This window comes from Loxodonta africana, chromosome 13 (assembly GCF_030014295.1).
Source record: "Loxodonta africana isolate mLoxAfr1 chromosome 13, mLoxAfr1.hap2, whole genome shotgun sequence".
NCBI lineage: Eukaryota > Metazoa > Chordata > Mammalia > Proboscidea > Elephantidae > Loxodonta > Loxodonta africana.
Window position 1 is genome coordinate 36,288,600 of NC_087354.1, and position 144,179 is coordinate 36,432,778.

The 144,179-nt window shown below is 40.7% G+C and overlaps 3 protein-coding genes across 15 annotated transcripts in view; 2 read left to right on the top strand and 1 right to left on the bottom strand.

Moving 5' to 3' along the window:
• Window positions 1-8,016, top strand: part of BCL2A1 (BCL2 related protein A1) — a 13,735-nt gene extending 5,719 nt beyond the window's left edge. Inside the window, exon 2 of the mRNA XM_003413855.4 lies at window positions 6,651-8,016. Coding sequence (XP_003413903.1) covers window positions 6,651-6,758 — 108 coding nt within the window. The 3' untranslated portion in view covers window positions 6,759-8,016. The remainder of the gene's footprint in view (window positions 1-6,650) is intronic.
• Window positions 8,017-24,153: 16,137 nt separating this feature from the next.
• On the top strand, window positions 24,154-85,931 carry MTHFS (methenyltetrahydrofolate synthetase). 13 transcript variants are annotated; one of them, XR_002786746.2, is made up of 5 exons: window positions 24,214-24,388; window positions 31,389-31,650; window positions 39,076-39,216; window positions 70,869-71,004; window positions 85,572-85,682. XR_002786746.2 is itself a non-coding variant. In XM_064267208.1 (5 exons), the coding sequence occupies exons 3-5, from the start codon at window positions 31,443-31,445 to the stop codon at window positions 85,802-85,804; spliced, it is 582 nt and encodes a 193-aa protein (XP_064123278.1). In that variant the 5' UTR covers window positions 24,679-26,372; window positions 30,321-30,389; window positions 31,389-31,442; the 3' UTR covers window positions 85,805-85,930. The 13 variants fall into 13 exon arrangements, 12 of the variants coding, with proteins under 12 accessions (XP_023408739.1, XP_010592086.1, XP_023408734.1 ...); XM_064267208.1 differs by lacking the exons at window positions 24,214-24,388; window positions 70,869-71,004 and adding exons at window positions 24,679-26,372; window positions 30,321-30,389 and having other exon boundaries at window positions 85,572-85,930; XM_023552968.2 differs by lacking the exons at window positions 24,214-24,388; window positions 70,869-71,004 and adding exons at window positions 24,679-26,372; window positions 28,180-28,339 and having other exon boundaries at window positions 85,572-85,928.
• On the bottom strand, window positions 28,427-30,318 carry LOC135227260 (thymosin beta-4-like). The gene has a single exon (XM_064267209.1). The coding sequence runs from the start codon at window positions 29,467-29,469 to the stop codon at window positions 29,257-29,259; it is 213 nt and encodes a 70-aa protein (XP_064123279.1). The 5' UTR covers window positions 29,470-30,318; the 3' UTR covers window positions 28,427-29,256.
• Window positions 85,932-144,179: the final 58,248 nt, after the last annotated feature.

Below are 144,179 nucleotides of genomic sequence, written 5' to 3' on the forward strand. Positions count from 1 at the left end.
TTGGAAACCCTGTGGGACAGTTCTACCCTGTCCTATAGGGTTGCTATAAGTTGAAATCAAATCGATGGCGATGGGCTATACTGGCACGGCAAATTGACATCTTCTTTTCACAGCGATATTGACGAATCTGCTCACATCAGTGAATGTACGCTAGGATGATTCATTGTAGGGGGAAATGGCACAGTCTCATGCCTTTGCTAGCAGAGTCAGATGTTTCACACAGAGGAAAAGAGTAGAAAAGGCGTTCACAACTTTACCAAGATACAAGAACAACCTTCTTGCTTTCTACCCTTTTGGATAAAACTCAAAAACCACTGATCATAAAGTACACAATCTACTACCCTGTCTATAACCCATTAATCTGTTGCCATTGAGTTGATTCTTACTGATAGTGACCCTACAGGACCCAGTAGAACTGCCCCATAAGATTTCCAAGGCATTTAATCTTAACAGAAGCAGACTGCCTCATCTTTCTCCCTCAGGGAGGCTGGTGGGTTCAAACCACTAACCTTTCAGGTTAGTGCACCACCAGGGCTCCATATCCTGTCTATGTTGTTAGGTGCTGTCAGGTCTGTTCTGACTCATGGTTACCCTACATACAACAGAATGAAACATTACTCAGTCCTGTGCCATCTTCACAATCATTGCTATGCTTGAGCCCATCATTGCAGCCACGGTGTCAGTTCATTTCATTGAAGGTCTTCCTCTCTTTCTCTGACACTTTATTTTACCGAGCGTGATGTCCTTCTCCAGGGACTGGTCCCTCCCAATAACACGTCCAGAGTACGTGAGATGAAGTCTTGCCATCCTTGCTTCTAAGGAGCATTCTGGCTGAACTTCTTCCGAGACAGATCTGTTCATTCTTCTGGCAGCCCATGGTATATTCAGTATTCTTTGCCAGCACCATAATTGAAAGGTATCAATTCTTCTTTGGTCTTCCTTATTCATTGTACAGCTTTCACATGCATATAAGGCGACTAAAAATACCATGGCTCGGGTCAGGTGCACCTTAGTCTTCTAGGTGATGTCTTTGCTCTTCAACACTTTAAAGAGGTCCTTTGCAGCAGATTTACCCGATGCAACGCGTCTTTTGATTTCTTGACTGCTGCTTCCGTGGGCATTGATTGTGGATCCAAGTAAAATGAAATCCCCGACAACTTCAATCTTTTCTCCATTTATCATGATGTTGCTTATTGTCTATAATCATCCATATTTGTTTGACATGGGCTCCAAATTATAAATGCATGGCTATAATGAAAGATGAGAAGACCATTTGGCCTACAACCAGAGAATACAATAATTTAATTACATTTTAAAAGTGGTTCAAAAATGTGGTATGTAAGGAACAGCATAGATGTTAAGAATATGATCTCTGAGTCAGACAGATCTGGGTTCATTTTCTGGCTCCAGTGCTTACTACATGTGTGACATGAACAAGTTGTTTGACTTTCCTAAGCCTTGTTTCTTCATCTGCAAAACAGGAGAATAATCTACCTATCTCCTTGGACCAGCATAAGGATTAAATCAGTATATATATTATATAGTATAGTATAACATAATAATATAAAATATAATATATAATGGGGATTCATACACTCATTCTGTATTTTCTTTCTCATGTCATCAGCTTGAGTCATTTTTCTTTCCTTCACTCTCTCTCTCGTTTGCTGCTTCTCTTCTCTTTTTCTTCCTCTTTCCCATTGACTACTACTTTGTCCTGTCACCTCTGCCAGTCTGAAGTGCTGAAAATGGATGAGCTCTCACAAGATCTGAGAAGCTGTGCTACTTTTCAGCTGTCTTCAGCATTCATTAAGGATGATTCTTAAACTCATTAGAATGTGCTTAAGACAAAACTCAAGTCTTACCCCTTGGGATCACCCTTCCTTTTGAGCTAGGTGGCTTTCCTACTTTCTCCCCCTTTGATAAAATATTCTCCAATGCCTGTGCTAGTGAAGTGCAACGAACACTCGACACTCAGCTCCACAGTGGAGCAATCATGTCTATTTAATGTACCATTGTATACCCCATATGCAGTACAGGGCCTATTGCATAGAAGGCACTCAACAAATATTTGTTGAGGAAATAACTGAGTGAGCTAACATTGAGTAACATTGAAATTGGAGGTTTATCCATTCATCTGCTGATGGGCACTTAGGTTGCTTCCATATTTTTGCTATTGTGAATAATGCTGCTATAAACATGGGTGTGCACATATGTGTTCGTATCACGGCTCTTATTTCTCTGTGATATATACCTAGTAGTGGAATTGCTGGATCATGAGGTATCTCTATTTCTAACTTTTTAAGGGAGCACCATGCCACTTTCTACAGTGGTTGTACCATTTTGCAATCCCACCAGCAGTGTGTGATAGTTCCAGTCTCCCCACACCCTGCAAGCATTTGTTGTTTTCTGTTTTTGATCACTGCCATTTTTGCTGGGATGAGATGATATCTCATTGTTGTTTTGATTTGCATCTCTCTAATAGCTAATGATTGTGAATATCCCTTCATACATTTTTTGGCCGTCTGAATGTTGTCTTTGGTGAAGTGACTGTTCATGTCCTTTGCCCAATTTTTAAAACTGGGTTGTTTGTATTTTTGTTGTTGAGGTGTTGAAGTTTTCTATACATTTTAGAGATTAGTCCCTTGTCAGATATGTCATTGCAAAAAAATTTTTCCCAGTTTATACTGTCTCTTTTTACCCTTTCGGAGAAGTATTTTGAGGTGCATAAGTGTTTACTTTTTAGGAGTCCCCCATTGTTTAGTTTATCTTCTGGTGCTTGTCCATTTTTAGTTATGTTTGATAGTCTATCTATGCCATAATTTAGGGCCTTTAGGTTTGCCCCCATTTTTTCCCATGATCTTTATAGTTTTAGGTTTTCCATTGAAGTCTTTGATCCACCTTGAGTTAGTTTTTGTATATGGTGTGAGGTATGGATCCTGTTTCATTTTTTGGCAAATGGGTATCCAGTTGTGCCAGCACCATTTGTTAAAGAGACCATCTCCTCCCCATTTAATGGATTTTGGCCCTTTGTCAAAGATCAGCTGTCCATAGGTGGATGGATTTACTTCTGGGTTCTCAATTCTGTTCTGTTTGTCTATGTGTCTATTGTTGGTCCAGTACCAGGCTGTTTTGACTACCATGGCTGTATAGTAGGTTCTGAGATTGGGAAGTGTGAGGCTTCTTACTTTATTCTTCTTCTTCGGGAGTGCTTTGCTTATTGGGGGTCTCTTTCCTTTCCATATAAAATTGGTGATTAGTTTTTCCATTTCTTTAAAAAATGTTGAAGGAATCTGGATTGGGATTGCATCTATAGATTGCTTTGGGTGGCATTGACATTTTCACAATGCTAAGTCTTCCTATCCATGAGCATGGTATGTTCTTCCATTTATGTAGGTCTCTTTTGGTTTCTTGCAGTAGTGTTTTGTAGTTTTCTTTGTGTAAGTCTTTTACTTCTCTGGTTAGGTTTATTCCTAAGTATTTAATCTTTTTGGTCTATTGTAAATGGTATTGTTTTCCTGATTTCCTTTTCAGAGTTCTTTATGTAAGGGGAGAGGAATCTAACTGATTTTTGTATGTTGATCTTGTATCCTGCCACTTTGCTGAATCCTTCTATTAGTTCCAGTGACTTTCTTGTAGAATCTCTGGGATTTTCTATGTATAGGATCATATCTTCTGCAAATAGGGATAGTTTTACTTCTTCCTTACCAATCTGGGCACTTTTATTTTTCTTTATTCCCTTATTGCTCTGGCTAGGACTTCCAATACAATATTGAATAGGAGTGGTGATAAAGGGCATCCTTGTCTGGTTTGTGTTCTCAGAGGGAATGCTTTCAGTTTCTCTACATTAAGAATAATAGTATATATTTACTTTCATATAATAGTTTTAAGAAACAAATAGCATCATTAAAGGGAATGTTTTTTAAAAAGAAGAAAAATTACTCCACCACCTTAACATACCCACATATCCACATATGCACATTATATGAAATTACAGTTAAGGTGTGCATGGAAGTTTTTTTTTAACGTAACATTGTATTATAAATATTTGCAACACTGCCTCACATATTCTATGTTAACATTTCTAATGGCTACAGAATATTCCACCAATTCGATGCATCATAGTTTGATTAACCAATTTGAAATTGTTAGATATTCAGATTGTTTTCCATTTTCTTCTCTTAGAAAAAATGCTTCAATATTGAACAAGGATACGGATTTTCCTCATATTTGAGAAAACTGTCTCCTTATAAATTTTTAACAATGGAATTAATTTTCATAAGATATGAGTATAATTATGCTATTCATACATATTGGAATACATAGCACTTCCCCAAAACATTGTGTTAATGTAACAAGGTCAAAACAGCTTTACACCGGGATTGGGTGGTACTATTAAAAATAATGAAAAGAGACTTAAAATTATAAGGTGTGTTTAATAGGTTTCAAAAACAATAAAATTGTATCAAAATGTGAATTTCTTTGACTGCTAGTAATGTTGAATTTTTTTCCCCATATACTTGTTAATGATTCATAGCTCTGTCTCCAGTAGAGTTTGCTTTTTCAACTATTGAGGGCTTGATGACTTTTTCTTGTATATGAATGAACTGTTTCATGGTAAATGTAAATATTTTCCTAGTCTGTTCTTTCAATATTTACTTATTTTTTCTTTTTATTGTGCTTTAGGCCAAAGTTTACAGAGCAAATTAGTTTCTCATTCAACAATTTATACACAAATTGTTTTGTGACATTGGTTGCAATCCCGGCAGTGTGTCAACACTCTCCCCTTCTCCAACTCGGGTTACCCATTTCATTCATCCCATTTTCTTGTCTCTTGCTGCCTTCTCATCTTTGCTTTTGCACAGTTAATTTTAGTTTTTTACAGTTTTTAATCTTCATACAATTGAATTTTTCAATTTTTTCCTTCATTTGCTCTCTTTACTTTAGAAATTGAATGTCCATAAAAACATGACATGTTAACTGCTCAGTCATAATTGGCCATTATCATTTTCAAAATAATAAAAAATCATCTTAGAGTATCTGAGTATACTTGCCAAATATGGAATTTATGAAAATGAACAATGAAGTGGATGAGAATTTAGAACTTACGGGAAATGTGTGAGTGTGTAAGGGCAAGAAGGGAAAAGGATGAAGAAAAGGGAACGATTTCTTCTTTCTGTTAGGGCATGACAGCATATGTCTCCCAACACAGAGAAAGAGCATGACCTATGCTTAACACATAGGCAGCAGCTGGCTTTCTTGAACAATCTGATTTCAAACAGAAAGTGCCCCTGACTGGTGTTAATTTTCTTTGCCAGTGATGTTCATGGAGATGACTCCAAGTCACTAAAGAGCTTCCAAGCCACTCCCACACATCAGAGATATGCTCTATTTACTTTTTGGTATTAGGCATACTAGGTTAGGCCTTGAAGACATCTTTGTAACCCCCAAATCTGGAACTCTCTAGATGTAAGGCAAATGTTTGCTGGATGAACATTTAAAAAAATAATTTTCATTATTTTCTAATCTTTTTGGCAGTTGTTTGGAAATTTGTAGTTGAAGTAATGGAGTGGAAAGGACAGTGGAAAGGTCCAGGCACTAAGAAGTTGGGGTAACCTTAGCAACTTATTCTTTCTTTCTGGGCCTCACTTTCCTCACTGGTAAAAATAAGAGAGAGCATTAGATTGGTTGATTTCACAGCTACTTTTTAGTGAAGATACTCTATAATTATAAATAGCAAATTAATTAAATAGAGTGTCCACTTTACTGGGGTAGCCTTTTTTAAAATAAAACTACATCTCATCAAAAATAAAATGAACTGTAATAGAAGCAATTAATAACCTTTTCATAGGCTCTAAGGCACTGACTTAATCTGGATTTACTGTGACTTCTCATAAGTTTCAGTACAAAGCAGTTTACAAACATTAACTTATATTTCAATGCTAGACAGCTGAGAACTAAAGAGAAAGAAAAAAAATCAGACTATCCTTCAGAACTGTGTTATCCAATACAGTAGTCACGAGTCTGCAGCTATTTAGCAGTTGACGTGTGGCTAGTCTGAATTGAGATATGCTCTCAGTACAAAGTACACATTGGATTTTGAAGATTTGGTATGATAAAAAGTAATGTAAATATCTCATTAATAATTTTTATATTGATTACCTGTTGAAATGATATTTTGATAAATTAAAATATTTAAAGAATAATTTTGCCTATTTCTTTTTACTTTTTAAAATGTGACTACTAAAAAATTAAAATTACATATGTAGCTTATATTACATTTCTATTGTACAGTGCTGCCCTAGAAGGATCTAGAAGGGAGATAGCAATCTACTGCCTTCAAGTTGATTCCAACTCATAGCAACCCTACAGGACAGAGTAGAACTGCCCCATAGGGTTTCCAAGGCTGTAAATATTTACTGAAGCAGATTGCCACATCTTTCTCCCACAGAGCTACTGGTTTTGAACCACTGACCTGTCAGTTAGCATTCAAGCACTTTAACCAATGCACCATAATAATGATGAACAGAATAAAATTAGTGAAAGTACAGAGAAGATACTCTTTGCATTATTAAAATGAAAGTTTTTTTTTTTTGCTTTTTAGTCCAGCAAACTTAGTTTTCACTGATGTTAAATTTATTCTCTTACAGGAAAATGGCTTTGTGAAGAAGTTTGAACCTAGGTCTGGCTGGCTGACTTTTCTGGAAGTTACAGGAAAGATTTGTGAAATGTTATTTCTCCTGAAGCAATACTATTGACTGAAAAGCACACTCCATGTTGTGAAACCTGCCTAATTTTCCTGACTCTTGCAAGAACTATTGCCAACACTTATAAATAAACAATTTGATGATGTAACTTGACTTCCCAGAGTTATGGAGATTTTGTATAATTTTCAATTTTAACAATAAACTATGTGTTTGTCTCTCTATATAATTTGTGTCCTACTTTTTTGGCTCTGCCTGGAAGTCCAACAAAAGGGTAAAGCAAAATACAGGAGTTAGGTATTGAATTAAGGGGATAATGACCAATCTTTAGGTCAGCAAATTTGGTTCCAATATGGGAACACTGTATCTTGTTCTTGACCTCTCACCCTTCCTTTTCTTCCCACAATGTAACTCCGTGGGGCTTGGATTAAAGTTGTTGATGGATCTAATAAAAAAAAAAACAGAGCCCCTCCCTCTCAGTCATGCATATTATCACAGCAGATTTGTTAATTAATGCTTTACCTCTGAGGTATGTGTATTAACGACAGGAATTAGGACACTTGGACAAGTCAGTAGGGAAATATTTTTGGTACAGTTAGCTTTGGCATACTTCTCAAATCCCATCTGAGAGACAACTACGTATGCCACCTGAGGTTTGCGTCTATTAAGGGCAGGGTAGGATTCAACATTTTCTTTTACCTCTTGCTGCCATGTATCCCCCTTCTCCCCCCACACCCTAAGTTTTAATTCATTTTTGCTTTAATCAGAGCTAAGTGGTGAGAATGAATAGTCATGAATGGACATAACAGGAAGCATGTATACAGGTATTGCTACCTGGAATACATTTATACAAGAAACCTCAAAGCAAGGCATTTGCTCTAGAATGACCTCTTAACAAAGTGACATTGAGAAATCAGTGACTATTTTTGGTTTGGTCTATGACCTGGACTTTCAAACTGTAGTTTGCTATGTGTTCTGTTTATTACTTAGAAAAAAAAAAGGCTTTTATGAACCTCAACTTTTACCTCATGCCATATACAAACATTAACTTGAAACACATCTAAATGTAAATGAAAACTGTAAAACTTCTGGAAGAAAGCATGAGAGAAAATCTTCACAATTTTGGGGTAGGCAAAGATTTCTTAGATAGAACACAAAAAGTTCGAATCACACACGCGCACATACACACAAATGATAATTTGAACCTTATCAAAATTTTAAAATTCCACTCTCAAAAAGACACTGTAAAGAATTCGAAAGGGGCCATATAAATTATACCTCAATAAAACTGTTAAAAAAAAAAAAAAGGCAAGCCACAGAAAGGGAGAGAATATATACCACACTTATGTCTGACAAAAGACTTGTATCCACAGTATATACAGTGCTCTTACAAGCCAATAGCAAGATGACCATCAACCTAATTTTAAAAGATCTGAACAGACACTTCACAAAAGAAGTTATACAAATGGCCAACACCCATGGAAAAGATGCTAGCACCATTGGACATCAGGGAGATGCACATTAAAACCACAATGAAAGGCCATTAAACACCCTCCAGAAAGGCTAGAATGAAAAAGATCGACAATAGCAAGCCTTGAAGGAGATGTGGAGCAACTGAAATTCTCATACACTTCTGGTGATAATGTAAAGTTGTCCAACCACTCTGGAAAACAGTCTGGCAATTTCTTATAAACATAAACTTACCATAAATTTATTGCTGTTGAGTCAATTTTGACTCACAGAGACCCTATAGGACAGAGTAGAGCTGCCCCACAGGGTTTCCAAGGCTGTACTCTTCATAGAAGCAGATTGCCACATCTTTCTCCGTTGGAGTGGCTGGTAGGTTCCAACTGCTGACCTGTCAGTTAGCAGGTGAGTGCTTTAACCACTAGACTACGAGGGACCCTTATACTTACCATAAACCCATTGCCACTGAGTCAATTCTGACTCATAGAGACCCTATAGGACAGGGTAGAACTGCCTCATGGGTTTTCCAGGGAGCCACCGGTGGATTCAAACTGCTGACCTTTTGGTTACCAACCTGCGCTCTTAATCACTGTGCCACCAGGGCTCCTAGTGCTCCACAAAAAAACAAAAAACCAAACCTGTTGCCATCGGGTGGTTTCTAACTCATAGCAACCCTATACGACAGAGTAGAACTGCCCCATAGGGTTTCCAAGGAGCAGCTGCTAGATTCGAACTGTCAACCTTTTGGTTAGCAGCCACGCTCTTAACCACTGTGCCGCCAGGGCTCCAGGTGCTCCATAACCCAATGAAAAAAAGCCAAACTCAATGCCATTGAGTCAATTCCAACTCATAGCCACCCTATAGGACAGAGTAGAACAGCCCCATAGAGTTTCCGAGGAGCACCTGGTGGATTCGAACTGCCAACCTTTGGTGCTGCATAGGACCCATCAATTTCACTTAGGTATGTACCCAAAAGTAATGAAAACATATGTCCACACTATTCATACAGCTGTACTTACAATAAAAAAAAAAAAAATTAATAGGCCCCCCCAAAAAAGGAAACAACTCAAATGTTCAAACAGGTGAATGGATAAACAAATTGTGGTATATCCAGATAATGGAATATTACTCAGCAATAAAAAGGAATAGACTACAGATGCATGCAACAGAGTGGATGAATCTCAAAAGCACTACGGTGAGTAAAATAAGCCAGTCACAAAAGAGCATTATAGTGTATTACTCCATTGACATGAAACTCTAGAAAAGACAAATCTAATACATAGTGACAGAAAACAGATAAGTAGTTGCCTGGGGCTGAAGTGAGCAGATTATCTGGAAAGGGATATTTTAGAGTGATGAAAATGTTCAATATCTAGACTGTGGCCATGGTTATGTGGGTATACAAATTTGCAAAACTCAATGAAATGTACACTTAAAATGGGTGCATTTTATCATAGATAATTTTTTTTAATGCATATCTCAATGGAATTGATTTAGCAAAAGTTTTTGTTTTGTGAAAAATGATAAACACTTTATAAACAATAGGAGGTACATTGTGTTGTTTTTTTTAGGTGCTGTGGAGAACTGCCCCATAGGGTTTTCTAGGTTGGAATCGACTCAGGGAATAGCCTCATGGATTTTGGTTTAATCTTTATGGGAGCAGATTTCCAGGTCTTTCTCCCATGGAGCTGCTGGGTGGGTTTGAACCTTCAGGTTAGCAGCTGAGTGCTTAACCACTGTGCAACTAGGGCTCCTTAGGAGATAAATACAACAAAACAAAAAGAGAGAAATGAATCTTATCTTAAATACAAAGCGAAATGACAAAACCATGAAGTACTATTTATTACTTTCTTTCCGTTGTTATTTAAAAGGACTTCATTGTTGTAAACCGGGGCAGTTCTGCTCTGTCCTATAGGGTCCCTATGAGTTGGAATTGACTCGATGGCAGTGGAGTGAGTTTTTCACTGTTGTAAAACGAAAGTTTTTGGCACTATACATGGCTTTCCCTGCATGATTGGGCCCTTCATTTGCCCCACTTCATTTCAGTTGTGTCCGCCTCGGTGGTCTGTCTCTTCTGCAGCCTCCTTAACCCTTTTTCAGTACTTCCCAGACACTTGCACATGTTGGTCCTTCTGCCTGGAACACTTCCTTATCTCCTCACCTGCTTAATGCTTACTTATCCTTCAGATTTCAGCTTAAAGGTCACTTCTTCGGGATTCCCTCCCTAATTACATTCCCCTCTTAGTTTCTGAAAACACCATTGTCTCAATTACAGTTCTATACGTGTATTATTTTTAAATCACTGTCTGTTTCCCCGACAGTAAATCCTACGAAGGCAGGAACCTTGGTTGTTTTTGCTCACCATTTTATCTCAGAGCCTAATTCAGAACCTGGTAAATAATAAGAGCTCAATAAATATTTGTTTAAAAAAATAAATGGATAAGCATTAGCTGAGTTCTTGGAATAGGTAACAAATGAGCTGAGGCGAGATTGAACATCATGTTCTTAGTAATAGCATGAAAGAGAGTAACGACTGCCAATTATTGGTTGTTTTTCTCGTGCTAGGTGCTTTGGATGTGTGATCTCCTTTCATCTTCACGGAAGCCCCTGAAGGTAGATGTATCCCCATTTTACTGTCGAAGGTACAGGCTTACAACCAGTAAGAAAATTGCCCCAGGTCATTGAGTTGGGTGGGTGGGTTAGAGGCAGCATTTGGACTCATTTTGGACTCTGAGGTCCCTGCTCATACTCAGCACTTTTCTCCTGACCTTGTGGTGCCTCCCAGGCCCTCCACTTCCTTCCTCATCCCTTTCACAAACTGAAACTGCATGTGAAGGCCAGCTGGGTGGAACTTGTTTCCCCACTGATGATCAAGGCCATCAGCTGGCCGGGGGGTGTCCTCACACTCTCTCATCTTTACCCTTCACCCCTTTATGTGTGCACTTCCTGTAGTATCACCCCCATCTCAAACTGGTGATCATGATTTAGAATATGGAAGCTGTTTGCAAAGGGTTCAAAGTTGCTGACAGGGAACTGTTGCTTTGTGCAATCCCATAGAAAACGAAAATAAAACAAACCTGTTTATAATTGGTAACTTCTGTGGTTATTTCTGCTTGAAGATGCTATTAGGAACATATCATATAGATGAGGCATGGTTAAATCATTTTTCCATGGTGTTGGTGGGTTTTCTCTTTATTCATCTTCCTTGTGACCAAAGGCAGCATTTTCAAGACACCTGACTGGGCCTTGGGCTATGATTTATTGCCTTAACAGAGTAAATCTAACTGGCTCCCAGGAGAAGCAAGCCCATAACCGATGTTGCCCTAAACTGTTTTAAAGTTGAAGGCAGTTGACACTGCTACTTGACCAATAGAAGATGTATGTATAGGAACAGTTAAGCATTATAAACACTTGCGACACAACTGTTTTGACACAATTTAATTCCCATTGACCTTGCTTCCTATTTCACTGAGAATAGACAGAGTTAGAACTTCCACATCGTCTCCACCCTTGTATCTACCTACCTATTCTGCATCTGTGCTGGTATATTTTCCTTCTCTTCTATTACTGTGAATAATTGTTCTAAGGCCAACCTTACACTTGCACATTAGATCTCATTCCTCATCACCTAGGCAGGAATGTCTCTCAGACTCACTCTTCTGTATCACAGTCTTCCTCTCTCTACTGCATAGGTCCTATTACCACACAGACATGCTGTAATTTCTTCTATTGTAAAAACAAAACAAAACACACAATCTTGGCACTACCTGTTTTTCTGCTCCTCTTCAGAAACTCCTCAAGAGAGCCATCTATGCTTGCTGTGTCAGATTCCTCTGCTCTCACTGTCTCTTGAATCCTACCAATCAGGCTTTCCTTCCACCATTAAGTTCAAGGGTTAATTTCTGTTTTCAACTTTCTTGACATAGTGACATTTGACGTGGTGAATGACTCTCTATTGATACGTATTTTCATTCGACTTCTGAGATACCACCCTCTCTTGGTTCTCCTTCTATCTCACTGGCCATTCTTTCACTGTCTCCTTTGATGAATCTTGCTCATCTCCCTAACTCTACCTCCCCAACTCTAAATACTGGAGCACCAAAGGGCTGGCCCTTGACTTTCTTCTGTTCTTTACCTACACACACATTCTAGATTTCTCATCCAGTCTCAGGATTTTAAGGATCAATCATATGCTGGTGACTCCCAAATTCATATTTCCAGCCCAGACTTCTCCCCTGAACTCCAGAATGACATATCCAACTGCTGACCTCAAATCTCTCTTCTTGGATATTTAACAAGCTTATCAAACTTGTCGTTGTTAGGTGCTGTACAACAGAATGAAACACTGCCCAGTTCTGTGCCATCCTCACAATCACTGCTGTGTTTGTTGAGCTCATTATTGCAGCCACTGTGTCAATCCATCTTACTGAGGGTTTTTTTCCTTTTTGTTGACTCTCTACTAAGCATGACTTACTTTTCCAGGGACTGGTCCCTACTGACAACATGTCCAAAGTATGTGAGATGAAGTCTCACCATTCTTGCTTCTAAGGAGCATTCTGGCTGTGACAGATTTGTTCACTCCTCTGGCAGTCCACAGTATACTCAATATTCTTTGCCAACACCATAGTTCAAAGGCATCAGTTCTTCAGTCTACCTTATTCATTGTCCACCTTTTGCATGCACGTGAGGCTGTTGAAAATACCATGGCTTGAGTCAGGCACACCTTAGTCCTCCTAGTGACATCTTTGTTTTTTAACACTTTCAAGAGGTCTTTTGCAGCAGATTTGCCCAATACAATATGTTGTTTGATTTCCTGAAATCAATCTTATTATACCCAGATCTGAAATCTGATCCTCAATACTCCCAAAACCTATAAACCCTATATCTTTTGCCCTTAGTTAATGGGATCTCCATCTTTCCACTCAGCCAAAAATCCTTAGAGTCTTTGACTCTTTTCATTACCCTACATTCAGGAAATACTATTTGGTTTTATCATCAATATACGTTCAATATTCAACTACTTCTCACCATCTTCACTACTACTACCCTGATGCAAGCCACCTAAAATCTCCTGTCTAGATTTTGTAATATCATCTAGAGTTAATTCCTTCCGCAGAAAAATAGGGTAGTGCTGAGAGATTCTGCCCTTGCCTCTCTACAGTTTATTCCCAACATGCGGCCAGAAGGATCCTTTACGATGTGAAACAATGTATGTTACCTCTCCAATCAAAACTCTCCAGAGGTTTCCGCTTGACTCAGAGTAATAGCCTAAGTCCCCACAATGATCTACAAGGCTTTCCACGATCTACCTTCCTTGTGAACAACTTGACCTTCCCTCTCCTTTGCTCAAGTAGCCTCACCGTTGTTCCTTGAACATGCCAAGTGCACCCTGTATCACAAGTCTAAAGCCTCTTATGTTCCTCTGAGTCTCCTTTTCAGCATCCCAATTTCTACCCTGAATAATATATGACTCCCTAAGATAAGAAATTTTGAGAAACAGGGATGTCAATGACTTTACCATAAGACCTCCACCCCTAAGCCCACAGAGCTCACTGGGAATTTAGAACCTTAATGAGTTTTGCACTTAGTGTCATAGATACATACAAGAGCTGGTGCTCTGAAAAGTATAATCCTTGATGGAAATGCAGAGTATGATTGCTGAAATGTTGTTATTCTCAGGGGTTTAGAATTAACGAGGATGACTCTTTCTCCCAAGAAAATCAAAGCCTTACCCAACTGGACAAGGCTCTTCTATTGTTAAACCATTCTGCCCAGGGCACAGAACCATTCAGGGTAGCCATAGGTACCCAGGAGAACAATACCTCCAAAGTTCAGTAGAAGCCTTTAACCTAGAGCGTCATCCTCCCATAGCTCTGGGGTTGTCTCCTCTAGTGATTCCTCTCACTGCTCCGCTTTCCTACTTACTATGTCTTTTTGTCTTGACCCTTGCTGATTTTCAACCAGCTCCTCAAAGCAGAAACTTGGTTTCTGGAGGTCAATTTTGAATCTACCTCTCCTTCATTCTCCTTATTCAATCAAAAATTGACCAAGTCCTGGCAATTTTACTTCTTTTTCTTTTTTTTAATTTTTATTGTGCTTTAAGTCAGTCTGTCACACAAAAACTTATATACACCTTGCTACATACTCCCAATAATTTTCCTTCTTAAATATCTCTTTGTCCACCCACTTTTCTCCTCCTTAATTCCTATTCTAGTCCAAGCTACCACTACTTCCTGCCTGGACCACAGCTAGAGCCTTCTTACTGGTGTACTCACATCCATTTCTGGCCTCCTCCAGTATATTCAGTATGGTCCACATATCAATCTTAAAATGTAAATCTGAAGAGAACCCCTGATGGAACAGGAGTACAGTGGGATGCAGGCCTCAAATTCTTGTAAAAAGACCAGACTTAATGGTCTCACTGAGACTGGAGGGACCTCAGAAGTCATGGTCCTCAGACCTTCTGTTAGCCCAAGACTGGAACCATTCCTGAAGCCAACTCTTCAGACAGGGATTGGACTGGACTAGAAGACAGAAAATGATACTGGTGAGGAGTGAGCTTCTTGGCTCAAGTAGACACATGAGGCTATGTGGGCAGTTCCTGTCTGGAGGTGAGATAAGAAGGCAGAGGGGGATAGGAGCTGGTTGAATGGACACAGGAAATACAGGGTGGAGAGGAGGAGTGTGCTGTCTCATAGGGGGAATGCAGCTAGGCGTACATAGCAAGGTGTATATAAGTTTTTGTATGAGAGACCGACCTGATTTGTAAACCTTCACTTAAAGTACAATTGAAAAAAATATATAAATCTCATGTCACCCCTCTGTTTAAAACCATTCAGTGGTGTTTCATTACTCTTAGGAGAAAAACTCAAATTCTTCTACAATACCCTGTGTAACCTCCCCTCACTACTTGAGCGTGGGCTTGGCTTGGTGACTTACTTCCAAAGAATAAAGTATAGAAAAGAGAAAAAAAGTAACCTCATAGTGGAGAAACCTGTAAACACTACTTTGGACAGCTGATTACAGTTAACAGCAATAGTGGTAAATCAAGTTGATAGCATACACCCCTGATATCACGTGATGAGAAGGGCACTTCACCCCTTGGTATTCTTCCCCAAAACTCATAACCCCAGGAAAACATCAGACAAATGCAAACTGAGGGACAGTCTACAAAATGCCTCACAAAAACCCAAACCAAATCCATTGCTGTGAAGTCAATTCCGACTCATAGCGACCCTATAGGACAGAGTAGAACTGCCTCATAGGGTTGCCAAGGAGCGGCTGGTGGATTCGAACTGCTGATCTTTTTGTTAGCAGCCAAGCTCTTAACCACTGCACCACCAAGGCTGCCAAAGTCATGGAAAACAAGAAAAGACTGAGAAACTGTCACAGAATAGAGGAGACTAAGGAGACATGACAACTAAATGCAATGTGTTATCCTTGAACAGATCCTAGAACAGAGGAAGGACATCAGTGGAAATATAGGGAAACTCAAAGTCTGAAGTTTAGTTAACAGTAATATACCAGTGTTGGTTTCTTAGTTTTAACAAGTAGGCTATGGTAATGTAAGACGTTAACATTAGGGGGAATTGGGTGAGGGGTATATGGAACCAATTGTACTATCTTGCAATTTTTATGTAAATTTAGAATTATTCCAAAACACAAGTTTAATAAAACAAAACAGACAAACAAAAACAACCCATTATCATCTGGATTCTATTTCTTTAGTCTCACATCATTATGCTTCTTTCTCCTGGCTCTGTACTGATTAGCCATTCTGGTCATCTTTCAATTCCTCTAAAATATCCTGCTACTTTTAGGGCCTTTGACTGTTGTTTCTTACTGGGAAACTCTCCACTCTTCCCTACCTCCCTGCTCTCATTTACCCTCTCACCCAGTTAATGCTTATTCAACCTTTAGATTTCAGCTGAAAAGTCATTTCCACAGGATGGGGGTGGTGGTGGGGAGGAAATGGGTGTTACCAGGCAACCTCCTGATCTGTCTAAACAGATAGAATGCTCTGTGCAGGCTGGCTATATTGTGGTTTGCATGATAGTTCTATTTCTCCCTGCAAATTAGCAGTTGTTATGTGTCAATCTATTGTGCTGCTGTTGTTGTTAGGTGCTGTCGAGTCAGTTCCAACTCAAGAAGACTCAGTGTACAACAGAACTAAACACTGCTGGGTCCTGAGCCACCACAATCATTGCTATGCTTGACCCCATCGTTGCAACCACTGTGTTAATAATCCATCTTGTTGAGGGTATTCCTCTTTGCCGCTGATCCTCTACTTTACCAAGCATGATATCCTTCTCCAGGAATTGATCCCTCCTGATAACATGCCCAAAGTATGTGAGACATAGTCTCGCCATCCTTGCTTCTAAGGAGCATTCTGGTTGTACTTCTTTCAGGATAGATTTGTTCATTCTTTTGGCAATCCATGGTATATTCAATGTCCTTCGCCAACACCACAATTCAAAGGCGTCTATTCTTCTTCAGTCTTCCTTATTCACCCTCCAGCTTTCACATGCATATGAGGCAACTGAAAACACTATGGCTTCGGTCAGGTGAACCTTATTCTTCAAGGTGACATCTTTGCTTTTCAACACTTTAAAGAGGTCTGTTGCAGCATATTTGTCCAATGCAATGCGTCTTTTGATTGCTTGACTGCTGCTTCCATGGGTGTTGATTGGGGATCCAAGCAAAATGAAATCCTTGACAATTTCAATCTTTTCTCCATTTATGATGATGTTGCTTATTGGTCCAGTTGTGAGGACTTTCGTTTTATGTTCAAGTGTAATCCATATTGAAGGCTGTAGTCTTTGATCTTCATCAGTAAGTCCTTCAAGTCCTTTTCACTTTTAGCAAGCAAGGTTTTGTCATCTGCATAACGCAGGTTGTTAGACTCTTCTTCTAATCCTGATGTCCCATTCTTCATAGTGTCCAGCTTCTTGGATTATTTGCTCAGCATACAGACTGAGTAGGTATGGTGAAAGGATACAACTCTGACATAAGCCTTTCCTGACTTTAAACACCTCAGTATCTCCTTGTTCTGTTCGAATGACTGCCTCTTGATCTGTGTACAGGTTCCTCATAAGCACAACTAAGTGTTCTGGAATTCCCACTCTCCTTAATGCTATCCATAATTTGTTATGATCCACAAAGTCGAATGCCTTTTTGCATAGTCAATAAAACACAGGTAAACATCTTTCTGGTATTCTCTGCTTTCAGCCAGCATCCATCTGACATCAGCTATGATATCCCTGGTTCTGTGTCCTATTCTGAGCCTGGCTTGAATTTCTGGAAGTTCCCTGTAAAATAAACTGCTGCAGCAGCTTTTGAATGATCTTCAGCAAAATTTTACTTGCGTGTGATATTAATGATATTGTTTGATAATTTCCACATTCGGTTGGATCACCTTTCTTGGAAATAGGCATAAATATGGATCTCTTCCAGTGGGTTGGCCAGGTAGCTATCTTCCCAATTTCTTGGCATAGACGAGTGAGAACTTGCAGTGCTGCACTCGTCTGTTGAAACACCTCAACTGGTATTACATCAATTCCTGGAGGCTTGTTTTCGCCAATGCTTTCAGTGTAGCTTGGACCTCTTCCTTCGGTACCATCAGTTCCTGATCATATGCTACCTCCTGAAATGGTTGAACATCAACTAATTCTTTTTGGTATAGTGACTTTGTGTATTCCTTCCATCTTCTTTTGTTGCTTCCTGCATCATTTAATATTTCACCCATGGAATCTTTGAATATTGCAATTCAAGCGTTGAATTTTTTCTTCAGGTCTTTCAGCTTGAGAAATGGCTGAGCATATTTCCGTTTTGGTTTTCTATCTCCAGGTTTTTGCACGTGTCATCACACTTTACTTTGTCTTCTCGAGCCGCCCTTTGAAATCTTCTGTTCAGCTCTTTTACTTCATCATTTCTTCCTTTTGCTTTAGCTACTTGAAGTTCAAGAACAAGTTTCAGAGTTTCTTCTGACCCATTTTGCTTTTTTCTTTCTTTCCTATCTTTTTAATGACCTCTTCCTTTCTTCATGTATGATGTCTTTGATGTCATCTCACGACTTATCTGGTCTTTGGTCATTGGTGTTCAATGCATCAAATTCATTCTTGAGATGTTCTCTAAATTGAGGTGAGATATAGTTTTTTTTTTTTATAGTCAAGTTCATACTTTGGCTCTCGTGGACTTGTTTTAATTTTCAATTTCAACCAGAACTTGCATATGAGCAATTGATGGTCTATATTTATATTAAATATACGTATATTAAATATGCAAACCCTGACTGTGTAGTGGTTAAGAGCTACGGCTGCTAACCAAAGGTCAGCAGTTAGAATCTGCCAGGTGCTCCTTGGAAATTCTACGCGGCAGTTCTACTCTGTCCTATAGGATCGCTATAATTCGGAATCGACTCAACAGCAATGGTTTTTTTTTTTTTTAATTTATTCCCCTTTCCTTATTTGTAACTTGTTTCTCCAAAAGAGAGAAACCTGGCTCTCATTATCCACAATATACTTATTTGTTCAATTCTAATATATACAGTTTCACAATTGCTAATCTATACTTCTATTAAAAACAAATTTGCTAATTATCTGTATAAAGTTCTTTTTTTTTTTTTAGCCTTATGAGATATAGTCAAAGTATGATTTTCCAATGTTACTCGTTAGTTCTTTTCTCCCCCACCCAGTTATTGCTGTTAGGTGCCTTCGAGTCAGTTCCAACTCAGTGACTGTGATGGTTAAGGTTGTGTTTCATTTTGGCTGGGCCATCATTCTCAGTGGTTTGGCAGTTGTATGAGGCTGTGATCACCTCTATGATGAGATCTGCTGTGAGTAGCCAGTCAGTTGAAAGGGAGTTTCCTTGGGCGTGTGGCCTGTATCAAATATAAGTGGACATTCTGGCAAGGCTCATCAGCTTTTGCTTGCTCGGGATTTTGCAGCTGGCTCCTGTTTGTCTGACCTCCGGTTCTTGGGACTTGAGCTAGCAACCTACCTGCGGTCTTGCCTGCCGATCTTGAGATTCATTGATCTTCACAGCCTGTGAGCAAGAGCCCTTCTCCATGACCTGATGATCTTGGGTTCACCAGCCCCCAAGGCTACGTGAGTCAGGAGATGCCTCTATCTTGACCCATGGACTTGGTATGTTTTAGCCTCTACAATCATGAGAGCCATTTCCTTGATATAAATCTCTCTCTACATGTTTTGGAAACCCTGGCGGCGTAGTGGTTAAGTGCTACAGCTGCTAACCAAATGGTCAGTAGTTCGAATCCGCCAGGTGCTCCTTGGAAACTCTATGGGGCAGTTCTACTCTGTTCTATAGGGTCGCTGTGAGTCAGAATCGACTCAACGGCACTGGGTTTGGTTTTGGTTTGGTATACATGTTTATACACTTTACTGGTTTGGCTTCTCTAGAGAACTCAGCCTAAGACGATGACCCTACGCATAACAGAATGAAACACTGCCCGGTCCTGCGCCATCCTCATAATCGTTGTTATGCTTGAGCCCACTGTTGCATCATTGAGGGTCTTCCTCTTTTTCACTGTCTACTTTATCAAGCATGATGTCTTTCTCCATGGACTGCTCCCTCCTGATAACAGGTCCATAGAATGTGAGATGAAGTCTCATCATCCTTTCTTCTAAGGAGCATTCTGACTGTACTTTTTCTAAGACAGAATTGTTTGGTCTTCCATCACTCCATGGTATATTCCATATTTTTGGCCAACACCATAATTCAAAGGTGTCAATTGTTCTTTGGTCTTCCTTATTCACTGTCCAGCTTTCATGTGCAATGGCTGTTATTCAGTTATAATACAGTTAGGTTCATTTGTTCCTGTTTGTGTTCTATTTTGGTTTCCCCTACACCTTGGTTAATTTTATGTATGTGCGTATGTGAAACATTACCAAGGTTTTAAGAGCCAGAGCTGCATAAAAAGGGATAATCAGAGAGACGTCACTCTCATTCCTGCTACCCCATTCCTATTCTCTCATTCTTTCCACCTTGTTCCCATCATTCCTAGTAGGTATCCCAACTTACTTTATGCTTCCTGTATTTTTTTTTTTTTTTGAACAAATGAGCAGACACATGTGTATTATCTTTTACTCCCTTTTTTCTTTAGGCGCCCTGGTGGTGCAGTAAAGAGCTTGGCTGTTAAGCAAAAGGTCGGCAGTCTGAATCCACCAAATGCTCCTTGGAAACCCTATGGGGCAGTTCTAATCTGTCCTATAGGGCCGCTATGAGTCAAAATCAACTCAACTGTGAATATGCATGTACAAGTTGTACAAGTTTTTGTGTGAACACATTTTCAAGTTTTTTGGATATATCTTGGAATGGAATTGCCTGGGTCATACAGTAACTCAGTTTATCTTTTTGAGGAACTATGAAACTGTTTTCCACAGCAGCCATACCATTTTACAACCACCAGCAATACATGGTTCCAATTTCTCCACATCCTGACACTTAATGTTTCCCACTTTTTTGATTATAGACATTCTAGAGAGCGTTACGTGGTACCTCTGTGGTTTTAATTTGCATTTCCCTAATGGTTAAGTGCTACGGCTGCTAACCAAGAGGTCAGCAGTTCGAATCTGCCAGGCACTCCTTGGAAACTCTATGGGGCAGTTCTACTCTGTCCTATAGGGTCGCTATGAGTCGGAATCAACTTGATGGCAGTGGGTCTGGTTTTTTTTTTTTTAATGGCTAACGATGCTGAGCTTCTCACGTGTGTATTGGACATCCGTATATTTTATGCAAGTCTTTACCCAATTTTAAATTAGATTATTTCTATTTTTATTGTTGAGTTGTAAGAGTTATATATATATATATATATATATTCTGGATGCAAGTCCCTTATTAAACATCTGATTTGCAAATATTTTCTCTCATTTTGTAGGTCGTCTTTTCATTTTCTTGATTGTGTTCTTCGAAGCACATATCTTTTTCATATTGATAAAGTTCAATTTATGAATTTTGTTACTTGTGCTTTTGGTGTCATGTCTAAGAAACCACTGCATAATTCAGAGTTACAAAGATTTATGTTTATGTTTTCTTCTAGAAGTTTTATAGTTTTAACTCTTTACTTTGAGTTAAATTTTGAATATGCAATGAGGTAGAGTTCCAACTTCAATCTTTTGCATGTGACTATCTAGTTGTCCAGCACCATTTGTTGAAGACTATTCTTTCCCCATTATCTTGACACACTTGATTTCCTGGATTCTCAGTTCTATTTCATGAATCTATGCATCTAATCTTATGCCAGTACCCTGTATTGATTAATGTGGTTTTGAAATAAGTTTTGAAATTGTGAAACATGAGTTCTCCAACTTTGTTCTTCTTTTTCAAGACTGACTTGGCTATTCTAAGTTCCCTGTATTTCCACATAAATTTTTGCTTCAGCTTATCAATTTCTGCAGAATAGCCAGTTGAAATTTTGATAGTGATTGCATCAAGTTGGAGATCAATTTGGGGAGTACTGCCATCTGTCTAAGGATGAGTTCTCTAGGGGAGCAAAACCAGTGAAGCATATATGTATATACATAAAAGAGAGAGAGAGAGAGATTTACCTCAAGGAAATGGATGGCAGTTGTGGAGGCTGGCAAGTCCCAGATCTGTGGGTCGGGTGTCAGGTTGGAGGCTTCTACTGACTCATGTGGTTGCCCGAGCTGGAGAATCCCAAGATCTGCAGGTCAGGCAGAAGGCTGTTGGTTCATGTCTCAAGAATCAGAGGTCAGAGGATGAGGAGTCAGGTGCAGGATACAGAGCAGGCAAGCTTTGCTAGAACATCGGTATATATTGGACGTAGGCCACACCCCCAAGGAGACTCCCTTTTCAACTGATTTGCTGCTCATATCAGATGGAGGATGATTACATCATTACATAACTTTCAAACCACTGAGAATCATGGCCCAGCCAAGCTGACACAAACTTTAACCATCACACGTTAACAATATTAAGTCTTCTTCCAATTTATAAACATGGGATGTCTTTCCATTTATGTAGGATTTCTTCCAACAATGTTTTGTATTTTTTAGTTTAAGTTTCACACTTTTTTTTGTGGATTTCTTAGTATTTTCTATATAAAAGCTCATGCTATCTGAGAATTCACTTCTTTCCATTTTGGGTGCCTTTTTTTTTTTTTTTTTCCTAAAGCCCTGTATCTCAATTTTTAAGTATTCTGTATATATGGCACAGCGGTTAAGAGCTCAGCTGCTAATCAAAACGTAAGCAGTTTGAATCCACAAGCTACTCCTTGGAAACCCTATGGGGCAGATCTACTCTGTCCTATAGGATCATTACAAGTCATAATCGACTCTGCGGCAATGGGTTTTGTTTTGTTTATATATTAACAGGTAAGCTGTTTATGGTATATGTTGCAAGTTTGTCAGTTGTCTTTTTACTTCGTGTATATATTTATGCCATAAAAATAAAAAAAAGTACACAGTCAACTTTATCAATCTTTTAATACCTCTGGATTTTGATTCGTACACTCTACATTGAGGTCAACGAGGAATTGTCCTGTTTTCTTCTAGTACTTGCATAGTCTCATTTTTTTTTACACTTAGATCCCAATCCATCTGGAGTTTTTTCTTGTGCACTGAGCGAGGTATAGATCTATTTTATCTTTTAAAAAATGGCTCCCCATTTGTTGCAGCACCATTTATTAAAAAGCACTTCTTTGCCAGATGATTTGAGACGCTATTTTTTATCATATACTAAATTTCCATATAACTTTATTTCTGGACTTTGTACTCCACTGGTCTATTTGTGTATTCAAGTGCTAGTACCCCATTGTTTTTATCATAGGGTTTTTATAAAATGTTTCAATATTTGGAAGTGCTGGTCCCCCCTTGTGGTTTTTCTTTTTCAGTGTTTTCCTAGCTATTCTTAAATGTTTTTTTCCACATACACTTTAGTGCAGTTATTTATTAACATAACTTGATAAATTTTCACGTAAACTTGCCAAATTTTCTTATTAACTTCCAGCTTGAAATTATTTTAAAGTATAATTTCTTTATTCATCAAATAATTAACTCAGTTTTTCATTGGCTTAAAAAAAAAAAAAACTGGGTGGCAATGTATGACGGGTAAATCTGATATACAGGAGCCCCTGAGCTACCATATTCTCTCCTCCCAATCCAGGTCAAATGCTCAAGAGAAAGGAACACTTGGTGTCTCCATTTTCTCATCCCTTGTTTCTAAAGGAATAACCAAAAAAAAAAAAAAAAAACCCAAACCCGTTGCCGTCGTGTGGATTCCGACTCACAACGACCATATAGGACAGAGCAGAACTGCCCCATAGAGTTTCCAAAGAGAGCCTGGTGGATTCAAACCGCTGGCCTTTTGGTTAGCAGCCACAGCATTTAACCACAACGCCAGTTATTCTATAGTGACAATATTGTTGGACTCTGAGCCTATTTTTTTTTTTTCTGAGCCTATAATGAACATGGCAACTTATTGAGTCTTCCATTCTTCAGAGGTGAACAGAAGATGTGTTCTGATCTAGTAAGGGAAGCTTCCTCCCACCAACTGGAAAAAAGGGCTTGGGGAAAAAGGGAGTAATTCTCTTAAATTCTTCAACTGCCTTCTTCCGTCTGCCTATCATGTTTCTTTAGTTCTGTTCTCTCTGCCTGCCTTTCCCTTATTTCAAGCCCCAAAGAGGCTCAGCACTGCACGACACAGGCATTGAAAGAAATCAGTGAACGCTCTGTTGCCTTTATAATACATCTTCTACTGGTATTACTACCTCTATGGTCTAGATGAGGAAACTGAGGCTCAGGGACGGTAAGCGTGTTGTCCGAGGTGACAGAGCTAGCACATAAAGCAGTAGGGCACCCAAGCACACACTGCTTTCGCTTCTAGTTGCTTGGGAAGGGGCGGGATTAGACCGCTAAGGCCGCACGAAGGTTGAGTCCTTGGGGCAGGGGGCGTGGTGGGGCGTGGCGCGCCACGGGCCCAGCGATCCGAAAGCTGTGGGCGCACCTTGCGGAGCCGAGACTCTCCCACAGGTCGGCGGACCCAGCTGGGAGCGGACACGGGCGGGGGCTGAGCCCGAGGGCGCTGAGGGGAGGGCCCGGACCCAACCTCGGCGTGAAATGGCGGCGGCGGCGGCAGCTGTGAGAGGTGCCAAGCAGAGCTTGCGGGCCGAGCTGAAGCAGCGTCTGCAGGCGATGAGCGCCGAAGAGCGGCTACGCCAGTCCCGTCTGCTGACCCAGAAGGTGCGAGACCGCGCGGAGCCGGAACCAGAGCGGACCGACCCGCAGAACGCCTAGGCGGCACCAAGCTCTTGGATGTGCGCAGGCGCCGGCTTCCAGCGCGCGCACGTCCCTCCCAGCGTGCGCACGTTTCCCCGGCTCGCGCACGGTCCCGCCCTCCTTCGCGCCTACGTGTCTTCCCTGCTCGCGCACGTACCCCTGGCGCGCGCCCGTTTCTCCGGCTCAGGCTCGGCCCAACGCAGTTGTCGCTACGCTCCGACTCATAATGGCGGGGAGAGAGGGAGGTGCTGAGTATGGTGGTGCTAGTGGTTGATGGACATCTCCTTGGGAGGGGGGTGTGGTTGGGCAGACGGCACCTGTGGTGCTTCAGAAGTCCTTCGTTCAGTAATAGAGGGTGCTGAGGTGAGGCAAACAGGAGAGCAGGATGAGGGCAGAGGGTCCTGTGGAGGTGAGGGGTGGATCGCCTAAGCGCTGAGGTTTCTTAAATGAGTCTTCAGGTGAGTTAGGAGTGCAGCCATATCAGTAAAATGACCAGAAAGATGCAGTCACTTCAGAGCGGTGAACACCAAGAAAGATGGAGAGATTTGCAAAGGACTGAAGACAGATATTGACTGCATTTCGCTGAGCACATGTAGGGCTGTCTGTGTCTCAGCTGCAGTGCCTAGCATTTTCCTGTCACATAGTAGTTGACCATTAAATGGTTATTTTCATTAGGAGAAGAAAGGACTGATTTTCTTAGGTAGGCTGCCCGAGAAGGTAGGTATCAAAAGAGAGAAATTAGGGACATGAGCAAGATTGCCTTGTCTGTTGGTTAGATGTCAGTTTTGTTTCTAGGCCTTTCGCTGCCTGACTTGCTGTGTATTTTGTTTGTGTGATGTCAGTTTCCTTATCAGTAAAATGGAAGTCACATTCTGTTGTAAAGGCATCTACTGAAGATGTCTGAGAGATTAATTTCTGTTGGACACTAGAACACCAAAAAAAAAAAAAAAAAAAATCACTATCCCATGAATTTTTTTTCTTTGGAGCTACTGAGATCTGGATTTAATTCACTACTTACTAGTTTTGTGTGGCCTTGGCCAAGTCTCCTAATTACATATTAGTAATTCTGTTGGAAATCAGACTAGGAATCTATCTTCCCCATCATCCTGTCTCTGACAGAGATAACAATGGCAAGGGAGTTCCTTTCCTTGGTGACCGTTGAAATTACATACATCATAAGAATTACTTTATTATCCTCGTTACTCTATCATTAGTTTCTCAGCTTAAGTTTCCCATGGAATAAGGAGACACAGCAAATACACCCCCTCCCTCTACTTCATATATGTAGGTGTGCATGAATGAATTTATGCAAATGTTACTTTATTCATTCAGAATGAATTATTTTAGCTGTCATGATGAAAGTATTTCTGGGTGCTTTAGTGTATATGGAGAAATACACAATCGTGTCCTTTTTAGGTGCTTAAAATTTAGTTCATGTATTTTGAACACCTACTGTAATCTATACTTTGTTATATACTGGGGTTATAGGGCTGAAAAGATGTGTGGTGGTTGTTGCCCTAAAAGGAGCAGAGAATCTAGAAGAAGAAAAGATGTGTATGTAGAATTGCAGAGCAGCCCTGTATGATAAAGGTAAATACCAGTGCTGTGAGAACATAGCCTGGGGGAGAGGAAATGTGAGAACTTTTTATAGGGAAAAGTTAGAGATGAATTTTGCAGGACAAGATGTGATGGGAAAGATGAGGAAAAACAAGTGCAGGACTCATTTAACATGGACTTAGGAACTACAATGGCTACACTGGCAATCTGCTACTGTAAAGATTACAACCAAGAAAACCCTGTGGAGCAGCTCTACTCTAATACATGAGTTTGCCAGGAGCCGGAATTGACTCAATGCCGGTGGAGTTTTATTATTTTATTTGTTTTTTGGGAGCTACCCAGACTTGGATTTATTCTGACTTCACTGTTTATTAGTTTTGTGTGGCTTTGGGTAAGTCTCCTAATCTATCTCAATCTCTGATTTATTTATGAAATGAAATATTACCAGCCTCATGTAGACCTGTTGTGAGAGTTAAAGGGTATGTAAAGGAACGTATTCAGTGCTGTACATATTTTTGATACATTCTTTAACCCATTGCCCTCGAGTCCATTTTGACATATAGCGACCCTGTAGGACAGAGTAGAACTTCCCCAAAGGATGTCCAAGGAGCGCCTGGTAGATTTGAACTGCCCACCTTTTTTGGTTAGCTCTTAAACTCTGTGCCACCAGGCCTCCAATATATTCTTTAGGAAGAGTATATTGGCAGTATTTTGGAAGATGGGCTGGGGAGAGGAGAAAGACAAAAAGATGTGGAGACCAGTAAGAGGCTGTTGTGATAATTCAAGTGGGAGGTAATCAAGATGCAAACCAGGAAATAGGAAAAAGCAGGTAAACGGGAAACTCTCAGTGAGAATCAGCAGGACTTGGCAAGTGATTGAATAGAGGTCAGAGAAGACTGGAAGGGAAAGAGTCCCCTGTGATTCCACAATTCAGAGGTAGGGAAGATGGTGTTACGTTACTAGGTGCAAGGATTGTTGGAGTTGGGTAGATTTTGGAGGGGAATGGAGAAAATAAAGATGAATTCAGTTTGGTTTCTTTGTCTTTAGCAGATTAGAATTCATAAACTCTAGTTGGGAATAGTACCTACATAGAGGCAGAACTCTGATAGCAAGAGAGTGACAATTTAGAGCTGTATCAGAGGAGGAGAGAGAAAAATTAAGCAGATCCATTATCATTGGTATTAAATACATTTTATCCCATACAAACATACATATGCATACAAGAAGTAAGTTTTGCAACATAGTGTTTATTCTCACTATGTGCAAGAAACTTCTGTATTTTCTGTTTTATTCTATTTCATAACCACTGTTGATTTCATGACCAACCAATAGATCATGACCTGAAATATCAACAAAAAGCAAAGGTGAAAGAAATGTATTGTGACTACAACAGTGTTTTGCCATAGTGAGTGTTCAGCAAAGGTATTAAGTGATGCCCTTTTCCCTCTAATTAAGCAAAACCCATATTTATTCATATTGGCGGGGAAACCCTGGTGGTGTAGTGGTTAAGTGCTACGGCTGCTAACCAAAAGGTCGACAGTTCGAATCTACCAGGTGCTCCGTGGAAACTCTACGGGGCGGTTCTGCTCTGTCCTGTAGTGTCTCCATGAGTCAGAATTGACTTGATGGCAGTGGGTGGGTGGGTGGTGATTCATATTGGCACCTTTTTTATAATTTATGAATTTGTCAGAAAAGTAATAAATGTGTAGTAAAGAAATTCAAGCTTTTGCCATATCTTGATGCTTGGACTAAATAAGATGAGGAAATTGGTGCCCTTTTATTTCTTTTTTTTTCCACTCCATCTTGAAATCTCTGACACCTGTATTATTACATTATCAAGTTTTATGATATTCTGTAACTATAATGAGTCTACTGAGCATTTTGTGTGGCTGATTTATAAATTTGAAATGTCAGTAAACAACATATAAAGTATTTTGAATGCATAAATACTACTGTAGAATCAAGTTTTATGATTGAATCTGTAAGAAAAGGATATATAATTCTCTGTCACTAGATATGCGTAGCTTGGAGAGGAATGTTTAAGCATTAATACCAAATATTTTCTTTTTTATTCAGAATCTACCGATTGCCCAAAATGGTGCCATGTTTTAGCTTATACCTATTTGGACCATACTTATCTAATGTAACTCTTTGTTTTCCTAAGAGTTTCTAATTGCTTTTATTTTTTTTTTTGACAGAACAAGAATATGCTTTTATGATATCAATAGATTCTTAGTCATTTTTATCTGTTAGAATGAATCTTGAAAGCACTCCAACCCCCTGCTCCTGGTTGGTCTGGTTGCCTTCTGCTTCTTTGCACAGCCATTGCCCTGAAGTTCCTTTCTACTCTACTTCTGGGTAAGGGCTTTTTCTTGACGTCAGTACCTTCCTCTTTTTTGGATTCTTTTCTTCCTTTTATTTCCGCCCCCCCAGAAAATGTGTATGTGAGGTAAACTTTTTTTTTTTTAAATAATTTTTATTGTGCTTTAAGTGGAAGTTTACAAATCAAGTCAGTCTGTCACATACAAGCTTATATACACCTTACTCCATACTCCCACTTACTCTCTGAGGTAAACTTCTGAATACTTTAAAAAGTATTTTTAAAATACCTTTTTAAACATGTTAGAAAGTGTCTATATTTTACCTACCTTCATATTTGTTTGCTAGTTTGGATCCCAAATTTCAAATTATTTTTCCTCGTTCTTTTTGGTACCATTGGCCTCCACTCAGACTGAACACCAGTGTCTTTGTTTGTCTAATGTATCTTTGATTATGTCTTCTCCTTTGGGATTTTCTGGAATCCCTGTTAATGAAATAGTAAAAAATCCTAGACTGATTTTTCTATTTGTTGACATTTTTTTCCCCATTTCTTTCTTTTTCCTGTTCTAAGCCTGTCTCTTGAATTGTTCTAATTTTGGCAATTAAAAAAATTTTTTTTCAGGTTTTAAAACTTTATTTACATATTAAAATTTGCATTCCAGTTATTAAAATTATTAAAATCATTTGAACAACAAAAAAATGACACTCTAATTAAACTGTAGTGTATACCCGCAGGACGCCTTGGACTAGCTTTGCTTTTACTCTCTCTATATTATTCACTGTTATCCCACCCAGCTCCTCCCTTCGCCAACAACCAAGTTCTTTTCCTTCCCGGCCAGCCAGACAGGCTAATGGGAGGGGCAGGTGCAGCCTTCGTTGTCAGTAATTCTTGCTTCTTTGATGTGAAAAGGGGTAACACAGTCATTTAAACTTGACCCAGCTTTTTTCTTTGCATCTTACAAAGTTAAACAGCTAAAAGAAGGAAAATAAGAAGGCAATGCTGTGGAATGTACAGTGCATATCGGTGGTGTGGCCTCATTGAGATTTGCCTGCTTTGCTCTCCTCTTCGTTTCTTTTGAAGGCAGTGGATTTTTCTCTTGCGTTTCTGTGTTCTTCAGTTTCGACTTACCAAATTTCTCAATTTCAGCCACACCAGGTTTGTCAGACATGGTTGTGGAGGAAGCCAGCAAGGCTCGAGCAAAGGGAGTCAGTCCATATGCGCAGCGGCCGCTGAGATGGCAATTTTAATTTCCAGTTATTACCAAATGTTCTGCAGTTCGAATCCACCAGCCAGTCCTTGGAAGCCCCGTGGGGCAGGGCAGTTCACCCTGTCCTGTAGGGTTGCTGTCAGTTGGAACTGACTCGATGACAGTGGGTTTGGTATTTGGTATATTCTGTGATTGCTTCTTTTTCATCACAGCCTGTTATTGTTTTATAGTTGTGGTTATCTTGAATTTCTCTGAGAAAACTAGAATTTTAAGAAACATTCTCTGTTCTCTGCATTTATCTCATATTCCTCCTGGGTCATTTTTGTTTATTTTTTATCTTCTATTTTGTTTTTTAACTCTGTGGGGCAGTTTTACTCTGTCCTGTCGGGTTGCTGTGAGTCAGAATCTATTCGGTAGCAATGGGTTTTTGGTTTTATTTTGTACTTCCAAAGTTTTTGGTGATTCTTTATTATCTGTATGTATGAAAGTGTGATAAGTAGTGGGATTTCCTTTGCCTTTTGTAGTCGCTTTGGGATTCCATGGGAAGAATGGATTCTGCCTCCACTACATCTGTATTCTTTGAGTGTGGTGATCTGCTTCTGTCTTGTCTTAAATACTGTTGCATCAGCTCTGTGTCTCACAGAAATTAGTCAGATCTCTATTCTCTTGTTCTCAGTGCTGTAATGGATTTTCTTTTTTGTGCTTCTTTACTGTCATATAAATGAGATTTAAGGAAAGATTTAATTCAGTTTAACACTGAATTTTAACTGATGTTTGTAACTCCTTAGTCAGCTCTTATTTTCCTTATTCAGCTTTCAAGAGAACAAGGAAGATATTTAAGTTTCGCTACTTCGGGTGTCAAAACCTCAGGTCTGCCCAAGGTCTGGGTTTCATTTTCATTTGCTTTACCTATTTCAGGGTTCAAAACAACTTTGTAACTTACTGCCCTGTCTACATAATTTCTGTGTGCCTTTTTATTAGGAATAACTTGACTGTATCTTTCTGCCAGTAACATTTCGAAGATGCTTTTGCAGTACTTTTTCTTCTTAGCTCTGAGAACAGGAAAGAATAGAGGAGGAAGGGGGAAACAAAGGTCTCGGTAAGCTCCTGAGATTGGTACTGTTCTATGCAGGCAAAGCTCATAACCTGCCACCTGCATGTAGAGAGTCTTTACCTCTTAAGACCTCCCATTGTCTATCTTTGTGAAAATATTAATATCATTTGAGTAGAAGAGGATTAGAAAACAAGATGAGGGTAGGTAGAACGAAGAGAATTATAAGGCATGTCCTTTATCTCCGAGGAACTTACAGTCTGATTAGAAATACTACATTTTAAGGCACATGAAACAATAATTAGTTAAATGTCAAGTGGTGTATTAACTGTAAATGGAATAAGAATTCTGCAAAAGTCAGGAAATGTAGGGCTTGAGTTAGGTTTTAAATGGGCTGAATTTAGGAGGAGAGAAACCTGACAAAGCAGTAAAGAAGATGGTGGGAGCCAAGGTTGAGAATCAGAATAAAGCGGAGAAACTAGGAGAACCACATGGGATGACCGAAGTCTATTTAAGTGGATAGATGGGGATCAAGCCTGGAATTCCTGAGATGGACAGCAGGTCCCCACAGTGACTTTCTAATGGATATTTTACACCTCCTAGATAGACTGGGTATGGAGAGAGATGTAAAGGGATCAGAGAGGTAGGTGTTAGATTCAGAGCTACAGGGAGTCTGCATTTTCTGACCCACTACACCACTCTGCCTTTTTGGGATGGGAGGATAAAAAGTTGGAGACGGCTGGGCAAGAAGCAAAAAACTGTTAAGGGGATCACTATTTTTTAAAAGTGTAACCTTGGAAAAATATGATTGCCATCATTTCCCATTCAGGTGATTGCCCACAGTCAGTATCAAAAGTCCAGAAGAATTTCCATCTTTCTGAGCATGCAAGATGAAATTGAGACAGAGGAGATCATCAAGGACATTTTCCAACAAGGCAAAACCTGCTTCATCCCACAGTACCAGTTCCAGAGCAACCACATGGAAATGGTGAAATTAGCATCACCTGAGGAAATTTCTTTGCTTCCCAAAACGTCCTGGAATATTCACCAGCCTGCTGAGGGCGAGGTTCGGGAGGAGGCCTTGTCAACTGGTAAGTATTATGGTGTTAGAACTGACATATTAGAACATTGTCAGACTGTGTTGTTAGACCTCTGATCCACCTTTACTTTTGGGTCAGTGGGAGTTGCTTTTCCTATAGAGACGAATTTGTGTTCCACTTATATTCCAGGACACTCACATTACCTCAATGTAATGCCTTCTGTAAACTATGAGGCATAAACTATAGTAATAGTAAGGCACCAAGATATTTTTGCCTTAGCCTAGGCTCTTACCCTAACCCTGTGGGTTGAATTCTGCATTTTTCCCTGGATAATCTTACTGTTTCTCATGGTTCCAGTTATAGTCTGAATGCTAATGAGCTCCACATTTATATTTCTAGCTCAGATCTGTCAACTACCTTCCTGACATTTCTGCTTGGATATCACAGGGGCATCTCAAAAACAGCATGATCCTAACCAAATCGTATTCTCCTCAGCCCTTACTCCCATGTGTTCATCTCAATGTATGGCAGCACTAGCCACCCAGGTGACCATGCCAGAAATCTCGGGGTCATCCTTGACTCCTCTGTTGCCAAGTCCTGATGATTTCACCTACTGAATATTTATTGGATCTGCACATCTGTTGCTGCTACTGGAGTCTAAATTACTATGGTCTCTTGCATAGGTTACTCTAAAAGCCTCCTAACTCTTCTTCTCGCCCATATCTTGCATACCTTCTCCTCCCTCTCAATCCATTATCTACCTAGCAATTGAAACACTATTTCTAAAACACAGATCTGACCACTACTCTCACCTTTTTGAAGTCCTTCAGTGATTTCCTGCTGTCCTTAGGTTGAAATACTCCTTAACAAGGCTCTTCCTGTTCTGGGCCCTGCTTCTCTTCCAGTTTCGCATATTCCTACTCCCCCACTTCATAGTCTGATTTCCAGCCCCTCTGATTGTCAGTTTCCCAACCCCACTTTGCATTCTCTAATGCTGGCCCTTTATCCATGCTATTCCCTGGCCAAACACTGCTTGAGAGATTTTATCATTATCAAGCTATCAAAGAGCTGAAAATAAAACAAGCTTAGGGTACCATCTGATAAAACATTACCTCAAACCTGTCTTACAGGTGTACATTTTTGACAAAAACTTAAATGGTTGCGAAGAAATTCCTTCTCCCAGCACAGTTGTATGCAGTTTTCTTTTTATGTTCTGTCTCCTTCTAATATAACATCATAACCTATAAAACCAGTAAGATCAGGCAGTGGGGACAGGGTCAAAGGCTCATTGTAGTAGGGGGATTCTACTTTGCTACTTTAACTTTTCTCCATATTATCCACTCCTGAGCTTTATTAGCCATCTGGACACCAAAAGCACATTGGATCCACCTCCCCGATGTCCTGCATCAGTAGACCAGACGAATCCCAGAATTGTAAAACACCATTGTATCTTCAAGGGAAAATACTGTGAGCATTTAAAGACAATGAGACAGTAATGGAGTGCAGCGTATCCTGGGGTAGCCCAGCCTTACTCATAAGGAAAGACAGTACGTTGTGGGCTCTGACATTGCTCACCCTAATGCAGCTACTTCTCCAGACTAGAAGGCTTAAGGGTGAAGGCCAGGCTACTTTCCCAATTCTGATAAACTCTGTCTTGACAGCGCCTCCAGTGCTTTTGTCATCTCCATAACGTCCCTGCTCATTGAAGTTCTGCTTAATCGTTTCCGGTAACCAGCTCCTCCAGAGGCAGCCCATCCCTTTGTAGAACATCTCTCTAACCCTTCTAGAACATCGACCTTAGGTTGAGCTAAAATATGTCACCTTATACCTTTATCTATTTGTTCCACCTAAGTGCAACAAGGGGAAGAGTAACAAAGAAGTACAATCTATCCTCTAAGTTGCACTTCCTGGTTAGGATAAACTCAGTCCGAATAAATGAGCTATATCATTTATATGCGGTTTTTAGCACATCACTTACAACCTAGGAGTGATTCAGTAAATGATAACATTATGAACTTCAAGCATGGAAGGCAGAATTAATCAGTATATGATAAACTGATGATTAGCTGAGCATTTAAAATTTTGATAATTTCCAACATTTTCTGAGCATCTACTTTATGCCAGACACTGTTAGGTCTAGAAAGATATGGTCTTAGATCTCAAGGGGCTCACAGTCTAAATGGGGAGGCAGAAAATGTATGTAAATAGAATAAGTATTCCAACCTGCAATATATGTCAAATGTAAGTGTCAAATGAAAAGATACAGAATATGAAGAATATAGGAGTTGAGGACTTGGGCCTGAAGTGAAAAACGTCCACCCCAACATTGTTTCTTTTTATTTCTCCTCCATAGCATTTATCCAAGCTGATTTGTGACACTAGTGGCTTTTCCTCCACGTGTTTTTCTTTGAAGATATTTGCTATTTGGGTTGCAGAGGGAAAGGGGATTATGTCTGTAGTTTCTTGTGGTTGCCGTCTGGGGGGGCTGATGCTCTCCGTTGGGGTTTGTAGCAGTGTTCGAGTAGGCGGTCTTTGCTGTTTGTTATCTCCCAGCATCACACTCTGCACCGAGGATTTTTACCTGCATCAGCAGCTTGAAATGTGGCAACTTCAGTGCCGAAGCATAGATCTAGCTTCACAGCGTTTGGCACAAGCTGATCAGAGCTCAGATTGGCCTTGGCATAGCTATGCACCCTATTTATCTTTCTAATTTGCTTATACTCTTGCAGCTTAGAAGACAGTGAGCTTTGGTGTCCTCAGTTGCAATTATAAGTTCCTAAGCAGAAATTTTCACATAGGATATTCTTGTATCATGTATAAGGCAAAATAAACAGATTGTTAGAAGAAATAGAGGGGCCACCTGTTCACTGGACCTACCCTCAAAGTGAGGGCTATTTAGGCAATTAGATTAGCCAGGAATCTTCCCATTGCGAGTACATACTAATCTGATTCAATTTGGCTTAAGCAAAAATGGGATTTGATTGGCCCAATGATTGAAAAATCCATAGAAAGGCTAGCTTTGAGTATGGCTAGATCAATGCCATTAGGACCCAGTCTCTTTCAGCCTTTTGACTCTGCCTTCTTCTGGGTTAGCTTTATCCATTGGTGCCACATGGTGGCTCTTGGCACCTCTGGGCCTCACAGCATCCTTACTGCTAGCAGTTTGAACAGAAAAGAGCAAGTAATTCTGTTTTCTAACAGTCCCTGTGAAATCCTAGACCTGTGTAATTCTCATTGACCTACATTGGGCCAAATGGCCATCCTGTATCAATCATTGGCCAGGGAGAAAAGATAAGCTGACTGGCTTAGGCTGGAGCATATGTCCACTGCAGTTCTACCCATATCAGTGAACTGAGAAGGGGGTAGGAAAAGCAGGTGTTTCCAGAAGAAGGAAGAATGGATACTGGACAGTTCATCAAAATTCAAATTCACCTACGCTGTCAGTCATTTCTGAAATTCTGTAGAATATAATAAGCTCTTTGCCGTCATAACTTTGTCAGTGCAGATTTTTAAAATTTTTGAATCTCTGGAGACTTTGGGAATTCATATCTATGTATAGATACCTGAAAGATAATTTAAATAATGATCACAATGAAGACTTTCTAGTCTTCAGCCAAAACTTTTTAGTAATTGAATGAAGCAGTGTCAAGGACAGAGTCTTTGAACACAACGTGGACAACAATCTTACAGGTTGTTCATGATCAGTACTTTTCAGGGGGTTAGGTTGGGTTCATTGAAAGTAATTTGAATTAAATTGACCTCATTGCTTTCTTTAATAGGGTTGCATAGCATCTGAAAGAATACAATAAAGATAGATATAAATTTCATCAAGGCATTTGACAGAATCATGATACCCTTGGAGATGATGTTATTATGTGCCATCTAGTAGATTCTGAGTCATAGCGACCCTATAGGACAGAGTGGGACTACCCCATAGGCTGAAGTCTTTATGGAAGCAAATTGCCAGGTCTTTTTTCCCCCCACAGGGCGGCTGGTGGGTTTGAACCACTGACCTTTCGGTTACGTGAGCAGAAATGTGAAACACACAAAGAGAATGACAAAAATGAATTTAGCCAAAGGCTTAACAGTTGTGCCACCAGGGCTCCTTTACTCTTGAGGATAGTTAAAGAAATTTGGATTAGGTCATAATTCTTTATTCAGAAAATACTTACCAAGCAGCTATTTTGTGTGAGGTGTGATGAGGATATAGTGGTGAACAAGATTGATCTGGTCCTCACCTTTGTGGAGTTAATTAGCATGCTGCCCTCACCGAGGCAGGTTTGTGTGGGCATGTCACAGGGCTCTCTTGTTTGTGCTGTCCTGTTCAGCTTTTTGTTGCCACTTAGATGTTCCACTGTTCCCTTAATGTCAATGTATCTAAATTCATTCTTATTCTCCTTGTGTTTTCTACATTTCTGTTAAAATACGGTAATTCTAGTAGCCAGTTTGAACAGAGTTATCCTTGTCTCTTTCCCACCCATCCAGTTATCAAGTATGATCACAGTTTTCTTTGTAATGTTTTTATCACCCATCTCTTTCTAGTTTCAGTTTTGGGGAATCCTGTGTCTGTGATTTTAATTTTTCATATGTTTTCCATTGGAATAAACTTTAAGTTGGTTTCCTGGCCAGATTAAGTTTCCTAAAATACCTTTTTGCACAGGTTAACTACCCTGTTCAGACCTTTCACTGTATACTGGATAAGTTTTTATAGCTGAACAGACCCTGGTTCCTGCTAGCTATTTGTTGCCAAAAAGGGATGTTGGATAAAATCCAAAGGTTCAGACCACTCTCAGGACCTTACTTGTCTTTCTGCCTTAACTGTTGCTCCTTTCCCAGACAATCAAGTTGTCAAGCAATGAAGAACATGGACTTTGGGAATCAGATAACTCTGCATTTAAATTTTAGTTCTGCCACTTACTCGCTGTGAATGTGGGAAGGTCGCCTAACTCCTTTCAGTTTCCACTTTATGGCCCATAACTGGATATAACGAAACCTGCATCATAGATCTGTTACGAAGCTTAGCTGTGGTAGTGTCTGTAAAGAGCTTAACACATACTAAGGGCTTAGGAAAGGTGGCCTCTCACTGCCGTTGTGGCTGCTGTTGTATTTGCTGCTGTTGAATTATCATCCAAGAACACACTTTGTGCGTTACTGTGAAAGTGACTCTGCTTCTCCTGTTTTTCCAGGCTCACATGTCTCGTGTGCTCTTTCAGGTCAGTACCTTCTAGTCTAGTGCTGAAGATCATTGGCTTAGGAGTCAGCCTGAGTTCACATCTTGGCTTTATCACTTGATTACATTACCTGACATCACGAAGTGCAGATGTCCGTATCTGAAAATTGGGGATAATAATAGTACCCACGCTCTGTATTGTTGAGAGACTGAAGTAAAATTCTGTATGCAGAGTACCTAGCACAGTCCTTCCTGTGGTTGGAGGTCAATAAATTATTATTAGTCAGTGTAATTACCTTCTCCAAACCTTCTCTGACTGTCCTCAGTATACTGGTTCCTTCTCTAATTCTCATTCACCTGGTGCTTAGCATATGTTCCCGTGGTTTATTATTTTTCCTTGCGGGTGTATTTCTTTTCTTTCCTCATAGGCTTAGACTCTTTAAGAGCAGAGACCTTCTCCTAAATCATTGGTATTTTTGGTGCCTAGCACCATGTGTTCTACATACAGATTTTCAGTAAAAAGTTCTTGAGGTGAAGCCAAAGTTTATTATGAATTCATAGAATGTTTATATAAATTAATAGATTTTTGAAACTTTATAGGAAAGCTGCATTTTAAAAATCATTATAAACATGTATATCCACCACCACCAGCACCACCACTACCAACTGCTGTTGAGTCCGTTCCGACTCATGACGACCCCATGAGTTCCAGAGTAGAACTGCATAGAGTTTTCATGGCTGTGACCTTTTTGTAATAGATTTGCCAGACCATTCTTTCTGACACACCTCTGGGTGGGTTCGAACTGCCAACTTTTTAGTTAGTAGCTGAGTGCTTAACCATTTGTACCACCCAGGGATTCTAGCCTGTGCACAGGGGCATTTAAAAAAGTATAACAGGAATAGTTGTTTTATTAGATGCTGTGACATTTTTGGGAAATTCTGGTGGCATAGTGGTTAAGTGCTACAGCTGCTAACCAAGGGGTCAGCAGTTCATATCCACCAGGTGCTCCTTGGAAACTCTATGGGGCAGTTCTACTCTGTCCTATAGGATTGCTATGAGTTGGAATCAACTCCATGGCAATGGGTTATGGGTTAGGTGACATTTTCATTAGTTAATTGTGAGTAAAGGGTTAACATGAGTCTTGGGCTAAGCTAGAACTGCGTGAGGGAATTACCTTGCAATCTGACTTCTCACTGCACTGATATTTGGGAAGAGATAGACTTAAAATAAATGTAGAATGTTGTGTCTTCCTTCTCTGCTGGGTAGTAATGTATTGGGAGCTATGAGTTGGCATGTACACCTTTGGCTTAGGGGACTAGATCTAAAAGATTAGTGGGAAACTGAGGCTGTAGCTTCTGTGTGTCAGGGTGACTTACATCTATTTTGCCTCTTGTCAGTACCTTGTGTGGGTGGGGTGGGGGGACAGAAGAAGCTGCAGGCCAGAGTAGCTGCTGGGCCTGGGATGAGACCAAGATGCTGTACCTTCTGCATCTCTTGCTCTCTGTCTGTCTGTAAAGCTAAGTAAATGTGGTGACAAGAGACTGAAAGCCTTTTTTGTCTCCAGAATCTGAGCGCCAAGTCAAATGTTTTAACAACTGCTGGATTGGTACAGAATTTTCAGTCTCGTTTATGGGTATTACTTCATAATGTTCTTTGGAGACTCTTAACACCCCTGCTACCACAAATGACTGTCACAGTGTCCAAGAATATTATTTTTGTTTAATTTTAAGATCCTACATGTTTTGATGTTTTGATAGGATTTACAGCAACAGCCCCTGCTGTTCCTGGAAGTAGCGTTTCCAAACCTTTAACACGTCTCTTTTTCTGAACAGATATCCCCCTCATTAATTTTGTTTGAATTTTCAAAATAAATAATCATGACTTAAAATAAATCAGAGCAGTTGTAATTGGGGCGCATGCTTTTGCACATTACCCATGCCCCAAGCAGTTGAGAACATTGCCTTTAGAGTTAGGCACTGTGGGAGGTGCAGCAAACCCTTCGGGTCCTCACTTCATCTTCTTCGTTTTCAGACAGGATAACTGAAGCACAGGGAGGTCAAGTGACTTCCCCAAGGACACACAGGCAGATAATGATAATGCGACAGTCACCAAGTTCTCTGGGTTTCCACTCCAGTGCCCTTTGAAGTACCATTTCTTTTCTTAATGCCTCTTTCATGAAGATTGCTTTATCACCTGGATTTTCTGCCTTTCTCTCTCCTGACTGCGCACTACATCAGAACCGTAATTCATGGACCAGGTACTCTTGGTAATTGTATTTATGGGAACATTGTCCTATTTTCCCGAGGAAGAACCTTCACCGAGTCACATGCATCTGAAAGCACACTGGTCATGAAGTTAAGCTTTTTCGGAGTCGTTTTGTATTCAACTAAATACACAGGAAGAACAGCCAAGGCTCTTATTTATAACGGGGCCTTTGATTTGAATGGTAAGTACACCCATGATAGGCTTCCTCGGAGCTGTGCCAGAGTTGTCTGTTTTATCTTTTGCGATAGCAACTTCAGAATATATTCTCATTTCAGAGAGTGGTAATTTACTTTTTGTTAACTCCTAGCCCATTATGATTAAAAGATACTTCCTTAGGGGTTACAGCCTGTTATTCTTGCCAAGATAGGTTAGCCTGCTAAACGTTTTATCCAGGCATAATAACTCATTGAGTGTACTATGGAGCACTTAAAAGGACTAGCCCAGGTGACTTAAAACTCTCTACCTATAGAACTTCAGGTATTTTAACTGCTTTTCCAATTCAGTTTTCATCCTGTTACCTTTAACTGAGGCGTTAAATTGTCTATTAGGTTTATGTATGTTTCTGTAATGTTCAATTCAAAGAAGAGGCAGAATTTTTAAGAGAAGTTTGAATTAGAGGAAAAAAAATTTTTTTTCTCCCATTTAAGTCCTTTTATTCTTAGATCTCAAGCCAGGTTGGTGAAAACCTGTGTATAAATGCCAGTGTGGCTTTTCTTCCCTTACTCCTCTTCTCTTCGTCAGCAAGTTCTCTCTCTCTCCCTCCAGTGAGAGATAATGGAACAGTCCTGTGGAGCCCTGGTGGCGCAGTAGTTGAGAGCATGGCTACTAACCAAAAGGTTGGCAGTTGAAATCCACTAGCCACTCCTTGGAAACCTTACGGGGGAGTTCTACTCTGTCCTGTAAGGTGGCTCTGAGTTGGAATTGACTCGATGGCAATGGGTATGGCAAGCCTAGGGAGCTTCTAACCCCCAGATCGGATGTAGCCTTCATCTCCTCATCTCGTCTGTGGGCGAGAGCCATGAGGATCTATTTCTTTGAATGCCTTTAGCAGTAAAAACATCCCTTTACAATTTTCTCATGATAGCATTTTAAAGACCACAAGACTGGGATGTTACTTTATGAAAACAGATTTTTGATTGTTCTTTTTTGTAAAATGAACCATAAATGTGGTTTTTACCAGAAAAGTGAGTTAGATAATTTATCCATTTGAAAATGAGGACAAGCGATGATTTCAAGAAACCTGTGCCAGCAAATGAAATGTTGCCTTTGCCTGTAATGGCTTTGGCAAATGTTGGGGTTGAATTCTGCCCGAGGTTACTGTGGTGACCTTCTAACTGGCCACCCTCCTTCCAGGGCTCATCTTCTCAGTCTTTCACATGGCTGCCAAGGTGACTTTAAAACTCAGCTAGATCGTATTACTCCGCCACTTGAAAACTGTGTTTTTATTGCTTAGAAAATAAGTCCAGATTCTGTAGCAAGACTCAGGAAAGGGGAAAAGAGGTGTTTTTATTTCCTCTTTCAATTTTGGAAGGTTTCTTTGCCTTTGCTTTTCTAGTTCTTAATCTTAATTATTGTTTAAGGCTCAGCTTAAATGTTGCCTTCTCCAGAAGCCCTCTTAGGTTCCTTAGTCAGATTAAAGCACTCTTTCCTTTGGGTTTGTGCCTCTGTTGTGACGTTGCAATATGCTTTGTATCGCAGACTTTGCTTAATTACATCCCATTTATGTAGTTAAAGTTTGTTTTTTTTTTTTTTAATTTTAATACTTTCAGGGATTGGGAACCCACCCACCACTTAGTAGGCCAGCTCATTCCATTTTTAGACCACTTTATAAAAGATTAGAAAGTTGCTATTTATATTAAAAAATATATTCTTTATATTGTATGTAGTGTGTTCTTTGTATAGGTATTATAGTATGTAAAGGTTAGAAAGCTGTTCTTTCTATCATGTGGCTTTTACCTGGTGGTCCTTCTCCTGCCCTTTAGAGAAACATACAATCTTTAAGAATTTCGTTTGCTGTGTTTGGGGTGGCAGTTGCAGCTAAGCCGCAGAGTTCAGACATTATTGTTGTTTACAGCTAAGAGCGATGTAATAAACCACATTGAAGCTACAAGGAAAACATAGTAAAACTTAAGATTACAACACAGTGCCCTGGTGAGGCATCACTGTTTTCTTCACCAGATTAAATTTCCCTTTTTTTTTTTTTAATAGGTCTAATTTTTGTATGTTGAATGAATGACTGATTCTAATGGCAAAGAGATGCAAACATAATAGTGCATAATTCATCAGTGTTTTTTCTTCTTATGCTAATCAGTGCCCACAAAGCCAGGTGTGCATTGCCCGATTATCTGTAAAGAAACAAGTAGAACAAGCCAGTATTACTAATGGGCAAAGGAGACAGCCAGCTCTGGGATGGAAATTGAACAATGTCATTCTGTTCATATCATTACTTTTGTATAAGACAATGAAATCCATTGTAAAAAATGCCAGTATTCTTTGGGTGTGAGGAGCCCTCGTGGCACAGTGGTTAAGCGCTGGGCTCCGAGTCCAAAGGTCGGCGGTTCAAACCTACCAGCCACTCTGCAGGAGAAAGATGTGGCAGTCTGTTTCTGTAAAGATTTACAGCCTTGGAAACCCGATGGGACAGTTCTGCTCTGTCCTACAGGGTCGCTATGAGTCGAAATCAGCTTGATGGTAGTGGGTTTTTTTTTTGAGGGGGGGCGTTCTTTGGGTGTAGGGACACAAGAAGTCAGAATAACTTATTAAGAAGTCCTGGGATGAATTAGTTTATCAGATTGTCTAGACCAGTTATTTTCAAACTTTAAGACATGCCTTATTAGTATAGATTTTTAATTCAATTTAGTAGCATTCAGTGAGAGAGACAAGTAGAAAATCAAGAAATTTTAATTTCATTTGGGGTGTGTGTGTGTAATGGGTCATGATGTAACATGTTTTTCTTACTGTAAGTTCCAAAAAGGTCAAAAGCCACTAGTTTAGGCTTCTGCTTATCATACTGGCAGATGAGTCCTCTAGGGGCCCCTGGTAGAGTGTCAGTGTGCACATGAAGCAGTAGGACAAACATGGCACATTTTCTTCCAGTGTTTGGCAAAAATGAAACCAGAGAAACGAACACAAAAATAAACAACCTCACATTATGTTTATACCAAAATAAGCACAAATGTAATATAGAATAGACTATAAATAACATTCATGAATTTTAAAGATAAAATGCAAAATATTAAAACAGAAACGACTTTAACTTGTGGAGGGCCACTTTGGGCAGGCCTGCAGAATGACCTTAGAGAGATGGAGACCTTTTCTGAAGTTACGTTGGTGGAAGAGTTTGGGAAGTACTGGTCAAAAGTATAGCATGTATGACAGGAATTTTTTTGTGATTGAACTAATATTTTTTAGTGTACCATTTTAATTGCTCTATTGATTTTTCAGTTATGTTTTCTATTTTCTTAGTGGTTGCTATAGGGATTCCAAAAGTACCCATGGCTGTCAAGTGAATTCCAGCTCATCGCAACCCTATAAGACAGAGTAGAACTGACCCATGGGTTTCCAAGGCTGTAAATCTTTGCAGAAGCATACTGCCATATCTTTCTCCCATGGAGCAGCTGCTGGGTTTGAATCGTCAACCTTTCGGCTGGCAGCCGAGCGCTTAACCACTGTGCTACCAGGGTCCCTGGTGTAGGGATTACATCATTGATTTAGCACAGTCTACTTCAAATTAATGGTTGCTATGAGTCGGAATTGACCTGATGGCAACAGGTTTGGTATTTTTTTTTTTTTATAACAACTCTGCTCCTGTATAACTATATTCTCCCTTCCCCCATTGTACTATTGTTGTCGTGTATATTATATCTATATATAGTGAAACCTGTGAGAGCTGGAACTCAACGGGTCTGCCTTGTTTTTCCTAGTCCTGGAAGTTTTCTTCCTTTGACAGTACAGTCTTAGCACTTTTCTATCGTTTGTTTTAGTGGAAAACGTTTGAGTTTTCCTTCTCTGATAGGTTTCCACCTTATACAGGTTTTGGCTTTCGTAGGTTTTACTGTACTATAAATCCAAATTAAGTATTATAATTATTGCTTTAATTGATCTTATGTTTTGAAAAGAAATTAAAGAAAAGAAAAAAATACAATCTTTTATATTTACTTTCGTATTTATCATTCCCAATGCAGTTTATTCCTTACTGTGAATTGTAGTTACCATCCTTGAATATGTTATTTCTCTGTCTTCTGGCCTCCATGATTTCTGATGAGGATTCAGCTGTTAGTTTTATGAGGATTCCTTGTACATGATGAGTTACTTTTCTCTTGTTGCTTTTAAGAGTCTCTCCTTGTCTTTGGACAGTGTTACTGCCATGTGTCCAAGTGTGGATCTTTCTGAGTTTATCTTATTTGGTGATCGTTGAGCTCCTTGGAAGTGCATTTTAATTTTTTAATAAAATTTGAAAAGTTTTTCATTATTATTTGTTCAAATATTCTTTCTGGGACTCCCAGCATGTGTATGTTGATACACTTGATGGCATCCTACAGGTCTCTGATACTCTGTTCCTTTTCCTGTAGTCTTTTTTCTTTCTCTCAGGCTGGATAATCTCCATTTACCTATCTTCAAATTCACTGAGTTTTTTCTTCTGCCAGTTCATATCTGCTATTAGTGAATCTTTCATTTAAGTTGTACTTTTCAACTCCAGAACGTCTATTTGGTTTTTTAAAAAAATAATTTATCTTTATTGATATTCTCTATCTGGTGAAACATCATTCTCATCTTTTAATTATCTAGACATAGTTTCTTTAGTTCTTTGACCATATTGATAATATCTGACTTAAAATCTTTGATAAAATCCAATATCTGGAATTCCTTAGGGATAGGGATTCCTTGAGCATAAAAGTGCTCTTTTTGGTTTTTATTTTTCTTATAATTAGCTTTAAGAATATTTTTCTTATCTGATACTATCTATATTAATATATTAACCTTTATCATTCAGCAAAACTACTAATGAATGATTATCACAAAAGAAGTCATGAAAGAATGAATAATGTGGACATTATACACTAAAAGGATTTAACATTTTTACTGCTGTGACTTTTAAGAGGTTTTTCTTTGAAGGCAAAGCATTTGTTTTCATAGCTAAAGTACTAATCCTGTTGTGGTGTTTTAGTTGATGTTCTGCTCTTCTAGAAAAATTACAGTGGTGTTATAGTCCTAAGATTTACTAATAGGCAAGTAATTTAGGCTGCCGGCTCCTAGCTATAAGAGTTTATTCAAACATCGGTGAGTTTGTTCAGTTTACTTACATTCTTGTTAATTTCCAGCTGAGGTCAGCTACACTAAGGGGTTGGGCAGTTTGAGGGTTGGGGCTAAAGAGCATGAAGCCTGTCAGTTTTGATAATGATGATGGTGGAAGAAATAAGAGCAGGCCTGGGTCGGACTAGGAGACACTTAGACATTGAACACTGTGGGTAAGGGCCGGGGGAGATGAGAACACTGTGTGTAAAGGGATTTGGAAGGATGTCAGAGATGAACTCCAGCCCTTCTTCCTCCTCTTCCTTTTCCCCATGACCTTGTCCGTTCCCTTTCCCCTTTTTCCTCCCTCTTTTCCTTCTCTCCTTCACCTCCTCTTCCTTTTTCTTTCCCTTCTCTTCCTTATCGTCCCCTACCTAATATTTTTCTAATGTTATTAAGTGATTTCTGTTTTTATCTTTGTTGATTATTTCCTTCCTGCTCTTCTTTGTTTTGTTGTTCTTTTTTTTTTTTTTCGGATGCCTTATTTATTTTCAATCTTTCCTGTTTACCAGTAAATGCATTTTAAGTTACTATTTTTTTTCTCTGAATATAGCTTTGATTACATCCTCTGGATTTTGACATGTAAGATTCTTGGTCATACTGTCTTCTATTTTATAATAACAGTTTAGGATTCTTCTTTGATTAAAGACATATGTAGCATAGTTTTTAAAATTTTTAAAATGTTTTGAGCACTTGCCAATTTTATTACACTAACAAACAACCAACAAACACTAGAGTAAGCAAATATGGACATATGTAAGTTATTTTTGGAATTTATTAAAATTTTCTTTGTAAGTTAATCTTGGCAACTGTAGGTTCAGTAAGGAATTATATTGAACTATAAGAAACAGAAATTCTGTGAAACAGGGCTGTAAACAAGGAAAGTTGTTATTTATATATTTTCATACAACAAGAATTTCAATGCCAGGTATATCCGTCAGAATATTCCAGAGGAACAAAACCAATAGAACACACACAAACACACATTTACCTACATACATTTAAAGGAATTAATTCCTGTAGTTGTAGAGGCTGGCCAGTCTAGAATTTGGAGGGCAGTTCAGCAGGCTAGAAACTTAGGGACCGAATTGGTCTTACAGTCTTATGTCTGAAAATCTGCAGGGCAGGCTGGCAGGCTAGAAATTAAGGCAGAATTTCTGTGTTACGCTCTTTAGAAAAAATTCTCTTTTCCCTAGAAAACCTCAGTTTTTGCTCTTAAGGCCTTTAACTGTTGGATGAGACCCACCCATGTTATTGAGAGTAATCACCTTTACTTATAGTCAACTGATTATAAATGTTAGTCACATCTACAAAATACCTTCAGTGGCAAAGTCTAATGTTTGACCAAATAACTGGGCACCATAGCCTAGCCAAATTAACCATCACCATAGGTGATTATTGTCATTGGCCCCTTAACTCAAGGCTTTCAGGAGTGTGGTACCTGCAGTTTTCTTGGCCTTTCTTTCATGGTTGTAAAATGGCTGCTCCAGATCCAGCCATCACATCTATACTGGGCAAGAAGAAAGAGAAAGAGGGCTAAAGCCATGGTTGAATGTCAGCTGTAGGAGATTTCCAGGAAACCCTTCCATCTCATTGTCTAGAACTGTGGCCATCCCTGTCCATTAAGGAGATGAGGAATATAGGGATTTTTTTTTAACCTGGTTACATTGTTTCTTTAAAAAAAAAAAATCATAGTTTTGTTAATAAGGACGAGCAGGTAGGGTGGTTATTGGGTCAGGAACTAACCTTTCCCGCCAGTCAGCGTTCTACTTACTTGAAAAGAATCTGTATTCATCGTTCAGGTGACGAAATGAGGTCTGTAGCTATACAGGCAGTCTCTGGGTTGTGAACTCCCGACTTACAGACAGCTCTACTTGCCTTTAATGTTACGTAACTTTGCCCTCACTTTGAACCGATCAAGCCAACCTCTACGTGCAGCAAATGCTTCGTCACAGTCACCCTCACTTGCTGCATGTGTGGCTTTGAAATCATTGAAAAAGGCTTTGAACCTTTTCTTGCACTAAAAAAGAGCCGTTGCTATTGAGTCCATTCCGACTCATAGCGACCCTATAGGACAGGGTAGAACTGCCCCATACAGTTTCCAAGGAGCGCCTGGTGGATTCAAACCGCTGACTTTTTGGTTAGCAGCCGTAGCTCTTAACCGTTCTGCTGCCAGGGTTTCCTTCTCGCACTAAAGTGAGGCTAGGTAAGAGCTCGGTGCGCCTGTTTTGACTTAACTACAAATTCTACTTAAACACCTAAAGACACAGCAAGGAACGGATCTCATTTGTAACCCAGGGGACTGCCTGTGCATCCAGACCTATTATATTACCAAATGAGCCCAGGTGGCACAGTGGTTAAAGCGCTCAGCTGCTAACCGAAAGGTTGGCAGCTGGAACCCACCAGCCAGTCTGTGGGGGAAAGTTGTGACAGTCTGCTTCCGTGAAGATTTACAGCCTTGGAAATTCTGTGGGGCAGCTCCACCCTGTCCTGTAGGGCAGCTTTGAGTCAGAATCAACTCGACAGCAGTGGGTTTGGCTTGGAATGACATTACCAAGCTTATAAATCATGTCTTCTAAACTGACTCCTTTATATCCTTAATTGTGTTTATATACTTTAAATGCAAAAATTTGGGAGAGTCTTATTATAATCTTCCACTATAATTAAGGTTTTGCTCATTTATCTTTAATATGTTTTCTATTGTATGTTTCCCAGCACAGAAAACTTTTTGACTTTTACATGTAATTGTAAATTTTTTAATGGAAATAAACCAACATTCTTTTTCCATTTAAAACCCTTGATCTTGAATTCTACCCTATTATCAATTTTGTCAAGTCCCAGACAGTAGGTTTTTAGATAGGGTTTGTGGGCCGTAGGGTCCCTGTCTCAACAACTCAACTGTGCTGGTGTAATGTGAAAGCCACACTAGCTAGTACTTAAACAGATGAGTATGACTGTGTTCCAATCAAACATTTTTTTTTTTTTTTACAAAAAAGGCAGCAGACCAGATTTGGCCCTGGGGTTGTAGTTTGCTGATCCCTGTTCTAGACAGTGGGCTCTATTTTCTTGTGGCATTTAGCATTGTAGATGAGAAGTCTTGTGTCATAGCAGTTTTTTCCTTTGTAAGAAATTTGCTTTTTTGCTGCGTGACTTCTTTTAGGAATTTTATTTTTAAGCTTTGACATTTACAAGTTCCTTATTCATTAATTTCAGGAGTTCAGTGGTACTTAGTGGTCTCTTTCATCCTAAAGTTTCATGTCCTTCAGCTCCAAGGAACATCTTTGACAATTTCTTTGATCATTGCTTCTTTGCTCTGTTTTCTGCTTTTGGAATTATGTAATATTCGATTTACATTGGTAACGCTGCATCTGTAATACATTTCTCTCATCATTTTATCCCCATCCTTTTCACTCTTGAAATCATTTTGAGTTCTGAAAGAATTTCCCTATCTTGTCTGCTATTTCATTGATTTGGTTTTGTCTTCCATCTATTCTGTTATCCCTTGCCATCATTAAAAATTTTAAATTTAACAATCATTAAAAAAAAAAAAAACTCTTAGTAGTTGTTATAGACCTCAGATTATTCCCTTTTTATGACTGTGTCCTCCAGCTTCGTGGGTTCATTGTATTCTCAAATCTCTTTTGTTGAAGGCTTCTCCTGGAATATGTCTACCTTAAAGGGAAGTATTTGTGCTGATTCTTCAGATTGGTGCTTCCCCCCACCCTTACTTGGAAGCATGTAATTTAATTTTAAAAGTAGTAATTAAATACCACCACAAAATAAGAATGCTTGGCAGAATTGTTTTCTCTTTCAGTAAGTACAACTAAAAATACTTTGTTTGCTAAGAGCCTACTTTCCTTTTTTTATAGATTTGTATGAAATATTAGTGGCATAAATATATATCTACCTGTATTACTTGTGAACTGATGTAGTCACAGTACTTTAACGTTCACATCATATGTACTACCAAATATATTACCAACGTTCACCATTCTTTCATTTTTCATGAAAAGAGCTACATTTTTTATATACCTCGAATTATTTTTTAGACCTAAATACCTCTCCTTTCCTTAAGTCCTTAAAAGTGTAGTCATCGTATTTCACTTTGAACCTAAGAAGATTATTTCTGCTCTACACAGAAACCCAATACAGAGCGCCTCAGTGGTGACTCATTTTTCAGAAAATTATATCTGAAGTTTCAAAAAATTGTCTGTTGTATATTGAACACTGTACGGAAATAGGGAAGAGAAAGTTAATATAAGGTAAAACCTATTACATATTTTGTCTTCCTCTCTAACCTCTTTTATTGGTTGGAGATTTCTATTTAAATTTAGTCTGTTTGAAACAAGCTAGGTATTGGATCCTCATGTAGCACCTTGGGTATTGCTTACTGTTACCTGATACTCTGTTGCAAACTGCAAAGTATTCAGAGAATATCCAGACCTCACTTAAATCATAAATCACAAATGCCACAGTGGTCCATACCAACCACGGGTTGTGTGTACACACAGACACAGACAGACACACACACGCACCCAGTGTGCATTCTTCTGTGATCCCAGGAATTTGTAGATTTCTATGTTAACTGGGATACCCTTCCAAGCTGAAGATTTTGAAAATGACATGACTTTAAATCTTTAGTGCTAGCTTTTTTTTTTTTTTAAGTTTGTTATTGTTGAGAATGTACACAGCAGAACATACACCAATTCAGTAGTTTCTAGATGTACAATTCATTGACGTTAATTACATTCTTTAAACTGTGAAACCACTCTCACCCTCCTTTTCTGAGTTGTTCCTCCCCTATTAACATAAACTCACTGGCCCCTAAAGTTCCTATCTAATCTTTTGAGTTGCTGTTGTCAATTTAATCCCATTTAGATAGTTCTTGAAAAAGCATAATGCTCAAGGAAGACATCTTTCACTAGTTAAGCTAAACTGGTTTTAAGAAGACTTCAGAGGATGGTTTTTTAATAATTAAAAAAAAATTGTGGTAAATTATATATAGCATAAAATTTGTCATTTTACCATTTTTATGTGTAATTAATTCAGTGCCATTAATTACATTCACGATGTTGTACAACCGTCACCAAAATCTATTTCCAAAACGTTCTCATCACCCCAAACAAAAACTCAGTACCCCCTTTATGGCTGAATAATAATCTGTTGTATAAGTTGAAATCGACTTGGCGGCAACGGGTTTGGTTTTTCGGTTTTGGATACATATACATTTTGTTTATCCTTTCATCTGTTGATGGCCACTTGGGTTATTTCCACCTCCTGGCCGTTGTGAATAATGCTGCAGTGAACATTGGTGTACAGGTATTGTCTGAGTCCCTGCTTTTCATACTTTTGGGTATATACCCAGGAGTAGAATTACTGGGTCACATGGTAATTTTATGTTTAACTTTTTGAGGAACCAGCGAACTATGTTTCCACAGTGGCTGTACCATTTTACTTTCCCACAGGCAAGGCACGCGGGTTCTAATTTCTCCATCTCTCTCTACATGCTCACCAATGTTTGTTATTTTCCACTTTTTAAAAAATAATAGCCACCCAAGTGAATGTGAAGTGGTACCTCATTTGGTTTTGATTTGATCTCCCTAATGGTGTGATGTTGAGCGTCGTCTCATGTGCTTGTTGACTATCCATATATCTTTTTAGAAATTTCTATTCAAGTCCTTTGTCCACTTTTTGAATGGATTGTTTGTCTTTTTGTTACTGAGCTGTAGGAGGAGTTCTTTATATATTCTGGATATTAAACCCTTATCAGACGTGGTTCCCAAATACTTTTCCCCATTCTGTGGATTGTTTTTTTACTTTCTTGATAATGTCCTTTGACACACAAAATATTTTAACATTGCTGGTGCTTTTGATGTTGTATCTAAGAATCTATTACCAAATATAAGGTCCTGAAATTTACCCCTATGTTTTTTTCTAAGGGTTTTATGGTTTTAGTTCTTATATAAAAAAATTTTTGTTTGGAAATACAATTATATATATATATATATATATACACATACATATGTGTGTGTATGTATATATGTATATATATATGTATATATATATATATAAAATGGAGGAAGTGGCCCTTGAAGGCAAATAATCAGGCCTCTGGCCTAATAAACATTAGTTAGGAGATCTGTATTTGGAGATCGCTGGTAATGGTATCAGTAATGGTGACAGTTTCCCCAGGGCTGGAACTCACTGGAGCCTGGGGGTCTAGTACAGTGCTGGGCACTCAGTAGAAACTCAAGAAATGGGGGCTGCTCCAAAAAGACAGAAAAATTCTCCTGTCTTTCCTAGCAAGTCAAAAAATGTTATGTGGCTGGAAGTTTCCTCAAATCCCAGTGACATCTCTATTAGGGTACTGGGTATGCGGACCACATCGCGTGACACTGTCAGAGAGGGTGACACCAAAATGACTGTCTGTAAAATTTTGTGTAGTGTTTCAGCAGATATTTATTATACTTCATAAAAATATCCCTGTAGTTGTAACAACAAAAACATTTTTTGTAAGCCCAGCTTACATGTGTCAATATACCTACAAGGCTAAAACTCTATGCTAATTTACTTTTTGAACCTAATGTATCAGGGGATATTTTTGGTTTAAGGTTTAAAGATTATCTCAGGGCGGTAGTTTCAGGAGTTCATTCAACCTTCGTGGCTTCAGGAAATCTGGAGTCCCTGAGAATTTGAAATTTTGTTACGCGTTTTCCCCCTTGTGATCAGGATTCTTCTATGCAACCTTTGATCAAGATATTCAGTAATGGTAGCTGGTCACCATCCAGTTCTTCTTGTCTCATGGCAAAGGAGGCAGTTGTTGATGGAGGCAATTGGCCACATATTTCATATCCTCCTCCTATTCCTGACTCTCCCTCTTCCTCTGTTTTTCCAGGTGAATAGAAACTAATTATGCTTTGAATGGCCTCTTGCAGGTTTTTAAGACCCTAGGCAGCACACATTGAACTAGGAGGTAGAACAGAACCACTAAACATGTTATCTGTCCAGTTAACAGGGATGTCCCATGAAACCATGATCCTAACCCTCCTTTGGTTGTACCTAAGCAGTGACTTTTTTTTTTTTGTTGTTGTTGTTGTAAATATTATCTACCACACAACTTTTGCTATTTTAACTTTTTACAAGTGCACAACTTATTGACAGTAATTACAGTAACTGGCTGTGCAACCCTGCCCTTAATCAACCTGATATTTCCATCACTGTTAGCTCCCCTTCCCTCTCCCTCCCACTCCTGGTAATCACTAATAAACTTTGTTCTTTATACATTTGCCTTTTTTTGTCTTTTTATATATGTGTGGTCATACAGTGGATCCTTGGTGGTGCGAGCTATGGCTGCTAACCAAAAAGTTGGCAGTTCGAATCCACCATCTGCTCCTTGGAAACCCTGTGGGGCAGTCCTACTCTGTCCTGTAGGATCACTATGAGTCAGAACCGATTCAATGGCAATGGGTTAGGTTTTGGTTGAGTCATATAACATTTGTCCTTTTGTGATTGACTTAGTTCATTCGGTATGATGTCTTCCAGCTCCATCCATATTGTAGCATGTATCAAGATATCATTTCTCCTCCTGGGAGAGTAGTATTCCATTGTATGTATGTACCACATTTTATTTATCCATTCATCTGTTGATGGGCATTGATGTTCTTTCCACCTACTATTGTGAATAGTACTGTAATGAACATCGGTACACAAGTCTCTCAGTTTCTGCTTTGAAGTCTTTTGGGTATATACCTAGAAGTGGGATTGCTGGGTCAAATGGTAGTTCTGTTTTTAGTTTTTTAGGAAGTGCTATACTGTTTTCCATACGGCTATACCCTTTTGCATTCCCACCAGCAGTGGGTAAAAGTTTCAGTTTCCCCACATCCTTGCCAACATTTGTTGTTTTCTTTTTTTTTTAATCTTTGCCTTCCAGTGGGAGTGAAATGGTATCTCATTGTGGTTTTGATCTGCATCTCTCTGGTGGCTGATGATGCTGAGCATCTGTTCATGTGTTTAGTGCTCATTTGACTATCGTCTTGGGTGAAATGTCTATTCATGTCCTTTGCCCATTTTATAATTGGGTTATTTGTCTTTTTGTCGTTAAGTTGTCAAAGTTTTATATATATGTATTTTATTTTTTGTTATTAGATTCTTTTTTGCTATATGGTTTACAAAGGAAATTAGTTTCTCATTAAACAGTTTATACACATACTGTTTAGGGACATTGGTTGCCAACCCTGCGATGTGTCAGCACGCTCCCTTTCTCAACCTTGGGTTCCCCATTTCCATTTTTCCAGCTTTCCTGTCCCTTCCTGCCTTCTTATCCTTGCCTCTGGGCCAGTGTGCCCATTTAATCTCATATACATGGTTGAACTACGTGTGTTATTGTTTGTTTTGTAGGCCTGTCTAATCTTTGGATGAAGGGTGAACCTCAGGAGTGACTTCAGTACTGAGTTAAAAGGGTGTCCAGGGGCCATACTCTTGGGGTTTCTCCAGTTTCTTTCAGACCAGTAAGTCTGGTCTTTTTTTGTGCGTTAGAATTTTGTTCTACATTTTTCTCAAGCCTTGTCTGGGACCCTTTGTTGTGATCCCTGTCAGAGCAGTCAGTGGTGGTAGCTAGGCACCATCTAGTTGTGCTGGGCTCATTCCGGTGGAAGCTGTGGTGATTGTGGTCCATCAGACCTTCGGACTGATCTTTCCCTTGTATCTTTGGTTTTCTTCATTCTCCGTTGCTCCAGGCAAGATGCGACTAGTAGATGTATCACAAGCTTTTAAGACCCCAGTCACTACTCACCAAATTGGTAAAGTCTTTTGATGAACAAAAGTTTTTGATTTTTATGAGATCCCATTTATTTATTTTGTCTTTTGCTGTTTCTGCTGTTGTTATTATATTAGATAATCTGTTTTTCAACGCTAGGCCTGACAGTGTTGCCCCTGCTTGTTCTAAGACTTATGATTTTAGCTTGTACATTTTGGTACTTCATCCATTTTGAATTTGTTCTTTTGTGGGGTGTGAGGTATAGGTCCTGTTTCATTTTTCTGCATGTGGAAATCCAATTTTCCTAGCACCATTTATTGAAGAGATTGTTCTTTCTGCTTCAAATGAACTTAGCACCGTTTTAAAAAATCAGTTGACTGTAGATGTGTGAGTTTGTTTCTGGACTCTCAGTTCTGTTCCATTGGTCTGTGTGTGTATTATTATACCAGTACCAGGCTGTTATGATTACTGTAGCTGTATAGTATGTTTTAAAATCAGGAGATGTGAATCCTCCTACTTTGTTCTTCTTTTTCAACTTTGTGTCAGCTATGTTGGGGCCTCTTGCCATTCCATGTAAAGTTGAGGAATGGTTTTTTCTATTTCTTTTAAGGAAGGCTGTTGGAATTTTGGTCAGGATTGCGTTGAATCTCTAGATCACTTTGGGTAGTATTGTCCTCTTAACAATATTAGTGTTCCAGTCCATAAATGGGAACACCTTCCCATTTATTTAAGTTTTCTTTAATCTCTTTCAGGAATGTTTTTTAGTTTTCGTTGTATACGCACTTCATGTCCCTGGTTAGATTTATTCTTAGGTATTTTGTTCTCTTAGATGGTATTATGAATGGAATTGTTTCCCTAATTTCCCTTTCAGATTTTTCATTGCTGGTGTATAGAAACCCAACTGATTTTTATTGTTGTTGACCTTATGCTTTAGTGCTGATTCTTAATTTTTGTGTTTAGAAACTTATAATTTTTAAATTGGATAAGTTACAAGTTTCATAGTTCTAGAAACTTTCACAAGAAAAATTTCTTAGAATTTTAATTAGAGATTTATGTCCTGCATATACTAGTTCCTAGCAATTCACTAATGATTAAGGTGTCTTAATAAATGTGGTCTGAAAGTTATTTTGGTTTTTATGACTATTAATATATTTTCTTCTATTTATTTCACTTTTCATTAATCTACATTTAAAAATATTTGGTGGTTTATAACATGCTATAAGGGAAGAAAGGTTTAGCTGGATTACAAGAAAAATACCCATTTAAAAATAATATGCCCGTTGATATAAGGACTGAAATTGATGTTATATATTTGTCATCTCTGACATATTTGTTTTTTTCTGACATACGGAAATATAAAATGCTATACAGGAAACTCCAGTGTCCCTTCGTTTCTTTACTATGCAGTCTTATTTCTTTGGAAAGAGCATATTGATTTTATTCCCTTGAATGTCTGGCTTTCTGCAGTCACTTCGACATTTAATTGATGATGGGAAGCAACCAAAGATTGTACTCCATTTGTGTAATTTGCTAACTTTCAAGTTTCTATTTAGTTAGGGAAGATAATGATGGTAGCAATATACTTGAACTTCTTTTACTAGGAGTATTAAAGTTTCCTTTTTGTGTTGTTAGGTGTGGTCAAGTCGATTTTGACTCAAGCCTGCATGATCGTAGAACTGCCTCATAAGGGTTTCTAGGCTGTAATCTTTATAGGAACAGATTGCCAGGACTTTCTTCTGTGGGTCTGCTGGGTAGGTTCAAGCTGCCACCCTTTCAGTTAGCAGCCAAGCACTTAACTGGTATGCCACCAAGTATATTTCAGAAGAGAAGTGAGTTAGTCTAATGGAGCCTGAATAGTGGGGGGAACTGTAGGAAGTAAATAGATGCTATATATGGCTTTGTAAGTTTGTCTTCTTGACACTAAAAGAGTATGTTTTTATCACTAGCAGTTCCAGAGGAAAACCAAAAGGTTGGCAGTTCAAATCCACCAGGCGCTCCTTGGAAACTCTATGGAGCAGTTCTACTTTGTTCTGTAGGGTCGCTATGAGTCAGAATTGACTTGACAGCAACGGGTTTGGTTTTTTTTGGTTTTGGCTCCTGTTGGGGGAGGACTTGATCACGCTTCCATAGTGATTTTCTTCTGACTGTTCCTACGGCAGTTTTTTCTTTAGCATGTGATTCATTATTGCCTAGATGGCCCTTCCCTTTTTCCTTATGGCATCTTGCAGAAATTACTCTAAGTTTCTGACACAGATGGCATCCTTCCCTGGTTTCTAATACTAGTAGGTATTTTTCCCAAGTTTGTTTTTCTTTGTTCATTTCCCTGGGAAAGTAGTAGAAAGTCAAATATGTGTGCTGAGGTCCTTATCTTGAACTTCAAGGCTTATTTCTTAATAACAGTTTTACAAGTTCATGTACGTTTTTACTTTGTCTCCTTGTAATGGAAATTATGTATCTTTTCAAAATCAAGGTTTTCTTTGTGAACAGCTGAAGCTATTATTATTGATAGACAACATTTTGGATTTATCTGCAGAAGATTGCTGCAGTATTTTCAGTATTTATGAATCCCTGCCCCCCAAAGAAATATAAAACAAATCACAATATTTGGAAATATGCCTGAACTGAACTATGAACATTTTTTATTGTGCCTTTGTTTTTATTGCTCTTAAGAAACTGTAAATGCCAGCCATAAAAATACCCTCTTGCCCATAAGCTTAAGGCTAAAAAGAAATAAAAATTAGGCAAATAAAATAAAGAAATGAGCCCAGTGATCAATTATATACACTCTGCGATTTTATTTTCCTTTCTAAATTGTTTTATTTGCAACAAATATTTCCTGAGCCCGACTATGTACCAGACACTGTGCCAAGCATGGAAATACTAAGAAGCATAAACCTGCACCCTGCTTTTAAGAGGCAAGTTTCTTAAACCCAAGTGGAAAAGGTTCTGTAGTGTGTGCACAGGGCTGTGCGAGCTCAGATTCTGGAGGTTTAATCCTAGTAGACAGAGAAGGCAGGAATGGTTTCCCAAGGAACTTTATATACAGAGGAAGTGGTAGGTTAAATTATTAGGAATCACCATTTGTTGTGTGTCTGCTAAGTACTAAGCAGTATACTAAGTGATTTTATATATGGAACCTTATTATTTGTGTTGACAATAATATTATTATCCTAGTTTTACAGATGAAGAGAGCGAGTCTCGGAGACAGCACTGTTGCAGTTAAAGAGGCAGAGCTAGGAGTTTATGCCAGGTCCCTTTTACCCAAAGGTGTACTCTCTGTGATACTACCCAGTGCCCACCCACGCCTGCAAGCCCCATGCTGCCATTACATGCTGTGGATGTGGGTAAGAGGAGGGCTTGCTTAGCATACTAGTTAGAATTAGATTTGGCTGCATATGGCAGAAAACCCAAAGTAACAGTGGGCTACTTGAAAAGAAGTCTGGGAGTGAGTTTTAATAGTGTGTGGCTGTCACAGAGGCTCCACAGTCATCCGGACAAATCTTACTGAATCTGCCGTTATGGCCCAGAATGGCATCTCAAGCTTCACCTACCAACTCCTCATTCCAGCAGCAGGAGGAGAGAAGGGTTGATGGGAAAAAAAAAGAGCACCTCTTCCTTTTTAAGTTTCATTTGCCAGAACTTAGGCACAAGGCCATATATGGCTGCCGAAGAAGCTAAGAAGTGTAGTCATGTAATGGGATTCATGGCCTCCTGAATGAAGTCTTGGTTCTGTTATGAAGGAGGAAGGGGAAAATGGATGTTTGGATGGGCAACTGGAAGTTTCTGCCACACTGAGCACAAGACAGGTTGTGATGTGGTGGTGGTCATGGGCTAACTTGAACCTGGAGGAGACTGTCGGGGCCCACATTATGAAGGGTAATGTATGTCATGTGTAGGGGGTTGAACTTTATTTTGCAGGTTCTGGGGAGTTATTGAAAGACTTTAATGATGGGAGTGACATGACTAGTTTTGTGTATTGGAAAGATTATTTGGCCATCAGTAAGGAGGACCAGCTGGAGGAGATGAAGGCCAAAGAAACTAGGAAGGAGTAGGTTATCAGTTGAGAATCTGATGGGATAGAGTAGATGAGAAATGACGACCACTGTGATGAAGGATTGTAGCTCTAGGAATAGAGAGGAGGGAATGAGGTCTGATGAGTATAGAATGTAGAGTTTACAGGCATTGGTGATGGACCATTTGAGGCTGTTGAGAGGAAGTCTGACTTTGCCATCTGGGTGTGGTGCTATGAATTGATACAGGGAATGCAGTGGGGAGAGCAGGCTTCGTGGGGGGGTGGAGGATTGAGGGTAAGAGGTGGGGGCAGATAATGAATCCAGTTTGAGGTGGCTCTAGGGTCTTAAGGGGAGATACTGGCAGGTAGTTAGTTAGCTGTATAGATCTGTAGGTCAGCAAATAGAAGATACTGCTTCAGGAGTCATCAGTGTATGGTTGTGGGGTAAACTCTCAGATCACAAACAGGGAGCGTGGTAGTAAGAAGATGAGGCATTGAGAAATAGGAACTAGACCAATGTTAATTTCTGTTCTAGATGAGGCTTTCTAGGTCAAATGTTTTTAAAAATTATTTCCTAGACTAGTTTCTAAAAATAGAGAGTAATTATAAACATGAATGTGGAAAGGATTAGCTAAAAGGAGAAAACAATAATGGACGTTAATAATTTGCTAGATTCACAAGACTACAGATATACCTTTGCTTTTGGTGTAGGAAGGGCAGGATAAAAATGATAAAGGGATGCTAGACTAAGGAATGGTGTCTTTGACAAAACAGTGTTTCATTAGGGCTGATATGATCGATGAGAGTAGGAAATTAGAAATACAAGAATTGACCTGCAACTCACCCATCAGCTTTTCCAGTCTCTCCTTCTAAGAGTTATTAACTTTGTATTTTCAGTTACATGTTCAGTTAGTGATAAACCATAGATAAAAGCAGATTTTACTAGCTGCCCCAGGTAAGATTTGCCTTTCTCATGTACCCTTTGAAGGTTTAACAAATAAAATGGAAAATGCTAAGGGAAAGCATGATTTCATTTATATCGTGTGTGTTTTGGTGGTAGGAAAGAGGTGTATCCATGCACAGGCTACCAAATCCTTAAGAGAAGGATACAGTCCTTGAATGTCAAAACTGGAGTATAAGGAGATTGATGCACAGCTGGCCATCTTGATCAATCCAATTTAACTGTACTTCATCTGTGTTGACTCTTAAAAAAACAAAGAAACAAAAAAACCCAGACCAGTAGAGCAGCAATTCATTCATTCATTCATGAAAGTAATTACATGCCCGTGGTAAATAATTTAAATGGTTTAGAAAGGTATAAAATAAAAAATTGAAGTCTCTTTTCCTTCTCTCAAGGCTATTTCCCAAATGTGACCACTGTTAGTATATTGTATGTCCTTCTAGATCTGTGAGTTTGTGATCTTTTCAAGAATTTACACAGATAGGGTAATACTCTACATTCTGTTCTGTATCGTGTATTTTCACTTGTTAATAAACCGTAGAATTCTTCTCACTGTAGTACCTGTAGATCCACCATATTGTTTTTAATGGTTGCATAGTATTTTATGTTCTCCAGTTTATTTAACCAGCCCTCTGTTGGTGGGCATTTAGGTTGCTTCTACTTTTTAAATAATACAAGCAATGACATAAATAATATCCTGATAGATATATTATTGCGTACTTATGAAAGTAAGTCCATAGGATCAATTCCTGGAGGTGGAATGACTGTGGATTTTACATTTTTATAGATGTTTCCATATTGCTTTCCAAAAAAGGCTATGTCAGTTTATATACCCGCCACCAACATATGAGTGTTTACCTTTTCCTGAATGAATGAATGAAATGAAAACACACTAACTGACCAACTACCATGTGCCAGGCCCCCTGGAAATGAAAAGATGCACAAGGACCGTACTCCCAGGTCACAAGGAGCTCACAGTTGTGGAAGCCAAATGTATGGATAAGGGAGGCTGAGGAGTGTTAAGATGAGGGTACTGGTCTCCCACAGAGCAGGCTGTTACTTGTTCTACTGCTTACTAGCCAAGTGGACATGAGTAAACCCCTTAATCTCTCCAACCCTCTGTTCCTTTGTTTGAAAATGAGGATAATAATATTTGCTTCACTGGGTTGTTATAAAGATTAAATTAAAAAAATTTATATAAAGTGTTCATACAGTGCCTGTTGTTGTTATTGTTAGGTGCTGTTGAGTCAATTTCGACTCATAGCAACTCCATTTGACAGAGTAGAGTTGCCCCATAGAGTCTTGGCTGTAATCTTTGCAGAAACAGATCACCAGGTCTTTCTCCCTCTGAGCTGTTGGGTGGGTTTGGTCCGCTGAGCACTTAACTGTTTGTGTCACTAGGGCTCCTTAATACAGTGCTTACCACCTAGTAAGTGTTGATGATAATGATGGTAACGATGATGATTGCCCTTACACATGAACTCATGATTTCAGTCCTGGTGATAAGGATTATAGTGGTATGCCCAGAGTGTTTTGGGGCTCCGGATGGAGGGATCTCTTTACCTGGAAGTGTCTGGGAAGATTTCAGAAGGATGATTGTATCTGAGCCGAGAGTTGTGAAGTTTGATTAGTAGTTTGCCATGAGATTGTACCAGGAGGAAATAAACCCCTTTTAATAAGTTTCTAAAGAAAAATAGTGCACTGTAATAGGAAAACCACTAGTCTGTTGAAAAGGTTGTGATGTGTTGGTGGTCATGGGCTGACTTGAGCCTGGAGGAGACTGTCGGGACCCACGTTGTGAAGGGTAATGTATGTCATGGTTAACATTCTAAGAAGAAATTCACTTGGCGTATCTTACGACTCCTGTCGTTTGAACTTGCAACTTTAGGAGTAACTTAGCTTTGTCTTATCAATGCTTCTGGTCTTGTTTTGAAGAACTACTCAAAAGGATAATTCCTCAACTTCATCTTAATTTCTTCTTTGCTTCTTTTTTAAATTACAGTGGTAATACATGTTCATTATAGAAAATGTTAAAATATGTAATAAACTTTTATATGTTTTCTTTAACCATTTCTATTTCTTCTTTTATAAAGTGCCTGTTCTTTGCCCATTTCTTTTGAGGAATTTGTCTTTTTTTTTTTTTAATGCATGGTTTTCTTTCTGGGTGGTAACAATTCTTTAGATATTAAAATATTAATCATTAGTCTGTCATATATGCTGCAAATATTTTTAATATCTTGTTATTTTCTTAGTTTTGTGTATTTTTCTTAGTGGTGGATCCAGATGTTTTAAAGTTTTATTGATGAACTCTATCTTTTCCTTTAGGATTTCTGCCTTCGGTTTCATTTTTTAGTCTTGGGATTATTTAAACTTCTATTTTATCCTAATATTTCATGTTTTATTTTGTATATTAAAATCTTGAATCATTTTTGAATTTATGTTGATGTATTAGGAGGAAATCTTGCTTTTTATAAGTGACAACTGGGTGTTCCTATACCATTTAGTGAATAAGCTGCCCTTTCCCTGCTTGTTTGAAATGTTGCCATTGTCATGTGCTAAGTTCTTGCACAGTAAAACCCACAAAAATCAGAACCTGTGTAAGGTAGAAACCTGTCAGAGAAGGAAAACACAAATATTTTCCAGTAATAGCGATAGCAAAGTGGTAAGACTGCACCCTGTCAAAGGCGGAAAACTTGTGAGACCCAGAAAAACAAGGCAGTTCCGTTGAGTTCTGATTCTCACGGATTTCACTGTGTATGTTTGAGTGTGTTTCTGGATGTTTTTGTTTATCCGCTGCTTTGTTTGCCTATTCTGGCATAAGTGCCATGGTATTTGGTTAATACAGCTGTATAATAGCTGCTTAGTGAGCTTTAATACCTGGTAGAATGAGTCCTGGCCCATTGTTCTTATTTTTAAAAACTTAACTGCTGTTCTTAAACATTCATTTCTTTGAGATCACCTTTAAAATCCTTTCTTAGTCCATCCCCCATTCACATTGAGGTCTTGATTGGAATTGTGTTAAAATTATAGATTAATTTGAGGGCAGCCGATTCCTGCATAATATTCGGTCTTCTCCTCCAGGAATGTGGTATGCCTCCTCATTTATTCAAGGAATTTTCTGTGTAATTTGTAAATATTCTTGCTTTTAATCCTGTTTGTGCACAATTTCTTTTTAAGTGTATTCCTAATCAATTTGTTTGTTGTTGTTATTTTGAATGGATTTATTTTTTCACACTCTGTTTTCCAGCTGGCTATTTTTGTTGTATAGGAAAGTTGTAGACTTGGGAAGCATAGGCTCAAATTTCTAAAGTCTTTGAAGTAGCTTTAAAGCTATTCCTTCAAAATTTTCTTAAATTCAGCAAAATTTAACCTTGTCAGAAATACACATCCTCAATAACTAGTTTTTAAAAACGGCATTAAAAAAAAAATTGCTTAGATGGGGTGAATAGTTTTCCCAATTTCCAGCAGATGTCAGTGTTTTACAAATTTATTAGTCTAAGGTGATGGTTTTGTTTTGGCAGTCTCTTGCTTTTATATGTCTATTTGTCATTTAATCAGCATACTGGGAATTATTTGGACTGGAACGGACTTTGGGGATCATCTAAGACAATCTTTTCATTCTGCAGATGAGGGAACAGGCCTAGACAGGAAATGACTTGTCCAAGGTCGCACCAGTCACTAAACCTAGGTTTCTTGAATCTCAGCCCATTGTTTTTATTTCTAAAACACTGTCTCTAAAAGACATAGTCACCAAAATCATGGAAAAGGAAAAAAAAAATCTATAATCCAGTGTTTCAGTAGAAGTTATATTTGGAAGCAAGGGAAGCAAATGCTGTTCAGTTTGTTTGGGTAGGTGTACACAGTGAAACCTGTGAGAGCCAGAACTCTGTGCACTGCCGTATCTTTCCAGGTCCTGTAAGTTTTCCGACTTTGACAGGGTGCGTCTTACCACTTTTTTATTGGTACTTGTTTTTGTTGGGTGCTGTTGAGTTAGTTCTGACTCATAGCGACCCTATAGGACAGAGTAGAACTGCCCCATAGGGTTTCCAAGGAGCGGCTGTTGGACTTGAACTGCTGACCTTTTGGTTAACAGCCAAGATCTTCACCACTGCACCACCAGGGCTCCTTATTACTATTTGTGGAAATACTTGAGTTTTCCTTCTCTGACAGATTTCTGCTTTATGCAGGTTTCAGCGTTCGCAGACTTTGCTGTCTTTAAAAAATCTTCATGAGTAAAATGCTAGATTCTTGGATTATAATCTTAATTGGGTGTGTCTGACTGAAAAAGAGCTGGTTATCTGAACACAGATTTACTGGACGTGAAAATGACCTTTAATATACAGTACCCCCTTCTTCATACTGACTGATTGTAACTTTAGTACTTGTATATGGCCAGTAGAATAACTCTCACTTGCTCTTTCCACAAGCCAATTAGTTGTGTTTGATAGAAATAATATAAATCATTCAATTCTACCTATGTCAAAAAATACAAAAAGGAGTCTACAGTCTTTTCTAATAAGTACGTGGAATAATAGAAAAAATAATTTTTTTTAGTTCTACATATCGTCAATAGAAAAATCAGGGCAAAGAAGTCAGGGAAACACTTGGGCAGCTTTAGACAAAATTATGAAGTGGCAAAATACCAGTTTTAGGGACCATCACTCCTTTTAATCATCTGACTCCACTCTATCCAAATCTGTAGAAAAGGTTATGGGTCACTTAATCTTTAGTGTGGAAGCAGGAACCTTCCAGGGTGCATGTGCTGAGCACCTCTTTGTCACCATTGCTTCCTAGATTTTGGAGTAGCAAAAGGTCCTGTGGATTGCTGTGAAGCTGAAAGAAGTAATGGTGGGTTGAGCCTTAAAGGAAGGGTAGGATTTACATAACTAAGACATAAAAGGTGGGACGTGTGTGGAAGGCTGACAAGTGAGTTTGCTAGGGCAAGCAATGAATAGATTGTTTAGAGTTTAAAGCCAAGCAAGGCAGGTAAGGTTAAGGGTAGGCTGGGACTGGACTGGCTTTAGACTTTTTGAGTCGGAGATCAAAGCATCATTTTTAATACACCTTTTCCTCACTTACCAACTCTCTCGTTATCTGACATTTCGCATTTACACTATTTTGCACGTTAACAACATGAGCCTGGCAGTAAAGAACGCCAAGGTGCGAGGTGAGAGTAACGCTGGCTGTGATGCTTGAGGTTATTGTTAACTTGGCTGGGCTCTGATTCCCAGTGGTTTGGTGTTATATAATGATGTAATTTGACAGTTATGCAATGATGCAGTCATCTTCCATTTTGTGATTTGATGTGGTCATCATCCATTTTTGCATAATGCCGATTTTGCGTAACAACCTGGTTTTTAGAACTTCACCATGTCCATAACTGTAGAGAGGGTGTAATAAGTTGCAAAAATTGTATGGAGAGGTCCTGTGTACCCTTCACCCTGCTTCCCTCAGTAGTTGTATCTTATGTAACTCTAGTACAATAGCAAAACCAGGAAATTGACATTATCAAATCTATAGGCCTTATTTAGACTTTACCAGTCTTTATATGTGCTCATTTGTGAGTGTGTGTGTATACATTTCTAGATAATTTTATCACGGGTATGGATTTGTGTAACCACTACTACAGTCAAGATCCAGAGCAGTTCCATGGCTACAAAGGAACTTCTTCATGCTATCCCTCCTAAAGATTTGGAAAAGCTTTAAAGGAAATCGAGTTTTCTAGTTGATTAAGTAGGGATGTAACCCTTGTATCCACAGGGTTCACTGACTTGTTTGCAGTTCAGAGACTTGGCCAGTAAGGGCCCCATTAGGGGTCGTCCTTACATATTGTTGGTATAGTGTTTGGAAATGGGGGGTAGTTTGTAACAAACTATATAAGGAACAAAACTGCTTAATTAAGGACTATTTTTTATGTAGAGTTTCGAAAAGATGTCAGGAAACACCTATTTACTTTTCTGGAATCTCAAAGGTACTATCACTCATTTTATGATTTCCCACATGCCAGTGGAGTTCTGATATTCCTGGAGACTCAGCTCAGCTCCCTAAAGTCACTGGTCTTTCCCTCATTTTCATCTCAAAGGCTGATCAAGGGTCCCTGGCTCAAGTTCCAGAATTATGTGGATTGCTTACCCTGGCAATGGAGTATCCTTCCTAAATATCTGGCCTAAATATGTCCTTCCAGCCCTGGTAGCGTAACGGTTACACACTACAGCTGCTAACCAAAGGGCTGGCAGTTCGAATCCACCAGGCACTCCTTGGAAACTCTATAGGGCAGTTCTGCTGTGTCCTATAGGGTCACTATGAGCTGGAATCGACTCAACGGCACTGGGTTTGGTTTGGTTTTTTTTTAGCCATCTTACTTTCATTACATTCATGTGGTCCTTCCAAAGAGAGCCAGTCATTGACCCTGAGCACACTGCATACGTTCTCACATCTGTACCTTAGCTTATTTTATTTAAGTATTTATTTTTAAATTTTTATTGTGCTTTAAGTGAAAGTTTGCAAATCAAGTCAGTCTCTCATACAAAAATTTATATACACCTTGCTATATACTCCTGATTGCTCTCCCCCTAATGAGACAGCACACTCCTTCCCTCCAGTCTCTCTTTTTGTGTCCATTCAGCCAGCTTCTGACCCCCTCTGCCCTCTCATCTCCCCTCCAGACAGGAGGTGCAAACATAGCCTCATGTGTCCACTTGATCCAAGAAGCTCATTCTTCACCAGTATCATTTTCTATCCCATTGTCCAGTTCATCCCTGTCTGGAGAGTTGGCTTTGGGAATGATTCATCTCTTGGGCTAACAGAAGGTCTGGAGACCATGACCACTGAGGTCCTTCTACTCTCAGTCAGACCATTAAGTCTGGTCTTTTTATGAGAATTTGGTATCTGCATCCCACTGCTCTCCTGCTGCCTCAGGGTTTCCCTGTTGTATTCCCTGTCAGGGCAGTCATCGATTATAGCCAGGCACCAACTAGTTCTTCTGGTCTCAGACTGATGTAGTCTCTGATTTGTGTGTCCCTTTCTATCACTTGGGCTCATAATTACCTTGTGTCTTTGGAGTTCTTCATTCTCCTTTGATCCAGGTGGGTTGAGACCAATTGATGCATCTTAGATGGCCGCTTGCTAGTGTTTAAGACCCCAGATGCCACTCTCCAAAGTGGGATGGAGAATGTTGTCTTAATAGTTTTTCTTTTTTAATAATTTTTATTGTGCTTTAAGTGAAAGTTTACAAATCAAGTCAGTCCCTTACACGAAAACCCATATTCACCTTGCTACACACTCCCAATTACTCTCCCCCTAATGAGACAGCCTGCTCTCTCCCTCCACTCTTTCTTTTTGTGTCCTTTTAGCCAGCTTCTAACCCCCTCCTCCCTCTCATCTCCCCTCCAGGCAGGAGGTGCCAACATAGTCTGAAGTGTCCACCTGATCCAAGAAGCTCACTCCTCACCGGCATCCCTCTTCAACCCATTGTCCAGTCCAATCCATGTCTGAAGAGTTGGCTTCAGGAATGGTTCCTGTCCTGGGCCAACAGCAGGTCTAGGGGTCATGACTACCGGGGTCCTTCTAGTCTCAGTCAGACCATTAAGTCTGGTCTTATGAGAATTTGGGGTCTGCATCCCACTGCTCTCCTGCTCCCTCAGGGATTCTCTGTTGTGTTCCCTGTCAGGGCAGTCATTGGCTGTAGCCAGGCACCATCTAGTTCTTCTGGTCTCAGGATGATGTAGTCTCTGGTTCATGTGGCCCCTTCTGTCTCTTGGGCTCATAATCACCTTGTGTCCTTGGTGTTCTTCATTCTCCTTTGATCCAGGTGGGTTGAGACCAGTTGATGCATCTGAGATGGCTGCTTGCTAGCATTTAAGACCCCAGACGCCAGTCTTCAAAGTGGGATGCAGAATGTTTTCTTAATAGATTTTATTATGCCAATTGACTTAGATGTCCCCTGAAACCATGGTCCCCAAACTGCTGTCCCAGCTATGCTGGCCTTTGAAGCTTTCACTTCATTTAGGTAACTTCTTTGCTTTTGGTTTAGTGCAGTTGTGCTGACCTCCCCTGTATTGTGTGTTGTCTTTCCCTTCACCTAAAATAGTTCTTATCTACTGTCTAATTAGCGAAAACCCCTCTTCCTCCCTCCCCCCTTCCCCCTCTTGTAACCATCAAAGAATATTTTCTTTTCTGTTTAAACTGTTTCTTGAGTTCTTATAATAGTGGTCTTACACAATATTTGTCCTTTTGCAACTGACTAATTTCACTTACTATAATGCCTTCCACTTTCCTCCATGTTATGAAATGATTCACGGTTTCATCATCGTTCTTCATCGATGCATTGTATTCCACTGTGTGAATGTACCATAATTTATTTACCCGTTCATCCATTGATGGGCACCTTGGTTGCTTCCATCTTTTTGCCGTCGTAAACAGTGCTGCAGTGAACATGGGTGTGCATATATCTGTTAGTGTAAAGGCTCTTATTTCTCTAGGATATATTCCAAGGAGTGAGATTGCTGGATCATATGGTAGTTCTATTTCTAGCTTTTTAAAGAAGCGCCAGATCGATTTCCAAAGTGGTTGTACCATTTTACATTCCCACCAGCAGTGTATAAGTGTTCCAGTCTCTCTACAACCTCTCTAACATTTATTATTTTGTGTTTTTTGGATTAATGGCAGTCTTGTTGGAGTGAGATGAAATCTTATTGTAGTTTTGATTTGCACTTCTCTAATGGCTAATGATCGAGAGCATTTCCTTGTGTATCTGTTAGCTACCTGAATGTCTTCTTTAGTGAAGTGTCTATTCATATCTTTTGCCCATTTTTTAATTGGGTTATTTGTCTTTTGGTAGTTGAGTTTTTGCAGTATCATGTAGATTTTAGAGATCAGGCACTGACCAGAAATGTCATAGCCAAAAACTTTTTCCCAGTCTGTAGGTAACCTTTTTACTCTTTTGGTGAAGTCTTTGGATGAACATAGATGTTTGATTTTTAGGAGCTCCCAGTTATCTAGTTTTTCTTCTGCATTGTTAGTAATGTTTTCTATACTGTTTGTGCCATGTATTAGGGCTCCTAATGTTGTCCCTATTTTTACTTCCAAGATTTTTATCATTTTAGATTTTATATTTAGGTCTTTGATCCATTTTGAGTTCGTTTTTGTGCATAGTTTGAGGTATGGGTCTTGTTTCAGTTTTTGCAGATGGATATCCATTTCTGCCAGCACCATTTGTTAAAAAGACTGTTTTTTCCCCTTATAACTGTTTTGGGGCCTTTGTCAAATATCAGCTGTTCACATGTGGATGGATTTATGTCTGGATTCTCAATTCTGTTCCATTGGTCTATGTATCTATCTGTGTATCAAAACAACATACTGTTTTGACTACAGTGGTGGTATAATAGGTTCTAAAATCAGGTAGAGTGAGGCCTCCCACTTTGTTCTTCTGTTTCAGTAATGCTTTACTTATCTGGGCCATCTTTCCCTTCCTTATGAAGTTGGTGATTTGTTTCTCCATCTCATTAAAAAATGTTGGAATTCGGATCAGAATTGCATTGTATCTGTAGATCGGTTTTGGTAGAAAAGACATTTTTACAATGTTAAGTCTTCCTGTCCATGAGCAAGGTACGTTTTTCCACTTATGTAGGTCTCTTTTGGTTTCTTGCAGTAGTGTCTTGTATAGGTCTTTTACATCTCTGATAAGAGTTATTCGTAAGCATTTTATCTTCTTGGGGGCTACTGTAAATGGTGTTGATTTGGTGATTTCCTCTTCGATGTTCTTTTTGTTGGCGTAGAGGAATCCAACTGATTTTTGTATCTTTATCTGATATCCTGACACTGCTGAACTCTTCTATTAATTTCAGTAGTTTTCTTGAGGATTCTTTAGGGTTTTCTGTGTAGAAGAAAATGTCATCTGCAGATAGAGATACTTTTATTTCTTCCTTGCCAGTCTGGAGGCCCTTTATTTCTTTGTCTAGCCTAATTGCTCTGGCTAGGACCACCAGCACAGTGTTGAATAAGAGTAGTGATAAAGGACATCCTTGTCTGGTTCCCGATCTCAAGGGGAGTGCTTTCAGACACTCTCCATTTAGGATGATGTTGGCTGTTGGCTTGTATAAATGCCCTTTATTATGTTGAGGAATTTTCCTTCTATCCTATTTTGCTGAGAGTTTTTATCGTGAATGGGTGTTGAACTTTGTCAAGTGCCTTTTCTGCATCAGTTGATAAAATCATGTGATTCTTTTGTTTTATTTATGTGGTGGATTACATTGTTTTTCTAATGTTGAACCATCCCTGCATACCTAGTATGAATCCCACTTGGTCATGGTGAATTATTTTTTTGATATGTTGTTGAATTCTATTAGCTAGAATTGTGTTGAGGATTTTTACATCTGAATTCATGAGGGATACAGGTCTGTAATTTTCTTTTTTTGTGGAGTCTTTGCCTAGTTTTGGCGTCAGGGATATGCTGGCTTCATAGAATGAGTTTGGGAGTATTCTGTTCTTTTATATGCTTTTAAATACCTTTAGTATTTAGTATTTAGCAGTGGTGTTAATTCTTCTCTGGAAGTTTGGTAGAACTCTGCAATGAAGCTGTCTGGGCCAGGGTTTTTTTTGGTTGGGAGTTTTTTGATTATCATTTCAGTCTCTTTTGTTATGGGTTTATTTAGCTGTTCTTTCTCTGTTTGTGTTAGTTTAGGTAGCCTGTGTGTCTCTAGAAGTTCATCTATTTCTTCTAGGTTTTCAAATTTGTTAGAGTATAGCTTTTCTTAGTAACCTTATATGATTTTTTTAATTTCAGTTGGGTCTGTTGCCCATCTCATTTCTTATTCAGGTTATTTGCTTCCTGTCTTGTTTTTCTTTTGTCAGTTTGGCCAATGGTTTATCAATTTTGTTAATTTTTTCAAAGAGCCAGCTTTTGGTCTTGTTAATTATTTCAATTGTTTTTCTGTTTTCTATTTCATTTAATTCTGCTCTAATTTTTATTATTTGCTTTCTTCTGGTACCTGAGGGTTTCTTTTGTTGCTCTCTTTCTGTTTGTTCACGTTCAAGGGATAATTCTTTGATTTTGGCCCTTTCTTCTTTTTGTATGTGTGCATTTATTGATAAAAATTGACCTCTGAGCACTGCTTTTGCTGTGTCCCAAAGGTTTGGATAGGAAGTGTTTTCATTCTCATTGGATTCTCTGAATTTCTTTATTCCATCCTTAGTGTCTTCTATAACCCAGTCTTTTTTGAGCAGGGTATTGTTCAGTTTCCAAGTGTTTGATTTCTTTTCCCTGCTTTTCCTGTTATTGATTTCCACTTTTATGGCCTTATGGTCAGAGAAGATGCTTTGTAATATTTCAGTGTTTTGGATTCTGCTAAGGCTTGGTTTATGACCTAATATGTGGTCTATTCTGGAGAATGTTCTATGTGCACTAGTAAAGAAAGTATACTTGGTTGCTATTTGGTGGAGAGTTCTGTATATGTCTATAAGGTCAAGTTGGTTGATTGTGGCATTTAGATCTTCCATGTCTTTATTGAGCTTCTTTGTGGATGTCCTGTCCTTCACCGAAAATGCTGTGTTGAAGTCTTTACTATAATTGTGGTGCTGTCTATCTCACTTGTCAATGGTATTAGAGTTTGTTTTATGTATTTTGCAGCCCTGTCATTGGGTGCATAAATATTTAATATGGCTATATCCTCCTGGTATATTGTCCCTTTAATCATTATATAGTGTCCTTCCTTACCCTTTGTGGTGGATTTAACTTCAAAGTCTGTTTTGTCAGAAAGTAATATTGCCACTCCTGCTGTTTTGATTGTTATTTGCTTAATATACTTTTTTCCATCCTTTGAGTTTTAGTTTATTTGTATCTACAAGTCTAAGGTGTGTCTCTTGTAGACAACATATAGATGGATCATGTTTTTTTTATCCATTCTGCAACTGTTTGTCTCTTTATTGGTGCATTTAGTCCATTTACGTTCAGCGTAATTATGGATAAGTATGAATTTAGTGCAGCTCATTTTATTTTTATGCCTGATACTCCTTCCCTGCCAGTCCAGCCTGATTCTTCCAGATCCTGTTCATCCTGTCATTGTCCATAAAGTAGACCACATCTTCAGTGAGCTCTTCCCGAACTTATCCCCCTCTTAAGGAAATTGAGCCTCCTTCCTTTTCACAGTTCTTACTAGGACATTTCCATGACTCCACCCCTTATTACAGTTACATAATTGTCTATTTATACACAACTTATTTGTTGCATTTTTATCTGACTAGATTGTTATATCCTTGAGGGTAGGAATAGTTTCTTATCTCTGTATCCTCTGTAGTTCTGAGGATCAAACCCAAAACCAAATCCATTGCTGTCGAATCGATTCCAACTTATAGTGACCCTATGGAAACCCTGGTGGCATAGTGGTTAAGTGTTACGACTGCTAACCTAAAGGTCAGCCATTCAGATCCACCAGGCGCTCCTTGGAAACTTTATGGGGCAGTTCTACTCTGTCCTGTAGGGTCGCTATGAGTTGGAATCGACTTGACAGCAACAGGTTTGGTTCTGGGTTTATTGGACAGAGTGGAACTGCCTCATAGAGTTTTCAAGGGTGTAAATCTTTATGGAAGCAGACTGCTTCATTTTTCTGCCAAGGAGCACAGCTGGTAGGTTCGATCTGGTGACCTTTTGCTTAGCAGCCGAGCACTTAACCACTTCGCCACCAGGCCTCCCTAGTTCCATATAGTAAGTCATTAGTAATAACTGTTTACTGAATTGATTACATTGAATTTTTGTTGAGGTGCAAATGTTTAGAAATTGTTTTCCGCTTCCTTTTTCCTCTCAAACTGCTCTCGCAGTTTCTAGGGAACATTAAGGGTTTCAAGAGCAAGTGTTTCACCACCAGAAGAAGACTTACTGAAGCAGATAACAAGGGTAGTTGGAGTGAAAAAAGCACTTGGAACTCATTGGAAAAAGACATTATATAAAAACCAGGTACTAGTATTTCAAAGTAATAGGTTACTTTATCTTAGGCTTGCAGTAATAGAATTTGTTCTAGATGGCATGAGGCTCCTATTAGCCGAGCTGTGAGTCCTCCTAGGTGTGGAAGAAGAGAGCAAGCAGAAGAAATATAATGTACCATGTAATTTTATTTTAGTTAAATGTACTGAACCAGAAAGGTTGCAGGACTTTCAAGTGCTTGTTTAACATCTTGATAAAAGAAATGATGGAAGCCAGGGAGAAGTTTCATTTTGCTAAGCTCTTAAGGATTAGGTATCATGCAGCGCTATGATTATTTAGAATAATGACTTTGAGAGCTCATCTTCTAAAAAGTGAGAAAAATAGCAGTAGCTCCAAAAGCACTCTTGTATTTTAGTATCTGAAGAAATTGTTCCTCATTGCTCTCCGGAGTAAACCGGGCTTTTTGTTTATTTCCTCTTCTGTTTCTTGAGCACAACTTGACCTGAACCTGTGCTGTAGGATGGGCGGCCCTCCAGACTCTGCCCAACACAGATCAGCAAGAAATCGGCCTTAAAATTGTCAGAATCACTATGTTTTGATTCTAAAGAGATCTGAGCAATTGAAGAGTTCCAACCAGCACTGTATATCAAAAAAACAAAACAAAACAAAAACCTGTTGCCTTGAGTCAGTTCCGACTCATAGCAACCCTATAGGATAGAGTAGAACTGCCCCATAGGGTTTCCAAAGCTGTAATCGTTACAGAAGCAGACTGCCACATCCTTCTTTTGCAGAACGGCTGTTGGGTTCAAACAGCCATCTTTTTGGTTAGCAGCTGAGTGCTTAGCCACTGTGCCACCAGGGCTCCCATCCATTGTATCTTTGTTGTTGTTAGGTGCTGTCACGTTGGTTCCCACTCATAGCGACCCTGTGTAGAACAGAACGAAACGCTGCCCAGTCTTGTGCCATCGTCACAATCTTTGCTATGTTTCAGCCTATTGTTGCCGCCACTGTGTCAACCCATCTCATCAAGGATCTTCCTCTTTTTCGCTGACCCTCTACCTTACCAAGTGTGATGTATAGATGAGGAAAATCCATCAATCAGGTTGTCTAAAGTTAGTTAAGAATCATAGGAAACTCTGCAATTCCTTTTCAGTTTTATTGTCCTTTTAAAGGTCCATTTGATTGTTATTAATAATAGTGAAAGTATTGTAAACTCAGAGCCAAACTAAATGCAGCATTTAGAAAATGCTGTTTGAATAAACCTGCTATTGCGGATTGCTTATCCTATTTTCTGCAAAGGATTTTTGTATATCTGAAATAAAGACACTTAAATTATTTTTTTCCAATAAGATTTTTTTTTGCTAAATATCTGCTAAGATAGGATAAGTTGAAGTATAGATTTTTTTTTTTTTTTTTTTCCTTGAAACCTTATGGTAGATGCTCTAAAGCAGGGACTGGCAAATTTTTTCTGTAAAGGGCCAGGTAGTAAATACTTGGGACTTTGCAGACCATACAGTTTCTGCTGCAACTATGCAACTCCGCTGTTGTAGTGCAAAAGCAGAAAATGGTTGTGTTTTGAAACTTCATTTACAAAAGCAGGCGATGGGGCAGATTTGACCTATTGGCCGTAGTTTGGCGACCCCTGCAGTAAAGTACAACGGGCTAAAACACAGCAACGAGTGTGAGGATGGTGCAGGACCAGGCAGCATTTCGTTCTGTTGTACATAAGGTCTTTATGAGTCAGAACCGACTCGATGGCATCTAACAACTGTAGCAATAACAGCAGTAAAGTATTGGGCCCTTGCCCATTTTTTGTCCGCAGGACCTAGCTTGCTATCTTTCATATAGAAGGCAGTATAATTGTTTATGGTAGTAGTTGTGGTGGTGATAATGATGATGATAATTAAGAAGATACAAATCAAATTTTGTTAAAAGAAATGATCATTTCCTGCTGATGTATAATTTTAGAGTTATTTTCTAGACAACATTCTAGCCTTAAGATATAATAAACACACTTAAGAGAACAGCTAACGTGTTTGAACTACATCTTCAAAAGAAGAATGGAATTTTTCTCAGTATTTGTAAAAACATTTCTTTTTCTAAAGGAAATAGCTTTGTTCTAATTATAAAGTTAAGACATACACAGGGACTACAGAGAAGTGTGAAGAAGAAATTAAAAATATGTCCAAATCTCGAAACCTAGAGGTAACCACAGATAATAACTACATATAAAACTTCTCTTGGCCTTCCAGATCCTCTGTCTGCCTTTTCCACTTGCTTGGTATTCAGGAAGGTCGACTTGTGTAGACTACATGAACAGGAATCCTTGCCATTTGGTTTCTGGTTAGATTCAGCCAATGGGAGGTACCAATAGAAAACGAAAGGGTGGAGGATAGTGAAGTGGGGGTGTTTATTCCCTATCTCCCTCACCCCCCGCTTCATCATCTGCCAATGGCCACACTCCTGTCAAGCAGCCACTCTAATCAAAGCTCTTTTGGTGCCTGTAACCAGATACCGCTCCCTCTTTCACCTTCAGGCCTAGGGTCAAGACTTCCCATGAGTTACTACCCCTGGGTATTGCACCATCTCTATTGCTTTCTCTAGGCCTTGCCTATCCTTTAAATAGTCCATTTATCAAATTTATATACCCAGTTTGAGTGTTCCATCTGTTTCTCACCATGAACCTGGCCTGACTGATACAAATGTATCAAGTTTGACTGATTCCACCATTAAAGCAGATAAGTAGAACTTCTCTTGTCTGCTTTACTTCTCCAGGTAAGAAACAAACACTTCACAGCAGTTATTGAAAGACTATGGGATTAGGGCTCATCTTCAGGCAGTATATCGACAGTGCTCCACTGCTATTCATAAAGTTCTCACTGGCTAATTCTTTTCAGAAGTAGACCAGCAGGTCCTTCTTCCCAGTCTGTCTTAGTCTGTAAGCTCAGCTGAAACCTGTCTGTCTGCCATGGGTGACCCTGCTGGTATTTGAATACTGATGGCATAGCTTCCAGCATCACAGCAACACGCAAGCCACCACAGTATGACAAACTGAGAGACACATGGGGGAAACCAAACCTGTTGCCATTGAGTTGATTCTGACTCATAATGACCCTATAGGCCAGGGTAGTGTGAGAAGAGGAGCCTCTCAGGTTGGAAGGCACTCAAAATACAACAGAGGAAAAGATGCCTCCTCAAAGTAGAGTCAACCTTAATGACCTATGGATGGAATCAAGCTTTCGGGACCTTCATTTGCTGATGTGGCACTACTCAAAATGAGAAGAAAACAGCTGCAAACACCCATTAATAATCGGAACCTGGAATGTAGGAAGTATGAATCTAGGAAAATTGAAAATCATCAAAAGTGAAATGGAACGCATAAACATCGATATCCTAGGCATCAGTGAGCTGAAATGGACTGGTATTGGTCATTTTGAATTAGGCAGTCATATGGTTTACTGTGCCAGGAATGACAACTTGAAGAGGAATGGTGTTGCATTCATTGTCAAAAAGAACATTTCAAGATCTACCCTGAAGCACAACGCTGTTAGTGAAAGAATTAATATCCGTATGCCTACAAGGAAGACCAGGTTAATATGACTGTTATTCAAATTTACGCACCAACCACTAAGGCCAAAAATGAAGAAATTGGAGATTTTGACCAACTTCTGCAGTCTGAAACTGATTTATCATGTAATCAGAATGCGTTGATAACTACTAGAGATAGGAATGTGAAAGTTGGAAAAAAAGAAGAAGGATCAGTAGTTGGAAAATATGGCCTTGGTGGTAGAAACAGTGCTGGAGATTACATAGAATTTTGCAAGACCAACAACTCCTTTATTACAAATACCTTTTTCAACAACAAATGGCATGTATACACATGGACCTGGCCAGGTGGAATACACAGGAATCAAATCCACTACACCTGTGGAAAGAGATGATGGAAAAGCTCAGTATCATCAGTCAGAACAAAGCCAGGGGCTGACTGTGGTACAGACCATCAATTGCTCATAAGCAAGTTCAAGTTGAAGCTGAAGAAAATTAGAACAAGTCCACAAGAGCCAAAGTACGACCTTGTGTATATCCCACCTGAATTTAGAGACCATCTTAAGAATAGATTTGACGCACTGAACACTAATGACCAAAGACCAGACAAGTTGTGGAATGACATCAAGGACATCATACATGAAGAAAGTAAAAGGTCATTAAAAAGCCAGCAAAGAAACAAAAAGACCAAAATGGATGTCAGAAGAGAGTCTGAAAGTTGCTCTTGAATGTTGGGTAGCTAAAGCAAATAGAAGGAACGATGAAGTGAAAGAGCTGAAAAAATTTCAAAGGGTGGCTTGAGAAGACAGAAAAAACTATTATAATGAAATGTGCAAAGACCTTGAGTTAGAAAACCAAAAAGGAAGAACATGCTTGGCGTCTCTCAAGCTGAGAGAACTGAAGAAAGAATTCAAGCCTCAAGTTAACAACGATGAAGGATTCCACGGGCAAAATACTGAATGACGCAGGAAGCATTAAAAGATGAAGGAATACACAGAGTCACTGTACCAAAAAGAATAGGCCGACGTTCAGCCATTTCAGGAGGTAGCATATGATCAAGAACTGATGGTATTAAAGGAAGAAGTCCAAGCTTCACAGAAGGCATTGGTGAAAAACAAGGCTCCAGGAATTAACGGGATACCAATTCAGATGTTTCAACAAACGGAAGCGTTCACTCTTCTGTGCCAAGAAATTGAAAGACAGATACCTGGCCAACTGATTGGAAAAGATCTATATTTATGCTTATTCCAAAGAAAGGTGATTCAACCAAGTGCAGAAATTATTGAACAATATCATTAATATCACACGCAAGCAAAATTCTGCTGAAGATATTCCAAATTGGTTGCAGCAGTACATCCACAGGGAACTGCCAGAAATTCAAGCTGGATTCAGAAGAGGACATGGAACGATAGATATCATTTTTGATGTCAGACAGGTCCTGGCTGAAAGCAGAGAATACCAGAAAGATGTTCACCTGTATTTTACTGACTGTGCAAAGGCATTCGACTGTGTGGATCATAAGAAATTATGGATAACATGGGGAAGAATGGGAATTCCAGAACACTTTATTGTGCTCATGAGGAGCCTTTACCTAGATCAACAGGTAGCCCATCGAACAGAACGAGGGGATACTACGTGGCTTAAAGTCAGGAAAGGTGTGTGTCAGTGTTGTATCCTTTCACCATACTTATTCAATCTTATGCTGAGCAAATAGTCTGAGAAGCTGGACTATGTGAAGAAGAATGCACCATCAAGATCGAAAGAAGACTCACTAACAACCTGAGTTATATAGATGACACAACCTTGGTTGCTGAAAGTGAAGAGGACTTGAAGCACTTACCGATGAAGGTCAGTGACCACAGCCTTCAGTATGGATTGCACCTCAACGTAAAGAAAACAGAAGTCCTCGCAACTGTACCAGTAAACAACATCAGGATAAACGGAGAAAAGATTGAAGTCATCGAGGATTTCATTTTACTTGGATCCACAATCAACAACCACAGAAGCAGAAGAAATCGAAAGATGCATTGCATTGGGCAAATCTGCTGCAAAAGACCTATTTAAAGTTTTAAAAAGCAAAGGTGTCACTTCAAGGACTAAGGTGTGCCTGACCCAAGCCATTGTGTTTTCATTGCCATTCGAAAGCTGGATAATGAATAAGGAAGATCGAAGAAAAATTGACCCCTTTGAGTTTTGGTATTGGCGAACAATGTTGAATACACCATGGACTGCCGGAAGAACAAACAAATCTGCCTTTGAAGAAGTACAGCTAGAATGCTCCTTAGAAGCGAGGATGACGAGACTTTGTCTCACATACTTTGGACATGTTATCAGGAGTGACCAGTCCCTGAAAAAGGACATCATGCTTGGTAAAGTGAAGGAAAGGAATACCCTCAACAAGATGGATTCACTGAGTGGCTGCAACAGTGGGCTCAAGCATAACAACGATTGTGACGTTGGTACAGGACTAGCAGTGTTTCCTTCTGTTTTATACAGGGCCGCCATGAGTGGGAACTGACTGGACAGCACCTAACAACAACAACATGGGGGTAGGAACTAGAAAGCCTGAGTTCAAATTCCAGCTCTGACATTTAATAGCTGTATGACCTTGGGTGTATTACATCATCTCAGTGAGACTTGGTGTCTCCATTTGAAAAAAGGGGTAATAATGTCTACCACGGATTGTTGGGGACATAAAATGAGGTAGTGTTTGAAAGTGCATATTACATTGTCTGGCATATATATGGCTTTTAAGTGCTGAAAAGTATTGTAAAAGAGCAACTTATTTTTCTTGGTTTGTAATCTTATTTTTTAATCAGATACTCATCTAAAAGATTCTGCAATTGAATTCTTTGTAAAGGAAAAGACCGTTAGTAACAGGTGGATCCTCTCCTATGATACCTATTGCAGAGACTGTATATTTCAGAGAGCCATCACCGCCCCCCCCAGCAGTCGATTTTTCTCGCCGGCAGATTTCTAGCTGACAGCAGGTGGCAGTAGAGAGTTATGCCCACCCTTATAGGTAAAAACCAAAACCAAACCCACTGAGGTCAAATGGATCCTGACTCAGAGGTATTTTGGGCTAATAGGAAGTCTACATGTTGGAGTGTTAGTGTTAATGACTATTTTGATTGCTTAAAAAGAAAAAACTTCAGAATCAACAGACGGAAGGTGGATACTCACCCTGCAAAGTAGTGGTTAAGAGCTATGGCTGCTAACCAAAAGGTCGGCAGTTTGAATCCACCAGGTGCTCCTTGGAAACCGTACAGGGAAGCTGTACTCTGTAATATAGGGTTGCTATGAGTCAGAATCGACTCATTGGCAACGGGTTTGGTTTTTTGGGTAATATTTATTGAACACATGCTACAGAGTTTTTACATACCTCATTTTATGTATTTGTTTGTATGTGCTGACTTTTTGCCTGTCTGTGTACTTATCTGTCTAGCTGTTAGTTGTTGTTGAGTTGGCTCTAACTCAGTGAAGTAGATAGTAGTATTATTACCATTTTAAGGAGAAGAAACTGAATTTTATGGAGAGGTGAAGTGACTTGATTAATATCTCTTAGCTAATAAGTGGTAGTTATGAGATTCAAACCCAGTGGTCTCCCCAGAAGCCTGGATACTCAGCAGCTGTGCTGTGCTGCCTCCAAGACTTGTTTCCTTGAAATGCTAGAAGGTTGACCTTTGAAAAATGTTTGATTATGTAAGTACATGGCAAAAAATTCAAACCATACAGTGGGGTAGAGTTAAAGTACAGGCATGCTTCTCATCTGGGTCCTCCTGTTCCCTAATTCCTTTCTCCAGAGGCAACCACTGTTACCTGTTTCTTTCGTAACCTTCTTAGATACCCTTACAGAGGTGTAGCAGTGCTTGTAAGCAGACTAGTGATTGGCCTTTATAATCCATCTTAGCTCACTTTCTGCTTGTTGTCCTCCGTGTTTTCTTAGGCTCTCTGAGTACAGGAGGAGGAGGGTGCTGTTGGTGAGATCCTTAGCCGCTCACACACCAAATACTATTCAGATTTTTTATTTCTTTGCTTTCAGCTTGACCTAGTGGGTTCTAAATTCCTGTCATCTCCTACTTTTTTCATTTAACACATAGTCAGTGTTCTCAGGGTTGAATAAAAGCCTCAAACTCATAATGCGCTTAGGTGTTAAATGTAAGGCAATGGAAGTTGTCATATATTCTAAATACCTCACTGTTGATTAGCAGAATGACCTGTCATAGCTGGGGATACTGGCAGAAAAGATACCTTACATGAGGTTGAGTACTTGTCCTCAGTGCTCTTGCGACAGTTGCAGTCCCTGTATTTTGACACAAATGTTAGTACCTGTCTTGAAATAAAGGATTTTGTAATAACAGTGCAGAAATGATCAACCAGGTGATAATTGTGTCTTTAATAGATGATTCTTACTGCAGTGTGTTTGATTCTACATGGAGATTCCTAAATGGCTGAATTATATTGTGATTAAACGTAGCAGAAAGAGTGAGCGGTCATTTCCAGTGCAATTAAAAAAACGAGCAATTAAAATTAAGTGGTTTAGGTGAATATTGCTAAATGCGTTATGGATTTGCAGGAAAATATATTTTTAAAAAACCCAACTTTTATATGACTCAGAATCTGAGTATGTATATTTTTTATGCAATCATGTAAATGAATTTGTTTATTATCCTGAACATGCCTAAGGTTTTTCTATGAAGAGTGATACAAGGGGGTCATGCTTCAATCAGTTCTTTTTGAAGCCAACTGTAATGAGTTCAAAGCATATGGTATTGATTTTTGAGAGTTCTGCCACAAGAGCTATCATAAATTATTGGCTCTATATTTTATTTTAGGATATCAGCTTCATGTTTTAGAAGCATGTTTGATGGAAGTGCCTGTGTCTCTATAATCAGCCACATGGCCTAAGGAGTAGGCATGCAGCAATTGATTAAGTTGACATTTGATATTAATAGCTTAGAGACTCTTTACATCATAATATTCTTATCCATTTTAGATTTTAAATGAAGACAATTTTGACTGGTGTTTCATAGTTAATGAGTGGTAGTGGTGGGATTCAGAGCCAGGCAGCCTGTCTAGAAGCCTACACACTTAACCACTGCACTCTACTACTTCCAAGGTATTTGTCTTTGACATGCTTTCTCCATCCCTTTGCCTAACGCCACTTGTACCTTTTGGCAACAGGGGATATGTGTATCATTGAGTCATTATTCACCTGGAACAGCAAGTCCTCAGCTTTCTCTTTGATGAGCTGTATGACCTTAGCTATTTGACTTCTCTGAGCATCAGTTTCTTCATCTGTGAAATGGGAATAATAATCACCACCTTCCTGCCTCACTAGGTAGATGCATTGATTAGCTGATTCTAGTCATCCTTCTATCCCTCAGGTGTAGCATAGTACCTGACATTGTAGGCCCTTAATATGTGTTTGTTTCTGTGCTCTTCTTCTCTTCTAGAAGCAGGATTTTGATTAAGAGTTAGATATCTCTTGGGGTGGTCTGAACAGGTAACTACTTGAATATATTCAGGAAACTAAGATAAATATGGTCAAGGGACTACTTATTATATCCTGTACTTTCATAGTAAATAAAACTGAGCTCAGTATCTGCCTGGGAAAACACAAAAGATTTGTTGCTAGAGGTAGGGAAAAGAATCCCTCTACTTAATGGACCTTGGGAATTCTCTCAGTGTAGGATAAGAGCTAGTCACACCAAATGGCAGGGAGGACTCGATGGACGTTTAACTGAGATTTGTTATGTTATGATTGGACAAGTTAATAAGAAGAGTGGAAGGACCTTACGGGCATGGAGAACAGCAGAGCAGGAGCAAAGGCTTGCAGGCAGGAAGTTGCGGGTGGGATATGGGACAATATAAGCTGTCTGTTTAACTGGGATTGCCTGCCAGAGTGCAGTGGGAGATGATGTTGGAGAGTAATTGGGATGAGGTCATAGAGGGTTCTGCATGCCCGGTTAAGGAGTTTGGATGTTATCTTTAGGAGGCTGTGATTGACTGAAAGTTTTTGAGCAAAGGGAAGTGAGGATGAGCACTGTCATGGGCAAGGAGAGACTGGAGTGGGATAAACAGTTGGATTTTGGGGAGAAATGGCACATGTAGAATAACAGGTGAAGAGAGCTGTGGTAATAGTGCAGAGAGGTAATTGGAGAAGGAGGTACTGAGTTTACATGATTACAGTTCTTGAAGGGGATTATGGGAGACATGGCCATAAAATGTAAGCTGGAAAGAAGGAGATAGAAATGGAAGTACAAGAACAGCACATGTTGAAAGGAGAGTTAGAAAGCTTGTATAACCTTGGGCTCCGAGGCTCAGTATTCCCAACCCTTTCATCAGTATTAGGGCAAGGATAAGCTGGTTATATTCAGAAAAGCTCAGAGTCAGTAGTTTGAGGTCAGGGCATCCTAAGAGGTGTCAGGGACCCAACTGCTGCCTCACCTGCCACAGTTCAGAATGATACTCTGTGAAAGTGAACTGAGTCCTCAGTGCCTAGCATAGTACTTCAGTCTGAGGACTAAAGAAAGGCATTTATAGACTCCTCTTCCAGCGTTTTCTTTCAAGGCCTAGTTCAGATACTTTTTTTTTTTGTCAGTGAAAATTCTGCAGCTCATTTTGTCCCCATGTCCCCACTTTAACCGTTTTTACTCCACTGATTCCCTAGTCATCAAGATGAATATTTTTCTGCCCTTCCCTCTCTTGTCCTTCTGCTGCCACTTTTGATACTATTTCCACTCCCCTCTTCTTGAAATTCTCTTTCCTTATATTTTATCTGGCCACTTGTTTTTTAAATAAAGTTTTATTGGAACACAGCCACACCTATCCATTGTCTGTCTGCTTTCATACTACATGACAGAGTTGAGGAGTTGTGACAGAGACTGCATGGCCTACAAAGCCTAAATACTTATCTGGCCCTGTACGGGAAGGGTTTGCCAACTCCTGTTCTATGATACCACTCTTCCCTGATTTTCTCGTTCCCTTCTGCTGAACCCTGAAGCTGAGAGAACATGTAAGAGTCAGTTCTAAGGTAAGATTGTAAAAGCTGTGGCTAAAAAATCCCCTGAAGTACTGAAGGAACTGAACTCCTTTCCCTTCCAGCTGTTTTAGGAAACAGTATCTGACAATTCTTATATTTTTTTGAAAAGGCTGTCCTAATGTAATTATATATATGGGCACCATGCTGAGGAGTTTGTAAGCATTACGTAATTTTTAGTTCATTTTACAGATGAGAAAATTGAAAAACAGAGGGTAGTAGCTTGACCAAGGTCACACAGCCAAGAAATAGCCCATGGCCTGTGCCCCAACTGCCACACCAGATTGCCTCCAGAGGGCGCTGCTGCTTCAGAGCCCACACTAAATGGAAAGGCAAAGATGTTTGTGAGCAAATACAGTCCTGGAGGGTGGGTGAGTTTCCAAAGATTAGCTTTGCAGTGGAGTACAAAACCCCATTATAGGGCGAGCAGAGCCTGGAGAGAAACACTCAACAAATTGTGACTTTGCAGAACAATCCTGTGACTTTTAGAGAGTGCTTTCTGAACACCGTGTAGCAACCCTGATGCAGCTGGGACTTTGGACTCTGCTAGTCACATTCTCTGCTAGCAGGGGCCTGTGAAGCGAGTACCCACAGAATTAAGCAAAATAAGGACGGGTTGGCTCTTGTTCCTTGTACTAATGTCAGTGTCCTCTGTTAATGAGCCTTTGGTATTTCAGAAAAAGAATCATCCTAGAGGCATATAAAGCACATGTGCGTGGACCAAAGGTTTTTCTCCTGTTTCCGCTTCTGAACGTTGACCTTGCAGTGTGCTAGTGTGGCTCTGACATCCACCCGTGTAATGGGACATTATGTTTGAAAGGACTGGCCCAGAGTGGGCCAGCGTATGCAAGGGGAGCTCATCAAGCCTGCACATGACTTTCAGGCTCCATTGATCCTGCGTCTTTGGGGAGGAACAGCATCCTGCAGAGTGTTGTGAAATTTGCCCAGGTGTCGGTGGGAATGCCTGTGGCGATGGTGGTAGGGCACAGGAAGAAACTCCAGGGTGACAACAAACAAAATGAAGTCCAGCAAGGAATACTTCACATGTTTTAGGAGAACACTTGAATTCCCCAAATAGCAGAAGCAGGAGCAGACCAGGAAGGAGATCCTAAGGACCTGAAGCAGTGGCAACAGGTAGCCTTGTGGTTGGAGGGAGCAGTGGTATGGATTCTGTGGGCAAGGAGGTCCTACGCCAGCATCCCAGATAGGATGTCAGGACCTGCAGCTGTGAAGGGTCGTTTCAGAGCCTTCTGCCACCTGAGAACCCCAGAGCCATTCTCTTTCTTACTTAATAGTTGTAGAACTCACTTTGAACCAGCAGCCCTACAAGGTAATACTTTTACCATTTTCTTGTCCCGTAATGTTGCCTCCGTGATGCCAGCCTATATTCCGTGGAGTTTTTAAAGTAAAGGGATGTCATGCCCAGATTGATCCATTCTGCAGATAATATACTAGCCTTTCAGGGTTTCTTCGGCCAGCAATTCTGTTAGAATTCAAGCGTGAAAGGATGATTTGGAAAAAATTATAGCCCTCAAGGAAATTTGCTGCCTGGTGGGCCAAAGACGTACAATCGTCTGTGGTACAAGGCAGACTACAGTGAGAGCCATAATCAGAGTACAGGGAGTAACAAGAACAGAGGGAGTGAGATTAATTCTAACTCAAGGAATCTGAGAACTAAACGTCCTTCTTACCTTCTGTTTCCTTTCTGTATTCTCTTCTTCCAACTTTCTAAATGTGGATGCTGCAAAATTCTACCGTCTCCTTCTTGTGTATTGACTCTGGTGGAAATCCCATTTATTCTCCTGGTTTCCCTTTTGCTGTCTTTGCCTTTGTCTCCCAATCTCCATGTCCTGACTAACCCCACAGTCATGTCTTCTGCTCCTCCTTGGCCTGATCCCTCTGCCCTAGCAAGTAAGCTCCTCCCCATTCTCTTCTCCTCTCTCTGCTCCTGCCACCTTTCCCTAGATTTCTGAAACAGCTTCAGACCCAACTCTGACACATTCTTAAAAACCCAGATCCAGTCAGAGCTCCTTATGGATCTTTTCCTGACCACCCAGCTAGGATTGCTCTCCCCCTGCTGAAGTCTCCAGTACTCGTCTCTATTGCTTTTCTGGCAGTTGGCAGAGAAGGCTGCCTTGGATTGGAATGGATATTACACGTGTGCATATTTTTTATATTTATTGAACTGCAGTCTCCTAAAGGGTAGGGACTGTGTCCTCCCCCTCACCCCCCAGGACTTCACAGAGCACCACAGCACACTGTAAAGAGGCAGTAAGCACAGGAAAAGGTGTGCGAGTGTGTTCTAGGTATAGAAGAGAAATTGAGTTTCAAGCCCGAGAGTGTCCTTGCAAGAGGACATGGAGGCAGCAAAGTCCAAGTGCACAGGCCAGTGTCAGTGCCGAGAGAGACAAATAAGCTGGACAGGGACAATGAGTCAAGACAAATGCCAGCGACCAGGGCCTTTTAGCAAGTTGGGATCGGAAACGACAAGCGGGTTTCCACGAGAAGGTCATGACTGTAACCTGAGACATGCTCTACTGGATTTTGGCAAGCAGGGGTTGACAGGTGTGTGCTGGGAGCCAGACAGAAGCTGTGTTCACCTCACAGTTCTGCAGGTAGTCAGAACAGCTGTTGATAGCAGGGGCCAGCTTCGCTGGCAATCTGAAGGACTCTACCCCGAGCACCTTATTCCAGAGAATCTGTGGCTTCCAACTCCGGTTTGTCCCTGCCAGCGATGCTGTATGAGTGGTTAGCCCATGACTAAGCTGAAGTCACAGGATAACTTTCAGGAGGTCAAGGAGGCCCAGTACAGGAAGGCCATAGGGCTGACCATGGTTGGGGGGTGTAATGTGGCTCTTCTGTTAGTACTGGTGCATTGTGCTCCTTGCCAACGGCTGGAGGATGGTTCCCTGGGCCTCATGAAATTTGTGGAGCTTTTCCACCTAGTGACCTTTATCGCCCTCTTCATGGGAACTCATGCAGACCTTTCACTGTGGCAGGTTTTTATCGATTCTAAGACTCTGCCTTCCACCCTGAGCCCCAGCAGCCTGCTCTCTCCTGATGAGTGGCCAGTTCTGGTACCAGTGTTACCCATGAGGGCTCCAGCTAGAGGACTGGCTCTGGGACCCCATCTTGTACCTCTGGAATGTCCCTGAGTAGGTCAAAGCCTGCTGTATTGTGAATCAGGGGAAGCCTGAGAACCTGGCCCTGCCTCTGCAGCAGGAGGGGAATTGAAGAGGGGTAGTGACGTCTGAACTGCTTTGTACTCTGAACGCTGAGCCCCTTCCTGCTCACTGACTTTGAGAACAGCTCCTTCCTTTCCAGCCCCTCCCTGGCCCTCTCCCACTCCTCCAGCTGTCATTATTCCGGGGCATTACTTCCTATACCCCAAATTGGCAGGTGTTTAGAATCACCTGGATGCTTTAAAAAATAAAAAAGTTCTTAGTCCCTACTTACGGAAATTCTCTTTAACTAGGTATAGATGGGGCCTGGGAATCTGGCATTTTTGTACATCTGTACGTTAAAAAAAAAAGAATGTTAGAAGGATGGATAATGGAATTCCTAAGTTACTGAGTAATTTTTATTTTCTTCTTTCTCTAATTGTGCTTTTTGGATTTTCTACAATGATCATATATTGCTTTAGAAATCAAAGAAGGAATACCAGTTGCTGTCAAGGTGACCCTATGTGTGTCAGAGTAGAACTGGGCTCCGTAGGGTTTTCAGTGGCTGATTTTTTGGAAATAGATCACCAGGCCTTTCTTCCGAGGCATCTCTGGGTGGACTCAAACCTCCAACCTTTAGGTTAGCAAGCGAGCGTGTTAACTGTTTACATCACCCAGAGAAAGAATGGATATCATTAAAAAAACAAAAACCAGATCATGAAGTTATCAGTCACGTTCAGAAAACATTAAACACACACACACACACACAAAACCAACCCCCTTGCGACTGAGTTGATTCCAAATCATGACAACGCTGTTAACTCTCTTAAATTTGTTGCTCTTTTTCGCAGGGGGACTTGATCTCATCTTCATGCCAGGTCTTGGGTTTGACAAACATGGCAACCGCTTGGGGAGGGGGAAGGGCTACTATGACAGCTACCTGAAGCGCTGTCTACAGCAGCAGGAAGTGAAGCCCTACACCATGGCCTTGGCTTTCAAAGAACAGATTTGCCACCAAGTCCCAGTGGATGAACATGACATGAAGGTAGACGAAGTTCTGTATGAAGACCCATCAACATCTTAAGTCCAGATGACGACAGCCAAATAAACGATGTTTTGTACCAGAAAAAACCAAAATACATGTATTTTCCTTTGTCAAAAAACAATTGAAATTGCACACCAATATGGGTACGGACTGCATTTTTTTTTTTATTAACTTTTATTGAGCTTCAAGTGAACGTTTACAAATCAAGTCAATCTGTCACATACAAGTTTACATACATCTTACTCTGTACTCCCACTTGCTCTCCCCCTAATGAGTCTGCCCTTCCAGTCTCTCCTTTCGTGACAATTTTGCCAGCTTCCCACTCTCTCTATCCTCCCATCACCCCTCCAGACAGGAGATGCCAACACAATCTCAAGTGTCCACCTGATATAATTAGCTCACTCTTCATCAGCATTTCTCTCCCACCCGCTGTCCAGTCGCTTTCATGTCTGATGAGTTGTCTTCGAGGATGGTTCCTGTCCTGTGCCAACAGAAGGTCTGGGGACCGTGGCCGCTGGGATTCCTCTAGTCTCAGTCAGACCATTAAGTATGGTCTTTTTATGAGAACGGACTGCATTTTTTTAAGTGTAATTGTAAATATCTAACATAAAACCTTAACATAAAATCATCTTTAAAAGCCAATAGACATGTGAATGGTAGAATATTAATTAAAAGGAGGATATTACTATATGATTGACAACTTAACTTCCTGGCGTTAACATGACAAGTGTTTATCTTTCTGCTTTGCAGTTTAAGTTAAATATTTATGAGGACCTGTGCGGTGACTCAGAGTGTGAGTGGACGTTAAGTCCCTTGAGAGCAGGCACTGAGTTTTATTAATGTCCTGCTGTGGGCCTGGCCAGCCTCTGGCAGGCATACGGAGACTCAGCCATATTGACTGATTTGTTGATGTTTGCTTTGGGTACAGAGTTCCCCCAAATTTTACATATCATTTCCCCGTAACTTCGTTTATTCACTTTGAAATTTTATGTTTGACCCTTCGTAGCTTTTGATGGTTAGTCGACTGAAACCTTTTTATGATTTAACTACTTTAATTCAGTTGATCGGTTCCCAACTCTGCCATTCTGTATGTAGCCACTTCAGAGTTTAAGGCCTGGTATGAATTGGAAAATTAGTTTATTTGTGGTTTCTCCTTTGGAAATGAAATTTGCTGTGGGTTGAAAGTTGGCAGATGGCATCATAGCTAGGGAGTGGTGATTTTGTTGGGGGAGGATTTGGTTATAACCAGAAACCCAGGAGTCTTGTAGATGCTGCTCTGTCACTCATGCCCCATGGCCAGCTTGTCACAAAGTCCGGTTGATTTTGTTTCTGAAATGCCTATCTCATCTGTTCTGTCCTTCCCATCGTCCTGTCACTCCTTTTGTTCAGGCTCAGCAGTCCTGAGCTGAACTGGATAAGGGCCTCATATCTGGCTTTCTTGCCTTTAGTTTTGCTCCCTCCAAATTATTTCTCGAACCCAAAAAACCAAACCCGTGGCTGTCGAGTTGATTCTGACCCATAGCAACACTATAGGACAGAGTAGAACTGCCCCATAGGCTTTCCATGGGTTTGAACTGCTGACCTTTTGGTTAGCAGCTGAGCTCTTAACCACTCTGCCACCGGGGCTCCAAATTATTTCTCAAATCACAAAGTGATCTGATAAAGGACAGATCTAATCATGAAACACTCATGATTGGAATCTTCTGGAGTTTACTGGGTAAGGGCCAAATGCCTTCCCTGTGTACAAGCTCTTTAACATTCACACCTGTTTTTTCCTCGCCTCCTTCTCCCCATTCCTGTATTCTCCTCACACACCATTTCTGCAAGGGTGCATGTAGTTCTGAGCTTTCAGGCTGCTTCTGCCCTCTGCACTCTGTAAGCATGCTTTGTCCTCTGTTTGCAATGCTCTTTCCTCATTTGTTCATCTGAAAAACTCCTGTGTATCCTTTGAGACTCAGCTCCAGTGTCACCTCTTCTGCAGTCTTCCCTTGCTTTCCCCAGGCAGAGTTGTCCTGGGAATTGTCACTCTTACCATATTGCCACGCACATCAGTTATTAGTTGCCATACCTGTCCCCTTCACCAGATTGTGAGCTACGAAGAGCAGGGATGACCTTTATTTAAACTTTTAATACTTAGCAGATACTTAGACATATAGTGGGTGTTCAGCAAATTTTTTTGAATGAATTAATTGAATACTCTCACATGTGTTTTTTTTAAAACACAGATCCACATTATTCTTTGAGTAATAGCATTTAGTTTGACGTTTTATGTACAGAAGTGAAAACACTTTAAGAATGTCAGCTTTTGACTGAAATTGGACTTACGCAGTATAATATGTACAGTGAGAAATGGGAGGGAAACAGACTTTCTACAAACTATACAATTACATTATGGTACTGGTCAAAATTCTTGTTAAGTGTTACTTCAGTGATAAAGTGATATTAATATACCCGACATGACTATGGGTCTGAAATAGTTAAAACAATAAAATTCCTGAGCTACTGCAGGTCTGAAAACTTTAGCATTGCTGCCAGCAAGTATGCCAGTGCACAGACTTGAAATGAGGTTTTAAGCTGTTCTACCAAGGGAGAACATTTGAAAACCACTCCCTCTGCCCCTAAAGTGCAGCTAGAATGCAAGGTTGACTGGCCAGAAAACCCAGGGTGCTGAGATTCAGGAGAGTCAGAGGGCTTCAGGGTCTCACACCTGAGAAGAGAACCATTCCCTAGTAACCAGTAACAGGCGGTACTCATTGCACAGAAGGCGATAAACCCATTGCCATTGAGTCAGTTCCAACTCATAGCAACTCTACAGGACAGAGTAGAACTGCTCCATAGGGTTTCCAAGGCTGTAATCTTTACGGGGGCAGACTGCCACGGAGCGGCTGGTGGGTTCGAACTCCTGACCTTTTGGTTAGCAGCTGAGCATGTAACCACTGTACAACTTTCCTGATGATGCAGGTGATGAGGATTCTGTAACTGATCAGGAAGTAAGCAGGGTCCAAGAACAATGCCCTTGATCCCAGGAAGTGAACACTGATGTAGGCAAATATAAAGCAAGAATAACATGGGTTTCAGGTGAGGGGACAATTCCAGGTAGAAAGGAAGTAACAACTAGATCTGAACAATTCTTGATTAAGGAATTTTACGAATTCTTAATGTTGGAGAGGAACTCTGGTGGTGCAGTGGTTAAGAGCTACGGCAAGCTATGGCTGCTAACCAAAAGGTTGGCAGTTCGAATCCACCAGTGGCTCCTTGGAAAGCCTATGGGACAGTTCTGTTCTGTCCTGTAGGATCGCTATGAGTTGGAAGGGACTTGATGGCAATGGGTCAACGCTGGGGAATTGGAAGTATATCAGAGCCCCAATATATGTCTTTTATGTTTGCTGTATATTCTATAGAACTATATTAACTATAAAGTATGCAAAGGTCTAGTCCGTCTAACATATTGATAAGAACAGTACATATTTAGTGACAGAGATCTACTAAGAGATTGATAAACATGTTTAGGCGTGGGTGGCTCAGTGCAAAAGCTCTGTTCCTGGTCCTAGTTCTTTTTATTTTTTTCTTGCAAAGATCATTGAAATTCAGTTAGTAACATTTCATTTTAATCATATATATACTTAATTATTTTCTCCATTAGCCTTTGAGCTCCTCAAAGGCAAAAACCAAAACCAAATCCACTGCAGTCAAGTTGATTCGGATTCGTAGTGACCCAATAGGACAGAGTAGAACTGCCCCGTAGGGTTGCCAAGGCTGTAAACCTTCATGGAAGCTGACTGCCACGTCTTTCTCCCGCGGAGCGACTGGTGGGCTCGAACCGCTGACCTTGTGGTTAGTGGCTGAGTGCTTTAACCACTGTGCTTCCAGGGCTCCTCTCAAAAGCAAAGTCTCTGCCAAATTCTTGGTTTACGCCAGCACCGACCACGATCCCCAACACCCAGTAAAAAACCCGGAACTGATGTCCGAGTGGACCAGCTGCGCTTGATGGCTCGCCTGTGTTGTGCACTTGCTGGTTTTTATGTTGCTTGCTAGTTGCTGCTGAGATTCTGTCTCCTCCACATTGTCTCAGGGTTGAATTTTTCCAGAATAAGTTTTCTATTAGTGCAGTTGCATTGCCCTCCTTGGCCTGTTCACATGTATGTGTGGCATTATCTCTGCTACTTTTCCTTCTTAGTGATTTTCTTCTTTGCACCTTTGTGGTCGTCTTCCTTGCCACGCCCAGGAGGTCTTAGGCCTCCTGCCCTTTAAGGGTGGTCTCCAATCCCTATGAGCATCCCTCATATATGTTTAGTTAGATGCTTAAAAATAAATAATTTCTCTTTAAATACTAAAAATATGCACATTATAAAACACAAAAAAGAAAAAGGATGAGATAAATTAAAAACAGAATATATATAATTTATAGTATACTTAATTTTTAAAGGTCAGCAGTTCAAATCTAACAGCTGCTCCTTGGAAACTGTATGGGGCAATTCCACCCTGTCCTGTAGGGTCCTTGTGAGTTGGAACCAACTCAATGGCAACAGGTTTGGTTTTTTTAATTTTTAAGGGGAGAGCAATATGATAGAGTTTTTTGACATTTATTATTTTTGAAGGCGTTACTTTAACATCTTTGGATAGAATGATCCAAAAGTCTGGTTCTAAGTTCAGTTTGTATTCATGGGCCATTACAGTGGAAAAAGATACCTTCCAGAGGTGCGCAGATCCACAGGTGGAAGCAGTGCTGCACTTATTACAAATCTCATTTCGGTCTACTGTTTTTGCAAAGGCTGTTATTGAAGCCTTGCTAGTAAATTTCCAGTTTCTCCGTGTGGATCTGCCATTCTTGCATATTAATCAGACGGGGTTGTACATTTACACTGTTAGTGAATGGGTTCAAAACTTACTGAAACTCTTTGAAAGATTTAAACCATGTTAGAAAAATGGTTTCCAAGTTTTTTAGTTGTGTAGATACAAGAGTTTTTATAGGTGTCACACAGACTTTTTGGCAACATAGTCTTCTAATGATGAAAACATTTCTAAATAGCCATTTTTGGTATGCTTTCTTCCTAGCACAAGTCTCTTTCAGAAGGTAGTTCCTTTCTTTCTCATTGATAAAACATGGCCTTTACTCCAAAAATTAAAATTAGATATATTTATGTCTTGAAAATATCTGCTCAAGTGGCAATTTACTGGTGGCCGTTTATAACCTCAAGAAGGCTAGAAAATTGGAATACTCGCCTTGGTATAAAAACGGCAAGTGCAAAACTCATCTCTAAGTTTAATGGCTCTTTTGAAAGTACTTTAACTTGAGATAATCAGAGAATTTTACATGAATCAAAACATTTTTCATGGGACTTCCTATCTCATCATAAAGTATGAGAATATTCTGCTAATATCTCAATGGCTTTAATTATAAAATTGACATCCATGACACCCTCAGCACCTGGTGCCTCCCTTCCTGTGAGTGATATAGTGATGCTATTGCTGAATGCTTAATGTGGAATCCATTCTCCCTTTTTAAAAATTTCAAAGTTGCCATTCCATCAGGGGTTACATAGTTTGTCCATAAAAGATTGTTTTTCTTTAAAAAAATGAATTTTGAGAAAAATACCCTCTCTGCTTCATCTCTCCTTGAATGTCTCCCTTCTTGTGATGCTGTAACTGACATGTTGAAATGCCTGTCCTTTGACCCAACCTCCTCCCCTAAAAAATTTGTTCCCGTGCTTTCTTCTTCAGATTGTCAGTAGTGTTTTCTACATGTCATCCAATAGCACGTCCTAACATAAGAGTGCATCTGTTTTTTTTTTTTTTCTAAATTGTTTTGCAGGTATTATTTCATCCATATTTCCATGGCAGGAAAAATAAGTGTGTCAAAATGGTATGTTCCTTTTAGTTTTTCGGTATTCCATGAGAAATCTTTAAAGAGGTTTATAAACCTTTATGATTATATTTAATCCCATGGTTTAAAAAGTGCTAGAGTTAATATCTCATAGTTTTAAATATTGCTAAGAAAAAGTTGTAGGGTTTCATCTTCATCTTTAGATATGTGGGTTCTGCTAATCGTCATGGCTTCACACTTTAATGAGCTAATATCACGACGTGTTGTCTAGATGAATAGTGAGATTCATCGTCAGCCAGGGTGGGTGCAGATTGGTACTCCAGGAAGTCTTTGTGATAATTTCAAAATTTTTGGCTGACTTCTTTGAAAATCTTATTATTTGTTCCTTGTCATGTGACTGATGAGTAGGTTGTACCAGGAGAAGTATCAGCTGTGACTTTACCGGCTTGTGCTTGTATTACTAGAGTTACCTTTGCTCTGCTGTTTCTCTGCAGGGTTCTTTTTAAGCCACATGTCTATTTTTTCTTTTTTTAAATAATTTTTATTGTGCTTTAAGTGAAAGTTTACAAATCAAGTCAGTCTCTCACACAAAAACCTATATACACCTTGCTACACACTCCCAGTTACTCTCCCCCTAATGAGACAGCCTGCTCTCTCCCTCCACTCTCTCTTTTTGTGTCCTTTTCGCCAGCTCTAACCCCCTCCTCCCTCTCATCTCCCCTCCAGGCAGGAGATGCCAACATAGTCTCAAGTGTCCACCTGATCCGAGAAGCTCACTCCTCACCAGCATCCTTCTCCAACCCATTGTCCAGTCCAATCCATGTCTGAAGAGTTGGCTTCAGGAATGGTTCCTGTCCTGGGCCTACAGAAGGTCTGGGGGCCATGACCACTGGGGTCCTTCCAGTCTCAGACCATTAAGTCTGGTCTTATGAGAATTTGGGGTCTGCATCCCACTGCTCTCCTGCTCCCTCAGGGGTTCTCTGTTGTGTTCCCTGTCAGGGCAGTCATCGGTTGTAGCTGGGCACCATCTAGTTCTTCTGGTCTCAGGATGATGTAGTCTCTGGTTCATGTGGCCCTTTCTGTCTCTTGGGCTCATAATCACCTTGTGTCCTTGGTGTTCTTCATTCTCCTTTGATCCAGGTGGGTTGAGACCAATTGATGCATCTTAGATGGCTGCTTACTAGCTTAAAAAACATACTTTTAAAACAATTGTTTCACCAGGTGCCAATCAAATTCTAAAGAATTCAGAACCATAAATGCTGAACATTGGGTTTATCACTGAGAAATGATCTCTTCAGAATTGAAATGCAAAAAGTGTTTATTTCATTACAAGCTTAAAGAATACTATACTATTATGAACATCTGGGTTGGGGTGCTTGTGGGTGTTGACATGATAGAGTAGATATGTTGCTGTAAGTCCTAAATATTTGCTATTCTTCAAATCTAGGGATAAAATAGCAAGTGCTACTCACTATAATTATCCTCCAAAAAAGAACCAGTGGGCATTGGAGATCAGTTATCTGTGTGGCCAGCTCATCCAGTTCATTCTCCATACTTCGTGTATTATGTTCATAAAACATAACTCTGATCATGTTGCTTGTTTGCTTTACAACTTTTGATGGCTCTCTGTTGTCCATAGGATTTAAGTCCAGCAGGCAGTCCTCTTGGTCAGGGTCCTTTAAGGACAACTTCAGTTTCCATCTGAAGTGAACATTTGGCTAATAGATCACTTGCTGCATCCTTGTTCCACCAAACTCCGCTCCTGTGCTACCCATTCTTCTTGCTGTGCCTTTGTGGGCCAGGGGCATAGCGAGGGTTGTGGGCATCCAGGGGCAGTCTCTAAGTTGCTCTTCCGCTCTCCACCATTCGATCTTCCAGGGGTAATCTCTAAGTTGCCCTCCCCCCCATTTCAAGATGAATAGACGTTGATAGTGGTGATGCTGGTAGAAACGCCTTACCCCCCTCTTGTCCGGCTGCCTGATTCAGATGCCTTTCATATTTGTGTTGCCTTGAAATGTTGTTCCTCACCTTGTCTGGTGCTCGCCTGGACTTAAGCCTGGGGGCAAATGTCCCCTTCTGTCCCCCCACCTCGCTACACCTCCGTTAGGGGCTTCTCCAGATAGCCTATAATTTTGAGACTTCTACCTCCACAAACGTCAGAAGTCATGTGTCAGGTACTCCCAGGAACAGTTGCTGCTCTCCTCCCAGACACTGGGATAGCACCACAGTGCTCAGTTGTTCCAGGAGGTAAAATGTCTCTTCCATGCTACTGAAGCAACCTTTACTTGGCTTGAAGTGTTTAGTAGGGAATCATGAGGAGGGGAAGGAAAATAACACAGCACTCTCTACACTACAAAATTCCTTCACTTCAAAAATCTTCTTAATCTCCTGTCTTTTCTAATTGTCTGGAGATGATGATGGTGGTGGCTCATTGAAGAACATGCTGGCTACCTATTGGTAAGTCCTACATGGATGTGTGTATTGGACACCTTTTATGTTCCATCTGCATTCTCTCAGTGCACTTTTTTCTCTGGCCATTACTTGAGCAAACTGGCTACATAAAAGTTGAACCCAGATAGCACTTCTCCTACAGGACTGCAAGACTTTCCACTCTGGTAAGCCACCTCTGAGTGAGACTCCTGAAGGAACCCTCTCAGTAAGTGGGAGTGCAAACCTGGAAGTATGAGGGAGTTAAACCCCAGGGGCAATGCTTGATCAGTGCAGAGCAGGAGCCAGCGGGTAAATTCTCTCCTCTTCCAGCCCTTGGGCAAATAAGACTCAAGTATCGTGGTGCAGTGGTTAAGAGCTCGGCTGCTAACAAAAAGGTTGGCAGTTTGAATCTACCAGCCGCTCCTTGGAAGCTCTATGGGGCAGTCCTGCTCTGTCCTATAGGGTTGCTATGAGTTGAAATTGACTCCATGGGAATGGGTTTTTTTTTTTTTTTTTTTTTAATTCTACAGAGCTACAGAGCTCCTCAGAGCATCACCAGGACAGTAGCATTGAGCCCCAGTTGTCCATGGTGAGCTCCATAATTCACACTTGGCCTGGTCTTCCGTTACCTGTTTCACTATCCCAGTCCCCTGCTGCTGCTGTTTCTAAGGACCATTTCCCAAAATACCCTTTTCTGCATGCAAGTCCTTGTCCCAGGCTCTGCTTTTTGGGGAACCCAAGGTAAAACAACATGTCTTTTCTTCAGAACATGTGCATACTTGTCAGCTGCTGTCCTCTGGTTTGGAGACTCTGCAGAAGCTCTGAGACAAAAGGAGGAGTCTCATCTAACATCCTTTTACACACCGGGATTGTCCATGGGGAGTCTACAGGCACAGACTGACGACCACAGTAGAACTCCACAGTGGTTAAAGCCTGGACAGTCTTCTTGTTGATGTGAGTCAGTGTTCTTGTCCTGGTTTTTGAATGGGGGTTGCAAGGTATACAGATGTTGATGAGGGCTCTCCAAAAGCAGGAGATAAATTGGAGCCTGTAGTCTGAGATGACTTTCCATCTGTGTACATCAGCGGTGGTTCTTCAGTTACAAGCAAAGACCGAACTTCAATAAGAAAAAGATATATTGAAAGGAGTAGCGGATGCGGTGCTGTGCCACGCAGACCCTTCTGTACGACTGAGGCACTCCTTTCCTCAGCTGCCAGAGTGCTGGCTATTTGAGAAGTACCCTGGGCTGAAGACAGCCACCTTCTCCGAGGTTACCCCCTTCCTTGGTGGCAGCCTGCACCCAATGCCTGGTCGTTGAAGAGGTACGAAGGCCTGATCACTACTTCAAGGCGGGATGTGTCTGAAGGGCCGTCCCAGCTCCAGATCCCCACGGGATTGGCTGGGACCTGTGTGTAAGGCACAACTGCATTTCAGTCAAATTCTCTCTCTGTTCACCCTGCTCCCTTCTCTCCTTCACAGCGTTTTTGCTGAGAGTGTTGTTGTTAGGTGCTGTGGAGTCGGTTCGGAGTCTTAGCGACTCTGTAAGACGGAGAACTGCCCCATGGGGTTTCCAAGGAGTGGCTGGTGGTTTCAAACCGCCAACCTTTCGGTTAGCAGCCGAGCATTTAACCACTGCACCAGCAGGGCTCCTTAGATGGAGGGTGGGTCAGAATGTCAGCTTTGTTACCAGTGGGTTGGAGAATGTAGCCTGGATGTGCAGCCACAGCGGGCTTTATAATACCTGCCTCCCGAGTGAGACACACTGATCCACCAGCCCATCACAGCACACCTGGCCAAACAAATGCAGGCCTTCTTGTCAGGGCAGGAGCTCAGTACATGGCAGAGGGTACCTTTTTTATGGGGAGTCGGATCCAAAAGAAAAACACCAGAAGGGGCTGAATGCAACGTGATCAGTTCCTTCTGCAAAACTCACCTGTCAGAGTGGAAAGGAATAAGGGGAGGACAGAAGAGAGCCAGGAGTGTTCGTCTGGCTAAAATCCTCTCACAGGAGCATGTGAGGCCAGGGAAATAGAAGTTCATGGCTACTATTTCACACATATTTACATATATTATCATAATAAGTTTCTACAATAACTCTACAGATAACACTATCTCCATTTTACAGAAGAGGAAACTGAGGCTAAGGCTTTATGCCAAGTAAGTGATGGCTCAGGATTTGAATCAAATGTCTTCTGGTATTTTAAAATATATTTTTATTTAAACTTGGAGATAATTGAGACTGAGACATTAAATGAAAATGTTGATGTTATATTATTAGAATGTAAAAGAAGCAAAGTTTAAATTTCAGATTAATTACAAAATGTGTACTCTTTCTGCCCTAATTATAATAAACCAAATCCTTTGCCATTGAGTTGATTCTTGCTCACGGTGACCCCATGTGAGTCAGAGTAGAACTGTGCTCCATAATGATTTTTTCAGAAGTAGGTCACCAGGCTATTCTTCCAAAGCACCTCTGGGTAGACTCAGCCTTCTGGTTAACAGCCGAGCACATTAGCCAATGGGTCATATCTATTAAATGCTTACTTGGGCCAAGCATTTTTGATTAATTTTTTTGTGTGTATATCACAGACACAAAAAATATGTATGTATAGTGGTAAAATACGTATTAGATAAAATTGACTTTTAATAATTTTAAAGTGCAGACTTCATTGGCATTATGAGTATTCACAATGTTGTGCAACAATCACCACTTTCTAATTCCAGAACATTTTCATCACCCCAAATGGAAACCCTGTACCCATGAAGCTAGTCACTCTCCCTCCCCCCTCCCCCAGCCCTTGACAACCGCTAATCTACTTTCTATGGATTTGCCTAGTTTGGACATTTCCTGTAAATGGAATCATATAATGCGTGGCCTTTTGTGTCTGGTTTCTTTCACTTAGCATGTTTTCAAGGCTCATCCATGTTCTTCTGGTTTTAAAGCCCATGTTCCTGTCACTGCTGTGTACCTTGCTCCTCATTCGGACTGCTGTGGAAGGGGTACTCACGGCTCTCTTCTTGAACCCCCACAGTGAGTTCTCCTGGGCCCTTGGGACCACCAGCTCAGTTTTGTCCTGGTTGCTTGAGTCCCCTCAAGTGCCGAGTATATAAAGGCTTCAGTGGGTACCCGGCAGTTTTGAAGAAGTGGTCACTGGGCCTAGGACAAGAAGGCTGGGAGGGCTGTGGCCTATGCCAGGCTTCCCCTACTGTGGAGCTGGGCTGTTGTTCTCCCCTGGAGGACTTATGCCTGCTTGCCAGGCCAAGCTGTCCTCTCAAGACCAAAGATGCTGCCATCAAGGTCTCAGGGATCCTCCTTCCAGAGAGTCCTGGGCCACAGTGAGGGCAGCTGCTTTAGCTCAGCCCCCTCCCATTGGTCTGCATCGGGTTCCCAGCCAGGGACTGCGCCAGCAGGGGTTTCTGTATCAGTTTGGGAATGCTTTTTAGGTTTAATTCTCTCTGGTCACAATGCCCAAGACTCAACCAGTCCCCAACTGGCTGCTCATTCTCCTCCAGGACACTGACCCCTTCCTCTAAAACTGTGTTTCCTCTTGATTTCCTCGCCTTTCTCTAGTTCATCTGAGTGCCTTGGTTCCATTTCCTGCTTTTCAGTCTCTGCCCACCGTCCAACCATGGCACATCCCCATTCTGTCTCTCTCTCTATCCTTCTTCTTTCCTCTCTCTCTTCCTTCCCTCCTTCCCTCTGCCTCTCTTTTCCTTGGCCACCTCCCCCCGCCCACCTTAAACCCTGGGGGATAGTTTTATCAGCACAGGCTTATCACATGATTATCAGATCCGCCCAATATATGTTACGTACTGGATGGTAGCACAATAGGAATGCTCTGCTAGGGGCCATGGGGCCGTAATGGATTCCTGAACATTATGGAAAATCACCTGACTTGCCCAGGACAACTGCTCCAGGCGGGGAGTGGTTGGGGTGGGTATCAGCCCACCCAGAGTGGGAGAGAATGTGATGGAAGAAGAAGGGGAAAGGCTCCTGTTGGGTAATAACCCAGCGGCACCTGAATCCAAAGTCAACCACATCTCCAAGAGACTGAAGAAAGACTCCAGAACCAGCCATCATGACATGGTTTATATGGGAAGCTTACTTACAGGACAGTGGCCCAGGGCAGCAGCTAGAACAGCTTAGCGCTCCGCAGCCGCCTAGCAAGGGACACAATCTTATATACCATTCCAGCTGGGACCAAGGCTCATTGTTTTTCTCCAAAGTCCTTGGGCAGTCAGTATTCCTGGGGACTTCACGTCCAGGTCCAGGTGTTTTCCTTCCTGTTGCTAAGGCATTCCTTGGCCTTGGCCCCTGGCCCAGTCATGCCACTCCCAGCGTTGTACCTTAGCCTGAGTCCATCCCGAATTCATCCCCAGCATGCTTCGGGAAAGAGCAAAGCTGATTCCTTCAGGAGGGGATGCATATAGCTAAATAGCATTACCCTACAGCTCCATACTTTATTTTACTCTCTGGACAGTTTTGCCCAGAATTAGTCCTGCCTGTATTATTTTCACCGGTAAAGGCATTTATTTCTACCCTCTAATCCATCAGTCTTTTATTAAAGCTTAGATAAGTTTTTTTTTTTTTTTAATCCCAGCTACTTCAGCCACCAGAAGGGAAATTTCAGAGAATGAGATGATCAGATTTCCAAGTTTATTGAGAAACATATGGATAACTGCACGTCTGCTCATGCTATTAAAAACATAAAAAAGCGCAGCTAGGCCAGCCATTTAATAATGTGGCTGTTGTCTGGCCATGCGGATAGTGGACAGAGGAGGTGATCTCACCGTGAGCAGTGTCGGCTTTCATGGGAATGAACACTGCAGCACACTGCAGTCCAGGCAGTACCGTGTCAGCTGCAGACCAAGCCTCACTGCTTCGTAGGAGTGGTTCACGGTGTAGTCAGCGACCCTGTGGACTAAGTGCCAAGTCTTTGAAAGTACAGTAGAATTCACACTCACCCACTCCCATGCCAGCCACACCCTGGGGGTCACCTTTTGGATTAGGGACAGGCTTTCAAAGACATTTAATCCTCACCCACAGCCTCTTGAGGTAGGTATTGTTACCTTCATTTTACAGATGAAGAAATTGATGACCACCAGAGGGAAGGAAATGAATGTAAAACCACAGAGTGGAGTGGCAGAGCTAGAATGATAACTCAGGTTTCCCAGTTCCTGGTCCTGTGTGCTTTCTGCTATAGCTGGCTACCCCATTACCAGGAGATGTTAGAGAAATCGTATTTTGGCCTGTGGGGTAAGTGTGTGAGAACTGGTGCTGCTATAACAGAAATACCGCAAGTGGGCCAGTGGCTTTAACAAACAAATTTATTTTCTCACACTTTAGGAGGCTAGAAGTCAGAATGCAGGGCACCAGTTATAGGGGAAGGCTCTCTCTCTGTCAGCTCTGGAGAAAGGTCCTTGTCTCTTTTCAGCTTCTGTTCTTCGGTTCCATGGTGATCTTCATGTGGCATGGCATCTATCTTCCTTATCTGTGCGTCATTGTTTCTGTGCCTATCCTTTTCTATCTCAAAAGCGATTGATTTAAGACACACCCTACAGTGATACAGCCTCATTAATATAGCAAAGAAAACTCTATTCCCAAATGGGATTACATCCACAGGTACAAACCAAAACCAAACCCATTGCCCTCCAGTTGATTCTGACTCACAGTGACCCTAAAGGACAGAGAAGAACTGCCCCACAGGGTTTCCACAGCTGTAAATCTTTACAGAAGCAGACTGCCACATCTTTCTCCTGCAGAGTGGCTAGTGGGTTCGAACTGCCAGCCTTTCAGTTAGCAGCCGAGCACATAAGCACTGCGCCACCAGAGGTCCCTTCCACAGGTATAGAGGTTGGGATTTATAACACATATTTTTTGGGAACACAATTGAATCCTTAACAGGTGGGATAGGGGATTTAGGTAAAGGCGGTAAACACAGGATTATTAGTGTAGTATCTAAGGTTAGGTTATATGGGTTCAACCCCTGGCTTTTCCATTTATTAGCTAAGTGACCTTGTGTATGGTACTTACCTTCTCTGTGCCTCTTTGTAAAATGGGAGTGATAATGTCTACCTCATAGGTTTGTGATAAAGGTTAGCGATAAATGGATAAAGCATTTAGTACAATGCCTGGCACACAGTACGTTAGATAAAAGGTATAGCCTTGGACCCACTTTTAGAACCAGAAAACATCTGCAAAAGTGCCTCTCACTGTGCTTGACGTGTAGGAATGATCACAAATTCTCAATCCCTGTCTGCCTCTTTCCTTTGGCCATGGAGTCCCTTCAGGTACTTGGGGCATCTGTTGTGTGCCCTGCTGTGGATTAGGATGTCTGTAGGCACTGAGTTAGAAGAGCTGTTTCTCAGAATTGGCTCCTGACTGCACAGTGCATTACCTGTGGCCCTGCCACAGCTCACAGTGTAACTTTGGACTGACCTCATCCTAGTTTTGGCTGGGCCTCAGTTTCCTCAGCTGTAATTTAAGAGGATAAGGACAGAGCTGTGTTTGAGGAAGAGTGATTTGTGAACATCATTATCAGAGTCATCTCAATAGATTGTTGAAAACGCTGATTCGTGGGCCCTGTGCCAAATTGACCAAAGCAGAATCTCTAATGGTGGGGCTCTAGAACTTACATTTGTAAAATGCATTCTCCCCCACTCCACATACCTGGGCGTAACTCTGAGGGATTCTGATATAGTTGACCATTAATTAATTAAATAATAAAATCAATTTAAAAAATAAAAATTAATTTAATTTTTAACTTGGGTTTGTTTTAAGATACTTCTGTTTATTTTTGGTTTTTAGCAGTTCTATTATGATGTGCCTAAATGTGATTTTCTTTGTATTTATTTAGTTTGGGGTTCACAACACTTCTTGGATCTGTGGCTTGATAAGTTTTGTTAGTTTTGGAGAATTCTTAGCCATTATCTCTGTAAAAATTACTTCTGCCTTATTTGCTCCCTCCTCTCCAGGATTCCAATTGCATGTCTGTTGGACCTATCCACCATGTCCCGTTATGTCTTGTACACTCCCCACCCCCAGCCCCAGTATGTTTTATCCATTTTTTTCTCTCCATTCTCTCAGTCTGTATTGACCTATCTTTGAATTTGCTAATCCTTTCTTTAAAAAAAAAACAAAACCGTGCCTAATTTGCTATTAAACCCGCCTATTTTTTTTGAGTTCTTAGTTAATTATATTTTTTAGTTCTAGGGTTTTTATTTGATTTTTTAAAATAGATTTTAATTCTTTGCTGAAGTTCTCCATCTTTAATTTTCTTGGACATGTTAATCACAGTTATTTTGAAAGTTTCTGTCTAATCACTCCAATATCAGCATCTCCTTGGACCTCTTTTTATTATCTATTTTTTCTTTTAACTTTTGGCCTTTCTCATCTCTTAGTATGCTTTGTAATTTGTTTATCAGATATTAGATATGATGTATGAAAATTTTAGATGTACTTGGAAGCTCTGGTTGCTACCATCTTCCTCCTGGGAGGATTTAGTTTTGCTTTTGGAAGTTAGGGTAAGGATTAAAACCCATGCCGTCAAGTCTGTTTTGACTCATCTTTGTTATCTAGTCTGCGACTGAGTAGATTTGAAGCTTGGTTTTACTATTTGTAAAGATTTGTCTTACTTCTGGTCAGTTCTTACTCCTAGGCTTCCGGAGTCCCATCTGAAAGCTTGGGGTGCTTACCAGACCTCTCCTTGGTGAGCCCTGAATTCCTATTTTTGTTCCCCCATCTTGGCGAGTCTTAAGCTGTGCTTAGCCTCAAAACCCCCTGGCTGCTGTTTTCCACTTTCTAGGGCTTATTTTTTTTTTTAGGGCTTTGAGTTGGTGGTTCAGATTTGAGCCCCTGCTGAGAATTTGCATTTCTGACAAGTTCCCAGGCAGTGCTAATGCTGCGGGTTAGGAGCCAATTCTGAGACCCACTAGTAGAGCATGGCTCTCTAAATTTATTATACTTAAGAATCAGCTGGAGATCTTGTTAAAATGTAGACTCTGATTCAGTATATCTGGGATGGAAATACAAGTTCTCAGCAGGGGTTTGAACCAGAAGGAACCTGTTTGAAGCCCTGCTACTTTCTTTTTCCTTCTCTTGACTTCTTCACTGATCAGTTTCTACAAAGCACAGCTTCTTAGCTTTTAGGTTTCTCTTAAGAATCAGCAAATGCTTGCAGGCTAAAAAGGTGCCAAGTATCAGGCTTACCTCTTTGTGTTCCTTCCCCCTTAAATTCCTGGTACCTTAAGACCCCACCACATCTTGTAGCTCTCTGATGCTTTCAAATTCTGTTTGTTTTCAAAAGAATTACTTTGTTCAGTGTTTTTATTTATTCTTGGTAGAAGAGCTGATAGTTTGCCATAGACGGAAATGGAGCTCCTTAGTTTTTTTTGTTTGTTTTTTTAATCTCTTCAGGTAACTTTAATGTGAGAAGCACCGGACAAAATCATTTCTTTGCCAGCCCATAAGAATCACCCAAGGACCTTGTTCAAAATATGCTGATTCTCTAGTCTCACCAAAGACCTACTGAATCATAATCTCCAGGGGGGAAAGACTAGAAATTAGTGCTTTTAACAAGTGCGTTTTCATCAGGCTCATTTGGGAGACATGGCCAAGTAGCTCTCTGAGGGCCTTTCTAGCCCTGGTTGCCTAAGCTTACGCCTTTTGCCCTAATAACCCCACCCATCCAATGAATCCTGCGTATGTTGATGGTGAAGAGCCCGATTTTCTGCTATGCAGAGGGGGCAGTGTGCTGCCTTTTCTTACTACCTCCAAACTTGTTCTGCATTCTGCAACTGCATGAGCAGTGACTTCCTTTGCTGAATTATTTCCAATTTCTTCCATAGACATTTTAATCAGAGATGAAAAATGATTGGTCTTTTGCCAGCAGTTCAGTGTAAGAGGAGGTTTTTTGCCTCTTAAAGGTGCATTAATTTGAAACGGCTTTAATGTAGAAAGCAGAGGGATGCCTTCAGAAGGAGACCTGGACTCTGGGGATCAGGGATGAGCCCAGGGTACATGGATAGCCTAGGAATTGAAGTAGTCACTCGCCACCTCTTCTTCCTCCACTAAGTAAGTTCCCTTTGCCTGCTTGAGTGTTTATCTGCTTTACACTCTCCAAATTAGGTTTGATCCCAACTATTAGTTCTTTTTTTTTTTTTAGTTCTATGTCTGGAGGGCTGCTGTGCACCTCATTCTTTCTGACCCTTGCTGGCTCCTCTCCCATCTCCCTGTGGATTCTCTACGATCCTGTTGAGTGCCTTGATAAGACTTTCCTGCACCAGCTTCCTCCACGTCTCCCTCCCCCTACCTCCTTTATCTTCCCCTTCTCTCCTCCTTCCCTTCCCTAAACTGCTTCTCCTCCATGCACCCTCCTTACACCCCTCTCTCCCATCTCCCTTTCCCAATATCAGAACAGATGCTGTAGAATCATCTCGCAAAGCCCCTCTACCACTTCCTGCCACCGCTGTCTTCCACACCATCTCCTAGCAGATGGGGAACTCAGACACAGGTGAAATGGTCAGACTCCTTTTCTCTGAGCCATTGAGCAAGTCCAGTCTCCCTAGTTCTCTTTGGCTGGGGATGTCTCTGATTGCTCCTAATTTATGGGATGCCCAGTAAGTGCTAGAAACAATAATACACTGAGTGGGAAAACAGGCAAAGGACATGAAAAGGTAATTTCATAAACAAAGAAACATAAAAGCCATAAACATGTGATAAACTCATTTAATGTATCATCAAAGAAATGCAAATTAAAACTATGTGAGTGGTAAAAATGGGAACAATAATGTCAACTTTGGCTACGGTGGAGCCCTGGTAGCGCAGTGGTTAAGCATTCAGCTGCTAACCAAACGGTCGGCAGTTCTAATCCACCAAGTGGCTCCTTGGGAACCCTATGGGGCAGTTCTACTCTGTCCTTTAGGGTTGCTATGAGTCAGAATGGACTTAAGGCAATGGGTTTGTTTCTGTTGTTGCTGGTTTGGCTGTGGTGCTTGGAAACGGATACCCTCACATACTGCTGTGAGAGTAGAAGGTTTTCAGTCCTTTTTCAGAGCAATGTGGTAAAATATAACAAAAATCTTATAATTTTCCATAACTTTTGACTCTGCAATTGCACTTCCAGGAGTTTATCCCAGTGTAAGATTTATGTACAAGGACACTCAGCCTGGGGCTGTTTTAATAGTGATAACTGGTGCTGTCTGATGAAACATAACCATGTAACAATGGGACATTGGTATTTTATACCAATTGTACACTATGTGGCCATTAAAAATAATACTGTTGACAGTTATTTAAAGACAAAGAATGTTCAAGCTCTAACGTAAAAAAGGAAACACACAAAAAAACAAGTTACAAAGCAGTATGTCACAATAATTCCATTTTATGGGGGAAAAGCATAGGAAAAAGAATCAATGGAAGAATATATGCCAACATATTAACATGGCTAGCTCTGCTGCATCATAGACAAAAATCTAAGAAACATGATTATTAAAATATTAAATCAATAGATCAGTAGTATGCTTGTCAGAAGGCAGGCCAGCCTCTGGTCCTGAATTTGCCTCTTTTGCTCTGCGAGGCCTTGGGCAGGGTTCAGCTGAACCAAGGAGAGACTTGAATTTTTTTTTTTAATGGCTGGGGACAGGCATGGCAGGCATTACTGGAGATCCCAGAAACAAAGATTTGACACGTGCAGACCAGTGTGCAAGTTCTGAGTCTGCATTTATGCGAAACTGGCAGCAGCAGAGAGTGTATAGTAGACCTGTCAATCTGGACATCACCTGGATAAATGAACTCACTTAAGAAAAAATCGAGCAGTTTATTCCCTGCTCACTAACAGGTCAAAGCCTAATCTTTAAAACTGATGTCCTGATCTCAAGGCCCCTCAGGTGGTAATATTAGCCTCACTGATGTTGGTAGATCTTCTCCATAAATGCTTTTCCGCTCACAAAAAAACCTAGCTTTCCTGCCCATGGGACTATTTTTGATTTAGAGTGTTTCCTGAACTGAACTCCCCAATTTATGGAAGAGGCTCAATATGAAAGTGCAGATTGATTCTTAAGTCACCATCTTTTTAATTACTGCACGTACCCAATTTTATTATCCAATTACGGGTAAGATTAAAGTTCATCAAACTCCGTGTTTTATGTGAAATTCTTTCATTTCCAAAAGATCAGTGGAACATTAAAGCACAAATGAAACAGTCGGCTGCAGATGATACAGGCTGATTTATCCTTGATCTTCCATAAACAGCAAAACTGGTTCTGATGTTTCCCTAGCATAATAGGTCTATATATACAGTGTACTGTATATCTTTCCATTTCAGCCTTGAAAAAAAATACAATATATCCCCTGTGGGAGTCATGATTTCACTGAATTTTTTTTTTACAGTGCTTAAGGCTCCACAGCGCCCAACCAGTTTGTTACAGCAGATGGATGAGAGCCCACTGTTGCGAAATTGCTTTTGGATATTTGCACAGCGACCTTTTCCCACTCTATCCTAAATGCATTAACTCTTTCTACACAAGATGGAAAGTTGCTATGCTGAACTGCTGTCTTAGTTATCTAGTGCTGCTGTAACAGAAGTACCACAAATGGGTGGCTTAAAAAACAAATTTATTTTCTGATAGTTTAGGAGGCTAGAAGTCTGAATTCAGGGTGCTGGCTGTAGGGGAAGGCTTTCTATCTCTGTCAGCTCTGGGAAAAGTCCTTGTCTCTTTGAACTTCTGCTCCTAGGCAATCTTCATGTGGCTTGTCATCTCTCTTCTGCCTCTACTCTGCTGACTTGTTTAATCTCTTTTATATGTCAAAGGAGATTGACTCAAAATACACCCTACACTAATTCTGCCTCATTAACATAACAAAGACAACCCATTCCTAAATGGAATTATAACCACAGGCATAGAGGTTAGGATTTATGACACATGTTTTTGGGGGATACAATTCAATCTATAACAACTGCTCCCCTGCAAGGTCCAGTTGAAACATCACACTCTTTCAATGAAACCTTTCCTGGCGCATTCTTCATCATCGAAAACAATTTCTCTTTCCCCTGAAGTTCCCTTGCAAAAGAGGAAAGTGGAGGAACTAAGACACCTACTGGGTGACATTTCCCAAGGTCATGAAGCTGGTAGGAGGGGGTGCCAGGAGTATAATTCAGGGCTGGCTGTCTCCAAAGCCTTCCTGCTTCCAAGCCCCTGGAGCACATGGTTTATGCCTCTATTGTGGCCTTGATCCCCCATTTTCCTTTTAATTGAGCAATTTGAGCACATTTTTCTTCAGCCATAATGTGAGCTCCAGGTATAGTTTTATGTCCACTGCCCTCCCCATTACCACTTCAATTTATATTTAGTAGATATTCGGTGTCTCAGTCAGGGTTCAATCAGAGGAGCAGAACCACTAGGAGATTACATACACACACACACATACACACACACACATACATACACACATATATATTTGGACTTGTTACAGGATTTGTTGTAGGAATTTGACTTTTTGCATCTGATGCTGGAGCTTGAAGTCCACAGGGCAGGTAGTTGGAAGGAAAGACGAATGTAACATGGAGAATAAGAACAAGTAGGAACCCACAAACATGAGCTGGAGACCATGAGGACAAACTGGAACCCATATCAGTCCTTTTGCCTTTGACCTCGATGGTGTGGATATTCTGCAGAAACGAGGGCCCTTTATCATGGAGCTAAACACACACACCTGGACCAGAAGTTGGAGAAGTTGAAGAAGAGTCCAGGGAAGGTGGTGCAGTTGTAGGCCCAGCTATTGCATCATATCAATGGGTGAGTCAGCAGATCAGTGACAATGTGTGTGAACTACAAGATGGCTGCCACTTCCCTTACTGGTCTCCAGATCTCCCATAGTAATCTTTTCTGTAGCCTGCCCTAATCGGAAACATAGGAAAAGGAATCTTAGGAAATGCATTTCAGTCTAACCAAGTTATCACATTAGAAAGCCGGTATAGTTCACCTCTTGTTAACTTAGCACCCACACATCTCCATAAGCCATATTTAATCTCCAAATAAAGACAAAAAGAAAATCATACTTCCGCCTATCATGATGCAACTATCCCACACACAACTGAAAAGGCACTAACCCTTTCCTCGGAAGAGGGGTAATAATGTTACTGCAAATCGCGTGTTTGAGCCGCCTGCCGCAAAGCCAATACTGAGACAGGAGGAGGTAAGCAGTAAGAGGGCTTTATTGAATACCAGTATTCAAGAGACAGATGAGGTTAAATTCTCCCAAATTCTGTCTACCCTAAAGCATTGATGGGAGGGTTTTATATGGGGAAGATCAGGGTTACCTAATGTTTTGAGCACGTAGTCCACAGATGGTCTTATACATCACAAAACAACTACAAAAAACTCTTTATTAAACTAAAGATATGCATGTCAGGCATCCGGACTCTAATCAGTATATTTGTAACAGGCTGAAAAACTCACATAAGAATCTCTGGGCAAGTGAAACTGTTTTGCCAAGTCCACTGTGGCTGAGATAGGGAGCAAGAAAGAAAATTGCAGATTAAAAATGCCAGACAGCCTTCCCGTCGGTTTGCAGGCTGAAGGCCATTTCTCAAGAGGACAAAAAAAAGAAGAGAGACCAAGGCCACAGGAACCGAGATCGCTCCGCATCTCTTTGGAAGAGACCGGTGCAGCTGGTGCAGTAAAAAAATGTTTAGAGATTACTTAGAGTGTCATTACGGCGTTAGTCGTGTCAGGCTCTCAATCACCTATTTTGAATAGGGGAAAACATGTTGTAAAGTATTAGGGTGTTTGTTAAGAGTGGAACAGGCTGCTCAGCCATATCTTGAACAAAACCTGCACCATTTTCTAAAGACTAGAGATTAATCACAGTTTATACAGTTATACTAAAACAAACAAGAAAATATATTCTCTCTATTTTAATATTAAAACACTGGAGAAAAACTATTTTCTCTACTTCAATGTTCACTCTTAGTTGATTCACACTCCCCCTTTGATATATGTAATTTAAATACAGAGATATAAGATTAACTACTATTATGGATTACATGCAAATGTGAAGAAAATGAAAATCCTCACAACTGGGCCCATAAATAGCATCATGATAAACAGTAAAGAAATTGAAGTTTTTAAGGATTTCATTCTACTTGGATCAACAATCAATACCCATGAAAGCAACAGTCAAGCAATCAAATGACATTCTGCATTGGTCAAATCTATGGCAAAAGACCTCTTTAACATCTTAAAAGGCAAAAATGTCACTTTGATGACTAAGTGCACCTGGCCCAACCCATGGTCTTTTCAATTGCCTCATACTCATGGGAAAGTTGGGCAATGAAAAAGGAAGACTGAAGAAGAGTTGACACATATGAATTGGGCTGTTGGCAAAGAATATTGAATATGTCATGGACTGCCAAAAGAACAAACCAATCAGTCTTGGAGGAAGTATAGCCGGAAGTGAGGATGGCAAGACTTTGTCCACTTTACTTAGGACATGTCATTAGGTGGGACCAATTGCTGTAGAAAGACATTATGCTTGATAAAGTAGAGGGTCAGCAAAAAAAGAGGGAGACCCTCAATGAGGTGGATTGACACAGTGGCTGCAAAAAAGGGCTCAAACATAGCAACAATTGTGAGGATGGCACAGGACTGGGCAACATTTCGTTCTGTTACACATAAGGTCACTATGAGTCAGAGCTGCACCGGACAACAACAACACAATTAACACATCTTACGTGGATGATAAGAGGCTAAGAGAAGGGAAAAAACATATACAAACATATTTATATCAAAATAAGAAAGAAATACTGATAAATATTACAGTCAGCACTTCTGCAAATGGTCACATGGTTGTACATGGTATTTATAACTACCTTCGTCCACTACCCATTCAATATCCCCTTCACCTTCAGCAAGCACCCCAGGTGGTGGATCTAGACCAGGGATCAGGAAACTTTTTCTGTAAAGGGTCATATTGTAAACATTTAGACATTGTGGGTCATACAGTCTCTGTCTCAACTACTCAACTCTGCCAGTGTAGCACAAAAACAGCCACAGACAATATGTAAACAAATGAATGTTGCTGTATTACAATAAAACTTTATTTGCAAACATGGGTGGAGAGCTGTATTAGCTCTCTCTGTATTAGTTGTATTATGGGCTGTAGTTTGCTTATCACTAGTATAGGTCATTAGCAGTCCTGCCTGAATTGGGTTGTAGTTTTCCGCTGACTTTAATCACGGGACATGGGAGTAATAACAGGCATCTCAGAGGATCTCTTTCTTTCCTTTTTTTTAATTTTTATTGTGCTTTAAATGAAAGTTTACAAATCAAGTCAGTCTCTCATACACAAATTTATATACTTCTAATTTCTCTCCCCCTAATGAGACAGCCCGCTCCTTCCCTCCACTCTCTCTTTTCATGTCTATTCCGCCAGCTTCTAACCCCCCTCTTCCCTCTCATCTCCTCTCCAGATAGGAGATGCCAACATAGTCTCAAGTGTCTATTTGATCCAAGAAGCTCATTCTTCACCAGCATCTTTTTCTATCCCATTGTCCAGTCCAATCCCTGTCTGAAGAGTTGGCTTTGGGAATGGTTCCTGTCCTGGGCTAACAGAAAGCCTGGGGGCCATGACCACCGAGGTCCTTCTAGTCTCAGTCAGACCATTTAGTCTGGTCTTTTTATGAGAATTTGGGGTCTGCATCCCACTGCTCTCCAGCTCCCTCAGGGGTTCTCTGTTGTGTTCCCCGTCATGGTAGTCATCGGTTGTAGCTGGGCACCATCTAGTTCTTCTGGTCTCAGGATGATGTAGTCTCTGGTTTATGTGGCCCTTCCTGACTCCTGGGCTCATAATTAAATTACCTTGTGTCTTTGGTGTTCTTCATTCTCCTTTGCTCCAGGTGGGTTGAGACCAATTTATGCATCTTAGATGGCCGCTTGCTAACGTTTAAGGCCCCAGATGCCACGCACCAAAGTGGGATGCAAAATGTTTTCTTAATAGATTTTATTATGCCAATTGACTCAGATGTCCCAGGGGATCTCTTTCATTGCAGATATGTTCCTTCTTACCTCCATTGTGTGGTAGCAATCCATTTTACCCTTGATATTCAGGATCAATCACCTCAGCAGAACAGTAATTCTTTTTTTTGTCTATTGATTCTTTGTCTATTTCAAGAGGAATCCGAAGTGGCAAGGCAGTAGCTGCAACTTCCAGGTCAGTGGAATCATTGTTGTGTTCCCTGGTGGAAGCATTCTTCCCTTTGGAACTAAAGTGGTTGGATGGGACGCTAATTGTGCTAATGGATCACTAGGGGTAATAGTGAGATGAGCCATGTTCTCCTTGGGTGGGAGCTGCTGGCCCCTGGCTGAACAAAGAGAATTTAGTGGTGCATATATTTTTATTCAGTCAGCAAGCATTTATTGAGCATGCACTGTGTGCCAGGCACTAGGTGGGATGAAACGAACAAGATCATGGCTCCCCTTTTGAAGCGCTCAGTTTAGAGGGGGAGACACACATTAAATAAGGCAACAGATAGTATAGTAATTAAAAATGGATGTTGTGATAGAGAAAAATGGGGGGGGTTACTTTAATTACAGGATCAGAGAAAGCTTCTCCGAGGAGGTGACTATCCAGATGAGACCTGAAGGATAAGAAAGATGGACTCAAGCTAAGACCAGTGGGAAGAGCATCCCAGGCAGAAGGAGCAATATGAGTAAAGCCTCTGATTTATTCTGGAGTATAGTGAGCCATGCAGAGTAAGGCATGGAAGTTGGAGAGGTGGGCTGGATTATGCAAGGACATAGGACTACAATGCTGGAAACTATGCCACCGGTATTTCAAATACCAGCAGGGTCACCCATTGTGGACAGGTTTCCGCAGAGTTTACAGACTAAGACAGGCTTGAAAGACAGCCTGGTGACCTACTTCCAAAAATTAGCCAACGAAAACCCTGTGGATCACGACAGAGTATTGTCCGATATAGTGCTGGAAGATGAGCCCCCTACATTGGAAGGCACTCAAAAAACACAGTGGCCACAACAACGGACTCAAGCATACCAAGGGTTGTGAAGATAGTGCAGGACTGGGCACCATTTAATTCTGTTGTACATGGGATTGCCATGAGTCAGAGCTGACTTGATGGCAGCTAACAACAGCAGCAACAACAGGGCCAAATGAGTTTTAATTTTATTCTAGGTGTGCAGCCATGGAAAGGTATTAAGCAAGGAGGTGGCATGATCTGGTGACTGGTGGAGAATGGATGGTAGGAGACAGGAGAGGATGTGGGGAGATCACATAGGAGAGCCTTGCAATCCTTCCAATAAAACATGGGGGTGACTTGAACAAAGATGGTGGCAGTGAAAAGAGGTGGATAGATACTCAAGACATATTTTGGGGGTAACATCAACAGGGCTTGGTGATGGTTTGGTTGTGGGGGAAGGTGGAAAGGGAGAAATCAAGGATGACTTGGAAGTTTTGGGAAAGTGCTTCTCCACCTTTATGGACACAGAGAAGATTGGCAGAAGAAAGATAGGATGAAATGAAACTTTAAATTTTGGGTGTAAGTTTGAGATTCTTATGAGACATCCTAGGGGAGATGTCAGGCAGACAGTTGTATATCAGAGGCTGGAGTTCAGAAGAGACGTAGTGTTTATGATTCATTAGCACAAAGGTGACTGCCAGAAGAGCAGTCTATCTTGGAAGAAGTACAGCAAAAGTGCTCCTTGGAAGCAAGGATGGTGAAGCTTCGTCTCACGTACTTTGGACACGTTTTCAGGAGGGACCAGTCCCTGGAGAAGGATATCATGCCTGTAAAGTAGAGGGTCAGCGCGAAAGAGGAAGACCCTCGACAAGATGGCCTGACATAGTGGCTGCAACAATGGAGCTCAAACATAGCAATGATTGTGAGAATGGTGCAGGACCGGGCAGTGTTTCATTGTGTCATACATAGATAGGGTGGCTATGAGTGAGAACTGACTCAACGGCACCTAACAACAACATGGTAATTCTTTAACTTTTTGAGGAACTGCCACACTATTTTCCACAATGGCTGCATCGTTTTACAATCCCACCAGCAATGCAGGAGGGTTTCAATTTCTCCACATCCTTGCCAACTCTTGTTATTTTCCATTTTTCTGATAATGGTCATCATAGTTGGGGTGAACTACTATCTCATTTTGGTTTTGATTAGCATCTCCCTAATGACTAGTATCCTTTAGCGTCTTTATGAGTCTGAATTGACTCAACAGCAACAGGTTTTTTTTTTTTTTAATGACTAGTGATGTTGAGCATCTTTTCATATGCTTATTGGCCATTTTAGAAGCTCCTGCTTTGAGAAGGATAGAGTGGTCACCTGTGTTGGAAGTGCTGTGAGGTCCACTGAGTTCAGGTGGCTTGAGTCACCCAGAAAGTTGGCTGGTGTAGAAAGGATCTGGGAAAACTGGGGATCTAGGAAGTGTTCTGTGGGGCCTTGAACCATAATGAGGCTATGCTCTCAGAAACCATATTATTTGATTCTACCTTCCCAACCTACAGGCCAGTGGTGCCCTCAGAAGCACGCATTGCCCTTTCCTGTGTTGTCAGTGGAGGACAGGCTTTCTAAGAGACTCTGTCTCAGAATGCTGAAGCTTTCTCTCCGAATGGAGAGTCAGCAAAATTGTGGGGTCCAATAGAGGGAAGCTCATGCAGGTTGGGTTGATTTGGTTGGCTCTAAGAGTGTCCTGATATCTAGAAAGGTACATCATTTAGGGCTTGCATTGACTGGATGTAACTGAAAATCCATCTAACAACAGCTTAAGCACACAGGGGTTAGATTTTCAATTGTAATAAGAACCCTAAAGAAGGCTATACAAGACTGGGTACATATGCTTAAGGGAGAAGCCTAGAACTAGGGCTTCTTCTGGCTCTCTGCTTTGTCATTCTTAACAAATAACCTTTATCCCCATGGTTGCAAGATAGCTGCTTCTCCTCCAGCCATCACTTCCACTTTCCAAGCAGGGAGAAGGTAGAAAGGCAAATGGCACAAGGATATGCCAGCTGAGTCAGTTTTGTTTTCCCAGAGGTCCCACACAGAAGACTTTGGTTTATATTTCAGCGGCCAGAATAGGTTTGCTGGGTCCCCTCTGTTGTTATGAGGTGCTGTCAAGTAGATTTTTACTTATAGTGACCCATGTGACAGAGTAAAACTGCCCCCTAGCGTTTTCTAGGCTGTAATTTTAATGAAAGCAGATTGCTAGGTCTTTCTCCCACAGAGCCTCTGGGTGGGTTCAAACCACCAACCTTATGGTTTGCAGCCAAGTGCTTAACTTTTGCCAGCAGGGCTCCTTTGGTAACCTCTGGCTGCAGTGAAATTTGAGAGATATTTTTAAAGGAACATACTACCTCCCTCAACAAAATTAGGCTTCTATTGCTAGAGTAGAATATTGGGAGAAGGGGGAATGGGTATTAGCTAAGCCATTAGCAATGTCTACTGCAGCTGGGAAGAAAGAGATGGTGGGATGGGGGTGGGGAGAAGAAGAGGTAGAGCGTGTAAAAGAGAGAGCAAGTCCACAGATTCCTCAGTAGTGCTCATTATAAAGCTGAAATGTCATGTCAGGAGTTTTTAAGTGGTGCGTGAACTATTTTCACCTCTTTCTAAATGGATCTTCCTTGACTCAGCAGATACCCAAATGTCTCCTGTTACTCTAATTTGTACTTTCATTTGAGTCTCCTACTTTACAAATGCCCAGTTCATGACAGCGTAACATTTTCCTTTATTTATAAACAACTCTTTCTAGCTGTTTAGGAAAAAAAAAAAAAGGGGAGAGAAAGAGAGCGATAATTAAAAAATACATAATTACCCCGAGACTACATTAATTCTCCTTCAGTGTCCCAGCAGGGAACTCCATCTTGGAGAATTCATTAATGCCTGACCTGGAGAAGTGTAATGAAAAAAATGTCACGGGAGACCAACATTTTGAATTATTGATTAGAAGGGGTTTTCCTGGCTCTTTTGGTTTAATTACACACTCTGAAAGAGGCGAAGCAGAGAGGGGGAGATGGAAGCTGCAGAGATTTAAAGTGGCTGAGAGGTTGGCAACAGCTGTGTTGCATTACCAGTTTTATGAAGCTGTGCTGTGGAGCTCCTGGGCTGTGGCTCAGAAAAGGAGGAGGGGTATGGGAGAGGAGCCCAAGGACTGAATGACTTGTTTTGGCAAGGAGAGCTGTATCCTGCAATGGGGAGCCCTGGTGGCACAGTGGTTAAGAGCTATGGCTGCTAACCAAAAGGTCGGTAGTTTGAATCCACCAGCTGCTCCCTGGAAACCCTGTGAGTCTGTCCTATAGGGTTGCTGTGAGTTGGAACCAAATCGAATCGACTTGACTCGATGGCAACGGGTTTTTATCCTGTAATGGGAGCCTTGGTGGTGCAGTGGTTAAGCACTCGGCTGCTAACTGAAGAGGTTGGCAGTTCCAACCTACCAGCAGCTCCGAGGGAGGAAAGACCTAGCAATCTGCTCCTGTAAAGATTAAAAACCACACAAAACCCATTGCTGTCAAGTCAATTCTGACTCATAACGACCGTATAAGACAGAGTAGAACTGCCAGCCTGGGAAACCCTATGGGGCAGTTCTACTCCATTGCATCGGGTCACTGTGAGCTGAAATCAACTCAATGGCACACGACAAGAACAATATCCTATAATAAGTGAACCACATCCAGCGAGCGGGGAAGGCGGGGGGTGGGATGAGGAGCCTCCATAATCTTCACACTCACTGTGAGAATCGTGGGATCTCAGCACAAGCTCCCAGGACACCATTTCCCTGAGGGCTTGCTGGACAAATAGTACAGAGGCTTCTTGGGACTAACGCCTGATTTCAGGGCAGGGGGATCAAGATTTTGGAACTGCGTCAGCCAAAGATTAGACAGGACCGTGAAGCAAACAATAATACCCATAGTTCAGCCATGTATACGAGACTAAATGGGCACACCAGTCCAGGGGCAAGGATGAGAAGACAGGAGGGGCAGGAAAGCTGGATGAGTGGAAATGGGGAACCTAAGGTCGAGAAGGGGAGAGTGCTGACATGTTGCAGGGTTGGCAACCAAGGTCACAAACGTGCGTATTAATTATTTAATGAGGAAGTAATTTGTTCTATAAACATTCATCTGAGGCACAAAAAAAAAAAAGCACAAAGATTTTGGAACTACATGGGTAGATAAAGGCTGCCTTATGCTCTTGGGGGAAGCTTGGGTGGCGCAGTGGTTAAGAGCTCTGGTGGCACAGTGGTTAAAAGCTTTGCTGCTAACCAAAAGGTCTGCAGTTCAAATCCACCAGCTGCTCCTTGGAAATCCTAAGGGACAGTTCTGTTCCGTCCTATAGTGTCACTATGAGTTGGAATCAACTCAACAGTGAGGGTTTTTTTTTTTTTGGTTTATGCTCTTGGGGTAGGGGGAGCAGTGGCTGTTCAATGGTGGAATTCTCACCTTCCATGCAGGAGATCTGGGTTCTATTCCTGGCCCATACATCTCATACAGAGCTACCACTCGTCTGTCAGTGGAAGCTTGCATATTGCTGCAATGCTAAATAGGTTTCAACGGAGCTTCCAGACTAAGACAGACTGGGGTGAAAGGTCTGGTGGTCCTCTTCTGAAAATCAGCCAGTGAAAACCCTATGGATCACAACGATCTGTTCTGCGATGAATCATGAGTATGGCACAGGACTGGGCATTGTTTCACTCAGTTGTGGATGGGGTTGCCATGAGTGGGAGTCAACTTGAAGGTACCTAACAACAACAACATGCTCTTAGGAAAATGTCTAAATAATTCAGAGGCCATTTCGAGGGAAGCACAGTTGCTGGACCTGGCTTCCAGCTGGGGTGCCCTTTTGTGTGTAATTCCTGGGCCCCCGTTCTGACTGATGCTAAGCAGCTCTAGGAAGCTTGTCATAACTTCCTGTCAGGGTTGGCACTGCCCCCTGGGATCTGACCCCAGCCTGCTTCTTTCTGCTTTGCCCCCTGCATTCTGTGGCCTTCTCTCAGTCCTTCCAAGGTGCCAGCTCCTTCCCACCTAAGTACTGTTATACACGTCCCTTGCTGTCCTGGAATGCTCTTCTCCCCACCTCCTCACCCTAGGCCTGGTTGATGCCCCTCCTCGTCCATCAGAACTCGGCTCAGTCGTCACCCTCTCCAGGAGGTCTCCCTGATGCTCCCATTTTCTAGAAAATTTCTAGGCCTCCTGTTACTCACTTTCTAGCTTCTGGTACTTTTTATTCCTAGAATTTATTGCAGACATAATTAAACATTCATTTGTGGGACGAGTTGCTTAATGCCCGTCTCTCCCACTAGACCATAAACTCCATGAAGGCAGAAGACATGCCTGGTTTTGCTACGATTTTATCTTCAAAGCCTCACTCACTGCTTGGCACATAGTAGGCTCTTCAACTAAATCCTCTCTTCAGTGCTGTGGGGCAGAGTTGACAATCTCCATTTTATAGCTGAGGAGGCCCGGAGAAGTCAAGTGAGTTACCTAAGGTCACATAGCTGGTAAGGGCAGAGCTGGAATTCACATTCATATCTCTCCAGTTTTGAGCCTTGCATTTTTTTTTTTTTTTTTTTTTAACCGATGTTCCTAGTAGCAGCTGCACTCTGGCGGGCAGCACACACCGAGCATGTTCCATAGCAGGTAGTAGGCAGTCTTGGTCCTAACCCCAAGGGCCGGACTGTAGTTGAGCAATTCTGCGGCCTTCCGCACCGTGGATTTGCTGTCTGTGTCCTCTCTCCTTGTCTGTATGATGTTCCCTGAGTCCCTCGTGCTAGCTTCGACCCATAATCCTGCTCCAGTTGGTACATGAAGACACGCAGTTCGGCTGCTTTTCCCCACCCTTGCTGGGCCTTTGGCTGTTGAGCCACTCACTCCTCATTCTTGTCTTTTCTAGGTTGACAAGATTTTTGCCTCAATTTTACCCTTGGGATTCAGGACACGCCCAGTGCCAGCGTGATACCATCCCTCACTTACTGCTATTTGACAGTTTTGAACAGAACTCTATTTGACCGCAGCTGGCACATTCTTCACACTTTCCATGGAGACTTCCATCTTGGTGCCTGCATCCTCCCTGCTCAGCAGCTAGGACTGCATTCCTGCCCCCACACCATCACGTCTGGCTTCTGTCCACCTACCATGCATGCTAGTTCCATGTGGTCCAGGGACCCTTGCTGCCAACAGGACCCCTCCAGCCAGGGGGAGCCTGCAATACTGTGTATAAGCAGATGATACTGGAATGTGGTGAAGCTCCCATCCAGGTTAGAGAGACAGGAGAGGAAGGTTGGACAGGAGGACCGGGTGTTACTTGGAGCCACTTTAATCAGTGGAGATGTACCAGGTGCACCCTAAGAGCTCCAGGCAGAGTGAGTGCACTGCAACCAGATGGGCTCAGGAACCACCAGCAGCTTGTGTGGTCTCCTGGAGTGGAAAGGGGTAGGATGGAGGGTGGAGAAGGCTAGAGGGTAGATGAAATAGAGCCAGTGATAGCATCTGGTCTCATTCTATCTCATTCTATCTGTCTTAGCCGCTGCTCTTCTTCTAGCCCTTCCCTCCTGCACTGCTATTTCAAACTCCTTTTTATGCATTCATGAGACTACTATTTCTCAGTGCCTAGTATGTTCCAGGCCAGGTGCTAGGCTCTGGGGCTCCCTTGCCCTGCCCTATTGGAATTTACAATCTAGCACAGGAGATTGAGGTAGAGAGGGGCCAAATCATCAGGCAGACAAGTGTGAACTTTCAACGGGACAAAGAAGCAGGACCTGGTGCTGTCATGGGGAGATTTGACCAAGTCGGGTAGCTCAGAGTGGGCTTCCTGGGGAGATGCCGCTGAAGCAGCAATCTGAAGTTGTGAGCAGGAGTTTTCTGGGAGAAAAGGGGAGGAACGGCATCCAGGGCAGGGGAACAGTGTGTGCAGGGCTCTGTTGTGGGAGGGATCATGGTGGATTTGAGGGACTCAGGAAAGGGCAGGGTGGTGGGAGAGAGAGATTGAGAGGTGACACAATAAGAAAAGAGGCTCTCAGTTGTTTTTCAGGTAAAATACAGGGATGGGGATGGGGGCCATGGGAAGTTCCTTTCCACTATAGGTTGAGGGGATACACATTTCCTGGCACAAATGTAAGAGGGAAGCAGATGGTGATGAAGGTGATCACCAACATCTTCATAGCTAACACTTGTTACTGTTGTGTAGCTGAGTCGATTCTGACTCATGGCAACCCCATGTGCTACAGAGTAGGACTGCTCCATAGGGTTTTCTTAGCTGTAATCTTTATGGAAGCAGATCGCTAGGACTTTTCTTTTGTCGTGCCGCTAGGTGGGTTCAAACTGCCAGTTTTTTGGTTACTAGCCAAGAACAAACCAGCCAGGGACCTGACACTTACATGGTGCTGTGGAAACCCTGGTGGCGTAGTGGTTAAGTGCTATGGCTGCTGACCAAAGGGCTGGCAGTTCGAGTCTGCCAGGTGCTCTTTGGAAACTCTATGGGGCAGTTCTACTCTGTCGAGGGTTTTATTTGGAGTCAGCACCAAGGGAATGCCAGAAGTTTCACAGGTGCGCTTTAGATTCCCCCACAGTAATTAACTTGACAATTTTACAAGTCAGTTTCGACCGTCAGATATTGGACATGAAGCTGCAATGATTTAATTGATTTGAAAACCAAGATGAGTTGAAAGCTTTGCCTTTTACCTACGGTCTTTTTTTTTTTTTTTTTTTTTTAATGTGCTGGAAACCTTAAAGCAATATTCTTTATGAGCAAATTAAATTTTACTTTTTTTTTTTTTTAAAGAGTCATTAAGTCAGACGGTGGGTTTAGAACAGATGCCTTCAGAGATGAGAGTCATCACTGGCTTTATGAGAGAGCAGAGGATTTGTGAAACGTGCCATTTAACGCCCTGCCGTGCCAGGTTATTTTTCTCTTCCAGAGTGAACCGTGTGCATTTTCCTAATATTTTGGCAGATGTCTAATAATAGACTACAGAAAAAAATGCTACCTTTTTATTTCAGAGCCAATTTTCATCAAGTTCTTTAAAGGGTTTTATAGGAAAGAAGCATGGGTTCTTGTCCCTGCCCCATGACCTTGGCAAATCTCTGTCCTTCCAGGAGTCCATGAGTGACTTCAGATTCTAGGAACAAATCAGCATTTGGAACACAGACAGAACTCTGGAGCGCCTCCCACTCAGGGAAATGATTCAAATACACGCTTTCCTTTTCTGTAAAGTGAGCTGACAGTTATTATCTAGACAGGCACATTCCTGGGCCCTTGCATACCTATATTCACATTGACACATGTATATACACATGTACATGTACACACACATGGGTTTGCTGAAATTCTCAAAAAGAAAACTAGTTTTGGGTTTTTAGTGTGTTTGCCTTGGGTTTGAATGGAGCAAGGATGAGTTTGGTTAAAAGGCAAATGGCCCTACCACCCAGCCCACCCAATAAATATCCACTGTATCCTTGGGTGACTTCTGGCTGACTTGCAGGTGTCTTTGACCTCCAGCCCAGACCTAGATGACCATACTGCCCCCAACATTGTGGCAAAAAGAGCAGAGAAGCTACATCTTCTTTGGGCACCAGCACACAGGGTAGCAGAGAGGACTATTACCTGGCGTGTCTTTGCCTTTACTCTGTCTTACCCTCTGCCTGGAATACTCTCTCCACGCCATCCCTCAGGTCCACAGTCGCCCACACCCCAAGGCCTGTCTCCAATGCCTTCTCCTCCAGGAGGGCTTGTTTGATCCCCCTATTTACCTCCTCTGAGCCTTTTACTTGGACCTCTCTTGTTCAGTTTTGTTGATTCTTTCTCTTCTCTATTTCATTTATTTTTGCTCTGATCTTTATTATTTCCTTCTGGTGGCTGTGGACTTCTTTTGCTGTTCTCTTTCTATTTGTTCTAGTTGTAGGGCTAACATTTTGATTTTATCCTTTTTCTTCTTTTTTTTTTTTTTGTGGAGTCCTGGTGGCACAGTGGTTAAGAGCTCAGCTACTAACCAAGAGGTCAGCAGTTCAAATCCACCAGCCGCTCCTTGGAAACCCTATGGGACAGTTCTACTCTCTCCTATAGAGTCACTGTGAGTTGGAATCGACTCGATGGCAATAGTTGTTGTAGAAGTCAGCATTTCTACCGAGTGCTCTCTGCTTCAGCTCCTCTAGGAGGCTGAACTTCCCTGAGCTTCCACATCAAACTGGGCTCAGAGAGCACTTGTTGACCAGACCCACTGCAGGTATCAGTCTCCACATAGTAGCTCTCTCAGGTTTGAATTTGATCGGGTCATTTCCTTGCTTTAAAGCCTCATTGGCTGCCTGTAGCCCTTAGAATAAAATCCATAGTGTTCCTGATGCTGCAGGACTGCCTGGTTTAATCCCTAACTGCTTCACTAGCCTCATGTCCCGTCACGCTCCCTCTCACCATGCTCCAGCCACGTGCACCAGCTCATGAAAAATGCCAAGCTCTCGCCTGCCTCAGGACCCTTGCACGTGCCAAGCCATCTGCTTGGAATTTCCCTCCCCTTCACCTGACCACTCTGACTCCTCTTTCAGACCTGAGCTTAAATGTCAGAGAGGCCTTCTCTAACATCCCTCCATCCACCATTGAACTTGAACTCACATGTGCTACCATTCCTCATTATTTGTAATTACATATCCGTTTCCGTGATTGTTTTAAGTCTGTCAGCCCCAGTAGAACTGCAGGAGGGGAGGGCCACGTCTGTCTTGTTTGTGATCATGTCTGCAGCATTTAGCTTGAGGTCTACACTGAGCAGGTGCACAAAAAAGTTATTTTCAGGGCTAGGTGGAAGCGAGGCAGGCACAAACACATTGAGGCCTGAAAGATCTCCCCTTTTGGCTCAGCTTCCACCCTAAATTGCTGTTTTTGATTTTCCTGTTTTGGAATCCAGGCCTGCCCAGAATTTAGTCTTTGCTTGTGAAACAGCTTCGTGGAATTGCTGATCGAATCCTGGACTAGATGCTGTCTGCCCCATGCTCATATCCCTCAGGCCTTGTGTTCAGCTGCAGCTGACCAAATTCCAAACATCAGGGTCTGCAGCTGTTTGCATGAAAGCCCCTCTGCCCTTGTCTACCCAGGCTGGGGTGCTGAGACACTAGCTCCCACCAGCAGCTCCTAACCAATGACCAACGGGTGGTGTATGACTGCAGCAACTCCCTCAGGCTCGGGTGGGAAACTCCCAGGAGTGTGTTCTGCACCACTTCCCAGAACGCTGCTGTGCGGTTGAGCTCTAGCGCCCCCCATCCCGCTGCACTAGCTTGGCTAACTTCCTCTCTTGTCTCCCCACCCTGCTCTCCTATTTTCTCCACACCCCAAATACCCTGCTTGCACTTGAATCCACAGCAGAATTAAATGCTGCCTGGCCCTGCACCATTCCATGATGGGTTGTGGATCAGACTGTTGTGATCCATGAGGTTTTCACTGGCTGATTGTCAGAAGTAGATCCCCAGCTCTTTCTTCCTAGCTTGTCTTAGTCTGGAAGTTCTGAAACTTGTTCAGCATCATAGCAACACACAAGCCTCCACTGACAGACAGGTGGTGGCCGCACAATGCACTGATCGAGAATCAGAGCCAGGTCTCCACGTGGAAGGTGAGTATTCTACCACTGAACCACCAATGCCAAGCAGATGACGGTTTAGAGGCAGTGAGGCCCAGCTTGTGAAAGATGTACTCATACCCTGAGACCATGTGCACTCAGAGGCCGGTGTCCAGACGATGAGGCATAGGTGCTCCCCAGAGAGACTCACACAGACCCGCAAATGCCCGTGTGTGCACACTTAGACCCGCATGTGCAGAAACACACACACCTGTTAGTGGCCTTCCCAGTTTCCTAATTAAGAACAAAGTTTAAGTGAAGCGTGCTCTGTCCAGCTTCCCACACTCAAGCTTAGAGAATCTGGGGCCCTTCATCAGCTCGCCTGGCCCAGCCTCTGGCTTCTAAACAGTTCAGATATCAGAACTGGCCCAGAATAAGCACTTGTCAGCCAAGGAGGGTCACTTAATCAGCCACTGAGCGAGCTGTTAGGTATCCTGAAATAGTGGCAGGCTTCTCAAAATGAGAAGATGGGAATTTTTTTTTTTTTTTTGGACACTCTGAGGTTTAAAATTAAAACTAATAGGCTCTTTCTGTCTCACAATTATGTTTGTCATGATACAAACACTTAAATGCTTGGCTGTTGGTCTTCTTGGATGAACCTCCCAGCATCAAATGGAATTGTAATGCCACGACGAGCCATTACACCGTGGCAGATGACAGTCCCTGTGCAATGCTCGCTGCCCAGCACTGCTGTTGTTCTCAGCGTGTACGAGGTAGGCTAATAATCAGGAGGAGGGCCTGTTCTCCATGGAGCTGTCACACGGGTCTGAGGACTAGGAGCTGGGATCCACAGGCTATGGTGCCTTGGGAGTTAGGCGGGCCCTAGGTCTCTACTCTTATATGTTTCTTTGCTGGATACACATGAGATGCTACCAGAATTTTACAGTTCAACCAAGGGTGTCACGGGAATGACTTCATCTATATGGAGTTATTACTGTTCCTTCAATAAAAAGTAATCACAGAGAATTAAACCTAAATTGTGCGATTTGTAAGAAGAAGGAACATCGAGACTGTTTTGCCAGGCACATCTTAATTTCTGGAATCATTATAGTATGATGAGTCTAGTCTTCAGCTGGATTTAGTAGAGGCTGGGTAGTGAATTGCATTGAATATGCATGGAATGGTATTAGGAAGATGGCAAGCTGAAAATTAGTATTCCAGAAGGAATAAAGCCTTCTGAATACAGTATTAGAAGTTTTGATATTATGTTTCTAGGTAGTTTGGACTTACTGAGTCATTTAAGAAATTTAATTTTCTTTCCATGAGGAAATATCTTAGACCTCTTTGGTGGCAAGCAGGGGCAGATTATCCAGTAGATAAGGTGCCTACCTTGCTTACCAGATTATCTGTGTTGTTGTTGTTGTTGTTAGGTGCGGTCCAGTCGGTTCCGACTCATAGCAACCCTATGCACAACCCTATGAAACACCGCCCGGTCCTGCGCCATCCTTACAATTGTTATGCTTGAGCTCACTGTTGCAGCCACTGTGTCAATCCACCTCATTGAGGGTCTTCCTCTTTTCTGCTGACCCTGTACTCTGCCAAGCATGATGTCCTTCGCCAGGGACTGATCCCTCCCGACAACATGTCCAAAGTATGTAAGATGCAGTCTCGCCATCCTTGCTTCTAAGGAGCATTCTGGTTGTACTTATTCCAAAACAGATTTGTTCATTCTTTTGGCAGTCCATGGTATATTCAATATTCTTCTCCAATATCACAATTCAAAGGCGTCAATTCTTCTTCAGTCTTCCTTATTCATTGTCCAGCTTTCACATGCATATGATGCGATTGAAAATACCCTGGCTTGGGTCAGGTGCACCTTAGTCTTCAAGGTGACATCTTTGCTCTTCAACACTTTAAAGAGGTCCTTTGCAGCAGATTTACCCAATGCAATGCGTCTTTTGATTTCTTGACTGCTGCTTCCACGGGTGTGGATTGTGGATACAAGTAAAATGAAATCCTTGACAACTTCGATCTTTTCTCTGTTTATCATGATGGTCCAGTTGTGAGGATTTTTGTTTTCTTTATGTTGAGGTGTAATCCATACTGAAGGCTGTGGTCTTTGATCTTCATTAGTAAGTGCTTCAAGTCCTCTTCACTTTCAGCAAGCAAGGTTGTGTGATCTGCATAACGCAGGTTGTTAACGAGTCTTCCTCCAATCCTGATGCCCTATTCTTCTTCATATAGTCCAGCTTCTCGGATTATTTGCTCAGCATACAGATTGAGTAGGTATGGTGAAAGAATACAACCCTGATGCACACCTTTCCTGACTTTAAACCAATCAGTATCCCCTTGTTCTGTCCAAACAACTGCTTCTTGATCTATGTAAAGGTTCCTCATAAGTACAATTAAGTGTTCTGGAGTTCCCGTTCTTTGCAATGTTATCTGTAATTTGTTATGATCCACACAGTTGAATGCCTCTGCATAGTCAATAAAACACAGGTAAACATCCTTCTGGTATTTTCTGCTTTCAGCCAGGATCCATCTGACACCAGCAATGATATTCCCGGTTTCACATCCTCTTCTGAAACCAGCCCGAATTTCTGGCAGTTTCCTGTGGATATGCTGCTGCAGCCATTTTTGAGTGATCTTCAGCAAAATTTTGCTTGCGCGTGATATTAATGATATTGTTCTATAATTTCCACATTCAGTTGGATCACCTTTCCTGGGAATAGGCATAAATATGGATTTCTTCCAGTCAGTTGGCCAGGAAGATCATCTGTAGTGAATAATTTCACATTTTTTTCAGCACATCAAAGATTCTTCATCTAGGTATGGCTGGCATCTGTCTCCCTCCCAACCCCATAGCACCCTTCTACAGAATCAAAGCCTCTTTTCAAATTTATAATCTCTGGGCAGATGACCCAGTAAGCAAGGTAAGCATGGAATCTGTAGTGAACAGTTTCACATGTGAAACTGTTCACTACATATTAGTAAGTAAGCAGAAGTAAGCTCATGCTTACCCTGTTAATTGGATAATCCACCCCTGGTGGCATGTAAGAGAGATCAATGTCAACTTATTAAGGTAAAGGGGGATATTTTATAAATGAGACAGATGACCTGGTAGAGAAATGAGGTGTTTCCTCCTTCCTTCTCTCAAAGAGCTAACAGAGCTGTCTGTTTTGGAAGCCTGATGTATCCTTTGCTCTAGATAGAGTTTGGTAGTGTTCCTTCATCTCTTCTTCTATGTTTTTGAAGAGATTGAATAGGACTGGTATCATCTCCTCTCTGAATGTTTGGTAGGATTCTCCAGTGTAGCCATCTGGTTCTGGGCTTTTTTTTTTGGCAGTTTTTTGGTGACATTTTCAATCTCTTCTTTTGTAATGGGTCTGTTTAAATTTCCTACCTCTGTTTGTGTTAGTTTGGGTAGGTAGTGTGGTTCTAGGAATTTGTCCATTTCACCTAGATTTTCAAATTTGTTGACGTACAATTTTTCACAGTAATTAGTTATGATCTTCTTTATCTCTGATCGGTTGTAATGTCACCAATTTCATATCTTAATTTGGTTATTTGCCTCTTCTGTGTTTTTTCTTTTGTCAATCTAGCCAGTGGCTTATCTATTTTACTGATCCTTTCAAAGCACCAGCTTCTGGTCTTATTGATTCTTTCTATTGTTTTGCTATTTTCTATTTCATTTATTTCTGCTCTGATCTTTATTACTTCCTTTTTTCTGGGTAGCTTTTGACTTCTTGTGCTCTTCCTTTTCTATTTGTTCAAGTTGTTGGTTTAGGTGAATGATCTGGGATTGTTCTTCCTTAATGTAGGCATGTACTGCTATGAATCTCCCTCTGAGTACTGCTTTTGCTGTGTCCCAAAGCTTTTCATATGTTGTGTTATCATTTTTGTTTGATTCTAGGAATTTTTAAAAATTTCACTTCTGATTTCTTCTATGACCCAATCATTTTTTAGTTGTGTATTATTTAGTTTCCATGTATTTATTTATTTATTTCCTTTATTTTTCCTATTATTGATTTCTAACTTCATACCATTATAGTCAGATAAAGCACTTTGTATGATTTCAGTCTTTTAAATTTGTTGAGACTCGTTTTGTGTCCTAGCATATGGTCTATTCTAGAAAATGATCCATGTGTGCTGGAGAAGAATGTGTATTGTTCTGATGCTGGGTGGGGTGTTCTATATATGTCAGTTAGGTCCAATTGGCTTATGGTTTTATTTAATTTCTCAGTGTCCTTAGCGATCTTCTTTTTAGATGTTCTGTCTATAATTGAAAGTGGTGTGTTGAAGTCCCCTACTATTATTGTGGGATTGTCTATTTCTTCTTTCATATATGTTTCCTGTATTGTGATGCATTGCTGTCAGGTGCATATATATGTATAAATGTCTTTTTGCTGTATTAACCCTTTTATTAGTATGTAATGTCCTTCTTTATCTCTTGCAATAGATTTTGATTTAAAGTCTATTTTATCTGATATCAGTGCAGCCACACCGGTTCTTTTTTGTTTGCTGGCTGAATGGAATATTTTTCTCTGTGCTTTCATTTTCAGTCTGTTTTATGTTCTTATGTCTAAGGTGCATTTCTTGTAGACAGGAAAAGGATAGATCTTTTTTTTTTTTTCTTTTTTTAATGCATTCTGCCACTCTCTGCCTTTTGCATGAGGTGGTTAGACCATTTACCTTTAAAGTTATTACTGAAAATGAAGTGTCTACCTCACTCATTTTGCTATTTATTTTTTGAGTGTTTTGTATCTTTTTTGTTTTTTCATTTCAATTTTTTTGTTTTTGTTTGTATTTGGCTGCTTTCTTGTTTGAGCCTTTTTGCTTTCTTCCCTTTTGTCTTCTGAATGTTTCTTCTTGGTGATTTCTTAGTGATTAAAAAAAAAAAAAAAAATTTTTTTTTTTTTTTTTTTACTACACTAAGATTACTACATTACACAACTTAACAATTGCAATAAAGGTTAACATATGAACGACAGTTAACATAGAACCTTAACATAATAAATCTATTTCTGATATGCTCGTCCCTCCCCAGTTTCTCTTGGTATGTCTTCATTAGCATCAATATACAGCCTATATTTGATAAGTTTACTTTGTGCTTATTTCTTACAAACTTGATGTTGTATTGTTTCGGGGGTGTAATTATTGAATTTATTCCCTACAAATGTCATATACTTGGTCCTTATGATTGCCTGTGTTGTTGCGTTTTGGGGAGATCTCTCTCTCTCTCTCATTATTTATTTACTTATTTTTCCTGAATATAGATATGCGTATTTATTTAATGCTCTTGCCTTTCCATTTGGAGCACTCACTTGAGTAATACTTGCAAAGCTGGTTTGGTAGTGGCAAATTCCTAGAGCTTCTGTTTGTTTGGGAATGTCTTGATTCCCCTTGTGTTTGGATGACAACTTTCCTGGATAAAGAATTCTTGGTTGGCAATATTTGTTGTTTAGTATTTTATATATGTCGCTCTATTGTCTTCTGGCCTCTGAAGTTTCTGGGGGAGAAATCCACACTGATTCTTATGAAAGACACTTGGTATGTTATATCGTGTTTTTCTGTTGCTGCATTCAGAATTCTCTCCTTGTCTTTGGTTTTCAAGAATCTTATTAAGATATAAAAAACAAAACCAAACCCTTTGCCGTCGAGTCGATTCCGACTCATAGCGACCCTGTAGGACAGAGTAGAACTGCTCCACAGGGTTTCCAAGGAGCGCCTGGTGAATTTGAACTGCCGACCTTTTGGTTAGCAGTGGTAGCACTTAACCACTACACCACCAGGGTTTAGGATATAGTGCAGAGTTAATCTTTGTATCTCTTCTGATTGGTGTCATGTAGCTTCCTGTATTTGCAGGCTTCATTCTCTGTTCATGACTTGGAAATTATCTATGATTATCTCTTGGAAGTTGTTTCTGTGCCTTTATTGTTGTTATGGTGCTCTTGGATTGCAGTAATTCTAATATTAGGTTTCTCAATTGAATCCCATATTTCCTTTTGGGTTTGTTTGCTTTTCTTTGTACTTCTTTTGTTTCTCTTGAAACTTTATAGTTTAGTTATTTTGTCTTCTAGTTCATTATTCTAACTTCTGTCTATCTAACTCTATTCTTGAGTTTTTCTCTTGCGTTCTCTAGTTCAGTTGCTTTATTCCTCAGTTCTGGTGGTTGTCTGTTTTTTTTTTGGTGTGTTTTCATATTTCTTGCTGAGTCTCTCATTTTGTTCCTCCATTTGTTTCCTGATCTCTGCTAGTTTGTTTATTGTGTGCTTTTTCCTTTATTTAAGCATATTTAGCACCATAGTCTGAAAATTATTAATTCTTTGCATTAGTCTAGCCTCCATAGGAGAAATTTCCTCTTCTTGTTTTAATTGGTTTTTCTTCTCTTGTGATTTTGTGTGTTTTACTATTTTTTTTCTGTTGAACATGGGCCGTTTTGTTACCTCCTTTTTTTTTTTACTTTAAATTTTGTATTCTGTTTTTTGTGGGAAAATTTTCTGATTGGGCACCTTGGTGGTGCAGCAGCTAAGTACCCAGCTGCCAATCGAAAGGCCAGGGCTTGCACCCACCAGATACTCCATGGGAGAAAAGTACAGCAGCCCATCTCCACAAAGACTCACCCCATGGGACAGCTCCACTCCACCCCACAGGGTGGCTATGAGTCAGCATCAACCCAGCAGCAGCGAGTTTTGTATCGTCTCCTGAAGGCCCTCCTATTCTTCAGTTTTTTTCAGTGGTGATTCGGGAGTTCTGGATGCTTGATCTCTGGAATTCAATATATACGCAGAGGAGAGAGATTTTGCTGATTGCAGATGGTTATGTAAACAGAAGAGCTTGACTTTCCTGAGGCAAAGGTGGGGGCCTCTCTATGCCTTTCCCTCACAGGTGCCACTGCACAGGCTTTCCCACAGTATCCTGATATGGGCAGGGAGCCAGTCTTTTTCCTCTGTGTCGCCTGTTAGTCTGAATCATTCCCCTCACCCTGCTGCTGTTGGAGTTCCTCTTGGTCCTAGTGCCCACCTGTCTCTGGCCTCAGCGAGATTCAACGGCACTGTCACTGCCATGGTCTCCCTTTGGTCTCCCTTTGCGCCCTCCCAATTGCACAGCGCGCAAACTCTCACAGCTAATTTGCTGTGCTTTAAAAAAATTGGCTGCAGCTTCCTCAGGTTAGCTCTTGTGATGGTTAAGGTTGTGTGTCAGCTTGGCTGGGCCATGATTCTCAGTGGTTTGGCAGCTATGTAATGATGTAATCACCTCCATGATGAGATCTATGATGAGGAGCGCCTGGGCTAAAGCAAGCCATCAGAGGCAGGGCGGGCCTGCCTTCAAAGCCCTGCTGAGCTCAGTCATTGGTTGGGAGCAACTCTTGAGAAGCTTCTTCACCTTGGCATGGACATGATGATGGATTTCAGAACACAGCAGCTGGACAAGTCCTTGGGCGATTATGCTCCCTCTAATTGGAGGTCTGTGAGGTGCACTCTCGTGTTACCACACCACAGTCTCCCCTCTGTGTCTGAGACAATCAGCAGCCTTGGAATAGGGAGAAAGCTAAGTTGACCTGAAAACAGCTGTTGGCAACTATGGGTATGTATATGTTTGGATCTAGAGTTTAGCTTTACTGGTACTCTAGCTCACAGTTACAGAGATGTTGCCTCTACTGCACTGTCCTCACTAGGAGGGAAACCGCCTACTGTAGTGATTTTGTCTGGTGGCAACACTGATGTACTTACTGGCTCAAACTTGTGGGGAGCCCAGTGATATCACCATGTCCATGGTACATTTTGTTTCAAAGGGTTTTTCTGTCCATTTTCACATTGATCCTCACCAAGACCTTATGATATTAGTAGTTCAGGGAATCTCCACTTTATAGATGAAGAGACCAAAATTTGAAGAAGTTAAAAGAGCCAATCAAAGTCACATGGCCACTAAGTGAGGGAATTGAGATTTGGGTCTGATTCCAGATCCTGGAATATTTCCATTATACACCATGGTAGAATATGAGAGAACATTAGAGAAAGGACTAGATTCCTTCTTCTGTCTTTCTGCATTTGGTGGCATTTGTGAAGGAACCCTCCCCCACCTCTTGGTTTTATATGGCCTTACTTAATCCAATGGATTGTGCACTCATGGCAGTGCAGGCAGCCAAAGAGATCAACTGTTCCTCCATTTTCTAAACAACCAGACACAACCCATGCTGTCTAGCAGCTGGGGAAACTGGAAATGTAGATCATTTGTACAGTTGGATCCATATGCAATTCTTTTCTGACTCCAAACTGAGACAATTTAGCACTATTCACTCATGTTCTTAGCACATGTCTTCAGTCAGAATTTCTAGCTTGCTGTGTACGATACTAGGGATTATGCCTCCTCAGCTTTCTCCTTGTGGGTTTGCATATATCGGTCATTGATTAACTGTATTTTCAAAGCTCAGATTTTTTATTTGTTGGTTCAGCTTTTCTGATGCTGATGGTAAGTGGTACGTGAACTGTGGCAGAGATGGGAGGGGAAAGGAATTGAAAAGGTGGAGAGCCTGAGAACTTGGAATCAGGCTCTCAAGATTAATCCCAAGGTCATAAGCCTGTTCTCTTCAATTCAGAAAAAAAAGAGCTTCTTTCTTTTCTTTTTCTTTCTTTCATTTCTTCTTTCTTTTTGTGAGCTAGAAATACTGCTCTGCTTATTAAGTATCACAAAGGAAAAGGTTAGTTTCTACTGCATTTGGTCAAAAACCACACCTGCCCCCCAAAGTATCAGAGAACCAACAGAGATATAACATAACCAGAGAGTAGGACTAAAGTTTCTTGATTGCTGTCTACTCTGGTAATAATAATTATCACCATCATAGTAACTAGCACTTTTATTACACAACAGCTTACTAAGCATCCTTTGTATAAATTATTTTGTTTACTTTCTTCTCCACTTTCAGGTTTTCTACTCTCCAGCACCTTAAGTGAACCTGTAGAGAGAAGAGTCTGCAAGGTCAAAATGTTATTAATTTTACCTGATTACTATTTATATAATATGCAAAGCATAGGTCTGGTCCACAAAGGATAAACCTACAAAGAATGCATTTAATACATAATAGAACCTATATTTCAACTATGCAAACCTATTTATAGAGTAAGCCTTCACTTTAAATGCATTAAGAGATAAAAAAAAATAGATCTATTCAAAGCAAAGTTAGTTCTCCTTTAGTATATAGTTGTGAAACTAGTTTTCTATCTCATGCAAATGGATATAAAAAAAATACTGGCTATTAACTCACGAAGAGATAGCTGAGGCCTATGTCAATATTTAAATTTAATCATTCTAAATTTTAAGGCACCCCTCACCATAGTTTTGCTGGGGAGAGAGAAGTTAAGGGATTCTATTCTAATTTGCATATGCAAATATGGATTATTTGCTTATCACTTATGTACAATCAGAAGCCAATTTTCCTTTTAAAAGAAGCCCCACAGCTGAGCATTCAGCTTTTTCCAGGCCTCTCATGAAACTATTATCAAAGAAAGGAAAAACTACTTTTCTCTACATGATTGAGCTTATCTAAAAGTTTAAAGTCTTCGCAGAGCAAATTGGAGGTGTATATGTGTGTGTGCCCATGCACACACATGTGTGTGTGGTGGGTAGCTAACCCAAACTGAAATAATTCAGTGTAAGGGCTAATTTATGTCCACTCTTGGCCCCAGAACATTAATTTCAATAATTAGATAGGACCTCTAGTCTATAAAAAGAGCCAGAATGGGGATCAGGAGAAGATTGTTTTCACCACTTCCAGGCCCCCTGCCTTTTAGTAGTTGTGGTCTTTAGGTTACTGGGAAAACAGACTGGCTTATGTGCTATTAGGGGGCCTTATAGACTTTAGGGCTTCTACCTGCATCTGAGGAGCAAACAATGCAATGTCTCCAGCTCAATGGAAGATGTTTTAACAAGGGTGTCCAAGAATCAAAATTCTGTCTTTGAAACCAAATGAAGCAAAACAAGGACATGTAAAAAGTACAAAGGGACGATCCTTATCAAAATCCCAGCTTTCATTTTTGCAGCAATTGACAAGCTTATCCTAAAATTCATATCGAAATGGAAAGACTCTAGAATAGCCCAACCAATCTTGAAAAAAGAACAAGGTTGGAGAATTCACACTTCTCAATTTCAAAACATACTGCAAAGATACAGCAATCAACACAATGATGATTAGACATACATAAGGACAAACATAGAAATCAACGTAACAGAATTAAGAGTTCTGAAGTTAATCCTAATGTTTATGGTTGATTGACTTTCAGCAAGGGTGTCAAGATAATTAAAAGGGGGAAAGAACAGTCTTTTCAACAAATGGCATTGGAACAACTGGATATTCACATGCAAAAGAATGAACTTGGATACTTACCTTGCACAATATATAACAGCTAATTTGAAATGGATCAAAGATGAAATGTAAGGACTGAAATATAAAACTTCCAGAATCAAACACAAGAGTAAATATTCGTGACCTTGAGGTAGGAAATGGTTTCTTAGATATGAAACCAAAAGCAAAAGTGGCAAAAGAAAAAAATAGATAAATTGGACTTTACCAAAGTAAAAAATATGCGCTTCAGAGGACACCAACACGAAAGTGAATAGACAGACAAATCACTAGGATGGTGGTAATCGATAGACAGAAAATAAAAAGGGTGGTGAAGATATGCAGAAATTGAAACCCTCACACACTGCTAATGGGAAAGTGAAATGGTGGAGTCGCTTTGGAAGATAGCTTGACAGTTCCTCAAGATGTTAAACATAGAGTTAACTTGTGACCCAGCAAATAAGAGAAACAAATATATGTATATCAACAGAAAAACTTGTACCTGAACATACATGGCAGCCTTATTTACAATAGCAAAAATGTGAAAACAACCCAAATATCCATCAACTGGTGAATGGATGAACAAAATGTATATCCATACAATGGGTATTATTCAGTCACAAAAAGGAATGAAGTATTGAAATATGTTGCAACATGGATAAGCCTTGAAAACATTTTGCCAAGGGAAGGAAGCCAGACACACAAGATCATATGATTCCGTTTATATGAAGTATCCAAAATAGGCATAGCTCTAGAGACAGAAACTATATTGTTTAGTGCTGGGGGAAATGGGAAGTGATTGCTAGTAAGCATAGGGTTTCTTTTTGGAGTGATGAGGATGTCCTAAAATTGCTTGTGGTATGGTTGTGCAACTCTGTAAATATACTAAAAACCATTGACTTGTGCACTTAAAAATGCTGAATTGCATGGTATGTGAATTACCTCAGTAAAGTTGTTAAAACAAAAGTGCAAAGTAAAGGCCTTTGCCTGCCCATGTGCCCCCTCATCTCAGAGGTAACACTATGAGCGCCACCAAGTCCAGTATGTAAGTATATGTAATTCCTAAATGTTGATTTTAAAAGGTCCCTATGTACTTGTCTGTGTCAAGAAATTTGAAAGAGAGCTGCCTGGCCAACTGACTGGAAGATATCCAAATTCCTGCCCATTCCAAAGAAAGGCTATCACACGGAATGTGGAAATTATCAAACAATATCATTAATATCACATGCCAGCAAATTTTGCTGAAGATAATTAAAAAATGGTTGCAGACATACATCACCAGGAAACTGCCAGAAGCTCCAGCCGGATTCAGAAGAGAACGTGGAAGAAGGGATATCATTGCTGATGTTAGATGGATCTTGGCTGAAAAGCAGGCAATACCATAACAGTTTTACCTGTGTTTAATCTACTACTCGAAGGCATTCGACTGTGCAGATGATAACAAATTACGGGTAACAGTACGAATAATAGGAATTCCAGACTACTTCATCATGCTCATGCAAAACCTGTACATGGATCGGGAATCAGTCCTTTGAACAAAACAAGGCGAGCATGGTTCAAAATTGGAAAAAGTGTGCTGCAGGATTATATCCTTTCACCTCACTTGCTCAATCTGTATGCTGACCAAATAGCCTGAGAAGCCGGACTATATGAAGAAGAAGGTGGCATCACGATTGGAGGAAGACTCATTAATAACCTGCAATATGCAGATGATACAACTTTGTTTGGCAACAATGAAGACGACTTGAAGGACTAACAGATGAAGATCAAAGACTTCAGCCTTCAGTATGAATGACACCCGAATATGAAGAAAAAGAAAGTCCTCACAATGGGACTGATAAACAACATCAGACAAATGGAGAAAAAATTGAAATTTTCAACAATTTCTTTTTACTTGAATCAACAAGCAATATCCACGGAAGCAGCAGTCAATAAATCAAACAACATACTGCATTGGGAAAATCTTCTGCAAAAGACCTCTTTAAAGTTTTAAAAAGCAAAGATATCACTTTGATGATAAAGGTACGTCTGACCCAAACCGTGGTCTTTTCAGTCACCTCATATACATGCGAAAATTGAACACTGAAAAGGGAATGCGGAATTGATGCATTTGAATTGTGGCTCTGGCAATGAATATTGACTACACTGTGGATTGCCAAAATAATGAGCAAATCATTCATAGCAGAAATAGGGTCAGAATTCTCCTTAGAAGCAAGGATGGCGAGATTTCAGCTTGCTTACTTTGGACACAATATCAGGAAAGAGAAGTTGCTAGAAAAGGACATCATATTTGGTAGAGAGTCAACAGAAATGAAGGAAACCCTCAATGAGATGAATTGATGCAACAGCCACAGCAATGGACTCATGAAGATGGTACGGCTGGGGCAACGTCTCATTCTAAGTAAGGTCGCTATGAGTCAGAGCCAACTCAAAGGCAGCTAACAACAACAATATGGCACCTTTGGGCCAGAGGGACGTTTTTATTCATAGAGCCACAGGCAGCACCATCCTTAGGGAAGACATTGATACTGGCTGTTTGGGGAGGGAAAGATCAGGAAAGTGCTATGGAGGTTGTAAAGCTGAAGATGTGTCTGCTAACTGATCAGACTGAGTTGAGATTTCAGGAATTTGGGACTTTTTAGGTGGTCCTGAGAATGTCCTGTTTCGTATATCCAGGCTGTTGAGCTTCACTAGGCATAACTTTTTGGCAGGGGTGGCTCAGATGGATTTGGTGAGGCTGAAAGATCCAGTGTTCCTTTTTAGGAAGGTAAACAGGGAAGAGGAAAATGGGTAAATGCTGGCAAAGCTATCACACAGGCGTGGCCCCATCTGTCTTCAAATCCATTCCCTAAATGATTTCCTCTGACTGACCAAAACTGTCTTGAAGGAGGGGCAAAGGCTGTTTCAGGTAGAATGAACCACATGTCCAAACATGGTGAAAAGTCTAGTTACATTGGACCCATTCTCCTTGGAACCTCCCTCATGGCTCCGAATGTTACAAGTCTGTTATTTAGTATGTTTCATCCCAAGAACACTTGATTCTCTTCTAATTCCATCACATATGTTAGTCCTTCATCCAGAACTCTCAGAAGAGCTGGTACTTTCTTTGTTTCTCTGTACCTTGGTGTCTAAGCAGTGGTTCACCCAGAGTAAGGTGCTAGGTGGGTCCTTAATTTATTTGTTCACGAGTGATGACATGATGTATAAAGGTCTTTAGCCTTTTTGAGAAGACTGAAGGATAGTTTCATTACTAGAAACCTTAAGAAACACTGCTAGGTCTGTGATGATGCGATTTGATGATTGCGTACCAGCCAAAAAAGGATTAAGACCCCCTTCCTTTCTTTAAATGGGTTCATCAGTTTGATACTCCCCTATCCTGCCTTCACCAATGGGCTTTTGCTGTGCTTGCCTTGAGGCCTTGGAGAGCATCAGATTGGAGGAAGAATGAGAGGAGGCAGATTAGAGAAGCTGTAAGGGGTGAGTGGATTATGGGTGTGCCTCCTGACTGGTCAGAAGATGTCGCAGGTATAGAGAAGGAAGATCAGGAATTTGGGACCAATGGAGCTGACCTAAAAGAAGGTCCTGACATGGACAGTTTTGGTAGAATAAATAGAGGTATCATCCCTGGATGCTGTTCAGTATTGATCCTACTGTGTTTGGTTGCTGTTTTGAGCAATTTCAAGTCAAGGAAGACTGACTTTAGAATCATACACCCACGTAGAGGCCTAGATAATGGCCTGGATTCAGAAGCTTCTTTAAAATTAGAGAACAGTTCAGCCACAAGTTGGTGGGACCCTCAGCTCTCGTTCCCATTACAGCAAATGGAAGCTTAACTCAATTCCCCATTCTCCCTTCCCAAGGAGTGATTTGGCAGATGGTTGGAATGAAGCCTGAGCACCATGCCCCCCAATATGGACCAGGGGAGCATAGTGGGAGTTGGCTGGCTGGCCTCATTCCTCTGCTAGCCAGCTCAGTTTAGAAATCAGAGCATTCAATCACAAATACAAATGTAAGGAAGTACTTTAGACCCTAGGACAAAGAAAATGATAAATATGCTCCTTGCATTCATCCAGTTTCATTTTACCTTTTTGTCTAATTTCAAATTATTTCATGAAGAAAGCATATCTTATCAATAAATCACTACTTTGGAAGTAACAGAAAGGGAATTTGACAATGGGACCTTGTCCCTCATGTGCAACCTAATCTTAGACCTTAGTAAAAAAAAAAAAAAAAAATAGTAGTACGTAGTAAATGTGCATAGATATTCATTGCAGAACTATTCATAGAGAAAACTAGTAAGATGATCATCAACAAGGGACTGGATAAAGAAATTATGTTATTTTCGTTGTTAGCTGCCATGGAGTAGACTCTGATTCATGGCGGCCCTACGTCCAACAGAGTGGAACATTGCTCTGTGCTGTGCCATCTTCATGATGGTTGGTATGTCCTGTTTGATCTTTATGTCTTGATTGCAGTTGGTTTTGGTAAGTTATATTTTTTCAAGAAGTTGTTCATTTTATTTTTTTCAGATTTATTTGTATAGTTCTGTACAATGTGATCTCTTACGATTTTAAAATTTCCTCCTGATGGTAGTTACTTCCTTCTTGATATTTCTTATTTTGTGTATTCCTGAACCCCTCCTTTTTTTTATTGCCCATTAAATTTTTTTTTTTTTTTTGGTATTAGTTCTACAGTTTTTTCCATTTTATAATTCATTGATTTTGGCCTTTATCCTTATTATTGTTTTCCTTCTACTTTTTTTCCCCCTTATCTTTTGAGATGAATTAATTATTTATATTTTTATTATTGATATGGTTATTTAATGATGCATAGATTTTTCCACTGAGCACTCATTTAGTTGTATTTCTAGATGTGCTTTCATTATTGTTTCTGGAAAGTCTGCATTTCTCCCTTAACCCAAGAGTTGTTTAATAAACAGTTTTAAAATTTCCAGGTAAAAGGACTTATTTTAAAATTTTGTAAGTGAGATATAGCTTTATTGTATTGTGGTCAGAGTTTCTACTTTTGGAATGAAATTAGATTTTTTTCTATGGCTTAAAATATGATCTATTTTCATAATTGACATATATGTACTTGAAAATAAGGACTATTCTGTATTATCAGGGTATAGGGCTTGGTATATAACTATAAGATTTACTTTGTTGATTATTTAGGTTTTCTATATCCTTGCCAGAGACCCTGGTGGCGTAGTGGTTAAGAGTTTGGCTGCTAACCAAAATGTCAGCAGTTCAAATCCACCAGGCGCTCCTTGGAAATCCTATGGGGCAGTTCTACTCTGTACTGTAGGGTCGCTTTGAGTCAGAATTGACTCTATGGCAACAGGTTATATCCTTGCCGAATATTTTCCCACTTGATCTGCCTAAGTCTGAGGGAGGTGTTTTAAATTCTCTTATTATTAATGTGGATTTGTCTATTTTTTCTTTTATTTCCTATAATTTCTACTTCATGAAGGTTGCTGCTATGTTATTTTGTGCATAGAGATTAATAACAGTAATAATTTCATTACTTATTATAGATTTTAGCATTATAAAATATCCTTTCTTGTCCTGTGTAAAGCTTTTAGTCCAGAAATATACTTATTTGATACCAAGATCATGACATTTGCTTTCATTATATTTGCGTTTGTCTGGTATATCTTTACTTATCCTGTAATTGTTACCTTTCTTAATTACTTAGTTTTATGTATGTGTCTTGCAAAAGCATAGAGTTGTATTTATTTTGTTAACCAATCTAAAATATATTCTTTTAAATGGGTATAAGTTTGGCCTATTTACATTTTTGATATTAGTGATGGGTTTGATTTCAGTTCTCATATTGTTTTGTGTTACATTTACTATGAACACATAAAAGGAGGAAGAGTGTTTTGGGAAAGTCAGGGAAAGAGAGAGGCTATGTTTCACATGTGAGGGGAGAAAAGAAATGATATGAAATGTGAGTGAAATAGAGAAAACCAGCAGCAACAGAAATTAGAGGCTAAGCAAGAGAACCTAAAACCCCATTGCCGTAGAGTCAGTTCTGCCTCATAACCCTACAGGACATAGTAGAACTGCACCATAAGGTTTCCAAGGCTGTAATCTTTGTGGAAGCAGACTGCCACATCTTTCTCCTGGGAAGTGGCTGGTGGGTTTGAACTACCAACCTTTCAGTTAGCAGCCGAGTGCTTGACTACTGTGCCACCAGGACGCATCAAGAGAACCTAAGGTTATGAGAATTCACAGAGATATTAGGGAGGGATTGGATTCCCCTCAGGGTCAGAAAGAGGAAGTTTGGTCCAATTTTATCTAGATCTTAATGGAAAGGTGACACCAGAATGAAGCTACACAAGCCTGTAAAGTTCTAGCACAGACCAGGCTCTAAACAAATGGTAACGCAACTTCTTCTCTCTGTACTCTCCTTTGGTGGTGATTGTTAGGTACCATGCCCAGGTGACAATATGAATAAACAGTCCCCATAGGGTCTTCTAGGTGGAGGGCTTAAACTGCATTGTGATATTCTCATTCTTCCTCCATCTTTCTTTCTTTTCTCTGCCAGTCACAGAAAGAAAAAAAAGAGAACATGGTATCTGATTAATCTCCTTAACAAAAACTCGATCAGTTTCTGTCCAATCGAGAAAAGCCTGACAAGAACCACAGTAACAGTCTCAGAAACCACCATAGGTGTATAAAATAAGGCGATTCTGATTCATAGCGACCCTGTAGGTCAGAGTAGAACTGCCCCATAGAGTTTCCAAGGACTGCCTGGTGGATTTGAACTGCCAACCTTTTGGTTAGTAGCCATAGTACTTAACCACTACGCCACCAGGGTTTCCAAAACACCACCATTAATTAAGCTATTAATTATTTTGAATCATCTACTTTTTAAAAATCAGTGCTCACTTTATATTGAGCAATTTTTTGCTTCCTGTAGTTGTTTTACGTCTGGCTTTTTGTTGAAGGCTTCTTAAAAGGGCCAGACTTTTCTCTGGACAGTTCAGTCATGATTGAATAAAACCAGGCAGATTTGAAACTAACTCAGCAATTTCCTGGTGCTGTTCCTGCAGGTTGTTAGGTGTCATCACTGATGCCTGGTTTGAAGGGACCATTTTAAAGTTCAGGGCCAATGTTTGCAAGTTCTTATCTTGAGGCAGGCCTTAGACCTCAAATTTGCCTTGAAAAACAGAAGGTGCTCCTATGCAGACCTTGATTCTCCAGGCTTCTGGTACAGGGACAGTGTTGCCACCCCCCCCCCACCCCTGCCGCTCCCCCCACCAGGACTTTGAGCAATGTTCGGTTGTCACAACTTGGGGAAGTGTGCTACTGGCCATCTAGTAGGTAGAGGCCAGGGATGTTGCTAAACATCTTACAATGTACAGGACAGTCCCCACAATAAAAAATTACCTGGCCCAAAATGTCAATAGTGCCACTTTTGAGAAGCCCTGCTCTTGCTCTAGGCCTTGGGGTGTGTGTGTGTGTGTGTGTGTGTGTGTGTGTGTGATGGAGGCCAGGAGTCCTGGCTAGTTGCATTGTTAGGGCTTTGATATGAATAAGCAGCTAGGACTGGTAAACACTGACTTTGCAATAAGAAAGATGAAGATATTAAAGAGGGAATATGAACCTCTCAAGTCAATATAAAGAGCTTTCTATTCTTAGTTGAAAATGAAACATTAAAACTATAAAAACCACCACTGAGGCTTAAAGGCAAATCCATACAACAAAACAGTAGTATAGTATACAGTAGTCTGTCCAATTCCATCACCTATCTATCTTTTTAGCTGGGAATTCCTTTTTTTAAAGGGATGTCCAGACAATTATGTATGCAGTTATTTGTCCCACTACGTGGGACATTTGGTTCTAAAGTAATGATGTTTAATTACTCTCAAGGCTCTGTGCTAATCTCTAAGTGAGGTGTATTGAAAATCCGGCTGTTTACTCCTAGCACACATGATTTGTGAGCATTCTCAGTGATGTTATTTCAGACAGGGGTTCATTAAATTCTGACTGAATAACAGAATAGTCAGTAAAACAGAGCCATGTTTTCAATGCTTCGATGTACTCAGGTACTTGATTTAATTAAAAATACGTCTATTGAGCCTCAAACATCCATATTTGACTTTCCCTTCACATATCTGGCCAGGTCCTTAGATTTAGAGATTACCTGTGGCAAGGGGACTTATTATTTTTGGTGTTTGATCTTAATTGTCCCTGGATGGTGAACAGTTAATATGCTCGGTTGCTAACTGAAAGGTTGGAGGTTCCTGTCTACCTGAGGCACCTCAGAAGAAAGGCCTGGTGATCTACTTCCAAAAAACCAGCCATTGAAAACCCTATGCATCACAGTTCTGCTCTGACACACATGGGATCACCACAAGCTGGAGCTGACCCTCCAGCAACTGGACTGGTGCCCACCCAGCCTGGAGATGGGTTTCCAAATTCACGTATGTCCTTTGCACAGGTGTCTGGATGTGTGAGTGCAGAGGGTATGGGGTGGAGAACAGGTAGTACCAGGCCTACACTCTTCCGTCAGATCCCCCAGAGCTTCCCCACTGTTGTTGGCTTTGTCACCCTCATCTTGGGCATGACCCCACTGGTTGGCCATTTTTTATCCTGTTTCCTCTGCCTGTAAAGAAAGACCAGGACCAGGACTGAGACCATGGCAGTTGCTGATATACTTAGTCTTTGTTCTTTTCACTGCTGCTGCCTTCGTTTATAGCTCCCTTTTCTCCCACTCCAAGGCAGAAATCCTCAAAGCCAACAGAGGATGCCTCTCTAAATGTAAGTACCACCTTCCAAGTCAAACTCAGACAGTTTGACTTCATTATTGAGCTTCAGCATCCAACTTGCTCAGGGCTGCCAATTGGCCTTAACTGAGATAATCTGGGGAAGTTTCATGCCAGTTGGGGGCTCTGCCTTTTTCAGAGCTGGTCCTAGATCAGCAAAGCACTTCAACTGCATGCTTTTCCAAGTAGTGCAACTCTCTCTTTGGACGCTCTTCAGCTCTCACTTTGAACACTAGCTTTCTAGCCACTCAGTCTTTACAGATTGTTGCCTGGGTTGGTCAATGTCTTAGGATTCTCCAGATATCAATATCAATATTCCCATCTATCTATCTGTCTGTCTGTCTGCCTATCTATCTATCTATTCATCCATCCATCTATTGAGAGATTTACTTCAAAGAATTGACTCATGGGATTGTAGGGGGCTGGTAAGTCCAAAATGCCTTAAGTCATGTGGCTGGCTAGAGAATTCTGCAGGATGGCATCTCAATATCCATAGGTCAGGTGGCAGAAAGAGCAGAGTGGAGAGACAGCGAATTCTGCCAAAATATCTGTTTATAGTCTGGAGGCAGAACATACCATAAGGAAGCCCCCTTTCCAACAGAGTGATTGATTATATTACATTAGCTTGTACATTACATTTTATTAGATTACGTTCTACAAGGTAGTTACATTACATTTCTTTGTGGAACAGTAACTAGTGTTTGGCCACACCACTGGAAACATAAAATTAACCATCCCAATCAATTTTTCTACTTTTTTCCCTAGTCTAGGACTTTTCTCTTCCCTCCTGGCCTAGCTCTCACTTTTGGATTGGGCCTAAGACTCTCTGTCTGCATTTCCCTAGTAGGCATTGACCGCAAGCGTATGCTAAGTCTGGCTTTAAATTATGTTTTCAGCAAGCTCCGTCTTCCATATCTTCTGCCTCCATCAAGCATCTCATAGAATGCATGATTTCATGAATCTCTGTGAACACGTAACCTGCATAAGGGTAGGGGCTTTGTGCAGTCCAGCATTAAGATTCATGTTGCATGTAGGAGACTATATCTAGCTGCCAATAGAAATTCAGAAAAATTGCTATTTTTGCTCTTCTCAGTGGATATTAACAGAGATCTAGTTAGTAGCCTACATAAATAGTTTTTAAAAATCACTTTCTCTGAAGGTAATCAGTAGTTATTGGAATCAGGAAAGGGGGATGTATACAGAAGGCTGCCTGACAAACCCAGGGGTGGTGATCCCAAGATTTGCATCTAAACCCTGCCTTTGCCTTTGTCAATAGTCCCTTCAAATGATCTGGCTTGAGTGCATCATATGTGCACCAGGACTCTGCCTGACACAACAGTTTAGTACATTCCCATCTGTGCTCCATAATCTCAGGCTGAGGTAAAGATCCTTCCTCTGGGTCTTAGAATTTCTTAGAGGACAGAGACTGGAGAAGAAGGTTTAGTTTAAAAGGTTTAGTTGCTGCATCAGAGCCCCAGTGTGGAGTGGGCAAGGGCCTCTGCATCCAGTGTTTGACCTCAGTCTCTGGGGCATTAGGCTCAAGTGCACATGCTGATTTCTAGCATTTACAATTTGTGCCCTGCTGAGCATTGGTGGGCAGGAGACAAATACTTTTTTTCTTTTGCTTATTTTCTCCCTTCATCAGATTTCTTAGCTCTGTTCAAGGGATTAGTATCCAGGAGAAATCAAACCCAGCTAAAACAGAAAAAGAGCTGTTGGGAAGAGGTCTTCATACTCCCACCAGAGCAGAGAAGGTTCACTAAGACGTGGGAAATTGAAGGGTGAAAGAGGCAAGAGTCTGGGAAAAAGCACGTGGTAGAGGACATTGCCTCTTTTCAGGCTTCTAGTGGACGCCCCAGTGCTGAAAGAGCTTTGGACTTCTGCCTGGTTTTGGAGTAGGAGGACTTGGAAGCACAATTAAACCTTTGATGAAGCATTTCTTCCACTTGAGTGAATGCTTATTGGTCATGAACTCCCAACAACCCACATAGACTGGCCAGCATCCTGGCAAGACTGAAACGAAAAGAATTTCCCTTTTCTGTTTTTTGTTTACCCAAGAGGCACTAAATCTCTATTATGATCTTCTGTTGACTACAGCAATATGGAGCTGGGTGACATTGGGCAAGGCTCCTTGCAAACCTAATGTCCTTGGAATAACTGCTGTAGGGCTCATGGATGACTCATTGAGGGCTAATGCTGTGATAACTTGCTGCGTCCTGTGGACACTGGAGTCTGTTATGGATTGAATTGTGTCCTCCCAAAATATGTTGGAATCATAACCCCTGGCTCTGTGTATGTGATCCTGTTTGGAAATAGCATTTCCCTTGTTATATTAATGAGGTCATATCAGTGTAGGGTGTGTCCTAAATCTAATAACTCCTGAATTATAAAATTGCGTATTAGACACAATTGCCCAAAGGCTCCACCAGAGGGGTATTGTGCTCCTTAATTTTATGTGTCAACCTGGCTAGGCTATGGTGTCCAGTTGTTTGGTAAAACACTAGCCTAGATGTTGTTATGAACTATTTACCTATGATTAAATCAGTTGACCTTAAGTAAAGCAGAATATCCTCCCTAACATGAGTGGGCCTCATCCAATCAGTTTGAAGGCATTAAGAACAAAAGGGAGTTTTTCTAGGGAGTATTCAACCTTCAGACTATAAATAGACATATCACCAGATTTCCTCTCACTCTCCCACTGCCTGACCTCCTGATTTGGGGACACAGGAGTGCCATCATATCCAGCCAGTTGTCTGACCTACAGATTTTGGGACACAAGACTGCTGGAATTTTCAGACTGTTGCCTGACCTAACCTACAGATTTTGGATTTGCTAGACCTACAATCATGTAAGCAAATTCCTCCAAAATAAATCTCTCTTTTTCCCTCTTTACCTCTCTCTGTCTTTGTATCATTACAACTATATCACTATCTCTGTATCCATTGTACTGGTTCTGTTTCTCTAGAGAATCCTGACTAAGATAGGTATTAAGATATTTAATGTCCAGTACGGCATGGCTATCTACTGATCATGGTAGACACTGGCCATAAAGAATGGGATGGCAATGACAGTGTTTACTGGCTGAACATCAGTAGTGATTCTACAACTGATATGAAAATCTCATAAAGGATAAATGGCAAAATGGGCTTAAATAGATTAACTGAAAGGACCATGCACGTTCATTTCTCTGCTGATTTAGACATTTTGTTTTCTTAACGTTCACAACTGACCTGCATCTTGACAATTAGGGGATGAATCAAGGCCCCATATTCAGGTCAACAGCCAGGAGAGGTGTTTAATACAACACAGGAGAACGATGCTGCCTGCAAGATGATGACCCCCTGTGCCCTAATCACTGTTCTTACGTATTTAAATATGATACTCAGCACTGGCTATGGAAACAACGATTTCAATGCTTCAATTTTTCTTCATCAGACTTTGCCTAACACAGGCTCATTGAAGTGGAAATCCAGTTTGTACAGAATTATTTACAGTT

What these genes read in the sequence shown, in the direction of transcription:
- MTHFS (XM_023552966.2), top strand. Translation starts at nt 24,266, where the DNA reads ATGGCGGCGGCGGCGGCAGCTGTGAGAGGTGCCAAGCAGAGCTTGCGG. An exon ending in CCCGTCTGCTGACCCAGAAG is followed by an intron (nt 24,389 to 31,388) that starts GTGCGAGACCGC and finishes TTTCCCATTCAG; the next exon opens with GTGATTGCCCACAGTCAGTA. An exon ending in GGAGGAGGCCTTGTCAACTG is followed by an intron (nt 31,651 to 39,075) that starts GTAAGTATTATG and finishes TATTTTCCCGAG; the next exon opens with GAAGAACCTTCACCGAGTCA.
- LOC135227260 (XM_064267209.1), bottom strand. Translation starts at nt 29,469, where the DNA reads ATGTCTGACAAACCTGGTGTGGCTGAAATTGAGAAATTTGGTAAGTCG.